This window comes from Hakea prostrata, chromosome 2 (assembly GCF_041222555.1).
Source record: "Hakea prostrata isolate BN-2017 chromosome 2, UWA_Hpros_2, whole genome shotgun sequence".
Taxonomy (NCBI): Eukaryota; Viridiplantae; Streptophyta; class Magnoliopsida; order Proteales; family Proteaceae; genus Hakea; species Hakea prostrata.
In genome coordinates this window covers 4,005,012-4,149,190 of record NC_142601.1, presented here as the reverse complement: position 1 = coordinate 4,149,190, position 144,179 = coordinate 4,005,012, and the positions used below count along the sequence as shown (strand labels likewise).

General features: G+C 38.1%; 6 protein-coding genes and 1 pseudogene across 8 annotated transcripts; all 7 read right to left on the bottom strand.

Annotated features, from left to right (window-relative positions):
• Positions 1 to 59,824: 59,824 nt before the first annotated feature.
• Positions 59,825 to 80,641, bottom strand: RBR1 (retinoblastoma-related 1). 3 transcript variants are annotated; one of them, XM_089143894.1, is made up of 20 exons: positions 80,406 to 80,641; positions 80,146 to 80,307; positions 79,936 to 80,040; positions 79,661 to 79,803; positions 79,471 to 79,567; positions 79,281 to 79,327; positions 71,683 to 71,869; positions 71,386 to 71,452; positions 71,078 to 71,257; positions 70,768 to 70,961; positions 69,802 to 70,681; positions 69,250 to 69,409; positions 69,078 to 69,150; positions 64,597 to 64,773; positions 64,395 to 64,514; positions 64,166 to 64,310; positions 63,927 to 64,039; positions 61,214 to 61,329; positions 60,927 to 61,104; positions 59,825 to 60,811 (listed from the first exon to the last, which is right to left on the bottom strand). In XM_089143894.1, exons 2-19 carry the CDS (start codon positions 80,233 to 80,235, stop codon positions 60,948 to 60,950), a joined length of 3,051 nt encoding a protein of 1,016 aa, XP_089000020.1. In that variant the 5' UTR covers positions 80,236 to 80,307; positions 80,406 to 80,641; the 3' UTR covers positions 59,825 to 60,811; positions 60,927 to 60,947. The 3 variants fall into 3 exon arrangements, with proteins under 3 accessions (XP_089000020.1, XP_089000019.1, XP_089000021.1); XM_089143893.1 differs by having other exon boundaries at positions 59,825 to 61,104; XM_089143895.1 differs by having other exon boundaries at positions 59,825 to 61,104; positions 80,430 to 80,641.
• A 10,593-nt stretch (positions 80,642 to 91,234) lies between these two features.
• Positions 91,235 to 94,005, bottom strand: LOC149023348 (uncharacterized). Its single transcript, XM_089142779.1, has 3 exons — positions 92,963 to 94,005; positions 92,114 to 92,647; positions 91,235 to 92,008 (listed from the first exon to the last, which is right to left on the bottom strand). Exons 1-3 carry the CDS (start codon positions 93,839 to 93,841, stop codon positions 91,907 to 91,909), a joined length of 1,515 nt encoding a protein of 504 aa, XP_088998905.1. The 5' UTR covers positions 93,842 to 94,005; the 3' UTR covers positions 91,235 to 91,906.
• A 9,423-nt stretch (positions 94,006 to 103,428) lies between these two features.
• LOC149023347 (uncharacterized) lies at positions 103,429 to 106,410 on the bottom strand (annotated as a pseudogene).
• A 6,720-nt stretch (positions 106,411 to 113,130) lies between these two features.
• LOC149023346 (glutathione S-transferase L3-like) lies at positions 113,131 to 114,997 on the bottom strand. The gene is made up of 9 exons (XM_089142742.1): positions 114,987 to 114,997; positions 114,747 to 114,818; positions 114,577 to 114,637; positions 114,379 to 114,465; positions 113,878 to 113,976; positions 113,693 to 113,795; positions 113,493 to 113,572; positions 113,300 to 113,407; positions 113,131 to 113,211 (listed from the first exon to the last, which is right to left on the bottom strand). Exons 1-9 carry the CDS (start codon positions 114,995 to 114,997, stop codon positions 113,131 to 113,133), a joined length of 702 nt encoding a protein of 233 aa, XP_088998868.1.
• Positions 114,998 to 116,475: 1,478 nt separating this feature from the next.
• Positions 116,476 to 132,107, bottom strand: LOC149023345 (glutathione S-transferase L3-like). The gene is made up of 10 exons (XM_089143892.1): positions 132,097 to 132,107; positions 131,858 to 131,929; positions 131,688 to 131,748; positions 131,490 to 131,576; positions 130,985 to 131,083; positions 130,800 to 130,902; positions 130,601 to 130,680; positions 130,405 to 130,512; positions 116,817 to 116,898; positions 116,476 to 116,684 (listed from the first exon to the last, which is right to left on the bottom strand). The coding sequence occupies exons 1-10, from the start codon at positions 132,105 to 132,107 to the stop codon at positions 116,677 to 116,679; spliced, it is 711 nt and encodes a 236-aa protein (XP_089000018.1). The 3' UTR covers positions 116,476 to 116,676.
• A 1,637-nt stretch (positions 132,108 to 133,744) lies between these two features.
• LOC149023344 (glutathione S-transferase L3-like) lies at positions 133,745 to 136,943 on the bottom strand. Its single transcript, XM_089143891.1, has 10 exons — positions 136,723 to 136,943; positions 136,502 to 136,573; positions 136,265 to 136,325; positions 136,050 to 136,136; positions 135,546 to 135,644; positions 135,361 to 135,463; positions 135,076 to 135,155; positions 134,518 to 134,625; positions 134,178 to 134,259; positions 133,745 to 134,046 (listed from the first exon to the last, which is right to left on the bottom strand). Exons 1-10 carry the CDS (start codon positions 136,731 to 136,733, stop codon positions 134,039 to 134,041), a joined length of 711 nt encoding a protein of 236 aa, XP_089000017.1. The 5' UTR covers positions 136,734 to 136,943; the 3' UTR covers positions 133,745 to 134,038.
• A 3,321-nt stretch (positions 136,944 to 140,264) lies between these two features.
• On the bottom strand, positions 140,265 to 142,840 carry LOC149023343 (glutathione S-transferase L3-like). The gene is made up of 10 exons (XM_089143890.1): positions 142,739 to 142,840; positions 142,475 to 142,546; positions 142,310 to 142,370; positions 142,113 to 142,199; positions 141,528 to 141,626; positions 141,342 to 141,444; positions 141,172 to 141,251; positions 140,805 to 140,912; positions 140,559 to 140,640; positions 140,265 to 140,446 (listed from the first exon to the last, which is right to left on the bottom strand). Exons 1-10 carry the CDS (start codon positions 142,747 to 142,749, stop codon positions 140,439 to 140,441), a joined length of 711 nt encoding a protein of 236 aa, XP_089000016.1. The 5' UTR covers positions 142,750 to 142,840; the 3' UTR covers positions 140,265 to 140,438.
• Between the last annotated feature and the right edge of the window lie 1,339 nt (positions 142,841 to 144,179).

The following is a 144,179-nucleotide window of genomic DNA, read 5'->3' as shown; positions in this document are numbered from 1 at the left end:
AGAGCGTTGGTTTTACAAAGTCAATAATATTAAATACAAGTAATAGATGAGCAATCTGAGTCATTGCTTTTCATTTCTCTTTTCTAGCCTATAAGAATATTCAATAAGGATGAACGTTTTTTCTATATTTAAAATTTCAGTCACGGGGGGACAATTTTAATAGAATAAATTCCAGTGGTGTAGATAATAATTATCTCAAGACAAGGGGGTTCGTATATGATTTTCTCTAATTAATTAACAAGAAGCTCTTAAGTTTCCCACCAAAATGAGGTTGTTTCTTCATCTTGAGCCCTCGAACTAACGAATTCAACTGGCACTCTGAGATTCCAAATCTTTTTCCCTCTTTAAATGCCGAAGCATCACAGAATATCTCCTCATCACCTTTGTCTCTGCCTCTTCCTTTTTCTCTTCGAATCTCTCTCTGGTCTTTTTGTCCAGAACTTTCCACTCTTTACATGCCGAACCATTATAGAAGAATCATGTTCATGGAAAGCTCATCGGATTCTGATTCCGATGATAGTAGCATTGAAGAGAGCTCCCGTCACTGGCGGAACTGTATCCTGACTCTGTTCATCTGGCGCTTCTTGTCTCTGAGTTGGATTTGCAATATGCTCCTGACTCGGTTCTTCTGGCCCTTATTGTTCTTAAGTTCCTGGGGTAAATTTCAAGAACCCTTCTCTCGTAACTTGCCAGTGCAGCATTACTTTTGAGACTTCTTTCTTCTTGTTTATTTTTCCTCTGAAAAGCAATTACTTGCAGACTTAATTAAAAAAAAAAGACGTTGAAACCCAAGGAATTGATCAGAAGGTTTTACTTCTTTGTGTCTTGGCTCTGCATTTCTTTTGAGTTAGAATAAAAAGATGTCAAAAAGGGTTGGAATGACTATTTAATTTGGTCATGCACCGTGAAAGAAAATTGAAATAAATGAAAAACTGTTAGGTTTGTTATAAAATCTATATTAAGTTTCAAAATTAGTCTTTGCATTTCTTTTATTTAATTATTTATTAGTGTGTGGGACCCATGAGGTAAAGGTGGTAATGAGGCACCATGAGTAAAGGAGGCCCTTCATGACCTTGGTTATGAGGCTCTTCATGACATTGGTCATGGGTCTTAAAGGTCTTGATCATGGTGGTGTGGTGGGCTTACTTGAAGGGTGGAATTTACTTAAATTCTAAGTCTTAACCATCAATTCTCATTTCAACTTCATGACCATTCATGGCCATTACCATGAGTAGGGTTAAGGTTATTGAATGGATTAAATCCAATTCATTGCCTTAAGAATCCTAAGGGGTGTAAGGTGAGTAATGTAGTACTGTATTTGAATGATCAAAATAGTAGCCAAATAGGACCTTTCACAGGGAATCAACTTCAGATTTGATAGACTTAAGATAGATAAAATTCAGACATAATGGAAGGCTGAAAACTGAAGTGGTAGAACAAGGATATTGGTTTAAGAACAAGGACTAACTAGGTTTTCAAAACAGCAGTATTCTATAAAGAAGAATGGATGGACAATATAAGAGAATTAAGAGAACAATAAGGACAACAAAGTAACATGTAACACCCGGGCTTCTCACCACAAGGTGGATCGATTGGATCGAACACCAATCTACCTTGATCAGACACAAGGGTTCTCCAAGAGGAGGAATGCTAGCAAGCAATTTGATTTCATTTCACAAGTTGTTTTTTCACCACTTACATAAGTCTCTTTATATAGCATTCTAAAGAGACATAAACATTAATGGTAACATCCAACCACTAGCTAACACAACCTACTACAAACATTAATGGAAAACATCCAACTACTACCCAACACCACTAGTCAAAACAATAATAGAAATATCCACCTACTATACCCCACCACTAACCAACACCACCCACTAGCTCCTTTTGTTGACTTTTCAAAGCTAGACTTGGGCTTAGTTCAAAATAGTGGGCTGATATTCTCCCACTAAAGTAATCCAAGCCCATAAAACCATGGGCTCATTTTATCCCACTACAATAGTCCTAGCCCATGCAAGCCATGGGCTGTTTTGGATCATATCCTTAGGCTTTGATGGGCTTGACCATTGGGCTTTTCTCTTCCTTGTATATGCTGTCAATTCTGCATCAGTGAGGTTTGGGCCTATATAAACCCAACCCTTCCTTGCATGTGGTGTGCAATAGAGACACTCCTCACACTTGCATAATTTGTGTGACAAAGTTAATTTCTTTCTTTGAGTTGGTCTAAGTGTTGTGTTGTAGCTTTTGGCTCCTTGAAGGGACTAGAAGAACTACCTCATTTTCTAGTTGGAGGTTGATTTATCTTAGAAGTGGTGGTGCAAAGAACCCTTGGTAGTAGGGTGCATCTATTACCTTAAAGACAGCACTCAAGGTGTAACTCAACCTCATTGATCGGTGGTTCGTTTGGTTGCAACATCAAGCTCTCCGGATTGGCTAAGGATCTTCGTCTTTCAATTGTGTTGCAATTTCATTTTTTGTATTTTGTAGAATTTGTAATACAATTACCCCAACAAAAACATGGGCGATTTTTCTGCCCCTTTTAGATTCTCTCATCTTCCTCCAAAATAGAAATTTATGATTGCGGTTTTATGAACATATCTTGATTTACTTTAGTAATGTGGTGAATACATACGTAGTTTCTGCTTGGAATTGGGCGATTCATGGCGATACCAATGGAGAACATACTCAGGACAATCTTTCAGCACGGTTGTCTCAGGAACCAGGAACCCAGCAGCAGTGAATTTGAGGACTAAAATCATGTGAGAGTCTCTTCTGTTTGTATGAGAAGATAGCCTGAATTTTTTGTTTCATTTTAAAGTAACTCTGTGATTGATTCTTACTGCATAGACAAACATATGAAGGGGAATTCAACATTAGTATATATATAAGCAATGCCCACTATGTTGGGATCATCCATTGTTCCAAAACTGCTTACCTGCACACTTCAATGATTTATGGACCGAGGCAAGCATGCCCTCTGGAGATTAGGTTTGGACTCACAGTGATAAGTGACAATTTGATTCATAATTCTGAGATTGATTAGGTTATAACCCACACTAACTAAATTAAAATCCATCCGTATGCAGAGACGTTTCTGAGACTTCTGGGAAGGATGAATTATCTAAGAGAACAACAACAACAACAACAACAATAAGCCTTGTCCCAACTAAATGGGGTCGGCTACATGGATTCTTACCCTCTAATCAGTTCTGTTCGAGGCCATGCTAGATACAAGGCCTAAGCTATACATATCTTTTCTCACCACTTCTCCTAAGGTTATTTTAGGTCTAACCCTAGCTCTTCTAGTTCCTTCAATATGGATTATATCACTTCTCCGTACAGGGGCATTTATAGGTCTCCGTTGAATGTGGCCGTGCCACCTCAAACGACTTTCTCAAAGCTTATCACTTATGGGAGCAACTCCCAGACCAACTCTAATATGATCATTTCTTATCTTATCCATCTTAGTTTTGCCACTCATCCATCTTAGCATCCTCATTTCTGCTACACTGAGTTTATCTATATGATTCATTTTAATAGCCCAACATTCTGCATCGTACATCATAGTTGGTCGAACAACGGTCCTATTAAATTTTCCTTTAAGCTTTAATGGAATACGTCAATCACATAAGACCCCGGACACACCTTTCCACTTCATCCACCCTATTTTAATTTTATGGGAAACCTCATCCTCTAAATCACCTCTTTTACTTATGATTGAACCTAGGTACCTAAAACAATCACTCCGAGGAATCTCTTTATCGTCAAGTATCACCACCTCATCATCAGCCCGATCATGACTAAAGTTACAAACTAGGTATTCTATCTTCGATCTACTAAGTTTAAAGCCTTTTGATTCCAAAGCTACTCTCCATAATTCTAATTTGGTATTAATCCCCACTTGGGTCTCATCAATCAACACAATATCATCCGCAAAAAGCATACACCAGGGGACCTCATCTTTAATGTCTTTGGTTAATTCATCCATTACCAGTGCAAATAGATATGGGCTTAAAGTTGACCCTTGATGTAGCCCAACTGTTATCGGGAATTCATTACTTTGTCCCCCCACTGTTCTAACACTAGTTACCGAACCATCATACATATCCGTAACTATATCTACATATTTACTTGCAACACTTCTTTTCTCTAGTACTTGCCAAATTAACGCTCTAGGAACTCTATCATAAGCTTTTTCTAGGTCAATAAATACCATATGAAGGTCTTTCCTACATTCTCCATACCTTTCCATAAGTCTCCTAATTAGGTAAATAGCCTTCGTTGTAGATCTTCCCGGAATAAACCCAAATTGGTTCTCCGTAACTGTAGTTAAGTATCTCAAACGGGTTTCAATTATTCTCTCCCATAAGTTCATTGTATGGCTCATCAATTTAATGCCCCTATAGTTATTACAACTTTGAATATCTCCTTTATTTTTGTAAATTGGAACCACAACACTTCTCCTCCATTCATCTGGCATTTTCCCTGTGCTCATTATCTTATCAAACAACTTAGTCAACCAAACTAGTCCATGGGTTCCTATGCTCTTCCATACCTCAATTGGGATTTCATCAGGACCTTGTGTCTTGCCGAGTTTCATCTTCCTTAAAGCTTCTTTTACTTCGGACATCGAAATTCTACGTATATAAGTACGGACATTGGTGCCTTGGTGAAAGGTGTAAGCGTTCGAATCATAAGTGCTTGAAGAATGCTCATTTAGTAAACTAGAGAAATAGGTTTCCCATCTTTTCTTAATGTCCTCCTCACAAACTAATACGTTACCATCTCCATTTTGAATACATCTAAAATGGTCAATATCTCTACTCTTCCTATCCCTTATCTTAGATATCTTATAAATAGATTTTTCCCCTTCCTTCGTGCCCAACTTATTGTATAACTCTTCATACTTCTTTTCCCTTGCTTTTCCCGCAATTTTATTAGCTTCATTTCTATCCAACCTATACCTTTGAAGATCCTCAACATCCTTAGTTCTTTGCCATGTCTTAAAACTAGTTTTTTTAATCCTAATGGCAACTTGAACCTCACTATCCCACCACCACGTCTCTCTATAAGAATGGAGCTTTCCTTTTGATTCACCAAGAACATCTTTAGCCACCTTCTTAATACACATAGCCATCTCATTCCACATTGCATTGGTATCCCCTTTAAAATCCCATTTTCCTTGTTTGACTACTTCATTAACGAAGGATTTAGAGTACTCTCCTTTCAAATTCCACCATCTTATTCTGGGATAGTTTACCTTGGACCTTTTATGTGTTCTTGGGACTAAACACATATCCAAGACCACAAGTCTATGTTGTGCAGTTAAGCTTTCCCCCAGTATGACCTTGCAATCCTTGCACAACAATCTATCAATCCTTCTAGTTAGGAAGAAATCTATTTGGCTTCTATACTGTCCACTTTTGAAGGTAATTAAATGTTCATCTCTCTTTTTGAAGTAAGTATTTATAATAGATAAATCAAAAGCAGTAGCAAAATCCAAAATTGAAATCCCCTCCTCATTCCTTTCTCCAAAACCATATCCTCCATGTACACTCTCATATCCTCTTTGATCTTTTCCAATATGTTCATTTAAATCATCTCCCATGATAATCTTTTCTCCTTGACGAATTCCTTGCATTAATCCATCCATATTTTCCCAAAATTCTAGGTTTAGACTTTCATCTAATCCTACTTGAGGTGCATATGCACAAATTATATTTACGAACTCTTTCTCCATTACAAGCTTGATAGCAATAATCCTATCACCCACTCTTTTAACATCCACCACATCATTTTTTAAATCTTTATCCGCTATTATACCCACTCCATTTTTATTTGTTTTATCCTTGGTATACCAAAGTTTAAAGTCATTCAACTCTTTGGCTTTTTTACCCCTCCATCTACTCTCTTGAATGCAAGTTACATTAATCCTTCTTCTCCTCATAACATCTATCAATTCTAAGCTCTTACCAGTTAAAGATCCTATGTTCCAAGATGCCAATCTAATCCTACGCTTATGGACTAGCTTCTTTACCCGCACTTGTCCACGGCGTGCGAACCCTTGCCTACTTATCACCGCATTCGGGCGCCGATGCGACGTGTCGCTTACAGGGGACGCCCTAGCTAACCATTGCCCACTTATCACTACACCCGGGCCATAGTGTAGTGCGTCACTTCTTTTGTCGAGGAACGCCCTAGCATAGCTTTTATCATATAAGGTCAAATCTATGAAAAAAGGTTTGGCTAGATTTTTCCGGTGCCGGCTGCTGACCTGACGCACCAGCCCTCATCCTTTACCCGGGCTTGGGACCGGCAGCAAAACACTGGTGGAGTTTATGCTACCCAGTTGTCCTTCATCATGATTCTTAAATTTCCTCTCTGCACAAAATAAGAAACATTAAAATGTTCTCATTCCAATAAGTTGAAAATGTTTCTGCAGATAGCCTTTTTATGCTGCATATTTTCTATGACAAATAAGCACAATTTAAGATCAAATAAATTATTTTTTATTGGGGGGGGGGGATAGTAGAAGATGTTCCCTTTGTGAACCTTCTTCGTAGGGCGTTTCACTTGAGTTCGAACAAAAAAGATGTCAAAAGGGTTGGAATGACTATTTAATTTGGTCATGCACCGTGAACAAAAATTGAAATAAATGAAAAACATGGGCGATTTTTCTGCCCCAGTTAGATTCTCTCATCTTCCTCCAAAATAGAAATTTATGATTGAAGTTTTATGAATATATCTTGATTTACTTTAGTAATGTGGTGAATACATACGTAGTTTCTGCTTGGAATTGGGCGATTCATGGTGATACCAATGGAGAACATGCTCAGGACAATCTGTCAGCACGATTGTCTCAGGAACCAGGAACCCAGCAGCAGTGAATCTGAGGACTAAAATCATGTGAGAGTCTCTTCTGTTTGTATGAGAAGATAGCCTGAATTTTTTGTTTCATTTTTTAAGTAACTCTGTGATTGATTCTTACTGCATAGACAAACATGTGAAGGGGAATTCAACATTAGTATATATAAGCAATGCCCACTATGCTGGGATAATCCATTGTTCCAAAACTACTTACCTGCACACTTCAATGAATTTATGGACCGAGGCAAGCATGCCCTCTGAAGATTAGGTTTGGACTCACAGTGATAAGTGACAATTTGATTCATAATTCTGGGATTGATTAGGTTATAACCCACACAAACTAAACTAAAATCCATCCGTATGCAGAGACGTTTCTGAGACTTCTGGGAATGATGAATTATCTGAGAGAAATGAGCTTGAGTTCAGTAAAGCTTGGACTGACTACTCTCTCTTCTACCCACCCACCCTCTCTCATCCCCCTCTTTGATAAGAGCTTAGTGGTTCATACTTCCATATGGATTGATTTGTAACTAAAATTTATGCTACCCAGTTGTCCTTCATCATGATTCTTAAATTTCCTCTCTGTGCAAAATAAGAAACATCAAAATGTTCTCATTCCAACAAGTTGGAAATGTTTCTGCAGATTACCTTTTTATGCTGCATATTTTCTGTGAAAAATAAGCACAATTTAAGATAAATCAAATTTGGGGGGGGGGGGGATAGTAGAAGATGCTCCCTTTGTGATCCTTCTTCCTTGTATAAATTCGTTTTTCTGTCAGAAAGAAATTTGAGATAAATGAAAAACATTGGTGATTTTTATTCCCTGTTTAGATTCTATCAGCTCCTCCAAAAATATTTCCATATTAGACTCGGTATTTCTTGGTTTTTTGCAGTAAATGTACGATGACTATGGATGGAAGTATTGTTTCTGTGTATCTGATTCGAGGTGATGTTAATGAACAACAGTCGGGACAATCTTCCAACGTCACTGTCGGCCTCTACATCCAATATTGTGATCATATGAGAGTTTCTTTTGCTTTTATGAGAAGATAGTCTGAATGAACTTACTGGTTCACTTTTGTATGCAATTCTGCAAGTGCTTGTTACTACAATTAGTCTCGTAGCTTTAGATTATAAGAAACAGTACAGAGAAGAAAGAAACAGTATAGATTGCCTGTAAGTGGTGTACACAACAATACTCCAATATTTGATGCTATAGTCTAAATTCTGTAATTTCTCTTTAAGGTTTCTAGCATCTTTGCTGAGGGAGAAAGGCAGACTTTTCCTATCCAGACAAGTTTTTTGGACTTCTTATAAAACAAAAGATGTCAAAATAACTTGAGTTGAGATTCCCTTCATCACAAAAAAATGAAATGGAACTGTTGTGTGTGTCTTGAATTCTTGTGTCTGTTTGAAGTGTGACATTTTTGGTGGCTATTCGATATGGAATTTGTAAGGTCTGTGTTGGTAGTGAGGGTCATGTTCCATAACTACATACTCATTAATCTACAGCCAGGTTCATTTTATGAATTTCTTGTGGAATTCTGTTGATAACTTACCTGGATTAATGAATCTTACTACTCAATCCGGTTTCAGATTTTTTTAGTTGGGATTAGTCTGTTCAGCCTCCAAATTAAGATCTGATATCCCTGGCACTTATGTGAAAGCTTGCACAGGGAACAACATATATTCAAGAAGCACATTAATTATTGGTGTATGAACTAAATGAGATGTTGGAAAAAGTTAAGCCTTCATTTGTATCCCTAAAGTTGATATTGGAAACTTGAAATGAAATTAATATAAACCCCATAAAGTTTACATTATATAATACTGTTTGATGCAAATCAAAATGAAATCAGCGGTAGAAGTCACAGAGTGGATTGAGCTTTATGCCAAAGTTTCATCATCAACTGATTCAAGTTGGTTTTAAAATTCATCTAATTGGATATAGTAATGACCTTATTTTGTACAAACGCTCTAAGCATCATGCTGGAGTGGATCACCAAGCAACAGGATTAGTTTGTTTAGCTATTGTTGAAATGGCTTAAGAGTCATCACAAAGTGGGTTAACTTTTTTGTTATAGTTCCATTACTAATTCACACAGTTGCCTTTGAAAAGTCCGTTTTAATATGGTAGCGACACTTCTTGAGGACTTTAACTTGCACAAATGCTCAGAACCTCCGTTTATTTCCTCAAACAAGACTAATGGTAGCAGGTATCTAATCAACCCTACAAATCTTTGACAACACATATTCTGATCATAAAGTTTTTATTTCTGTGTTCCTCTGTGAGCAGTATGTGAGCCCTCCAGATGAATGATAGGCTAACAAAATCTGGCATGGCATCAGGCCAAGGAAGGGGCAGAGATGACCCCCACCGAGAAGAGACAGGGGAATCTAAAAAACAATGCCTTCTAATGACGATGGGACAGCTGTTGATGAGGAAGTGGGGGATTTCGCAAGTATTAACAAAGCCAACACATTGGTGGGTCTTGTCCTAGCACTGAAGCCATATAGCTGACGGGCAATAATTGAAGCATTACCAATGGCATGGAATACAGTCAAACACGTTGAGATCATACTATGTAAGGCAATCAATACATGTTCCACTTTGCTCACATTCAAGAATCAAGACATGTTTAACGTGATAGAAGAGTCAACATGGGCAATTTCTGGAAATCTATTGATGCTTGAAGCCTAGAGATGAGTAGTGGACCATCACCCAAGTTGATTTCTGGTTCCAGTTTCATGAAATCTGCAATGACCTGCTCAACATGGAGTTTAGATTTCAATTATCCACCAAAATAGCATAAAATGGACAGGGGATGATTATTCAAGGAACTGAATATGGGAACAGAATACAGTACTTTAGGTGCAGGATTACCATCGATCGAAGGACACCTCTCAGGCAGGTTATCTCCAATCGAAGAAGATCAGGGGTTCAAGGGGAAATTGTAGTGAAGATAGAGAAACTTCCACTCTTATGCTACTCATGTGAACTGCTAGAGCACAATGAGACAAGGTGTCCAGGCTCTAGAGTTGTGAAGGTCAATACAAAGGACGAGGAGACAAGAAATTGCATTGCCCTTTTGAGAAAGATGCAGAACCTTGGATGTTGCGATGCAAGATGTCGAACTTTTGAGGCTATCAGTCATTTTTTGGGTGTATTTCTTGTTACACACCCTGTGCCCATGCCCGTATTCTGTATAAGTCTGTAATTAAGTAGATGCCATGTCGGACTGCCTTGTCAAGGGATATCAAACCTATTGCAATCCTTGTTATCTAACAATCTGATAAAAAAAAATGACTGTATTCATACACTCTTCCTTGCTGAATATTCATGTGTTGAATTGGATCTTGATTTCTATCATTGCCTTAATATTTCCTGTATTTGAGGTGGCATAAAATAGGAGCTTGCTGCAAAGAAAAAAAAAGAAGGTACTTAATTGCTTCAACTTTTAGGCATTTTAAATTCTTATTAGATTGTCTTCTCACTTTTGTATGAAATTTTGAAATTTGCATTTCAGATTACTGTTAGACATGATCGGGAAAAGAAGGCCTCCTCCAACATGTTCCAGTAGAGTTCTTGCGGCTCTATAGTGCGTTGGTTATTCTTTGGTTATCAGGATTTCTTAATTGTTTCTTGATAGGAGATAAGCTTTCAACATGACACCTGAGTAGCATTTCTTCAAGCCCCAGTTCTCTTATCCAAGATTATGTTTTGCTTATCTTCTATTTAGTGGGGACAACAACCGTTTATGGATTTCTTTTGGGTCTTCAAGTCCACATCTGTTTTAGATGTCATTCTTTCACATAATTATCAAGTCCTTAGTATATTACCTTTTGAGCTGGACCAACTGAAATCTACTGAAAAGGGGAATAACTATTTGTGTTGAATCCCAATGCTAGATTGCGTTGTTTTGTTGTAATCTACAGACATTTTTAGTTGAGTTCTGTTCAAAATCTCTTGGTTTTCTTGTTTGTTTTATCTTCAAACTTTCTTTACATAATATAATTTTTAGGGTGGGGGGGGTGTATTATTTACAGGATTTTATTTATTTAGCTTGGGTGAATACGAATTCATTACCAAAGCAAAAGAAGGGGGAAGGAATTAATCAAACAAAGAGGCAGAGCCCAGCCATAGAAAAGTAGACAACAAGAGATGACAAAAGACACCAGGCCTAGCAGACAAAGAAGTTACATCTGCTTGGACAGTTGCAATCGACAATGCAGTCTCCCTATACTTGGTAACTCGCCTTAGAGATGCAATTGCTTCTCCTACAACCATCACCATCACCATCACCATCACCATCGTCATATGAGATGAATGAAGGAGAGGAGGTTTCAGCAATGGGAGTGTCTTGGCAGTCGAAAACATCATGCAAAGAAGGGTCCAAGTTATAAGCAACAGGCTGCCCACAGACTAGAGGGGTAGAGGAGTGATGGGAGAAATGACCTGTCAAGCTTTCAATTTGTATGATATCACATTCTCAAGTTTGGGAACCAAAGGGGTATAGAGAGGGGAGGAGGTGAGTTGAGCAAAGGGAGACTCAAGAGAAGGGATGGGGAGAGGGCTGGGCTTGGGATTGGAGAGGGGGTGCACTGAGAGAGTGGGGAGGCTAGAGGTTCTGGAGTTGGAGGGTTGGCTAGGTTGAAAGTGGGCCAAGAGAGGAGGAGGAATTGAGGGTACAAGGGGAGAGATGGGGGTTAGGCCTAAAAGGGGATTGTGGTTAGAGAATAAATGGGCCAAAGTGCGAGTTAACTAGAAATTAATGGGAAGGTGAAGGAGAGGAAAGAGGACAGGTGGCCAAGAAGGCAAGATGGGGGTGAGCCCATAGGAGGGAGACAGAAAGAACAAGAGGTCGGAGAGAGATGTGAGCAAGAGAAAGAAGAAGGGCTTTCATGAAGAGGGAAAGGATCAGACACCAAGGTATGCAATAAAGGCTGGGGAAACGGAAGAGAGCTGGAAGAGGAAAGAAGAGGCTCAAGCTGTCACATCCCACCCAGATGGTATCGGACTTACCCAAATACCCGTGGGGGTGAGGATCTAGGTTCACGACCATTCCAAACCATAATACAATATAGCATAATCCAAAGAGCAAAGGAAGAAGAAGGTACCAATTATCAAAGTTATTACAGTCATCCTTAAAATATAAACTAGCCTCCTCTAGGAAGTCTCATCACTTTGATCCCTCACGGACTGGCTACCTCAGTTGGGATCCCACGGTATAGGGGTACAGTCACAACACACCATGGTTGGGGATTAGGTGACAAGTCAACTAGGTTTCATACAACATGTGGTCCGGATAACTTTCCTCACAGACTGGCTACCTTTGTGGGTCTAGTATTGTTCCAACCCCTCACGGATTGGCTACCTCTATTGGATTAAGATTCTTTAACCCTATGGTAGTACACATATGTTTTGGCGAACACTCTAGGTTTCTCCCTCCAGACTGGCAACCTATGTTGGACGACCACGACCCCAAACCCTTCACATAGGCAACCATGCCATGTATGATAACAATGGGTCTATGTCTCCTCACGGATTTGATACCTCTGTTGGACACCCACAGGACCCAACCACTACTGTCACAGTCACTCAACTTCAATACCCATGCCGAATGGGTAGTAGCATGTAAAAAGGGTGCTCTAGTATGCATCAAGACACCTATATATATTGCACTTAAAGTACTTAATGAATGTGTAGGCACAAAGGGCAATGGGTGAACCCACAACCTAGGGTTATTCACAGAAATTTATTTATTTATTTTGGGATGAAAATGAATGGGAAGGGGAAAGAAATAAGTGAACAAAGAGGCAAAGCCCAACCAAAGTGAAGTAGACAACAAGAGATGACAAAAGACACAAGGCCTAGCAGATAAAGAACCAATTTTTCTATCTATTCTTATTTTTCTTCTTTTTTCTTGGACAGTTGAAATCGACAATGAAGTCTCCATCTACTTGGTAACGCACCTTAAAGATGCAATTGCTTCTCCTACAACCATCACCATCACCATCGTTATCTGAGAGAAAGGAAGGAGAGGAGGTTTCAGCAATGGGAGTGTCCTAGTGTAACAACCCCCGTATTTCTAACCCAGAATCCGTATTTCAGGTCCGAGAACCCGAAGGTCTAGCCAGGTAAATTTGTGGAGTGTCCGGATAGAACTCCATGATCCATACCCTGAACCCATGGATCTGGATTCTCTTGTTGAAGAGATTGCCTTGCTTGGTAGTTGGATCTCTGGAAGGCAAGTGGTGTCTGGAGATGTCCGGAATGAAAGTAAGACCTCCCTCATGTGTTGATTCCCAGGGTTAGGTTGTACTTGGACTTCAACCCGCTAAGCAAAGCACCCTTGTATAGCAATATACTAGGGGGCGGTTGCTAGGGGCAGTTGATTGGACCAAGCGACCGCCCCAAGCGACCGCCTGGTCCTGGTTGTGGGGTTTTGCCCTATTTTGCCCCCAGACTTCTATAAATAGCAACCCCCGCCTCTTTACGAATATCATATTTGGGATTGTTGTTTTTGGTGGTTAGGCAACAATAGAGACGTGCTGGAAGGTGAGCAAAGTGCTGCTGGTGATCTCGAAGCTTCTCCTTTCTTTTCTGGCTGATTTGGTTAAGGTAAGTGATTCTCTGTTCACTCATTCTCTACCCTTGGCTATGATTAAAGTAGATTTGTTTTCCTCTTTGGTTGTTCATGATCCTCTAATTACAATTCTACCTTTTTAATACTCTTGATGAGATCAGGTCTAAAAACGAAACCCTGCTTTTGAGAAAAGGATTGATCTAATCAAGGGGAGGATTTTGGGTAAACAAATTGGTGTTAATTGTTAGGTTTCGTGTTACCCCTTGGTTACGGGTGTGTTAGGTTCGAAATTTGGATTGAGATCATCCTAAAATCGGATTGAAAACGGATGATCAAAAGCCTGAGTTTTGGATTTAAACTCACTGTTTTTGGGGTGGTTGCTTAAGGCGGTCGCTTGAGCCAAGCGTCCGACTAGTTTCCAGAGAGCAAGTAACTTCTGGCTTTTGTCCGATTTGATTCATTTGACTTACATATTATTGTAACCCTGTTTATAGGTGTCCTCTATTTTCAATAAAAGTCTTATAATTGTTTCCGGTTTGCAATCTAGAGGATTTCTACTTATTTACAGGTAATGACATACAACCTCATCTTTATGCAATGACTTGAACATGCTAGTCCAGTGTCTTTCAATACTGTTTTTTCATTTTATATACTACTATAACCATGAATAACATGCTAATCTTATTATATGCTTGCTGTTTGTATTGACTTTATATATGCTTTATCAATTATGAATGTGGTATGATGATGATGATGGTTTGTGGTTCCGATGGAAAGGGTATTCCATTGGATTGTTGCACTTACATTACTAATTCACTCAAATGCCTGTAAGGTCCCATTTCATATGGTAGCGACACTTCTTGAGGACATTAATCTGCACAAATGCTCGGAACGCCTGTTTATTTCCCTCGTAGAAGACTAATGGAAGTAGCCAACTAATTCACTCAAATGCCTGTAAGGTCCCATTTCATATGGTAGCGACACTTCTTGAGGACATTAATCTGCACAAATGCTCCGAACGCTTGTTTATTTCCCTCGTAGAAGACTAATGGAAGTAGCCATCTAATCTTCAAATCTCATTCACATTGACAACACATGGGAAATTAAAAAGTTGTACTTAGTGCACAAGGCTCCACCCTTTTAATAGAATCTAAAAATGGCCAGATGTATACAACCTTTACCCATGTTTCCAGGACTTAACACATGATGAGGCTTTCAGCAGATCATTTGACCAAGAACACATCTTATAAGCTCCCAACATCTCAACTAAAATATGGATTTTACCTATTCTTTTAAGTGAGTCCTCCTCTGTGAGTGGTCTGTGAACCTCCAGGTGAATGATCAATGAACAAAATCTGGTTGTGGCATCAGGCCAAGGAAGGGGCAGAGGGAGACCTCCATCAAAAGGAAATGGGGAATCTCAGGGCACTCAATGATAGTGCTTCCAGATGATGATGGGACAGATTTAACAGGTGCTAAGAAACCCAACACATCCATGGGTCTCATCCTAGCAAGGACGCCATATAGAAGACAGTCAAACTGGTTGAATATTTGAAGCATTAACTACAGCATGGAAACCAGTCAAACTGGTTAGATCATACCTATGCAATGTGATCAACACGAGTTCCACTTTTCTTAACCCTTAAGACGAATTTAATGTGATAGAGGAGTCACCATGGGCAATTTCTGGAAATCTATTGATCCTTGAAGCCTAGAGAGATGACCAGTATTGGATCTTCATGCACCCAAGCTGATTTCGAGTTCCAATTCCATGAAATCCACAATGACTTGCTCAATATGGAGTTTTGATTTCAATTAGCCACTAAAATAGGAGAACTGGAAAGGAGATGATTATTGAAGGAAGTCAATATAGAACAGAGTACAGTACTTCAGATGCAGGATTACCATTGATCAAAGGAGACCTCTCAGGCAGAGTATCACCGCTCAAAGAAGATCAGGGGCTCAAGTGGAAATCAATGTTAAGATGGAGAAACTTCACTATTCTGCCACTCATGTGAACTGCTAGGGTACGATGAGATGAGATTTCCCGACTCTATATTTGTTTGAAGGTCAAATACAAAGGAGGAGGAGACTCCCCGAACATCCTTGGCTAGGGTTTAGGTCAACACTCTTTCACATCACCGTTTGGCTTGAATACTGGCATGTGTTTAGGGATAATCTTAGCCCAATGCAAGTCATCTACTGAGTCACATCTACTTAGGGTTAAATACATCCATTCCTTGCTTCCCGCGATTCTTTTCGATACCTTTCCCACTAGAGTCACCGTCTCCTTCCCAGCTACGTAGACTCTTAACCCTATTGGTCATCCACACATAGTAAACGGGAAGCTCCTCATGTCCTCTCTTGCTTCCCGCAATCGCCAGCTCCCACGAGCCCAAGTCTACCACATGCAACCCTACCAATGAATGGCCCCCACAATGTGATTCATGTCCTCTCACGGGTTGGTTACCTGTCTTGAGCACCCACAAATCCCCACTACTACCACGGGTCACTCGGTCTCAATTCCCCTTCCAATAGGGTCAGATATGACAAGGGTTTCCTAGCCAAACACTTCTAGACATGCCCTAGGTATGTCACCCAGTAATCAGGGAAATCGCCAAGGGGCACCATAAGAATGCGTCCCATACCACCTCCACCAGTGTCCAATGACAGAAACGCCAAAAGGGCATTCCCCAATCACAACCTAGGCATTCACATCACATCATGCTCTCATACATATCACAATCAAGTCCAAATCACATTCACCTCATTCATAATTGAATCCAATATGTAAGTCACAATCTGAATAACCTACTGTAATTGCAGAAGTAATGTGATGTGTAAAGAAAGTAAAACAACAGTAGCTGAATCATACATTCGAATCACATCATAAAAAGGTATGTAAATATGCATATTGTGAGTGGAGTACTCACCATGAATTCAATTCGTAAACTTCGAGAAAGAGATCAATGGGCAAGTCCAAGATCACCAAAATAACCCTAAACAAACATGTATAGAACATAAGAAACAAACCCTAACGATCGAAGATGAAACGGAAGCAAAACAGAGCAAAATTGAGGTCATTGACTCTGTTAGACGATTGGTTGGCAGCTTGGCCCAGTCGACCAAGTGAACAGTACACGACAGCAAACCCTAAATCGGTCATTACTTCTTCGTTTGAAGTCTGATTGCTTTGAAATTCGAAGGGGAGTTCCCCAAAAACATACTAAGACTATATAAGAAGGTCTAAGCATCAAACATGGTAAAAAAAATAGAGTTCTAGTTGAACCATTGGATTAGGGTTTCACTGAAGAGAGTCCGTGTATCTCACAAAGAGACTAGCGAGAATGGGGATTCATTCTAGGGAAAGAAAGAATAGTATTTCAAAATCAAGAATAGGAATTGGGAAGGGTCCAACAATGAGAGAAAACAAGGTTTTCAATTGGATACCCTTCCTTAAATGTTACCCTAAAATTTCCTTCAAAATAACCCAGGGTAGATTCACAGAGAGAAAAGGGAAAAGATATTCACCCAAAAATTATGGGGATAGAAGGAAGGGTTGTAACAATGGTGTGAGACCTTTCCCACAATCATAAAGATAGGTAGAAAATTAAGGAGAGAGAAATCAAGATCTCAAGTAAGATCAAATACAAGGAACATCACCATATGGCTTCAAGAACATAGAGTGAACGAGGGATTCACTCTAAGCCAAAGAGGATCAAAGAAGAAGCCATTACAATAGTGTAATACCTTCCTCATAATTAGAGATCAGAAGAAATAGAAGAGATAATAAATCAAGAAGAAACAATTCGATTACTAACCTTTGTAGAAGAAGATTCGATGAAGAAACTCAACCCGATGCTTGGGGATCTTCCTTGGCTTCAAAGAGGAGGTTCTAGGGTTCTTCCCACATTCTCCAGAGGCTTAGAATTGATAATGAGTGAAAAACATGGAGTTCCCCTTTAAATAGAACAAAAACCCTTTAAAAAATTGAGTTTTACATTTTTGACCTTACTGTCACTATTGGTCGATTGGTTGGTCGACTGGCCCAGTCGACCAATGTTCATAGCAAATCCAAAATAGCAAATTCAAGGTCCAAACCCCAATATATTTGAATGGGCTTCTCACAACTCATCGAACCACTTGCCTAGCATGGAGGGATGCCTTCAAATCATGTCCAACTAGGCTTTAGGTCCAACAACCAGGCTCTCCTTCATCAATGTGCAGTTTCTTCTCCAACTCAGACAAAGTATCCAAGTATGGAACACCATCATCAATTTCCAAGGGTTCTGGGTCAAACACCATGTCTTTATTGAGATGGCCCACAAGGTCTTCTTCCTTCACTTCGGGACTTTGGATCTATACTAAGGGAGAGGTCTAACCGGACTTCCTAGGACCTTCCAAAGATATCAACACTGTACTCAAGGTCCAACTTCAAGGTCAAACAACAATCAAGCTCTTCTTCATCCAAAACAGATAGGGTGTCCAGGTTAGGGTTTGGGCTGGATTTCACACTTAGGGTACTCAATAATAGTGCTTTCAGATGATGATGGGGCAGATTTAACAGGTGTTAAGAAAGCCAACGCATCGATGGGTCTCATCCTAGCAGAGACACCATTTAGAAGACAGTCAAACTGGTTGAATATTTGAAGCATTACCTACAACATGGAAACCAGTCAAACTGGTTGAATCATACCAATGCAAGGTGATCGATAGAAGAGTCACCATGGGGAATTTCTGGAAATATGTTGATCCTCGAAGCCTGAAGAGATGTCGAGTATTGGATCTCCATGCACCCAAGTTGATTTCGGGTTCCAATTCCATGAAATCCACAACGACTTGCTCAATATGGGGTCTTGATTTCAATTAGCCACCAAAATAGGAGTATTGGACAGGAGATGATTATTGAAGGAACTCAATATAGAACAGAGTACAGTACTTCATATGCGGGATTACCATTGATCAAGGAGACCTCTCAAGCAGAGTATCACCGCTCAAAGAAGATTAGGGGCTCAAGTGGAAATTGTTGTTAAGATGGAGAAACTTCACCATTCTGCCACTCATGTGAACTGCTAGGGTATGATGAGACAAGGTGTCCCAACTCTAGAGTTGTTTGAAGGTCAAATACAAATGAGGAGGAGACAGAGATTACACCTTTTATGGGCTCCAGGAGTGAGTACCTACCACTTTTGACAATGACTTTCATTTGTTTAAAAGCTTATTCCCCCCCCCCCCCCCACATTAATCATATATAACCTTGGGTTGTGGGTATCTTGGATTTTGCAAGTCGAGGACTTGATTTGCATTTCAGACAAAGCATATACTTGAGAACAACTATTGAGAATGGAGAACACTATCTTGGGAAAACTTGAGTGAATGGTAATTCTTTCTACACTTTATGTCTTCCTTGTCCACTTTATCAAAGCTGCTCAACCTGATAAAAAGGTAGATCTTCCATTATCCTCGTGACATATTGTCGTCTTAGTAGTGGGTTAACAAGGCATGTCTTATTAAATTATGTAGATGGAGAACTTGAGCATTGGCCATGATTTGGCCACCCAATCTTGTGTTTGAATTCCTTAAAATGGTCAACAATTCTAATAGACTAGATTTGATATGCTAAATCATTTAATCTTGTTCATAGAAGAAATTGCATTGGCTTTTTCTGAGAAAGCAGGAGAACCTTGGATGTTGCGACGCAAGATGTTGAACTTGTGAGGCTATCAGTCTTTCTTTCTTTTTTTCTTTTTTTGACATATTTCTTCTTAGACATCCTATGCCTGTGTATGTATTCTATATAAGCCTATGTAATTTTAAGTAGATGCCATGTTGGACTGTCTTGTCAAGGGATATCAAACCTGTTGTTATCCTTGTTATCTAACAAGCTAATAAAAAAATTACTGTATTTATACACTCTTCTCTGCTGAATATTCTTGTGTGGAATTGGATCTCGATTTCTATCACTGCCTTAATATTTTTGCTATTTCAGGTAGCATAAAAAAGGAGCTTGCAGCTGCTCAAAAAAGAAGAAGGTTCTTAATTGCTTCAACTTTTAGGCATTTCGAATTCTTATTGGATTGTCTCATCACTTTGTATGATATTGTGAAAACTGCATTTCAGCCTGCTGATAGACGTGACGGGGAAAGAAGGCCTACTCCAAAATGTTCCAATGGAGTTCTTGTGGCTCTATGGTGTGTTGGCTATTTTTTGTAATTGGGATTTCTTTTGATAGGATTGAGGCTTTAAACATGACACTTGAGTAGCATTTCCTCAACCGCCAGTTTTCTTGTCTAAGATTATGCTATGCATATCTTCTGTTTAGTGGGGAAACTGTTTTTGGATTTCTTTTGGGTCTGCCAAATCCACTTCTGTTTTAGATGTCATTCATTCACATAATTATCCCTCTTTAGTATGTCTCCTTTTGAGTTCTTAGTAATCATCATTGTGGCATTCTAGGTAGTAACTATTTAACATCAAGAGCTTTCCGTGTTTGACATGTTGATGAACATGCATCAGATTTGTCGGTTGAACAATGCCTTTCAATATAATAATATGGATTATGTCCTGCCAACATTTCCTCCTTTTCTAATTGTGTTCCAGCCTATATTCAGGCTGAAGGAAAACTGTCAGGTCCCCTGATCAAGTACAGAGAAACAATGCAAGATCCAACCAATTTTTGTTGGATAGGTTTTACATTTTAAATTTCAGGACTTGATTATCGACTAAACTGGATTTCTATGTGATAAAATCATATGAAACCATTCAAATGTTTACAAGTTCAACAGTCTCAACAACACTGTTTCTTAACAAAATCCCCTGTACAAGCAAATATTTAGCTGGTGGATCTTCAGCTAGCTGAGTTGGACATCAAGAAGGCTCTTGAAAATGATACTAACATGGTGGAGGAGTTTCTGCTTCATCTACTTCATTGTCTTCTAGGTTTTCATCTGGGACTAGTTAGTAACAACAGCTACGAGTGGAAAAGCCCATGACAAAGCTGAAATTAAATCAGAAGATGAAAAGATGGCAATATTGGTTTTTGGAGTTATTGTGGGGAGAGTTAAGAAAAAACCTAGACGGAAATGTAGAAGAGTTCGATTCAATAGCTAGACCTACTGAAATCTACTTAAATCTAGTTGAATTGTTTGTGTTTAGTCCCAAGGCTAGATTGCCCTGTTTTGTTATACTCAATAGAGATTTTTCTAGTTGATAACAATTCACAATCACTTGGTTTTCTTGTTTGCTTTATCTTCTTATTTTCTTTACTGGATAACACTTTCCACCCCGGAGGGGAATGTATAATTTACAAGGAACTTTGCACAGGGACAAAAATGTATTATTTACAGGATTTATTTATTTATTTATTGAATGAATAAACAGTTCATTACCAAAGCAAAAGAATGAGGGAAGGGGAGGAAATAAGTGAACTCAGGCGGGGGGGGGGGGGGGACCTAGTTTATCTGTCCATTCTTCTTCACCCTCTTCTTGCCTAAAGATTTAAAATCGACGAGATGGTCTCCACCTACTTGGTAACACACCTTAGAGATATGGTTTTTTCTCCTACAACCGTCACTTTCACCTTCACTGTCTGAGGCAAAGGAAGGAGAGGAGATTTCAGCTGTGGGAGTGTCTTGGCATCTACAACATCATGCAAAGAAGGGAGTGGATTATAAGGGATAGGCTGCCCACAAAGTGAAGGGGAAGAGGAGTGATGGGAGGAGAGACCTGCCAAGCTTTTGAGATAGTTGGAAATCTCAATCTCAAGTTGAAGAACTAGAGGGGCAGGCAGGCTCTGTCACATTCACCTGAATACTCAGGGGAGTGATCCACAACCCAACAGATCAAGTCTCAGACAATCACCAACCATTCCAAACAATATGAGCAAAAGTAAATCAATGTCATAAATATAAATAAATAAATATATCAAGTAACAAGGATCTCAGAAGGATCTCAAAATCAAATCAGAGCACGGAAATGATGACAAAACTAAAGTAAACAACTGGAAAGGGAAAAAGTATAATCAAAACTCCTAAGTCATCTAACTTTTCGCAAAAGTAAATCAATGTCATAAATATAAGTAAATAAATATATCAAGTAACAAGGATCTCAAAATCAAATCAAAGCACGGAAATGATGACAAAACTAAAGTAAACAACTGGAAAGGGAAAAAGTATAATCAAAACCCCTAAGTCATCTAACTTTTCACCTTCTTCTCCAATCGTTTGTACACTTGGAACTTAGGATCAATATCTGGCTCGAAGTTCCATCGGCAAATGAGGCGTCTCCTATCATTGTTAATCAGAGCCATAATAGTGCTCCATACCATACTGGTATTGGGATTGCACCACGAGCCATTGTCAATTCTCATTGCTTCCTCAGCTGTACAATAAATGGAAAATATCTTCGAACTGGAATTCGTGATCTCTTCTTCACCTGCATAGTCATCCAAAGCAACAAATTTCCCGAAGGGTGAGCTCAAAAGAACTCAGCAAGTAGTTCACAAATAAATAACCAGTATCACAGTCCAAATCAATACATCATATAGTGCAACATGACATGAGGTGGAATGCAACAATGCAACTATATTCTAATGATGCTAGTTTCTAATGGTAGACACACATTAAGGAAGAACACCAGCCTCCTCAAGGTAGATCTCATCACTCTGATCCCTCATGGGTTGGTTACCGATCCCAAGAACCCGGGTAAGAGGTCAAGGCATACCTCTCGGACTATCACCATAACTGGGGTTTAGGTCATCACTCTCTCACCACACCATTGGTATGAGTACTGGTGCGTGTCAGGGTCATACCTAGCACAATGCAAGTCAACCACTTAGTCACATCATCCTAGGTTTAGATACCTCCCTCATGCATCTCAATCTCTTGGTTCAATATCCTTGCCTACTAGAGTCAACATTTCTTATGGTTCCAAACAACTTGGACTACGCTTTCCCTTAACCCATTTACTTTGAACCCTTCTCTCGTAATTCCACTATTTAATTTGGTTTAGAACCGTGAAAGTAATTTGAGATAAATGAAAAACATGGGTTATTTTTCTTCCCCATTTAGATTCTCCCATATTCCTAATTATATTCCAAACTAGGTTTTCTGCTTGGTAGAAGGCAGCATTTGGAGGCGTAAATCCATGTGAGAATCTCTTCTGCTTGGTATAATCTGATTATAGTTCAAATCTTCTGTTTCATTTTTGTAAGTAGCTCTCTGATTGTTTGCTAAAAGAATTAGCCCAATAAGCACTAGAGGATCCCACGTCCCTGTTTAAATTTTTTTTCCCCCTCTCTGAAAGAAATTTTAATAAAATGAAAATCATTGGTGATTCTTATTTCCTGTTTAGATTCTATCAGCTCCCTCCAAAAAGATTTCCTTCCTATACTTCTTGGGTGAATTTCTGCAGTAAACAAATCTGGTGACTGTGAATGGAATCATGGAAGTATTGTTTCTGTATGTCAGATTCATGATGTTGATGTACTGCAGTCAGTGTAATCTTCCACCCATGCTGTCTCCTTCTACATCCAATGGTTTGGCTCCTCAGGATTTGAACAATGGCTTAGCAATATGGTTATCGTGTGAGAGTTTCTTTTGTTTTTATAAGAACATAGTCTGAATGAACATAGTATAGATTAGCTGAACTGCATACAACCATAAACCAATATTTGAAGCCAATTATTAGTCTGGATTTTATAATTCTTTGAGGGAGAAAGGCAGATTGGTTTCCAACCAGCATGAGTTTTATGGACTTCTTTCAAAATAATTTGTGTTGAGATTCCCCTGATCACAACGAAATGAAACGAAACTGTTATGCGTATCTTGAATTTTTGTACCAGTTTTCAGAAGTTTCCCACTCCTGACAATTTTGGTGGGGACTCAAAATGGAATTTGTGAAGTCTGTAATAGTAGAAGGGGTCAAGTTCCATAATTTATAGTCAGGTTCATTTTACAAATTTCTTACAGAATGTCATTGATCACTCCCATTGATCACTTAACCTGGATCAATAAGTAAATTGCTTAATCTGGATTCAAATTTTTTAGTTGGGTTTAAATGCTTCAGCCTCCAAATTGAGCTTTGGTATCCCTAGCATACTAATGAGAAAGCTTCCATTGGGAACAACTTATAATCCAGAAACAGGTCAACTATTTCTCTATGAACCAAAATGAGATGTTGAACAAAGTTAAGCCTACACTTATAAACCTAACGTTGATTTTGGAAACATGAAATGGAAATAATATAAACCCCATAAAGTTTGTTTTATACGATACTTTTTATAGGATAAAGCTTCATTATCGACAGATTCGAATTGCTTATAAAAAATCATCTAATTTCATATACTAATAACCTTATAAAATTCCTCTAAGCATCATGCTGAAGTGGATTACTATAGTTTGTTTAGCTCTTGTTGCAATGGCTTAAGAGTCAAAAAGTGGGCTTGTTCAACTTACATTACTAATTCACTCAGATGCCTTTAAGGCCCCATTTCATAAGGTAGCAACACTTCTTGAGATCATTAATCTGCACAAATGCTCAGAACCCCTGTTTATTTCCAGGACTTAACACATGATGAGGCTTTCAGCACATCATTTGACCAAGAACACATCTTATAAGCTCCCAACATCTCAACTAAAATATAGAGTTTACCTATCCTCTGAAGTGAGTCCTCCTCTGTGGGTGGTCTGTGAACCTCCAGAGACAAGAAAAATTACAGAGTAATACAAGAAAAATACAGAGAAGAAAGAAACAGTAGCAGGATTAGTTTGTTTTGCTATTGTTGCAATGGCTTAAGAGTCACAAAGTGGGTTACCCATTTTGTTACAATTCCATTACTAGTTCACTCAGTTGCCTTTAAAAGGTCCCATTTCATATGGTATTGAGACTTCTCAGAGGACTTTAATTTGCACAAATGTTCAGAATGTCAGTTTATTTCCTTCATAGAATACTAATGGAAGTGGGCATCAAATCGATCCTACAAATCTCATTCACATTGACAACACATATTCTGATCATATGGTTTTTATTTCTATGAAAGAAAAGGAGACAAATCATCTGCATTGTGATTAAAAAGTTGTATTTAGTGCACAAGGCTCCACGCCTTTAACAGAATCTTGAAAGGGCCAGATGTATACAACCTTTACCCATGTTTCCAGGAGTTAACACATGATGAGGTGTTCAGCAAGTGATCATGCGACCAAGAGCACATCTTATAAGTTCCTAACATCTCAACTAAAATATAGAGTTTACCTAAACTCTTAAGTGAGTCCTCGTCTGTGAGTGGTAAGTGAATCTCCAGGTGTTAACAAAATCCGGGTATGACAGGGCTGAGGAAGAGGCAGAGCGAGACCTCCACCGAGAAGAAATGGGAAATCTCAGGGTAAAAAATATTGCTTTCTGATGATGACGGGATTGATGTTGTTGAGAAAGTAGGGGATTTAGCAGGTGTTAAACAAAGCCAACACATTGGTGGGTCTCATCCTAGCGGCGAAGCCATATAGAATAGATGTTACACGCATTACCAACGGCATGGAATACAGACAAACTGGTTGAGATCATAGCTATGCAAGGTGGTTGATACATGTTCCACTTTTCTCTCCTATTTGGAAATCTGTTGATGCTTGAAACCTGGAGAGATGACTAACAGTGTACCTTCACCCAAGTTGATTGCTGGTTCCAATTCCATGATATCCCCAATGAACTACTCAACATGGAGTTTGGATTTCAACATAGAGAACTGGGACAGGGGATAATTATTCAAGGAACTCAGTATGGGATCATGAGTACAGTACTTCAGATGCAGGATTACTATCCATCAAAGGAGACATCTCAGGCAGAGTATCATCGCTCGAAGAAGATCTGGGCCTTCTTCATGATGAATGCTGCCGGTAAATTTCAAGAACCCTTCTCTCGTTATTCGCCAGTGTAGTATTTACTTTTGAGACTTTTTTGTTCTTGTTTATCTTTCCTCCCTATTTACTTGCGGACTAAATTCAGAAAAGAAACTTGGAATCAGCTTCTTACCCCTAGAAATCGACTATGCAGTCTCAGACAAAGAAAAGTAGACAACAAGAGAAGCAAAAGACACCAGGCCTAGCAGACAAAGAAGTTCCATCTACTTGGACAATTGAAATTGACTATGCAGTCTCCATCTACTTGGTAACGCGCCTTAGAGATGCAATTGCTTTTCCTACAACCATCACCAACACCGTCGTCATCGGAGACAAAGGAAGGAGAGGAGGTTTTAGCAGTGGGAGTGTGTCTTGGCAGTCAAAAACATCACGCAAAGAAGGGTCTGAGTTATAAGCGACAGGCTGCCCGCAGACTAGAGGGGGAGAGGAGTGATGGTAGGAGAAACGACCTGTCAAGCTTTCAAAATTGTATGAAATCACATTCTCAAGTTGGGGAACCAAAGGGGTAGGGAGAGGGGAGGAGGTGAGATGAGTAGAGGGAGACTCAAGAGAAGGGATGGGTAGAGGGCTGGGCTTGGGATTGGAGAGGGGGTGCACTGAGAGAGTGGGGAGGCTAGGGAGTTTTGGAGTTGGAGGGTTGGCTAGGTTGAAAGTGGGCCAAGAGAGGAGGAGGAATTGAGGGTACAAGGGGAGAGATGGGGGTTAGGCCTAAAAGGGGATTGTGGTTAGAGAATAAATGGGCCAAAGTGCGAGTTAACTAGAAATTAATGGGAAGGTGAAGGAGAGGAAAGAGGACAGGTGGCCAAGAAGGCAAGATGGGGGTGAGCCCATAGGAGGGAGACAGAAAGAACAAGAGGTCGGAGAGAGATGTGAGCAAGAGAAAGAAGAAGGGCTTTCATGAAGAGGAAAAGGATCAGACACCAAGGTATGCGATAGAGGTTGGGAAAACGGAAGAGAGCTGGAAGAGGAAAGAAGAGGCTCAAGCTGTCACATCCCATGCAGACGGTATCGGACATACCCGAATACCCGTGGGGGTGAGGATCCAGGTTCACGGCCATTCCATAACCACAATACAATATAGCATAAGCCAAAGAGCAAAGGAAGAAGAAGGTACCAATTATCAAAGTTATTACAGTTAGCCTTAAAAGATAAATCAGCCTCCTCTGGGAAGTCTCATCACTCTGATCCCTCACGGACTGGCTACCTCAGCTGGGATCCCACGGTATAGGGGTACAGTCACAACGCACCATGGTTGGGGATTAAGTGACCACTCTTTCACCACACCATTGGTATAAGTACTAGCGCATGTTAGGGATAAGCCTTGCCCAATGCAAGTCAACTACGTTTCATACTACATGTGGTCCGGATAACTTTCCTCACGGACCGGCTACCTTTGTTGGTCCAGTATTGTTCCCACCCCTCACGGATTGGCTACCTCTATTGTATTAATATTCTTTAACCATATGGTAGTACACATATGTTTTGGCGAACACTCTCATTTCTCCTGATAGAGTGGCAACCCTAGAAAACATAAGGATTAAATTAGACATAAATTGGAGGCAAGACTAAGCATCAAAAGACCAAAAGCATAACAACCAGGAAGGGGCCGGTTGGATATAGCCGGTCACTCACTTGGTTGACCGCCCATAGGCTCCAAACCAAAAAAGCCTCTTCTTGCATTATTTCAAGATCCAAACTTTTGGGGACTTTTGAGGCTTCAATAGGATGGCATTAATGTCTTAAAAACACCTTTCAAACACCCCAATTAGTCTCCAACACAAGAGCCCCAATTTGGTTCTTAGAGAGTCGCCCGCACACATCTCAAAGAGGATGAACCAATTTAAAAATGAAGAGATAGCATGATTCATCGCTTAATGGGGTTGGAAACACAATGGGGAGTAAGAGAAATCATTCCACTCAACCCAACTCACCAATCTTATCCATAAAGCCAAAAATCCGTCAAAATACCAAGAAGAAAGCTTGAAAGAGGGGATTTTAGAGCATTCTTACTTTAACGCACAATTACCCTTTTGATTCTTGTTTCGGCACCTCTAATCGTGCAAGAATCTCTCCAAAATCCTTCCTCTTCTCCTCTCCTGCTAACTCAGCCTCCAAACACACCAAAAATCCAATTTATGAGGTTGGAGAATCATAAAATAGGGTTTTAAACCCGAATTTCCAAAATTACGTTGGTTATGGGCAAGGGGTGGTTAATCAAACCATGCAATCGGTTCCAATTAACTGGCCCTCTATCTTCTTTTATACAAATCCAGATTGCCATGGGATTCAGAGGCTAGGAACCTCTAATCATTTTCTGATCAATGGTATATTTTATTTTTGGAATTGAAGTCCTCCAACATAGGTTTTTGTGCATACCAAAACCTCAATTTGTATGCCTTTTAGGCTGACTTTCTCCCTCTTCTTGAAATCAATTAGGGTGGCTGAGCCTTCTTATAGTTCATCCAAGTTTATAATTTCAATTTTTCAAACTTTCGGGCTCAACTCGAATGGTTGAAAACTACCTTCTACTAGTACTCCGGGTTCGCGGATCTTAAACGTCGGGTTACCGGGTTAGGATTTTTGGGAATTTCACACAAGCAAAGGGGAATCAGATAAAAGGCAAGTGACCACAAACTCAAAACGGGGCAAAGCAATGCTGGCAATGGTAAGGAATTACATCATGGTTATCAATTAGGAGGTAGAAGCCGTATTGGTCGTAGGTACTGAGATAGCATTGATCTATTTGCAAGCAAGAGGAGTCGATGGGTTATCATCATATTACAGAGGGGCAAAGAAGTTTTTACTAATAGGATTCATTCATGGATGCTTGGAAGCTACACAGCACCAAAGAGGGTTTGCCAACCGCAGGTTAAGAGGAGAACCTCTTCAAAGACCAACGAAACAAGGCCAAAGACGCTCGGGTTGTCCATTGTGCGAGGATTGTCACACCCTACTCAGCCGGATCTGGCCATACCCGAATACCCGTGGGGGTGATACACCGCAGGACCTAGGTTCAGTGACAATTTCATACAACATAGGATTTAGCATAATTAAAAGGATAAGAATAAATCAAGTTCTAATAATAAGTTATTAAATCTGGATTATCAAAAGGTTACAATCATCCATTATCTAAAGTTAATCAAAATGGACATCAAAGTTTGAAGGAAGCATCGATTGTCATAGTGGAATTTAAACTAAACTGATTCCCTAATGGAATCCAACCTCATAAGAACAGTCTTTGCACGGGCATGAAGCTCCATGCAAGTCTACATCTTCTTTAGTCACTCCTTCAAGAAAGCCTTCCGGCAACGAATCCTCCACTTGGAAGGAGTCCTCATAACCTGCAAAATATTCTAATAGAAAGAGACATATAAAAATGAATGATTTCAACAGAACTCAGTGAGGTCAACTCAACATCTTATCATACATTCGTCCACAAGATTCCACATCATATCATGCATTCGTACACAAGATCGCACACCACACATATAGCTTGAGTATCGATAATGTAATTAATGATAGTGATATGATGTATGAATGACTATGATATTATGCTCCTAACTCTATCATGAGGTCTCTATGGTAGACACGCATTAAGTTTGTACACCAATTTCCTTTGGGCGGTCTCAATCACTCTCCCTCAACAAGAGACGTCTATTGGGTTCTCCGCGGTTGTTGGGTAAAGTCCTGTCAAGCCATGGTTGGGGTATAGGTCACCACTCTCTCACATCATCGTATGGTATAAGATTGGCACATGTTAAGGATAATCCTAGCCCAGTGCAAAGTCATACGGTCTCGTACTGCATATGGTCCAGATATTTCCCCTCATGCCTAGTGCCCTTTTGGTTCAATACATTTCCACCTATGAATGGAATCCTCAACGGGAGGCATCTGTTGGATCCCATTCCTTAACCCAGTGGTCATCCACATATAATGGACAGGATGCTCTCCATGTCCTCTCACGGATCATTTCACCGGTCTTGAGCGCCCAGGAGCCCTTATCTATTATATGCAACCCTACCTCTCTATGATGATAATGGGTCTGCTTGACGCTCAAGACCCAGCCACTAACATCAAGCCTTAACCGGCTTCAATACCCCTGCCGGAAGGGTAGTAGTACTCATGAGGTTACCTAGCCAAACACTTCTAGACACTTAGCATTCATGTACTTAGGTCTAGATGCATACTCATGTAAGTTCATTAGGGTAATGGGCAAACCCACAACCATAGTTTGAAACATAAAATAAAAAGAGTAATTAATTCAACATCATCCATATATCTTCATATCAATAATTTAGAATTTGAAAATAAAAGAAAACACTCAATCCATTCAATCTCATCCATCTCATACATTCTCATATTGTTTTCAAAGAATATTGAAAATAGAAGCAAAGATACTTGCTTACCTTTCATTCGTGCAATGTCCCACACATAATCACAAGATAATAAATATTAAAGCAAGGCAATATTTCAATAATGAAATTTAATTACACAATTAAACATGCAAGATAAGGTTGAGTATATTCCTCACCTTTTTAGTTAGCATAAGCTCTCCAAAGTTCCACAAAGTCACACTTACGAGTTGGTGATTATAATCAAAATAAACCTAATCATGTAAGAGGATCATTAGACATAAATTAGAAGTCAATTGGGTTTTAATAAAGTTCCCAAAATCACCCGACAAAAGCCTAATCTGCCAACTAGTTTCGAACCCACCTTTCTCAACCTAGTTTCGGCAAAAATCAAATTTCACCATCGATTCGAAGTCGAACCGAAACGAAACTTTGAGAATGTATAATTGGCAACAATATGGTCCTAAGTATACCTTCAATTTCATCCAATTCGTTCTGGATCAAAAAGGCCCATATTTGGCTCTCGCAAGTCGCCCGGGAGCATCTCTGAGAGTCAAAATGCGAAATCGTTTGCAACGGTCCGCACAAACCACTCACAAACTAAAGAGAAACATAAATAAAATTATTTGCAAGCATTTAATAGACCTAACATGCAACAACTACTCAAATCTATCATTTATTGTGAAGAACATCTCATAAAACCAAGCTTAAAGAAGAGGGTTTGAGGATTCTCACATTTTCTAACTATTTCGCTATGATTTGGGTGTCGGCACGCTTCCGAATGGTTAGGAACCTTCCTCTCCCTTGGTTTCTCCTCCTCATTGCGCCTCAGCCTCGTACTAGCAACATAAAATGTGAGTATGAGTGAAAGAGAGCTTCAAAATAGGGTTTTAAAGGGTAAAACCCAATTCTGCCCTGAACTGGGCTGGGAGCGGTTGACCTGCTGTTCAACTGGCCAGACCGACCGGCCCTAGTAGAGGGGCCAAATGAAGTCTAAATTGGGAGATCTTTGGCTTGTTGGAAACGTCTTTCGACGCTCTTCGTTTTGATATCTTATTCGCGTCAATCGGATTCTCCATCACCGATCTATGGCCGTTCCAAGATCACCCTTTTTACACCATCATGATTAATCTTCTCTCTTCAATTAAACTTTAGGAGAGTTGATGAGTCATCACAAGGGTCATCCACCAACATTGGTTCCATTTCCAACCCTTCGGGCTCCACTTGAATGGCCCACATTTGTCGTCAACTTGAGGCCCGATTTTCTCGATTTTGAAGCCACGGGTTAAAAGGATAGAAATCTGGGGGATTTCACAAGGATAATGGTGGAATTATTTATACTTCTTCTTCATCCTTGTCTTCTGGGATTCATTCACAACAGCTACAACGGAAAAGCCCATGACAAAGCTGAAATTAAATCAGAAGATGAGAAGAGGGCAAAGTTGCTTTTTAGAGTCATAGCAAGGAGAGAAAAAAAAACCAAGATGGAAATGCAGAAGACTTCACATTCAACGTCTGGACCTATTGAAATATACTCAAAAGTGGATTAACTATTTCTGTTGAATCCCAATGCTAGAAATCCTTGTTTTGTTGTAGTCTATAGACATTTTTAGTTAATTTCAGTTTATAATCTCTTAGCTTTCTTGTTTGTTTTATCTTCAAATTTTCCTTACGGAATAGAATTTTTCAAAGGCGGGGGGGGGGGGGGATGTATTATTCACAGGAATTTATTTATTTAATTTTGGATCAATAAGAATTCATTACCAAAGAAAAAGAATGGCGAAGGGGAAGGAAATAAGCGAACAAAGAGGCAAAGCCCAACCAAAGTGAAGTAGACAACAAGAGATGACAAAAGACACCAGGCCTAGCAAATAAAGAACCAATTTTTCTATGTATTATTATTTTTCTTCTTTTTTCTTGGACAATCGACAATGAAGTCTCCAACTACTTGGTAATGCACCTTAGAGATTCAGTTGCTTCTCCTACAACCATCACCATCGTTGATACAAAGGAAGGAGAGGAGGTATCAGAAGTGGGAGTGTCCGAGCAGTCAACAACGTCACACAAAGAAGGGGCTAGGTTATAAGCAACAAGCTCCCCGCTGACTAGAGGGGAAGATGAGTGATGGGAAGAGAAATGACATGTTAAGCTTTTGAGATTGTATGAGATCACATTCTTAGGTTGGAGAACCAGAGGGGTAGGGGGAGGGGAGGAGGTGAGTTGAGTAGAGGGTGACTCAAAAGATGGAATGGGAGAGGGCTGGGCTTGGGATTGGAGAGGGGGTGCACTGAGAGAGTGGAGAGGCTAGGGGGTTTTGGAGTTGAAGGGAGGGCAAGGTCGAAAGTGGGCCAAGAGAGAAGGAGGAATTGAGGGTACAAGGGGAGAGATGGGGGCTGGGCCTAGAGGGGGAGAGAGATTAGAGAATAAATGGCCCAAAGTTCAAGTTAACCAGAAATCAGTGGGATGAGGTGATGGAGAGGAAAGAAGAGAGGTGGCCAAGAAGGCAAAATGGGTTGGGCAAGATTGGGGGAGGGCTCACTAGAGAGCCCACAGGAGGGAGACAGAAAGAACAAGAGGTCAGAGAGTGATGTTAGCAAGAGAAAGAAGCAGGGCTTTCATGAAGATGGAAAGGATTAGACACCAGGGTATGCGATAAAGGCTAGGGAAAGGGAAGAGAGCCAAAAGAGGAAAGAAGGGGCTCAAGCAAAGGGGAATCATATAAAAGGCAAGTGACCACAGAGTCAAAATGGGGCAGAGCAATGCTACCTATGGTATGGCATTACATCATGGTTATCAATCAGGAAGCATAAGTTGTAGTGCAATGGGATTGGTCGTAGATATCGAGATAGCATTGATCCTTTTGCAAGCAAGGGGAGTCGATGGGCTATCATTGTAACATTCAGCCCAAACCTAGCCCGGACACCCTATTTATTTTGGGATAAAGAAAGACTGGTTCAATTTTAGACCTTAAAAGTTGGACTTTAATTTCAATATTATTATCTTTGAAAACCTTAGGAAGCCATGCCAGACCTTTCCCTTAGGGTAGACCTGTACTGTCTGGCCTTATCCTAACCTTGACCCGGCCTGGGACCTATTATGTTTGTAGGTCCGAAGACCCGTGGGGGTAAAAGAGACTTGAGGACCCTTTTGATTGATGATTTGGTGTCGGAACCCAAGCCCATGGACATTGACGATGATGCCCCTCATTTGAGAGCATTGTCAGTGTTAGTTTTGAATCTGCGCACCGAAGAGGGGTGAATTAGTTGAAATACCAAATGAAATCCTGTGCTCAATCCGAATATATTTCCCAAAACTAGACTTCTTGATGGACTTGTAGGAGAAAACCCCACTCCATTTGACCCCATATAGCCCTCCAAATCCCTGTCCGAAGTTGCTGAACTATGTCTGGCAAATCCTGCTTGCGCATCAAAGAAGGTGAGCTTATTTGGTGGACCTAATGACCTCACATACTTGATCCAAAGGTATTTCTGGAAACTAGACTTCTTGATTGACTTGTAGGAGAAAACCTCACTCAATTTGACCTTGTATAGCCCTCCGAATCCCTGTTCGAAGTTGCTGAACTATTTCTGGATTTTCTGCTGAAACCTGTTACCTGTTTTGGTCGATCCTTTTGGTCGATGCCATCAACCAAGGACCATCGACCAAAGTTGCCCAGAATCGAGAAAAAGATGCTTTTTGGATATTCCTTCCTCTATTTAAGTGAAACCTCGAACCTAGAACGATATTTTACCCATTTCAACACCTGAGAACGTGGGAAGGCTCCTCTTAGGCTCCTCCTTAGCTTGGGTGATGACCTTCTACAAGAATCCTTGTCTCTCTTCTCCAACTACCATCTTCTAAGGTATGATTCTCTCTCTTGCTCTCTATTCTACTCACTTCCCTTCTTCTTTTACTGATGAGACCATGGCCAAGGTGCTGCAACCTTGCAAACACCTTGCCATGAATGTCTCTTCCCATTTATACTTGCTTTTTCTTCATTCTTGCTATGCTTCACTTGCATTTTGATCCTTACATATACATTACCATGATTCCTTGCTTAACAACTTGATTTCTTATCCTAAACTGAGATGTGGAGTATGATTAGTCTAATCTCTGCCTTGCAAATGATTGTAATCATGTTCCTAACCTATTCCCCAACTAATTCTCTAGCTTCCCTTTCAATTACATCAATTTCTCATGAATGCTAGGATTCTTGTCTTTAGAACATAGGACCTCAATTTGGGGGTTTTCATTTGGACCAATGGATTGTGATAATACTTGCTAGGTAGTGTTCTTACATTGTTATTAATCATCCCTCCAAGTTTCGGATCGATCCGAACCCCGGAAGACCCATTTCAGACCAAAATCCACTATTCTGTCCCGAAGACAATTTTGGTCAATCCTTTTGGTCGATACCATCGACCAAAGTTGTTACTGACAGCAACCTTGCTCCGTTTTGATCCGTTTGACATTCGATCTTCCCGAATTCTTCTCTAACTTATTATTGATGTTTGTTTAGGGTCTTAACAATTCTTTTGGACTAATTCTTGGTATTCTCAATTCATCATCAATTCAACCCAAGGTAAGGATGGTTATCTCCATAAACATATAAGTCATCAAATATTGAATTGTGTTTTATTTAAAGAATGAAATCTCTTGATTTTCTTTCAATCATTATGAGACTGTTACATATGTGTTAGAACAGTAGCATTTAAATCTTTATACTCTTGTTGTGTTACTTTATCAATTTGATTTGCTTACGTTTATAATGATTCGTTTCAATATCATGATTTGATTACTATTATGGATATGCATTGGATGCATGAGAAATGATGAGATTGGATATGTGATTGCTTACGTATGACTTGGGATTGGGGGGGTGTCCTACTGACACTTCTGTCCTTGGGCTTCGGAGGGAATAGTATGGGATGTTCTCCGAAGGTGCCTATCGACTCTTTCCCGGGTTATTGGATGACATACATAGGACTGTCTAGTTGGGTGGCTAGGTTTATCCTTGTCGTGTCAGACCCGAATCGGAAGGGCATTGACACCGAACAACCCGTGGTAGTGTATGGTTGGATGGGCGCTCTAGGCCGGTAACCAATCCGGTAGGGGACATAAACCATGCTACGGATACCTGAAAGGGGCCATTTATTGGTAGAGTTGCATATGGATAGACTTGGGCTCACAGGCGCTCAAGACCGGTAACCAATCCATGAGAGGACGTGAGAGCTTCCCGTTTACTATATGTGGATGACCAATAGGGTTGATGAGTCCGAAATCCGGGATTTCGCTGACTCTAGTGTGAAGGATACCGGAAAGGATCGCCGGGGGCGAGGAATGGACATATCTGAATCTGACTTGACCGACTGAGTAGATGACTTGCATTGGGCTAGGCTTTACTGTGACATGAGCCAGTACTTGACCAAATGGTGATGTGAGAGAGCGGTGACCGATCCCCTTACCACGGCTTTTTTGATGACTTTATCGATCTTCCCCTGGCATTCCCAAGATATGGAAATGAGAGAGTGACTGACGACCCAGAGAAGTACGGTGCTATGATTTAAAGCATGTCTACCTTAGAGACCAGCATTCATAGAGTTAGAACCATACTTGCATCATGTGTTCCATTTCATATTGCATCATGTTATGGCTTGTATCATATGGTTTATATTTTATGGAATGACTACCTTACTGAGTTCTTTCAAACTCACTCCTTTTTGCAACATATTTTGTTAGACTTTTCTGCAGGTACTACCACTTGTTGGATTGTGGCGATCAACCCCTCGGAGGCCGAGTTGAAGACTTGTATCATACTGGTGGCGATGAACCAGTTGATAAAGACGAGTAGACCGAGATCGGGACTTGTTTGTAGCAGTTTAGTTTTATATTTGTGTGTTAGGGATGGGATGTCGCCTCATTCCCTTTTTAACCTTTTTATTTGAATTGTCGAGACTATAGCTTAGTTGTTTCACTTGTTATTTGGTGAATTGGTTGTAACCTTTATTTTTAATCGTTTCATCTTCCGCTAATATTATAGGATGGATTTCCTCCCTCCTTTTCACACTTGATTGTTTATACTAATGAAATCCTTTCCGCACTCTGATGTTATTTGTGAATCCTTCTGAGGTACTTTCTCGACTTTTATTATTAAATTATTTGGATACGAGGAATTGTTCTTGCTTTTGATTATATTATTGTGCTAAGTGACTATGATCGTTCCTAAACTTGATCGGCGGGACTGTAATTCACTCCCCGGGTAATCCAGATAGGGTATCCCCTTGGTGGATTTAGGGCGGGATGTGACAATCATCACCTGATAGAAGGCAAAGTAGTTTTGACTAATTGGATCCGTTCTTGGATGCTTGGAAGCTACACGGCTCCAAGGACGTCGGCGATAAAACTTTCCACCCACAAGAGGGTTTGCCTACTACATGTTGAAAGGAGAACCTCTTCAAAGACCAATGAAAAAGGCTAGAGACCCTCGGGTTGTCCACTGTGCAAGGACGATGGCCAAAACTTTTACACAAAAGGCGAGGCCCTTTTAGTCGTATTTCACCTCATGCTTGAAGTTGTGTCTATGAAATCCCATGGGTTTCTAACCCCTTAAACCATGATGTCAGGATTGCAAACCCGAGCCTCGAGTAGGAGACAACTGTGGGTCATTTGAGTCAAGCCCAAAAGTTCGGAAGTGCACCCAATGATTGTGGATGACCCTAGTGATGACTCAACATCTCTCCAGGATTTTAAGAGAGAGAAGGTCAATCACTTTGGCGTTAAAAGAAAATTTTGGCACGTCATTAAACTGACTATTGGGAGTCCGATTGACGAGGTAAATATATCAAAATGTAGATAACTGAAAGACCTTTCATTCAAGCCAAAAATCACTGGAATGTACTCCATATGGGGGTCCAAACATGGACTAGTTGAGTAGCCAGTTGGGTGACCCAACCCCCCCTGCCCATCCCTAGTTACGAGATAATCAAGATTTCGGGTTTTAAAAACCTATTTTATGTTTCAACTCACCTCTAAACAGATTTTCTAATGCTAGAGTAGGGCTGAGGTTTTGGGAAGAAGAGAAACCAAGGAAAGAGTAGATTCCATCCAACCAAAGGTGCTTTGTGACCCGAATCGTCGCGAGAACATTGAAAGAGGTGAGAGTTGTTAAACCCTCTTCTTTAAACATAGTTTTGTGGGGTGTTCTTCACTTAGAATGTGGGTTTTTGGTAATTGAAGCATGTTAGGTATATTGAATGCTCTTAAATAGTTGTATTGATGCTTCCGTCTAGTATGAGAGAATTGTTTGTGCAAATCGTTGCAAAAGATTTCCCGTTCTGACTCTCTGAGACGCCCGTGGGCAATTAGAGAACCAAATTTGGGGTTTTTTTTTTAATTTAGATCTAATTGGGTCAAATTGAAGGTACCTTTAGGATCCTGTTGTTGCCAATTAGACCTTCCCAAAGTTTCGTTTCAATTCAACTTCGAATCAGCGAAATAGTGACTTTTCGCCAAACTAGGTTGAGAACGGCAGGTGTGAACCTAGTTTTCATATTTGGTTTTTGTCGGATGATTTTGGAATATCTTTTGAAACCCAATTGACTTCTAATTTATACCTATTAATTATCTTACATGTTTGGTTTATTTTGAATTTATTCACTGACTTGTGACAGAGAAATTTGGGACTTTGTAGAACGGAATCAAATTGAAATGTGAGCAATATACTTAATCTTATATTGCATGTTTAATGATGTTAGTTAATTTTCATTATTGATAACTTGCCTTGCTTTAGTATTTATTGTCTTGTGATTATGTTTGTGATTTCGCAAGAATGAAAGGTGAGAAAGTATGTTTGCTTCTATTTTTTAATATTCTTTGAATGATGATATGAGCATGTGTGTGGGATTGGTTTTGAAACTTAGATTCTCTTATGTCTATTTACCACCTAGGGTTGTGGGTTCGCCCATTACCCTATTGAAATTACATGAGTATGCATCTAGTCCTAAGTACATGAATGCTAGGTGTCTAGAAGTGTTTGGCTAGGTAACATCACAAGTACTACTACCCTTCCGGTATGGGTATTGAAACCAGTTAACTCGTGATATCAGTGGATGGGTCCTGTGAGCATCAAGTAGGCCCACTACCATCATAAGATGGTAGAGTTGCATATAATAGATAAGGACTCATGGGCGCTCAAGATCGGTAGCTAACCCGTGAGAGGATATGAGAGCATCATGTCCATTCTATGTGAATGACCAATAGGGTTAAGATTCAATGTAATCCGAGCTGGTTGGTGCCATAGGATACGATGACTCTAGTAGAAAAGGGTATTGAACCGAGTTGGTTGGTGCCATAAGGGAACTATCTGGACCATATGTAGTACGAGACCGTATGATTGTGTATTGGGCCTAGAGTAATCATTGACACGTGTCAGTCTCATGCCAAACAGTGATGTGAGAGAGTGGTGACTTATACCCCAGCCACGGTTTGATGTGACTTGACCCAACAACCACGGAGATCCCAAAAGACATGCCTCAGAGCCATGAGGGAAGAATGACTAAGACCGCACAAGAGGAGACGGTGTACGATTTAATACGTGTCTACCATAGAGACTTCATGATAGAGTTAGGAGCATAATATTATAATCATTCATATATCATTTATATATCATATCATTATCGTTAATTACATTATCGATATTAATTTTATATGTATGGTGTAGAAATCTTGTGAACGAATGCATGATATAATGTTGAGTTGACCTCACTAAGTTCTGTTGAACTCATTCCTTTTATATGTCTGTTTCTATTAGAATATATTGCAAGTTATGAGGAGTCATTCCAAATGGAGGATTTGTCGCCAACAGACTTTCTTGAAGGAGTGACCGAGTTGACCTCACTAAGTTCTGTTGAACTCATTCATTTTATATGTTTGTTTCTATTAGAATATACTGCAAGTTATGAGGAGTCATTCCAAATGGAGGATTTGTCGCCAACAGACTTTCTTGAAGGAGTGACCGAAGAAGTGGACGCCCATGGAGCTTCATACTCATACTAAGATTGTTCTTATGGGGTTGGATTCCATTAGAAGGCCAGTTTAGTTTAGATAATGATGCAAACAAACTATCCTCTTTATTTTCAATACCCTAATGTTTTATGTCTTTTGGATTTGAACCTTGGATGATAGAAATCAATATTTTAGAATTTGGGATTTGATACTTGAACTTGATTTATTCTTGTCATTTTAATTATGATATATCATATGTTGTATGGAATTGTCACTGAACCTAGGTCTTGCAGTGTATCACCCCCATTGGTATTCTGGTATGACGAGATACAGTTGGGCGGGGTGTGATAGTATCCATTTTCTTCACTGATGTGGATCGAAAAAGGAAGAGGGATCTCCACTGTGACATTGATGCATAGATGGGCAAAGGCAACATGATCTTTGAGCATGGTTTAGGTGTCAGAGAAGAGAGGGGTTCCTAGCATGGAGCTAACTATGGGGGGAGGGGTATTCGATGCAAGGGAAGCCCATTTCTTAGGAGTTGAGAAGCAGAGGTGAGAATAGAGGACTGGGTAGCATGGAGAGTTAGGAAGGGTAGCGTCGGGGAGGAGATTTCGGGTGGATAAAGGAAGGGGGAGGGCACCTAAATAATGTATATACGAATGAAATATATATTATTTTTTTGGTAAAGGTTGCAGAAAATTGTATATACGATGCTCAAAGGCTTTAACGATGGAAAATTTTCCTTCTTATGTTAAGTCCTCAATTGAGGTAGTACGTAAGACTAGATAGTAGGCTGATTACCAATGCAATCTCATACTATCAAGGCCAAATGCCGTCACATATTATCCAAGCCAATCTGAGCATTTCCACCGGCAAGAAACCCATAGGAGACAACCAGCGAAGGAGACGCAAAGACCACAAGGCAAACTTTCTGAGTATTTCCAAGAATTGCATTTCGATTTTTTTTTCTTCTAGTCTATAAGAATTATTCAATAATGACAAATATATATTTTTTTTAATTCTAATTTTTAGACATATGGGGACATTTTTTTTTTTGGTTAAACATATGGGGACATTTTAATAGAACAAATTCCAGGGGATGTAGGTATAATTATCTCCAGAAGCGGGTTGTATTTCTAATTTGCTCTTATTCATAAGAAGCCCCCAATTTCCCGCCAAAATGAGGTTGGTTCTTGAGCTCGCAACGTGCTAACTAACATAACCGCTAACTCAACTGGCGCTCTGAGATTCCAAACCTTTTTCCCTCTTTAAATGCCGAAGCACCACAGAACATCTCCTCATCGCCTTCTTCTCTTCAAATCTTCAAATCTCTGCTTCTGCTCTGGTCTTCTTGTCCAGAACTTTCCACTCTTTTCGATTCTTTCTCGTCGAAACAATCATCTTCATGGATAGCTCATCGGATTCTGATGACGACCGGCGCTTGGCAGCACCTGATACCAAGAGGCTGGATGACAAGGGAAAGCGTCAACAAATCTCTGAATCTGAACCAAGACCTGATGATAGCAGAATGGAAGAGGGATGGTTATTGGCATACAAAAGAATGAGTCGCGCCCAGAAGATGGATGATAAGAAAAAGCGTCAAGAAATCTCTGAATCTGAACCAAGATCCAATGATAGCAGCAAGAAGAAGGAGAGCTCTCCAAGATCCAATGATAGGATTTGCGATCCGCTGCTGTTTTGGTTGTTCTGTCTCGTCCAGGTCCAATATTTTTTGGGTAAATTTCAAGAACCCTTCTCTCGTAATTCGCCAGTGTAGCATTACTTTGAGGCTTTTTTGTTCTTGTTTACTTTTCCTCCCCATTTACTTTGAACCGTGAAAGTAATTTGAGATAAATGAAAAACATGGGTTATTTTTCTTCCCCATTTAGATTCTCCCATATTCCTTATGAATATATCTTGGTTTGCTATACTAATCTGGTTTACTTTAGTATTATATTTGTCTCTAGGTTATCTGCTGTAGAAGGCAGCATTTGGAGGCTTAAATCCATGTGAGAATCTCTTCTGCTTGGTATAATCTGATTATAGTTCAAATCTTCTGTTTCATTTTTGTAAGTAGCTCTCTGATTGTTTGCTAAAAGAATTAGTCCAATAAGCACTAGAGGATCCCACGTCCCTGTTTAAATTTTTTTTCCCCCTCTCTGAAAGAAATTTTAATAAAATGAAAATCATTGGTGATTCTTATTCCCTGTTTAGATTCTATCAGCTCCCTCCAAAAAGATTTCCTTACTATACTTCTTGGGTGGTTTTCTGCAGTAAACAATCTGGTGACTGTGGATGGAATCATGGAAGTATTGTTTCTGTATGTCAGATTCATGGTGATGTTGATGTACTGCAGCCAGTGTAATCTTCCAACCATGCTGTCTCCTTCTACATCCAATGGTTTGGCTCCTCAGGATTTGAACAATGGCTTAGCAATATGGTTATCGTGTGAGAGTTTCTTTTGTTTTTATAAGAACATAGTCTGAATGAACTTTCTGGTTCACTTTTGTATTCAATTCTACAAGTGCTCGTTACTCCAGTTAGTTTAGGATTACAAGAAATAGGACAGAGAGGAAAGGAGCAGTATAGATTAGTATGATTTTGTAATTCCTCTATAAAGTTTTGAGGCATCCATTCTTGACGGAGAAAGGCAGATGGGTTTCCAACCAGCATGAGTTTTATGGACTTCTTACAGAATAAAAGATTTCAAAATAATTTGTATTGAGATTCCTTTGATCACAATGAAATGAAATGAAACTGTTATGTGTGTCTTCAATTCTTATAACAGTTTTTAGAAGAAATAGTACAGAGAGGAAAGGAGCAGTATAGATTAGCTGAAGTGCATACAATAAACCAATATTTGAAGCCAATAATAGTATAGTCTGGATTTTGTAATTCCTCTATAAAGTTTTGAGCATCCATTCTGAGGGAGAAAGGCAGATTGGTTTCCAACCAGCATGAGTTTTATGGACTTCTTTCAAAATAATTTGTGTTGAGATTCCCCTGGTCACAATGAAATGAAACGAAACTGTTATGTGTGTCTTGAATTCTTGTACCAGTTTTCAGAAGTTTCAAAAATGGAATTTGTGAAGTCTGTGATGGTATTTGGTAGAAGCTGTCAAGTTCCATAATTTATAGTCAGGTTCATTTTACAAATCTCTTACAGAATGCCATTGATCACTTAACCTGGATCAATAAGTAAATCTCTTAATCTGGATTCAAATTTTTTAGTTGGGTTTAAATGCTTCAGCCTCCAAATTGAGCTTTGGTATCCCTAGCATACTAATGAGAAAGCTTCCATTGGGAACAACTTATATTCCAGAAACAGATCAACTATTTCTTTATGAACCTAAATGAGATGTTGAATAAAGTTAAGCCTACACTTATAAACCTAACGTTGATATTGGAAACGTGAAATGGAAATAATATAAACCCCATAAAGTTTACTTTATACGATACTTTTTATAGGATAAAGCTTCATTATCGACACACTCGAATTGCTTATAAAAAATCATCTAATTTCATATACTAATAACCTTATAAAATTCCTCTAAGCATCATGCTGAAGTGGATTACTATAGTTTGTTTAGCTCTTGTTGCAATGGCTTAAGAGTCAAAAAGTGTGATTGTTCAACTTACATTACTAATTCACTCAGATGCCTTTAAGGCCCCATTTCATTAGGTAGATAAACTTCTTGAGGACATTAATATGCACAAATGCTCAGAACCCCTGTTTATTTCCAGGACTTAACACATGATGAGGCTTTCAGCAGATCATTTGACCAAGAACACATCTTATAAGCTCCCAACATCTCAACTAAAATATAGAGTTTACCTATTCTCTTAAGTGAGTCCTCCTCTGTGGGTGGTCTGTGAACCTCCAGAGACAAGAAAAAGTACAGAGAAGAAAGAAACAATATAGATTGCCTGAAGTGGTGTACACAACAATACACCAATATTTGAAGCTATAGTCTAAATTCTGTAATTCCTCTTTAAGGTTTCTAGCATCTCTGCTGAGGGAGAAAGGCAGACTTTTCCTACCCAGACAAGTTTTATGGACTTCTATAAAACAAAAGATGTCAAAATAATTTGGGTTGAGATTCCCTTCGTCACAAAGAAATGAAATGGAACTGTTATGTGTCTTGAATTCTTGACACCTGTTTGAAGTGTACCCGACTCTCGACATTTTTTGTGGCAATTCGAAATGGAATTTGTAAGGTCTGTGATGATACTGGGTGTCAAGTTCCATTACTACGTACTCATTAATCTACAGGCAGGTTCATTTTTTACAATTTCTTGGAGAATTCTGTTGATAACTTAACCTGGATTAAAAATCAAACTGCTCAATCTGGTCTCAGATTTTTGAGTTGCGAGTAGTTAGTTCACCCTCCAAATTAAGCTCTGATATCCCTGGCACTTATGTGAAAGTTTGCACTGGGAACAACATATAATCAAGAAGCAGATTAATAATTTGTAAGAAATGAGATGTTGGAGAAAGTTAACCATACACTTATGAACCTAAAGTTGATACTGGAAACAATATAAACCCCCATAAAGTTTACTTTATATAATACTGTTTAATATTCATCAGGCAGAAAATAAATTTGACTGCTGTTCTAGCGGTAGAAGTCACAGAATGGATTGATTTTTTTATGCCAAAGTTTCATTATCGACTGACCCAAGTTGGTCATCAAATTTTTCTAATTTCATATAGTAATGACCTTAATTTGTATAAATTCTCTAAGCATCATGCTGAAGTGGATCACTAAGTAGCAGGATTAGCTTGTTTAGCTATTGTTGCAATGGCTTAAGAGTCACAAAGTGGGTTAACCATTTTGTTACACATTCATTACTAATTCACTCAGTTGCCTTTAAAAGGTCCCATTTCATATGGTATTGAGACTTCTCAGAGGACTTCAATTTGCACAAATGTTCAGAATGTCAGTTTATTTCCTTCGTAGAATACTAATGGAAGTGGGCAGTTAATCGATCCTACAAATCTCATTCACATTGACAACACATATTCTGATCATATGGTTCTTATTTCTATGAAAGAAAAGGAGACAAATCATCTGCATTGTGATTAAAAAGTTTTATTTAGTGCACAAGGCTCCACGCCTTTAACAGAATCTAGAAAGGGCCAGATGTATACAGCCTTTACCCATGTTTCCAGGAGTTAACACATGATTAGGTGTTCAGCAAGTGATCATGTGACCAAGAGCACATCTTATAAGTTCCTAACATCTCAACTAAAATATAGAGTTTACCTATTCTCTTAAGTGAGTCCTCGTCTGTGAGTGGTAAGTGAATCTCCAGGTGTTAACAAAATCCGGGTATGACAGGGCTGAGGAAGAGGCAGAGGGAGACCTCCACCTAGAAGAAATGGGAAATCTCAGGGTAAAAAATATTGCTTTCTGATGACGACGGGATTGATGTTGTTGAGGAAGTAGGGGATTTAGCAGGTCTTAAACAAAGCCAACACATTGGTGGGTTTCATCCTAGCAGGGAAGCCATATAGAATAGATGTTACACGCATTACCAACAGCATGGAATACAGACAAACTGGTTGAGATCATACCTATGCAAGGTGGTCGATACATGTTCCACTTTTCTCTCCTATTTGGAAATCTGGTGATGCTCGAAACCTGGAGAGATGACTAGCAGTGTACCTTCACCCAAGTTGATTGCTGGTTCCAATTCCATAATATCCCCAATGACCTGCTCAACATGGGGTTTGGATTTCAACATAGAGAACTGGGACAGGGGATGATTATTCAAGGAACTCAGTATGGGATCATGAGTACAGTACTTTAGATGCAGGGTTACCAACCATCAAAGGAGACGTCTCAGGCAGAGTATCCCCGCTTAAAGAAGATCTGGGCCTTCTTGATGATGAATGCTGTGGGTAAATTTCAAGAACCCTTCTCTCGTTATTCGCCAGTGTAGTATTTACTTTGAGACTTTTTTGTTCTTGTTTATCTTTCCTCCCTATTTACTTGCGGACTAAATTCAGAAAAGAAAGTTGGAATCAGCTTCTTACCCCAAGAAATTGACTGTGCAGTCTCAGACAAAGAAATGTAGACAACAAGAGATGACAAAAGACACCAGGCCTAGCAGACAAAGAAGTTCCATCTACTTGGACAATTGAAATCGACTATGCAATCTCCATCTACTTGGTAACGCGCCTTAGAGATGCAATTGCTTCTCCTACAACCATCACCATCACCATCACCATCGTCATCTGAGACAAAGGAAGGAGAGGAGGTTTTAGCAATGGGAGTGTCTTGGCAGTCAAAAACATCACGCAAAGAAGGGTCCAAGTTATAAGCGACAGGCTAACCGCAGACTGGAGGGGTAGAGGAGTGATGGGAGGAGAAACGACCTGTCAAGCTTTCGAAATTGTATGAAATCACAACCAAAGGGGTAGGGAGAGGGGAGGAGGTGAGGTGAGTAGAGGGAGACTCAAGAGAAGGAATGGGGAGAGGGCTGGGCTTGGGATTGGAGAGGGGGTGCACTGAGAGAGTGGGGAGGCTAGGGAGTTTTGGAGTTGGAGGGTTGGCTAGGTTGAAAGTGGGCCAAGAGAGTAGGAGGAATTTAGGGTACAAGGGGAGAGATGGTGGTTGGGCCTAAAAGGGGAGAGTGGTTACAGAATAATTGGCCAAAGTGCTAGTTAACCAGAAATTAGTGGGATGAGGTGAAGGAGAGGAAAGAGAAGAGGTGGCCAAGAAGGCAAGATGGGGGTGAGCCCGTAGGAGGGAGACAGAAAGAACAAGAGGTCGGAGAGAGATGTGAGCAAGAGAAAGAAGAAGGGCTTTCATGAAGAGGAAAAGGATCAGACACCAAGGTATGCGATAGAGGCAAGGAAAACGAAAGAGAACTGGAAGAGGAAGAAGAGGCTTAAGCTGTCACATCCCATGTAGCCCGTATCGGACTTACCCGAATACCCGTTGGGGTGAGGATCTAGCTTCATGGCCATTCCATAACCACAATACAATATGGCATAATCCAAAGAGCAAAGGAAGAAGAAGGTACCAATTATCAAAGTTATTACAGTCAGCCTTAAAAGATAAATAACTAGCCTCCTCTAGGAAGTCTCATCACTCTGATCCTTCACAGACTAGCTACCTCAGTTGGTATCCCACGGTATAGGGGTACAGTCATAACGCACCATGGTTGGGGATTAAGTGACCACTCTTTCACCACACCATTGGTATGAGTACTAGCGTATGTCAGGGATAAGCCTTGCCCAATGCAAGTCAGCTACATTTCATACTACATGTGGTCCAGATAATTTTCGTCACGGACTGGCTAGCTTTTTGGTCCAGTATCGTTCCCACGCCTCACAGATTGGCTACCTCTATTGGATTAAGATTCTTTAACCATATGGTAGTACACATATGTTTTGGTGGACACTCTCGTTTCTCCTGTCAGACTGGCAACCTCTCCATCTCCATATAATAACAAACAATACAATCAAGTTAATTACATGATATATGAAAATGCATCCCTCACAATATAATAATAAGCAATAAAATCAAATTAACTACACGAAAATGTGTCCCTCACCATTCAATGACAAAACAACCTCCAAATGCCCAAAATATCCACCAATTCCAGAGTGTAAACAGCTACAAAGACCCTAGGAAACATAAGGATTAAATTAGACATAAATTGGAGGCAAGACTAAGCACCAAAAGACCAAAAACATAACACCCAGGAAGGGGCCGGTTGGATATAGCCGGTCACTCACTTGGTTGACTGCCCATAGGCTCCAAACCGAAAAAGCCTCTTCTTGCATTATTTCAAAATCCAAACTTTTGGGGACTTTTGAGGCTTCAATAGGATGGCATTAATGTCTTAAAGACACCTTTCAAACACCCCAATTAGTCTCCAACACAAGAGCCCCAATTTGGTTCTTAGAGAGTCGCCCGCAAGCATCTCAGAGAGGATGAATCAATCTAAAAACGAAGAGATAGCATGATTCATCGCTTAATGGGGTTGGAAACACAATGGGGAGTAAGAGAAATCATTCCATTCAACCCAACTCACCAATCATATCCATAAAGCCAAAAATTCATCAAAATACCAAGAAGAAAGCTTGAAAGAGGGGTTTTTAGAGCAATCTTACTTTAACACACAATTACCCTTTTGATTCTCTCTTCGACACCTCTAATCGTGCCAGAATCTCTTCAAAATCCTTCCTCTTCTCCTCTCCCACAAACTCAGCCTCCAAACACACCAAAAATCCAATTTATGAGGTTGGAGAATCATAAAATAGGATTTTAAACCCGAATTTCCGAAATTACGCCGATTCTGGGCAAGGGGCGGTTAATAAAACCGTGCAACCGGTTCCAATCAACTAACCCTCTATCTTCTTCATACAAATCCCAATTGCCACAGGATTCAGAGGCTAGGAACCTCTAAACATTTTCTGATCAATGGTATATTTTATTTTGGCATTGAAGTCCTCTAGCATAGGTTTTTGTGCATGACAAAACCTCAATTTGTATGCCTTTTAGGCTGACTTTCTCCCTCTTCTTGAAATCAATTAGGGTGGCTGGGCCTTCTTATAGTTATCCAAGTTTATAGATTCGATTTTTCAAACTTTCGGGCTCAAATTGAATGGTTGAAAACGGCTTCTACTAGTACTCCGGGTTCACGGATCTTAAACGTTGGGTTACCGGGTTAGGAATTTTGGGGATTTCACACAAGCAAAAAGGAATCAGATAAAAGGCAAGTGACCACAGACTCAAAATGGGGCAAAGCAATGCTGGCTATGGTAAGGCATTACGTCATGGTTATCAATCAGGAGGCAGAAGTCGTAGTGCAACGAGATTGGTCTTAGGTACTGAGATAGCACTTATCTATTTGCAAGCAAAGGAGTCTGATGGGTTATCATCATCTTACAGAGGGACAAAGCAATTTTTACTAATAGGATCCATTCATGGATGCTTGGAAGCTACACAGCTCCAAGGAGGGTTTGCCAGCCGCAAGCTAAGAGGAGAACCTCTTCAAAATCAACGAAACAAGCCCAGAGACCCTCGGGTTGTCCATTGTGCGAGGATGATGGTGGAATTATTTATGCTTCTTCTTCATCCTTGTCTTTTGGGATTCATTCACAACAGCTACAACGGGAAAAGCCCATGACAAAGCTGAAATTAAACTAGAAGATGAGAAGAGGGCGACGCTGGTTTGTAGAGTCATCGCTGGGAGAGAGCAAAAAAACCAAGATGGAAATGCAAAAGACTTCACATTCAACGGCTGGACCTATTGAAATATACTCAGAAGTGGATTAACTATTTGTGTTGAATCCCAATGCTAGCATTCCTTGTTTTGTTGTAATTATAATCTCTTAGTTTTCTTGTTTGTTTTATCTTCAAATTTTCTTTACGGAATAGAATTTTTCAGATGGGGAGGGGGGAATGTATTATTCAAAGGAATTTATTTATTTATTTTGGGATGAAAAAGAATGGGGAAGGGGAAAGAAATAAGTGAACAAAGAAGCACAGCCCAACCAAAGTGAAGTAGACAACAAGAGATGACAAAAGACACCAGGCCCAGCAGACAAAGAACCAATTTTTCTATCTATTCTTATTTTTCTTCTTTTTTCTTGGACAGTTGAAATCGACAATGAAGTCTCCATCTACTTGGTAACGCACCTTAAAGATGCAGTTGCTTCTCCTACAACCATTACCATCACCATCATTATCTAAGAGAAAGGAAGGAGAGGAGGTTTCAGCAATGGGAGTGTCCTAGCAGTCAACAACATCACGCAAAGAAGGGGTCGGGTTATAAGCGACAAGGTGCCATTGAGTGGAGGGGAAGATGAGTGATGGGAGGAGAAACGACTTGTCAAGCTTTTGAGATTGTATGAGATCACATTCTTAGGTTGGGGAACAGGAGTGGTAGGGGGAGAAGAGGAGGTGAGGTGAGCAGGGGGAGACTCAAGAGAAGGAATGGGGAGAGGGCTGGGCTTGGGATTGGTGAGGGGGTGCACTGAGACAGTGGGGCGGCTAGGGGGTTTTGGAGTTGGAGGGTGGGCTAGGTCGAAAGTGGGCCAAGAGAAGAGGAGGAATTGAGAGTACAGGGGGAGAGATGGGGGCTAGGCCTAGAGGGGGAGAGAGGTTAGAGAATAAATGGCCCAAAGCGCTAGTTAACCATAAATTATTGGGATGAGATGAAGGAGAGAAAGAAGAGAGATGGCCAAGAAGGCAAGATAGGGGTGAGCAAGATTGGGGGAGGGCTCATTAGAGAGCCCACAGGAGGGAGATAGAAAGAACAAGAGGTCAGAAAGAGATGTTAGCAAGAGAAAGAAGCAGGGCTTTCAATGAAGATGGAAAGGATCAGACTCCAGGGTATGAAATAGAGGCTAGGGAAAGGGAAGAGAGCCAGAAGAGGAAAGAAGGGGCTCAAGCTAAGGGGAATCATATAAAAGGCAAGTGACCACAGAGTCAAAATGGGACTGAGCAATGCTGCCTATGGTAGGGCATTACATCATGGTTATCAATCAGGAAGCATAAGTTGTAGAGCAACGGGATTGGTCGTAGATGTTGAGATAGCATTGATCTATTTGCAAGCAGAGGAGTCTGATGAGCTATCATCATCTAATAGAAGAGAAAAGTAGTTTTGACTAATTGGATTCATTCTTGGATGCTTGGAAGGTACACGACTCCAAAGACATCAGCGGTAAAACTTGCCGCCCACAAGAGGGTTTGCCAACCGCAGGTTGAGAAGAGAACCTCTAGTAGAAAAGGGTACTGAACCGAGTTGGTTGGTACCATAAGGGAACTATCTGAACCATATGTAATACGAGACCATATGACTGTGCATTGGGCCTAGAGTAATCATTAACATGCGCTAGTTCTCATGTCAATAGTGATGTGAGAGAGTGGTGACTTATACCCCAGCCACTGTTTGATGTGATTTGACCCAACAACCCCAGAGAACCCAAAAGACGTGCCTCAGAGCCATGAGGGAAGAATGACTAAGACCGCCCAGAGGAGACTAGTGTACGATTTAATACATGTCTACCATAAAGACTTCATGATAGAGTTAGAAGCATAATATTATAATCATTCATATATCATTTATATATCATATCATTATTATCAATTACATTATTGATATTAATGTGATATGTATGGTGTGGAAATCTTGTGAACGAATGCATGATATAATGTTGAGTTGACCTCACTAAGTTCTGTTGAACTCATTCTTTTATATGTCTGTTTCTATTAGAATATACTGCAGGTTATGAGGACTCCTTCCTAATGGAGGATTTGTCACTGACAGACTTTCTTGAAGGAGTACTGATCGAAGAAGACGTGGACGCATGGAGCTTCATGCTCATACTAGGATTGTTCTTATGGGGTTGGATTCCATTAGAGAGTCAGTTTAGTTTAGATAACGTTGCAAACAAACTATCCTCTTTTATTTTCAAAACCCTGATGTTTTATGCCTTTTGGATTTGAACCTTGGATGATTGAAATCAATATTTCAGAATTTGGAATTTGATACTTGAACTTGATTTATTCTTGTCATTTTAATTATGATATATCATATGTTGTATGGAATTGTCACTGAACCTAGGTCTTGCGGTGTATCACCCCCATTGGTATTCTGGTATGACGAGATACAGTTGGGCGGGGTGTGACAGTATCCATTTTCTTCACTGATGTGGATCGAAAAAGGAAGAGGGATCTCCATTGTGACATCGATGCATAGATAGGCAAAGGCAACATGATCTTTGAGCATGGTTTTGGTGTCAGAGAAGAGAGGGGTTCCTAGCATGGAGCTGACTATGGGGGGAGGGGTATTAGACGCAAGGGAAGCCCATTTCTTGGGAGTTGAGAAGCAGAGGTGAGAATAAAGGACTGGGTAGCATGGAGAGTTAAGAAGGGTAGCGTCGGGGAGGAGATTTCGAGTGGATAAAGGAAGGGGGAGGGCACCTAAATAATATATATACGAATGAAATATATATATATATATATATTTTTTTTTTTGGTGAAAGTTGTAGAAAATTGTATATATGATGCTCAAAGGCTTTAATGACGGAAAATTTTCCTTCTTATGTTAAGTCCTCAATTGAGGCAGTACATAAGACTAGATAGTAGGGTGACTACCAATGCAATCTCATACTATCAAGGCCAAATGCCATCACATATTATCCAAGCCAATATGAGCATTTCCACCGGCAAGAAACCCACAGGAGACAACGAGAGAAGGAGATGCAAAGACCACAACGCAAACTTTATGAGTATTTCCAAGAATTGCATTTCGATTTTCTTTTCTAGTCTACAAGAATTATTCAATAATGACAAATAAATATTTTTTTTATTCAAATTTTAGACATATGGGGACATTTTAATAGAATAAATTCCATATGATTATCTCCAGACGCGGGTTGTATTTCTAATTTGCTCTTATTCATAAGAAGCCCCCAATTTCCCGCCAAAATGAGGTTGGTTCTTGAGCTCGCAACGTGCTAACGAACATAACCGCTAACGAACTCAACTGGCGCTCTGAGATTCCAAACCTTTTTCCCTCTTTAAATGCCGAAGCACCACAGAACATCTCCTCATCGCCTTCTTCTCTTCAAAATCTTCAAATCTTCAAATCTCTGCTTCTGCTCTGGTCTTCTTGTCCAGAACTTTCCACTCTTTTCGATTCTTTCTCGTCGAAACAATCATCTTCATGGATAGCTCATCGGATTCTGATGACGACCGGCGCTTGGCAGCACCTGATACTAAGAGGCTGGATGACAAGGGAAAGCGTCAACAAATCTCTGAATCAGAACCAAGACCTGATGATAGCAGAATGGAAGAGGGATGGTTATTGGCATACAAAAGAACGAGTCGCGCCCAGAAGATGGATGATAAGAAAAAGCGTCAAGAAATCTCTGAATCTGAACCAAGATCCAATGATAGCAGCAAGAAGGAGAGCTCTCCAAGATCCAATGATAGCAATTGCGATACGCTGCGGTTTTGGTTCGTCTTTCTCGTCCTGGTCCTCTGTTATTTGGGTAAATTTCAAGAACCTTTCTCTCGTGATTCGCCAGTGTAGCATTACTTTGAGTCTCTTTTGTTCTTATTTACTTTTCCTCCCCATTTACTTGCGGACTAAATTCAAAAAAAAAAGAAAGTTAGATCCAACTTTCTAAACCCAAGGAACCGATTAGAAGATCTTATTTCTTGTTGTCCTGGTTTGCTTTTCTTTTGAATCTGCTATCCTTCACTATTTAATTTGGTTTAGAACCGTGAAAGAAATTTGAGATAAATAAAAAAACATGGGTGATTTTTATTCCCCATTTAGATTCTTTCATCTTCCTTATGATTATATGTTGGTTTACTATACTAATCTGGTTTACTTTAGTATTGCGGTCTACTGTAGTTTCTGCATGGGATTATCTGATGAAGTGGGCAGAACGGCGGCAATGATTCTGAGGCATAAATTTATGTGAGAATCTCTTCTGTTTCATTTTTGTAAGTCGCTCTCTGATTGTTTGTTAAAAAAATTAGTCCAATAAGCTCAAGAGGATCCCGTGTCCCTGTTTAATTTTTTTTCCCTTCTCTGAAAGAAATTTTAGATAAAATGAAAATCATTGGTGATTCTTATTCCCAGTTTAGATTCTATGAGCTCCCTCCAAAAAGATTTCCTTACTCGACTTCTTGGGGTTTCTTGGTTTTCTGCAGTAAACATATTTGGTGACTATGGATGGAAGTATAGTTTCTGTATGTCAGATTCATGGTGATGTTGATGTACAACAGTCAGTCTAATCTTCCAGCCATGCTGTCTCCTTCTACATCCAATGGTTTGGCTCCTCAGGATTTGAACAATGCCTCAGCAATATGGTGATCATGTGAGATTTTTGTTTTTGTTTTTATAAGAACATAGTCTGAAAAAACTATCTGGTTCACTTTTGTATTCAATTCTATGAGTGCTCGTTACTCCAGTTAGTTTTGGATTACAAGAAATAGTACAGGGAGGAAAGAAGCAGTACAGATTAGCTGAAGTGCATACAACCATATTCCAATATTTGTAATTCTTCTATAAAGTTTTGAGCATCCATTCTGAGGGAGAAAGGCAGATTAATTGGTTTCCAACCAGCATGAGTTTTATGGACTTCTTTCAAAATAATTTGTGTTGAGATTCCCCTGATCACAATGAAATGAAACGAAACTGTTATGTGTGTCTTGAATTCTTGTACCTGTTTTCAGAAGTTTCAAAAATGGAATTTGTGAAGTCTGTGATGGTACTTGGTAGAAGGGGTCAAGTTCCATAATTTATAGTCAGGTTCATTTTACAAATCTCTTACAGAATGCCATTGCTCACTTAACCTGGATCAATAAGTAAATCGCTTAATCTGGTTTCAAATTTTTTAGTTGGGTTTAAATGCTTCAGCCTCCAAATTGAGCTTTGGTATCCCTAGCATACTAATGAGAAAGCTTCCATTGGAAACAACTTATATTCCAGAAACAGATCAACTATTTCTCTATAAACCTAAATGAGATGTTGAATAAAGTTAAGCCTACACTTATAAACCTAACGTTGATATTGGAAACGTGAAATGGAAATAATATAAACCCCATAAAGTTTACTTTATACGATACTTTTTATAGGATAAAGCTTCATTATCGACAGACTCGAATTGCTTATAAAAATCATCCAATTTCATGTATCAATAACCTTATAAAATGCCTCTGAGCATCATGCTGAAACGGATTACTATAGTTTGTTTAGCTCTTGTTGCAATGGCTTAAGAGTCAAAAAGTGGGATTGTTGCACTTACATTACTAATTCACTCAGATGCCTTTAAGGCCCCATTTCATAAGGTAGCAACACTGCTTGAGGACATTAATCTGCACAAATGTTCACCTGTTTATTTCTAGGACTTAACACATGATGAGGCTTTCAGCAGATCATTTGACCAAGAACACATCTTATAAGCTCCCAATATCTCAACTAAAATATCTCCTCTTAAGTGAGTCCTCCTCTGTGAGTGGTCTGTGAACCTCCAGAGACAAGAAAAAGTACAGAGAAGAAAGAAACAGTGTAGATTGCCTGAAGTGATGTACACAACAATACACCAATATTTGAAGCTACAGTCTAAATTCTGTAATTCCTCTTTAAGGTTTCTAGCATCTTTGCTGTGGGAGAAAGGCAGACTTTTCCTATCCAGACAAGTTTTATGGACTTCTAGAAAACAGAAGATGTCAAAATAATTTGAGTTGAGAATCTCTTCGTCACAAAGAAATGAAACGGAACTGTTATGTGTCTTGAATTCTTGCACCTGTTTGAAGTGTAACCAACTCTCGACATTTTTGGTGGCAATTCAAAATGGAATTTGTAAGGTCTGTGATGATAGTGGGTGTCAAGTTTCATAACTACGTATTCATTCATCTACAGCCAGATTCATTTTTTACGAATTTCTTGGAGAATTCTGTTGATAAATTAACCTGGATTAAAAATCAAACTGTTCAATCTGGTCTCAGATTTTTGAGTTGCGAGTAGTTAGTTCACCCTCCTAATTAAGCTCTGATATCCCTGCACTTATGTGATATCAAGAAGCAGATTAATTATTTGTAAGAAATGAGATGTTGGAGAAAGTTAAGCATAAACTTATATACCTAAAGTTGATATTGGAAACAATATAAACCCCATGAAGTTTACTTTATATAATACTGTTTAATACTCATCAGGCAGAAAATAAAATTGACTGCTGTTCTAGCGGTAGAAGTCACAGAATGGATTGAGTTTTATGCCAAAGTTTCATTATCAACTGACCCAAGTTGGTTATCAAATTCTTCTAATTTCATATAGTAATGACCTTAATTTGTATAAATTCTCTAAGCATCATGCTGAAGTGGATCACTAAGTAGCAAGATTTGTTTGTTTAGTTATTTGTTGCAATGGCTTAAGAGTCACAAAGTGGGTTAACCTTTTTGTTACATAATTCACTCAGTAGCCTTTAAAAGGTCCCATTTCATATGGTATTGAGACTTCTTGAGGACTTTAATTTCCACAAACGTTCAGAACGTCTGTTTATGTCCTTCGTAAAATACTAATGGAAGTGGGCATCTAATCGATCCTACAAATCTCATTCACATTGACAACACATATTCTGATCATATGGTTTTTATTTCTATGAAAGCAAAGGAGACAAATCATCTGCATTGTGATTAAAAAGTTGTACTTAGTGCACAAGGCTCCACGCCTTTAACAGAATCTAGAAAGGGCCAGATGTATACAACCTTTACCCATGTTTCCAGGAGTTAACACATGATGAGGTGTTCAGCAAGTGATCATTTGACCAAGAGCACATCTTATAAGTTCCTAACATCTCAACTAAAATATAGAGTTTACCTATTCTCTTAAGTGAATCCTCGTCTGTGAGTGATAAGTGAATCTCCAGATGTTAACAAAATCCAGGTATGACATCGGGCTGGAGGAAGAGGCAGAGGGAGACCTCCCCCGAGAAGAAATGGGAAATCTCAGGGTAAAAAATAGTGCTTTCTGATGACGAAGGGATAGATGTTGTTGAAGAAGTAGGGGATTTAGCAGGTGTAAAACAAAGCCAACACATTGGTGGGTCTCATCCTAGCAGGGAAGCCATATAGAATAGATGTTACAAGCATTACCAACTGCATGGAATACAGACAAACTGGTTGAGATCATACCTATGCAAGGTGGTCGATACATGTTCCACTTTTCTCTCCTATTTGGAAATCTTTTGATGCTCAAAACCTGGAGAAATGACTAGCAGTGTACCTTCTCCCAAGTTGATTGCTGGTTCCAATTCCATGATATCCCCAGTGACCTGCTCAACATGGAGTTTGGATTTCAACATAGAGAACTGGGACAGGGGATGATTATTCAAGGAACTCAGTATGGCATCATGAGTACACTACTTCAGATGCAGGATTACCATCCATCAAAGGAGACGTCTCAGGCAGAGTATCATCCGCTCGAAGAAGATCAGGGGCTCAAGTGGAAATTGTTGTGAAGATGGAGAGACTTCCACTCTTCTGCTTCTCATTTCGAAGGTCAAATATAAAGGAGGAAGAGACAGAGATTACACCTTTTTTGGGCTCCAGAAGTAAAAATACATTCCAATTTTGACAATAACTTTCAAAGTATAAAACCTTATTTTCCCCGTTGATCATATGTAACCATGGGTGGATTGTGGGTGCTTGTGATTTTTTGCAGGTCAAGGACTTCATTTGCATTTCAGACAAAGCATATACTCGAGAATAGCTATTGAGAATGGAGAAGGCAAACCCATTGAGTGAGTGTAACATAGGAATATACGGTTAGAGTTCAAAGCATGTGGTTTCGCGCCACAACCAACCAACATAACCGCCTTTGTCAACTAACAAACTCAACTGGCGCTCGCTTTGAGATTCGAAATCTTTTCCCTCTTTAAATGCCAAAGCATCACAGAACATCTCATCGCCTTTGTCTCTGCGCTTCTATTTCTTCAAATCTCTGCTTCTGCTCTGTTCTTCTTGTCCAGAACTTTCCACTCTTTTTGATTCTTTCTACTCGAAACAATCATCTTCATGGAAAGCTCGTCGAATTCTGATGACAACCGGGACTCGGCAGCACCTGATAGAGTCACACGCTCTAATACCCAGAGGGTGGATGATAAGAAAAAGCGTCAACAAATCTCTGAATCTGAACCAAGATCCGATGATAGCAGCAAGAAGGAGAACTCTCCGAGAGCCAATGATGGCAGCATGGAAGAGAGCTGCAGTCACTGGCTCTACTGTATCCTGGGTTGGATTGGCAATAGGCTCATGCGTCTGGTCCTCTGGTGCTTCTTGACGATGACTGTTGCCGGTAAATTTCAAGAACCCTTCTCTCGTTATTCGCCAGTGTAGTATTACTTTGAGGATTTTTTTGTTCTTGTTTATCTTTCCTCCCTATTTACTTGCGGACTAAATTCAGAAAAGAAAGTTGGAATCAGCTTCTTAACCCAAGAAATCGACTGGAAGATTTTACTTCTTGTGTCCTTGTTTTGCATTTCTCTTGAATCTGACCTATTCTTCTTCACTATTTAATGTGGTTTAGTACCGTGAAAGAGATTTGGGTATTTTTCTTCCCCATTAAGTTTCTCTCATCTTCCTCCATATAGAAATTTATGATTAAGTTTTATGAATGTATCTTGGTTTACTTTAGTAATGTAGTGAATACATATGTAGATGCTACTTGGAAGCATTTGATTCATGGCATCCCCATTGGAGAAGAAGATGCTGAGGAAATTCTGCCACCATGGTTGTTTAAGGAACCAAGCGACAGCGGCAGCGGCAGTGAATCTGAGGAGTAAAATCTTGTGAGAGTCTCTTCTGTCTGTATGAGAAGATAGTCTGAATTTTCTGTTTCATTTTTTAAGTAACTCTGTGATTGATTGTTAGAACAATTATTCTACTAGTAGAGTCACATAAGCCCAAGAAGAGGTCCACATGTCCATCCTACTGCATGGACAGACATTTGAAGAGGAATTCAACATCATTCTGGGATCATCCATTGTTTCACATCTACTTTCCTGCACACTCCAATGAATTTGTGTACCGAGTCAAGCAGACCCTCTGGAGATTAGGTTTGGATACATATAGTGATGAGTGACAATTTGATTCATGATTCTGGGATTGATTAGGTTTATACTACCCATTGTCTTTCATCATGATTCATAAATTTCCTCTCGGTACAGAATAAGAAACATCAAAATGTGTTCTCATTCGAATAAGTTGTAAATGTTTCTGCTTATGTTGCATATTTTCTATGACAAGTAAGCAAAATTTAAAATAAAATAAACTGGGGGGGGGGGGGGGGGGGGGGATAGAACAAGATGTTCCCCTGTGATCTGTCTTCCCTGTTTAAATTTGTTTTCCTCTCTGAAAGAAATTTGAGATGAATGAAAATCATTTGTGATTCTTATTCCCTGTTTAGACTTTATCAGTTCTCTCCAAAAATATTTCCTTATTAGTCTCCTTGTTGTTTTCTTGGTTTTCTGCAGTAAATGTATGGTGACTATGGATTGAAGTATTGTTTCTGTATATCGGATTCAAGGTGATGTCAATGAACAAAAGTCAGGACAATCTTTTGCTTTTATGAGAATATAGTCTGAATGAACTTCCTGGTTCACTTTTGTATGCTATTCTGCAAGTGCTTGTTACTACAATTAGTCTTCCAGCTTTGGATACACAAGAAACAGTATAAGATTGTCTGAAGTGTACACAACAATACACCAACATTGGAAGCCACAGTCTAAATTCTATAATTCCTCTTGAAGGTTTCTAGCATCTTTGCTGAGGGAGAAAGGCAGACTTTTCCTATCCAGATTAGTTTTTTGGACTTCTTATAGAACAAAAGTTGTCAAAAATATTTGAGTTGAGATACCCTTGATCACAAAGAAATGAAATGGAACTGTTATGTGTGTCTTGAATTCTTATGCCTGTTTGAAGTTTACCCCAATTTTGACATTTTTGGTGGTGAAATGGAATTTGTGAGGTCTGTGATGGTAGTTGGAGGTGAAGGTCCATTAACTCCCTACTAATTAATCTATAGATGGGAGGGATCATTTTGGGAATTTCTTATGGAATTCCATGGATCACTTAACCTGGATCAATAAAGTAATTGCTCAACCTGGTTTCAAATATTTTAGTTAGTTGGCTTAGCCTCCAAATTAAGCTTTGATGTCCCTGGCACACTTATGTGAAAGCTTGCATTGGGAACAACTTATACTCAAGAAACAGGTGAACTAAAAGGAGAGAAATCGTCTGCATTGCAATTAAAAGGTTGAACTCTGCAAACAAGACTCAGCAGAGTGTAGAAAGGAACAATGTTTGCTGCTTTTTTTCCCCAAATTTTAGGACCTAGAACAAAAGATCAAGCCTTTTGCAGTTAGGATTGTTAGTAATTCAGTTTTTGGGGGCTTTGGCCTGGTTTTCTACAAGGCACAAGTGTTCTATTTCGCGCCCAAAAAAAATTTGCAGGTAAAGTTTTGCGCCAAAAATCACTGAAGAAATGTAGTATGCAATTAGTAACATTTTCATTCAGACAGGTCTATTGTACAAAACCATCTTTACATGTTTTTGTAGCAAGAGATAAGTATACATCTGATAAACTCAATCTTTCCTAGTTTTCTAACAAAGGCAGGAGAACAAACTTGAGTGTGTTTACCAGTAGATGGGGGTGGGATGTTCTTGAGAGACCTTCACCGTGGACCATTTCTATTCTTCTGACAAAAAGGCAAGTTCTAAAAAAATTGATTCTATCTCAGACCACTTTTTCTCACTAGTTTACTCTTCAAGAGAGAGAAATGAGCCATTTTAACAGACAACTATATCTCGTTCTTCTGCTTTTTCTAGAAGAAAACAACTATGCTACCAAACGCATTCTTAGTAGTTGGAACCAATGTCTTATAAACCAAGGGAGAAATTGTGTCTTATATTTAAACTATATGTAAAAAACTACCCCTGAAAATTAAGTCAAGGTGCACATAAGTATATATGTGATCCCTGACATTATCATTCATAGGTTTTGAGGTCTTGCCTTTTCATGCATCTATTTGTATATTTTTTCTTTTCTTTGATGTGTCTGTATTTCCTTTCCTTTGGAGTTCATGAATAAAGTTTTTCAACTTCTTACCCCAAAAAAAAAAAAAAAGTTGGTTATGACTACACGGACATCCCAGAATTTATTCAGATGGAAGCGGTAGAACCACAATTTCTACCACAATTATCAAGCACCGAGAGTTCATCATTAGATTGGCGGATGGCTGTAATAGGCGTCAGATCTCTCCACTCAACCTCAAGCTTGGTTGTTTCTGAGCAAGAGGAATGTGAAGTGAGCACCACCATTCAAAGCAGCTAATCAGCAACCTTCAAAGTCTGAGATTTGCTGTGAAGATAAGAATTCACAGGTCAGGAAGCGCCAAGTGAGGCTTCAGTTGCCACCAAACTAACGTATGGATCGCTTTCAGCGATGGAAGAGTCGTCAGATTTTTTTTTTCCTTTTTCTGTGTGGAATTAGTACCCTTTATATTATATTAAGGGTAGAGACAATCACACATACCAACAACCCTTCAATGATAAAGGGTGCAGGTGCCGGATTTGATATTGTAAAGGAGGCAGGGGCCTCCAGTAGAATTGAACATTTTCCTTGATTAGTAAATTTCTCCTATACCTTGTACATTCAACTGGACTACTGATTATAAAAGCTACCACTGGGAGCTCTTACTTTCCTTTAATGTCCTGCAACCAAAACATTTTCTAAAATTGTAAAATTGCGAAATCAGAGCACCAGACTTCCATTTGACTGACACGCTTTGGTCTTGATTGTTCCAACATTCCCCAAAAGATCCAAGGAGATCACGTCGGTTTTTCCCAAATCTTCACGAATCCTAGTCGAGATGGATTGCATCAGTATCTGAGTCTCAAAACCCCCTCACTAAAACCCACAAATCAACAGCCAAAAACGGGAGGTATTATTACAGATTTACATCAATGTAGAAACAACCTGGGTCCATCCAGCTACACTTTTTGAAACTACAGGTCCTACACGTTTACAACAATCCCCATTGGGGTGGAAAGAGAAAGAGGGGGGAGGGGGGAGTCTCGGATGCTTCCCCAAATTACCTAAACAAAATTTTTTCTTTCTTTGGTGACAAATTTACCTAAAGAAATTAACTTGAAATCAAACATGATGACAACCTTCCAGAGGATTAACTAAAAAGACCAGCTAGAAGAGAAACATGGTCAGGTCCAACAAAACTAGATGAAATTAGTAGGTCAGTACAGCTTCAGCTTTCTCTGTTTCATTGTACAAGTTCATAAAATACATCAGCAATTTAGCATTTTAGTTAATGAGCCAAAAAGGGCGCCGTTTCCATTAGTAACAAAACAGGATTTGGTTAAGGTCCGTCAAATTCACTGACAGCAAGCAATACAAAGATTTTATTAATTTAGTTTAGTCTGGAAGCATACCTCGTGGTTTGTCTGGAAGAAGCTCAAGATAGAACACACGAGGCACTTACCAGGGTGGAAGCAACCTTTCTATAGCAGACTGCCACTCATACACAGCACTTACAACATGTGCAAGACGGTATAGATTAGGGCGGAGGAGGGGAAAGGATGAAAATTTAAAATAAAACAAAAAAAATAAAAAAAAAAAAAAAAAAAAAGATTTGATTTACATACACAGGAAAACCCTGAGTAAGGTTAGCTGTCATGTTGCTCAGGTTTCAAGGCAGCAGCACCTGAAGATGAGGCACAACTGCCATTCTGAAGGTAAAGGCTGCCCATTACAAGAGAGTCACTTACCAAGCCGACTCTGTCACCATCAAAGTTGAGTGCACCTCTGATGACCTTCCGGGTACTGAAAAAGTTAAGGTTCCAGGAATAATAGAAACAAGATCATCAGAAACTATATCTGGTAGGTTTTACTTTAAAGACTAGCATTTTGCAACAAAACTTAAACCACATACCCATTTAAACGATTATTAATCGCAGTCAGGTCCTTGGAAGGGCTTTGATAAGCATGAGTGCTCTCTCCTACGCATGCATAATAGCTTTTAGAGCTTTGCGAATTGAGAGCATCCATCTGCAAACAAAATTAAACAGCAAGCTGAAGCAAAATATAATATTTATAAATAAAATAAGAAGAGATGGGGATGGCGAGGGAAATCTACAAGGAAAAAGAACTCTCACTTGAGAAAATTAGTTTTCTTGCCCTTGGCACAGCCTAGTACACTACAATGCACACACCTTGACCTTTCAATTGGTGGGCTACTAATGGGGGACAACATAGAGTAGAAAGAAGGATAAAGAAGAAAGAGGGAAGAAGGAGAAATCTGAGAAGAATCAAGCTTGAAGAAGGAGAAGAAGGAGGAGAACACTTATAAGAAGAAGAGAAAAGAGGAGAGAGAGAGAGAGAGAGAGAGAGGGGGGGGGGGGGGGGAGCTGCTGCAAACACACAAAGCTCAAGCTTCAATTCATATTTTTCTATTCCCTCTCAATAAGCTGATTACAAGTGTTTAAATAACAAAACAAACATACTTGATACGAAAACAGACTATAATAGGACTCTTGGTAATTTAAAACTAACAAAAGACTGATCCTACAAGGACTATTAGGAATTTAAAACTAACTAAAACTTATCCTAGATATCCTACCCAAATAAAAAACATTAGATGATTATCCCAATAATAAATAATAAAATTCTAAATTATCTCTAGAACTCCCACGAAAACATATCCTATTTTATCTCCTTGCAAGCTGGAATTTGGGCCCACCAAATTTGAATCTATTTCCATGCAAGCTAGACTAGGGGCCCACCAAATATGAAAAATATCATCTAGTTTACTGTTCACGTTACTGTAGCATGAACAGTAACTTCTGGTTGTGCTGCATCAGCTACCTTTTAGATCAGCTTCAGGCTCAAGATGACAGACCCAGGGTTTTAAAGGATCAAAAGGCACAACTTTAGAAGCCCAAGACACACAGGAGACATTTAGTAGGTGCCAAAATAGAAGGGGTTTCACAGAAACAAAAGCTTTATATTCTGTTCTGTATAAAGCAAATCCATGGCAGGATGGAGTTGGACAATACTACATCAAGGCTTGATACTCTGGTTCTGTATGATGCATCAAGATTATGCAGTTACCAACATTTGTAATCTCAAAATCCTTGAGTTCAATGACCAAAGTTACCAAGAAGTTATGTAAAGCTAGATAGATGATCAAATGATGATGAAAGAACTTGTAAATATCAACTTGGTCAACATTACTTCGAAAGCGAATCTACCGTAACAATCTGCCTCTAGTGAACAACAGAATGAAGTTCATTTGCCATTGCAAAAAATAAGGGAGAAGGTTCCTGACGTACCAGAACCTGAAACCTTTCTAGCACGCCTGCTATTTCTCTCTCCAGAAGCAGTCAGCATTGAAACTCAGTGGATAAGGTCAATGCATCATCCACTCATGAGTTGAACCTCAGACCAATATGACTTGTCTATGTCATTAGAATGCTTCGAGAATTGTTTAACAAGGTTAACTGAGACTCACTAATTTAAATGGCAACCTATCCAAGAAACTCCCCACAATCCAGTCATCAGACTGCAAAAATATCAGCTCTGAATGACACGAAATAACAGTTCCAGGAGGTGGTGTTTCCTAGTATCATTTTCCAACAAATTATGATATCCATAGGATTAGGTCTATGGCACAAAAAGTACCATTCCACTATGTTATTTGCTTCAGTTCTGGTATGTTTCAGCAAATTTCCACATGGGAGGACTTCAAAATACCGTAAAAAGACGTGAAGAAAACACGTTTAGACTACATAATACAACAATAAAAGCATTAAAGCAGCAAGGTTTCTTCATACAACACCACTAAATAAAGCTGCCAAGCTCAGTTGAAGTTTGAGTTTCGCAATGGAGACACAGGCTTTTGGGAGCCTCTGCAATTTCTGCCTTAGTGGCATCAAACCATAATCCCTAAACCCCAGACACAGGTGCGTGGGAAATGACTGCCTTGCCCACAAGAAAAGGCGAAAATCATGCCTGTGATGCTCGTGTGCATGTTCCCATCGGCCCCCATACTTAAACAGGGACTGACATAGCGTTCTATTTCTTAAACAATGCATATCATAAGGAATTATATACGAATCTAATTATCCCCCTAGAGACGACCAGATCCGGATTTGGTTCTTGGTCGAGTTATGTTCTTCAAATTCAGCTAGTCAACAAAAGTAATGTTGCATCAAGGATCAATTTTCAGATTGGAACCACAATAAGAACACGATCAAGTGGCATCTGCATAAAATAGAAACTATTACTCACTATAAGCAAAGAAATAGAGGTGCATGTCCTCAAAGTCTAATCAAACCAACAGGACAAAGAAGTACAAGTCGTTTGTGTGCAATTCCCTCTGTATTGCTCCTCTCCTCCCCCCCTTCCCCCCACTTTCCTTCACACTCTTCATTAAATACGAGTGCCCCTACCCTCTGATTTCATATATCATTTGCTACCCCATTATCAGCTTGGTGTGTAGGATGTAAATATAAGCAGGCAGTTTGTGGATTCCTATCCCAAAAACAATTAACAAGAACTTGGCAAATTCTTTGGACAGCATAAACATTCATCTAGTAAAGAGAATTATTAGATAGTCATACAAGCAGCATAAAGCAAAAGCATACCTTTGACGACCTCAGCGGAGACACATAAACATTGTGTGTGGCAGACACTTTCTTCGGGGACATATCAGGAAGACTTGGGAATTGGGCTAACCGAGGTGAACCAGGACTTAGACCTAGTTGACAAACAAAGCAGTTAAGAACCTTCTTTTCTTCGATGTATAACCTTACTGAAACATAGAGAATGACAAGCAAAGGAAGAATGGAAAATGTTAAAGAAGATAGAATTCAAGAGGGTCTACCATCGGTGTTATTGTTAGCTTCAGGTACCCTGTTAGCTTTTGGTGTTGCACTAGCAGGACCAATCTCCACCAGCAAAGGCTTTACTGCCGGAATGAAAACTTCATTATAGAACGTGATAATATCAACATGGTCCTGTTCCATTTTCTGTTTTCAAAGTAGAATTGGGTTAGAGACTTAGAGTAAACAAAAAATCGAATGTTTTAAAAAGTATTGGGTAAAGTAACATACCCCAGAACGGCGAGCTGATGACCATTCAACAAATACACTGCGAAAAACTTGAGTTTTACACTGTGCTTGCTTTCGATAATTGCAAACAATTTCCTTGAAGGTCAGGCTTAATTGAGAGATCTGCAAGCCACAAAACAAGACTAATCATAAAAGATGCAAAGGATTGAAGAATCCAAGTACATATAAGCACCCATGTAGATACCTTTGCAACTCCATAGAGACTGCAGAGGATGATTTGATCAATATGCCTATTAAAGAAAAGAGTTGTTCGTTGATTAAGAATTTGTTGAACAAGCCTGTAAACACTCTCCCTTATTTGTTGAGACAGCTGCAATCTTTCAACCAAGCCATTGATTCTAACCGCTGCTAACTTTACAATCTGAGCACAAGGTCACAATAAGTACAAATCAAATACAAAGATATGGTGTTTAATGACAAAGTTAATCCAACGTCAATGAATGAAGTCTCAGAATATCAGTCAACAATGCTCTACTCAGTTGGCTCCGTTGTCCCAGAGATATCTGATAATAAGATCAGACATCTAAGCTTAATAAGGGCTACTAACATCATAGTCAGTAAATGTGCATCCTGATAATTCACAAAATGGTTGAGATGGCATCTGTATAGTGTGTCTTAACAATTCTTATAGGTGAAAGACCTAAATATATGCATGATGCGCAGGATAAGAATACCCTATTGGCATTGCTATGTGCCCACTCAGATACCAAATTCCCAAGTTGCAAGGAAACGCTAACAATTCTGGAATGACTGAAGCAAGCAAGGAAAGTGGCAGGAACATGATAAACAAATAGGGGACGATCACTTATAGACTAAGGCAAGGACACAAGGGAAGCTAGTGTCAATATATGGGGACATGAAAGGAAGAGGAAAAAAAATAAGGATGGAATGTAATAATGGAGCTAGGGGAGATATGCAATGGTCCTGAAGGAGCTATTACCAGAACTAGGAAAAGAAAACATATTTTCTTTACCTCTGGACAATACCCCAGGAAACAGAGCCAGACTCAAGAAAGACTACAGAAGTCCCTCATATCAAAATGTACTTTTACTGAAAAAAAAAGGAGGTTGCTTCACGCCTAATAATCCCTTTGAGCATGATCATTAGCAGGACCCATTCATATAGAGAACGTACTAACTTCCACACCATATTCAAACAATAAGAATAAAGCAAGGCTAGGTATTTGGTTCATGTCTTCTATGCAAGTTTTCAGCAACCAGACTGTATAGGTAGGTTCTTCCTTGGGCTATCTACTATCATGCCATATACGAGAAAAAGAAATTTGGGTGCGAAGAATATCGTTCAAATTCTTTTCAGCCCAAAAGGTCCATTTGCAGCAAAGGAAGAAATAAAAATCACAACAATATCAAGGGAATAGGAGGGTATAATAAGAGAGGGAGAAAGATCGAAGGAGGAAAGGAGCAAAAGAAAGCACACAACATGCAAGGCAATCAACGGCTCACCACTTTGATTCATTCTCAAATCTTCTCCCAAAACGGTGAGTACAGACAAATTTAAATATAAAAGAATCCTAAAAACAAAAACTACTGCTCAACCAGCAAAATGACTAAATAAAGAAATTCTTTTTTTTTCTTTTTGAAGGGGCACTCGGAGAGGGGGGCTTCAAAACTCAATAAAGAAATTTAAGGAATTAGGAAACTTGAAACCTATGTTTTTAACTCCAACCAAAATTCCCAGTTTAAAATTATAAGGAATCTCAAAATACAATAAAATTTATCCAACAAGAGCAAAAAACCCAAATTGGACCCAGTTCTTGAATGTAGTAAAAGAGTTTCCTACTGTATCAAGGCAGACTATAAACTAAATTCACTTAATGCAGAATCAAGGTTCAAGGTGCAGAATCACAGATTCTTACCAGAACTTAGCTTGTCATCATGGTTTGGGCCAGTCAGCTTCAGTTCTGATTTATGGTTCCTACCTGGTTCACCCAATCATGTGATTATCTTAGAATCCTATCATTTTATTTCTCTTATCACTAGGTTGTTTAAACAGGACAGGATATTGTTCCCAAGTCCAGTGTTGTTATCTAGTTCTAGTAGTATAATGCCTCATCCATAGAAATTTTTTATAAGAGGCATTTCTAGTCTGGCTTTTGCTTTAAGATTCCCTCTTCTGCCCAATAATGCATTGATATACTGCTCTAACCCAGCTCACAACCTTGAGTGTAATTGGCTTAAGCGTGTTCTCTGAGATTCAGAGCATACTCTACTGTTGGAATCAGTAGAGACCTGATGGCACCAGCTCCGCATCAGGTGGGGCTCTTAATTATATCCTTCTATTCTCCACCTTTTTCTCCAACAGTTTCATTTTCCATTCCTGAAACATAAAAGTCTACAAGAACTCCTCATATCCTTGCTAGTTACTGATTCTTTCATAATCCTCAAGAATACTGCCATCGGATTATTGATCTCATTCTTCAGTTTCAGTTCTCATCAAATTTTGAAAACCCAATTGGTTTCTCATTATCCTACTTGACTTTGAATCAATTCTTAATTTTCTGATTTGATACTTTGATTCTGAGACCAACTCCATTTAATTGGAATAAGGCTGAATTCTAGTATATGTTGATTCAGAGATCAGCTATAACATCAGTAGATTCAGTTTTCAGAAACTTAACTTTCTAGTCAATTTCACAAGCCTCCTTAAAGTACACTGTTACAGATCCTTATTTTCTGATCTGATCATCTGAATTGATTTCATAATGTTCTCAATCCTTCTGTCATATAAATTCTGAATCTAAAACTTCTAACCCGATTTTAATATTATATTCTGCCTATTGATTTCTGCTCTCTGTTTGAATTTTAGTTTCCTGATTCGGATAGGAAAGTTGCACCTCTCAGTATCTGACAATCAAACTCAAGCCAAACTTAACAGGGTTATCCATCAGTTGAGACAAGTGTTTGATCAGAATTTGCATTCAGTTGGACCAATACTACCGAGTTATTAACTTAATCTGGTTGTTCTTCCTAAATCCTGAGTATAAGGCTTCATTGGATGGAATTCATTAACATCCTTTGTGAATTACAATAGTGTGAATCATTGTAACATTTTTTTCCCTCCTTTTTTGGGGGCACAGAATTTTTCAAATACGAGATTCTTGTGACCTTGAATAATTTTTTCATTTTTTCCCCTCTCTAGGTAAACATATACCAATGAAAAGGAGTTCTACATGGTTTACATTGTACACTAATGAAAAGTCTAATTGATGCAGATCCACTCACAATTTAGGCTTATTTCCATATAAAATAAGCCTAGGATTAGGTTTTATTGGTTATTGGCATTTATTCCCATGGTTTTTAGCTGTAATTGGCATCTTTGTGGATCAAAAAATGAGGGTACAAGGTCAAACTCTGAAATAACTAGTTAATTTCAAGTCACGGACATTTTTTCCCTTTCGTATGTAATTAGAACTTGTAAGTTGTTTAGCAAAAGTTTCAGTATTATATGGTAAGAAATAAAGAACTCATTTTCAAATAGAACTCGAGTAAAATAATATATGGGACACCTATTGTTAATCCAAAAAGAAATGGGACATCTATTACTTAGCTGAGATTAAGGAACTAAATTCCATTATTCCAACATGGATTGAATTAGTTATTAGCTTTATTTAATTTGAGTTTGTAAAAAAGGCTAATTAAAGCATTTTAAGTAGCCCCATCTCGGAAATTTAGAAGTAGACTCCTGTCTATTCTATTGTGGGAGCCTTGGCTGGTGAGCTATAGCCAGTTGTATTGGTGTGTAATATCGAAGAGCGGTTCTAGGTCAACCACATCCTAGTTGCTAAAGCCTGATCCAGTAAATAATATCAAGTTCTAAGGACATCCTCTCCATCATCTTCCCCCTCTCCTTTTTTCATGTTTACAGAGATCACAGAGAAATCACAGAGAACACCAAAACCCTAGAATTTAATCTTCACAGTTTCTCTGCAGAACCAATTTTTCAACTCTAACAATCTAAACATCAGTGTTAGTTGATTTTTTATGAGCATAAACAACCCCCTCCCCCCAGCCTCCAAAAGAAAAAAAAACCAAGACACCACCCAAAATTCCATTTGTAAACCCCAGAATCATAAATTTTGAATTTCAGCAACTCGTGACCCTAACTTCTAGGTTTGTTATGATTCAAAGGTCTTGGAATTGGCTCTTAATTGAACTTATTCAATCTAAAGCTATGCCAAAAATGCTATGCCTTCCACAACAGCATATCCAAAGATCCTAAACAGTGTTTAACAGTCAAACAGATATGTAAAAGGCAATTCTTCTTTTGCTTTCTCTGTAATAAAACCTCAATGTTTCTCTAGATAAAGATTAAGAGTCAACCAAAATAGTTTCTTTCAAAACAATGGGTTTTCTTATTGAGACACCTCAGGTGTCAAATAATTTGTAACCATAACTTTTTTTCCCTTTCAAAATAATATATAAATTTTCCAGTGAGGACAAATATTGTAATTCCACATGAATACAAGAGAACTGTGCATGGCAATGACTCCTTGTGATAATGATGTTACTTTAATATTATTTTTGAAAAACTTTTTATAACCTGAACTAAAAGAACTTTAAAGAACTAAGACAATTGGAAATTAAAAGGTGCTACGTTTGAAATACACACAGAGGTGTCATTCATATAGACCAATTAAATATTCACCTTACTAAAGAAAACATTGATCCCTGTCTCAGCACATGTCTCCCCTCCTCCTCCCGGATTTGGCCGATTAGGACTGCAAAAAAAATTTCAAATTCAAGATACCTATCAGGGTCAAATGACTTCAGGGGCCAAAAAGAAAGGTTAGTTTTAAAACTGTTATATGAAACCTTACCTGGCAAAAGCAGACTGTAGAGGCGGTGGTAACTTTGACTTCAGACTGTTGAAGGCCAGGAGACGTTCCTTTACAGGTGATGTGAAGGAATTGCGTTCCACCAAAACATTACGATAATCACTACATGCTCTTTTTGGAGACCGGATGTCCCCATTCTGACCTGGAGAGAACAAAGAGAACGATGGATTGAAGGAGATCCAAGAATTTCAATTGTTAGTTAGCAAATCAACAGCATAGCTATTGCATCAGCCCTTTCTTTACGTTGGATGCTACCAATGCAGAAAGCAACAGAGAGCATGGTTATCAATGTGACCACGCATTAGCGAGTGTCTAAAACCAAGGTGGTTAAGGCAACTAAGGAGAGCAAGATGCCAGGATGCTTTGGCATCACCTAAGCAGCTTCATGAACTATGACAGAATTTAAAAAGATCAACAAAAAAGAATTTGGTGATAACCTGTGAGATCTGAGAAAAGATTTACTAATACAAAGATAGATGCACCTAATTAGGAATGACGAGATCTTTAGATGAAAAGCCAAATGGATAGCTCTACCTGATGAAGTTTCATGCTTCTGTAAAGAAGACAATGGGGGCAAGCCTCCACAGGAGATATTATTGAGCATCACAATTGCATCCAATGACGGCATGGGTTCTGCTAATAACCCCATTCGGATTATTTCTGCAGAAAGGGCTGGTCTTGCAACTATCAGAGAATTGTACATTGAGGAACCCTTCTCCCAAACCATGCTCTCTAACAGTCTTTCTTCCAGAGAATTAAGATGTCGCCTCAACTCTCTTGGAAGAGACTCCTCATGCCTGATGAAACTCTCAATCACTTTGCTCAAATCAAAAGCCGTAATGCCAGTCCTTTCCAAGACTGCAGGAAACAGCATCGTAACTGTTTTGTGTGTGGCTAAAACCAGCTCAGCCGAACATGCAAGCATGCACCTATGAAACCTCTCGTTGGTTAACAACGAGGTTAAGTTAGAAGCATGCAATATTTGGGATTCTGCCGTACACATTGCTTCCAAGACCCTATAGTATAACTTCAGAGCTTCCATTCTTCTCTCTTGTGCCCATATACTGTCCATCAGATTAGCACTTGGAAGACTTCCAGTGCCAGGCCTTTCTGCCAGAGAACTACTGGGGAAGATGGCCTCCAATATTATGTGGGCCCGCCGTGTTACATCATTAGTTACATCCTTATCACAGGCTGCAAGAAACCGCTGCAGTTCTGCTGAAGGAGTTGAAGGAAGTTGAGAAATCACAGTTCTGAGCCACTTAGCGGTCGTCATTGCCGTGCTTACTGGTGTAGGTGCCATCTTCAAGACACCAACATTACCAACATTTGCAGATGACACAGCAGGAGAGCGTGGAGGAGAAAGCGGACTAGTTATAGTCTTTGATGGGGATGTCAAAGAATCAAACTTCCGCTGCATAAATTACACAAATTAGCTTGGTTAACAAAATCAACAATATTTTCAAGTAATTTGTAACCAAATGCCAATGCAAAACGCACCTTGAAACCACAGATATTCACTGCACCCCCTGACAAACTCCCTGAACCCAGTAAACTGTCATCCTGGTTAACAAACATCCTCTCATCCAGCTCACCCTTGTTACGTGTTGCATCTTCATAATCTTTCTCTAGAATGACTAAACTTGATGACAGAGAAGACTCCTCCATTAGATCTTCAAAATAAGTTAATCCATCTGAGCAATCAGAAAGGAAAGAGTTTCAGCGGAAGGCAAAGAAGTTCTAATAACCCCTAATGGAATGGTAAATTGTAAAAATTCAAACTTAAAAAACTCTTATTAAAAAAAATGACCTGTATCAATATTTGCTAAATTCTCAGATTTACATTCTGATGCCAAACTGGATTTTTTCTTCAAAATATCCACTATTAAATTATTTGTTTTGTCCATCGTTCTCCTTAATTCATCTTCTGAAGTATCATAAATGTTGCAAAGAGATGCAAGAAGGTCCACATCTTTGTTTCCTTTTCTAACTGAAACAAAAATATTCAATGTAAGCACCTGTATAAAACTACAGAGAATAAGAAAGCCTGGGAAGAGGGCAGGGGTGCATTTCAAATAGAAACTGCCAAAATGTCATTCATATTTTTGAAATAATTACCAAATCGGGGGCAATCATGGATAGAAAAGTTCCTCAAGCGTACAGGTATGTGAATAATCAAGATAGCCTGTCACAAATTTTCCACATATATTACATACTAGCCTTCTTTTACTTCTGCTAAGTAATAATCAGTTAAGTGTCCTCCCCCAAACCACCACCACACCCCCCCCCAAAAAAAAAAGAGAGAGAAGAAGAAGACAAATATATTAGTAAAATTAAGAAGATATGGAACAAAACCGTGGAAATTTTTTACAGATTCCAGTGTTTGATGATGTACAATGCAAGAAAGCGACTGACCAATATAGCAACCAATCCGTTTGTGCAAGTGACAAGGTCCTTGAACCGGCTAAAAGCATGGACACGAAGTGCTAAGAACAGCAACCATCCGAACCGATGATAATCTGATACATAGCTTGAAGATATCTGCTTGCCTTCACTTTGCTCTCTTGTCAGGAAAAACTCTCCATAAGCACGTTTGTAGTACCTATGTGCCATGAAATAAACAGTAAGATATTTTACAAGGCAAAAGCTTCAAGAACAAAACCAAGAAAAAAAGTAACTTTATTCTTGAGCAAAGGCAACAACGTCATGTTGAGAAAGTAAATTCAATGCATCACATTTTTTGCCAAAACAGACAACACCAGCATTTCAAAGATTCATCCATATCACTGAGAGAAGTAACTGCTCTTATCATCCCTACATTAACAATGGAAAAAAAAAGTCATACAATAGAGCCCAGTAAAGTAAAGACAGGCTTGGGATGTGCACAACCTTTTGTAGAGCAAGCAGAACCAACCAACACTTATCATAGCTTAGAAATCACTTTAATTGCACTCCTAAATATCAACATAAAATATAGTTCTTTTCCAATGGTTTCACCACATGCTTTGGAGAGGGGAAAAAACACATCAGAGAGTGGTGTACACTACAAAATGTAGTTATTATAGGGACAAGGGAATAGCAACAAATGACATTGCATGATTTGGTCAGAGAACACTTAAAAGGCATATCATTTAAGAGCAGAGTTTTTTCCGATTAAAATACATTAAACAGATAGGCACAGTGCAAACAGCTTGTTAATTGTACATAAACAGATAGGCGGTGGGAAGGGGTGTAACAGCGTTACAGCTTCATCTCAAAGAGAAACAGAATGTATTTCTAAATGGTAAACACCAAGAAAATAATGAAAAATAAATCTAATAGCTGCACCAGGATGGTCCTATACTCCAAATTTCTTTGGTAACTTTGGTAGAGTAATTCAAACCATGCAAATTCCAATGTCTAGATGCTCTTTTAAGTAAAAACCATAAAACTTCATGAATTTGTAGCCCATACACATGCAAATATATCAAGTACGAAACCATATACATCCTTTGATCCTTGAATCCCAAAATTAGATGCATATACATGACATAGGAATATAGCCACACAAAAGGCAGTAAAATATGTAGGGTGACAGATAAATAGCAGTGCCAAGTTCGGCCTAGACCAAGGAAATCATCACAGCAGTATTAACGCAGATCAAAACAACAGGAAGACCAGCAGGCCTTAGGGTGTTTGTTGGGATGCAACTGGACCAAGAGAATAAGTCAAGTCAGCAAGAGAACTACAGTATCCAGAAACAATTGATTTCTACATCTACAAGGGCACTTCAAGCTAGAAAAACGATGAGACAAAGCTGGAGTCTTAATTGCTCTTTATTTTGTTTCTTTAAAATTTATTTTATCATTAGCTGGAACAGGCCTGACGTTTGTAATCCAGCTTAACTAATTTTTTCTTTATATTTATATCTTATCCCATCTGTAAGAGTGACTTGTGTCAAATTTGGGGCCATGTTTTATTTTTCCTTTAAGCATAAACCTTCCTGTAATTCAATCATTATGTTATCCTATTACTGGCGACTGAAAAAGAACACAAACCAAGCGACGAGACCACAGACTCGAGTTGCTGGACCATCTATAATACCAGAGAATTGACGAATGATGGCAATTTGATCGCAAAGGAGGATGCTTTTATGTAGATAATAAATAGAACCTTAAATGGTCAATAGGATAGACAAGAAGGAATGGACATGATAAGTTCTTTCAAAAAAAAGGGGGGGGGGGCTAATTCAGACACTAGAATGAAATAAGGACAGGAATAAGAATTAAGAACAAAACAGGGTGGCACTAATGTGACTTGATATCGAATTTTGATGGGGCTTGAATTTTGAAAATTTAATGTGGCTCAATGTTGATTTCGATGATATAAGATAACACTTAGGCACCTCGCCTAGGCAACACTTTTATGGGCACTTTAGTTAGGGCAATAAACCAAACTACCCTCATAAGGTTTTGATGATCACAAACAAATATAACGAAGATCTAACTATCTATTCTTGTGATCAAGAATAGCCCAAACACTATACAGGAGGATACACTCAAGTAGAGAGCATACATTGCACTGAAGCAGTCCAAATGACACACAGAGACCAAGATCAAGGGATTCAAGACACAGAGGACCAAGCAATGGACCTATCCACATGCAAGCACAATCCAAATACTCAAGAAAGAATAAAAGACAAGCTTGAAGCAAATGCATCTAGAATAGGAAAGTGGCACATTGTAAAAGCATGCATATTCTAAAATTTATAGTTTTATCAAATTAATCAGATAGGAAAAAGGGTCTATTAGGTCAATCCTAAGGGATACAAAGAGAATTTGAAAATTATTTTTGGAAAGCCCACCAATGGTGTGCTGGCTGACCGTAAACCACATTGGCCTGATCAACCGTTACCATCCCAATGAAATCATGGAATGTGATGCAAAGGGTCCTAATTGACCGCCAAGGCGCCAACCCACAATTGATGCCATAGCCGACTGTGAATCGACCATCAGGCCAGCTGGCTTACAATAGCCATATTCAGCCGGTCAACTGTGGGAGTAAACAGGCCAACCTTGAGTTCAAAACTATGATCGTTCTCCATCCATTGGGAGCCAATTTAAACCCAAACATTTGGTTACAAATGGGCCTCTTAATAACTCTCAGTAGCATGAATTCCAAAGTTTTTATTAACATCGTAATTGTGCTTTAGCTCTAGCCATCTAGTCTCCCTAAAATCCAAAATCCCTTTGGAGGTTCATCCTTTTTTGAGAAGGCTGAGGTGTTGATCCCAAGGTAGATTCATTGGATTTTGGAGACCAATAAAGTGCATATATTCTACATGCACAAAGGCTTGGTACCACATCCTAGAGGTATTTATAATTTTTATTTAAATTCTCATTAATAATTCAGTGCTCTTGCGTGGAATCAAGGATTCTTGTAAAGCTGCTATTGCTGTGATCAAGATTTTATAAAGGTGTTTTGTCCCCACCCAGTGTACTGAAAGGGGTATGCTAGTGGATAAATCCATCTAAGGTGTTTAATGGAGTGGACATAAATTGAGTTCAATCAAAACCACTATAAATCATTGTGTCTTGTCTCTATTTGCTTAGTTGTTTTAATTTTTAAGTATTAATTAATTGAGAGGACAAGGCAAAATCCACTAATCTCGACCTATCGTTGACTTTCAGCTTTGTTGCCTTAGTTCTTCAACACTATTTAACCACCTTTGGTCAACTTGCCACCTTTACAACTATGAATATAGGATACATGCATACAAATAAAAGAAGAAACCCATTTTAGATTGGAAACTCAAAACAATTACGACACTAAATCGTACATGCTATCCACCATCTAAACTACCCATAAACAATATTAATTCCAGAACATGAATAAATAAAACCCAAAAATATCCTACTAGCGCAACAACCAAAATTTGGATCCAATTTTTTATACGAGTGCCCAATCGGTTCAACCACATCTCTGAGTCAGCTGTTGATTCAATATTTGCTTGATGGATTCCAAGCCTGAATCTAGGTGCATTGCTGATCAAAAATCTCATATTTTCTCCAACTTCAGGATAGATCTATCCCTTCATATGCTTGAGATGCTGTTAGCCCGCTATTCAAACCTCTTGATTCCTTCCCTTCTCACCCCCAACAAAATAGGCACTTATCCCGGATTTTTATCATGTACATTTCTGACAAAGAAATGGACCATCCATTTCCTCTTGGATGAAGTTCACATGTCCATCAGTCACATCCAAAGGTTGAAATACGATTTAGAAATCTGAACCTTTGGATGTGACTGATGGATATGTGTCCATCTAGAGAGAAATGGATGGTCCATTTCTGATAAAATTCCCACCTATCCCCCACCCCAAGAAACAAAATATTAACCATGCTATCCCCCAGCCCTCACCCCAAGAAAATATTAATCTTGCTATCTGATTCTTTGATACTGAGCTTCAGAGCAGAAAGTTCTCAGTCAATGGATTAGTTCTGCACTGCTAATAAATTTCATAGTAGATAATGCAGATCAAAAAGTGGATCAGCTATGGTGGGCTTAAGAGATAGAAGAAGAAGAGGGTAAGACGCTGTTTCATGTCTTCGAACAGTACCATTGAACATTGTTGTAAACAATAAGGAAAGAAGAGATACACAGGAGGAAGAAGGCCACATAAGCAGTCACCAACCACACTAATAAAGATAGCGGCATATCCAGTAGACAATGCTACAGCCACTGCCGAGTCTAGGGAAGGTTATAATGTATAGATCCTTACCCCTGCTTTCACAGAAAGGCTGTTTCCAGATTTGAGACCTAGACCACTTGGAGGTTGTTAAGATATGCATGGTTTACCACTTCAGTGGTAACCACCACAGGTTGGATTAGATTTGATTTGATTTTGCCCAGATTTGATTTTACTTCCTTAACGCCCATTTATTAGATTAGGATATTACTTTCTATTTTCTGCACTTTCTATTTTTATGTAGTTTGACTAGCAAGCAATACTAGTGGAGATTTGTTCTCCTTCCTTCTTACTACTTGGGTATTGCATCCTTCTCCACCACTTCTCTCTTCCTTCAGTTCTCTACAACTTCAAATTATTTTAATTTTAATTTTGTTACATGGTATTAGACCAAGAGTAGCTTCAGGTATTTAGTTTGAAGAATGAAACCCTAGTTCTAAGAAGAAGATGAACCAAGGTTTCCAAGAGGACTTTGGGCTACTGCAATTTGAATCTATATTAGCTTACCACCTCTGCTTACCGATTTCATGCTGGATTTGATATTTCTGGTTTCGTGTTCAAGTTGAATCTATTCTGCTGCTGGCTTGCTTCTTGTGTTTTAGTGAAGGACACTCCCCTGGCTTAATAGATTCTTGAATTTTCCAGTAGATTTGATTCTTTACTGCTGCTATTGCTGATATAATTTATGTTATTTACTGGTTCTTTTGAGATTTTGGTTGTTATTTGTCCATTGGGGGAGGGGGTCACATATCCATCCTATAATGGTATTCTATAGCAACAACTACCTACTTGGTTCATAGTAACCTAAACTACCTTTTGCCTACCGAATTGGTCTACAGTAACTCATACTGGCTTTTACCCACCTACTTAGTCCACAGTAACACATATTGTGTTTTACCTATGTACTTCGTCTGCAATAACCCATGCCGCCTTTCACCTACCTATTTGCTCCACGGTAACCCATGCTGCTCTTTACCTACCCGTTCTTTTACCTACTACTCGCCTACTTGCGAATTATGTTTAAACATTGGAGCTGCAATTTTATCTTCTCTTGGGGAGATTTTTGGCTACTAACTACTCCTAAACATTGGAGATTTTGGTACATTTGAAATGAAGACTAAGTTGTTGTTGATTATCCCCTGCGTGAAGTCTTCATGGTGTTTATCGGCATTTGTTATTGCTACTTGTATTCAAGACTGATGAAGCTCTAGATACATGTCTTGTTATTCCAAGCTAGAGCCTTTGATATGTATGCTCCAACTTGAGGGGGAGTGTTAAGATATGCATGATTTACCACTCCAGTGTTAACCACATCATATGGAGCCCACCAAAGATTGGATCAGATTTGATTTTATTTTGTCTAAATTTTATTTTATTTCCTTAGCTCCTTTTTATTAGATTAGGATATTACCTATTTTCTACAATTTATATTTTCTGTGTTGACTAGCAAGGCATAATTAGGTAGATGAGTTCCCTTTCCTTCTTGTTGTTTGGGTATCAAGCAAGTCTATTCTAGAAGATTTGAAGATCTTGCAACCAAATTTAGGGATTTTTGAAGATTTATCTAATCTGAAAAACTTTTCAATAATATAAATTGTTGAGGGAGAGAGCTGCATCTGGCAAAACTCTCCATTCCCTCATCCTGCTCCATATCTTCTTCTTTTCCACCACTTCTTCTTCCTTCATTCTTCATTACTTTCAGTTAATTTAATTTTAATTCTGCTAAAATGGTCACAATGGAGCAAACTTAAGATTGCACTAAGATCCACCTAATTCATTCCATACTAAACTCCAACGTTGGGTAACATGCCTATTACTAGGAAAATAAAGTTCCTAAGAAATACTAACTCGTAAATTAAGAAACTAAAATAACTCAACCAAGGAAAACCAATATCCAATAAAATGAAAGATCAATGATTATCCGAAAATAGAAACATAAGTATCATGCTAGATGGGATCTTACCCAAATATTCTGAAAACTGAAAATAGAAGCAAATTAAAAGGACACCAACATAAAGGAAAATGTTTTAAACATTAAGACACAATATACTATTATATAAGAAAGACACGTTCTACACTAAAAAAACTTATTTAACACACCTCTGACCCACACAAACTTATATATGTTTAATCTCATATATCCCCCGTGACCAAATCTGTGATCTTAGATATAAGAAGCAACTGCATTTTAAAGGGAAGAATTCAGATTGACGGGACAGAAAGGAGATGAGATTGGTCTGCGCCTAGAATGAAGAAAGAGAAGAACGGGATACTGATCTGTATGAACTGCTCAACAACATCAAAACTCTTTAAATGGAAGTTAACTCAATCACCAGGAGAAGACAGGTAGATAAATATAATGATTAAGATATCTTACTCTCATCCTTGTTTGCTGTCAAATCCTCAATAAGCAAGACTTGTATATCTCATAAGTTTCAAAAACAACATTACGGGATTGAGGGTATGAACACGATACCAAGGCAAACCCATGGAAATACCCCTTTATGAAATAAAATAGACACTAAGTAACTTTATCACATTGATCACAATGGAAAATACTAAAGTATAAAATACACCCCAAAAAAAGTGAGAAGTTGAATAATTTATGGAAATTGTTGGAGCATATTTCACAAGTCCTGGAAAAAAGATTGATAAGTGCCACAGTGTATTTTAGCACATGGAAAAAGAGGATTCGTATCCTCTAAAATTAGCAATCATGCAATTCCCTGCAATTAACCATAAGGATTGTAACACATGGCTTCAGAGTATCTAATGGTCAATATAAAACCTATATTAGGAAAAAAAATGATCTTTTCCAACAATTTCTCCCCATTTTCTCTCCAGTTTCCTCACACCATGAGGAAAGATTTCCACCATTTCTCTCCGCAATTTCTTTCCTCCTCTTTCTTCAATGCAGCCATTATATTCTCATACATGTTTTCTGCTGCAAATTTTACAGCTTCTGAAGCTTCACGTCCTCAGGCTATCAAAAATAATAATGTAAAAGACCTTGTTTTAGCATGTAAAAAAATAAAGTTTACAAAGGCTTCACTGTGGATCCTCTTCCCTCCCAGCAGGATTACATGCCATGAAGAGATGAATTTGGAATTGGGAGAGATTTTAGGGGTTTACAAGAGGTATTTCCTAAAATGAGTTTTAAATTGTTATCACTAGATTACAAATTGCCACGTGTTACAATCCTAATGGTTAATTAGAATGGCAGGATTGCTAATTGTAGAGGATGTAAATCCTGGAAACAGAACAGTGTGAAAACAACAGCACTCACTTGCTTAGAAGGCTTAAGTGCACGAAATTCGCCTGCAACTCCTTTGCCTGGTTACAATAAAAATAACAAAATAAAATAAAATAAAGGCAGAATATGACACAAATCCTGAGAAAGAATTGCACATGAACACATGCTTTTTCATTAATAAAATAAAATCAACAAACAAGTCCCTTTAATTTCTATACAATACCTCGAGTCTCTTCTCCCAATCTGCACCATAATGATTACTCAGAATTGGACCAACCTTAAGAAAGAACTGAGGCATCTCTTTGAAAAAATCAACAACGCTGCAAAAGCAAGCAATGAAAGATAACCAGAATAAAACCAGGAAATTTACTGCTAAAGTAATGCCGATAAATTAAATAAGAGAGGGTAAATACTTCAGCTTAGCAACCCTTAACATTTGGCATAGAGTAAACCCATCTTCGTCGCCCTCCTGCTTCTCTTTTCCGGTGGTCCCTTCACCCAGTCTCTTCACAGAGTATAGAATGAAGGCAAACCAAAATCGTTCAATTTCTTCCGGCTAGCAGGAAAACAGAAAAATAGTCAGTTCGAGTAAAGATGGAACCAAATACAAATTCATGACAACAAACACATGATGAGCTTTATCAAGTGAAGAAAAGAGGATTGATTAACCACAAAAGTTAAGTTATACCGTTCCGCTCCCAACGGCTGATATGTTTGCTAACAGGAGGTGTTTGCTTTCTTTGAACAGATTCGCCGCTTGTGTAAGCGTGTTTTCATCCAGTGATAATCCACTCTGCAACCAGATCTCGGAAATTTAGGTCATTGTCAACGTTATAGTCAGTTAAAGTGCACAAAAGACGCATTTCATAGTAAGAGACGTTAAATTTAAAGAATAAACCTTGCAGAGCTCTGCAAAACGAACTTCCATGCCACCGACGTCGTCGGATTGCAAATTAGCCGTAGAACTCATCGGTTTTTGGTCTTCCATTATGTCAACAGATTCGGCAGATAGATCAGACTAGCACTTTCGGCATCTTCTGTTTCAGTCCTCTTGCTAATCCTGTATCATTGTATCCAATGTAACAACAAATGATCACCAAAAAAATACCATGAATTTAACAAACAAAAAAAAAAATTTAAGAAGACGATAGAGCTCACGCTTTGAATGTAAACAACCCTTACAGATCTACGATCTGTTTGAACCCCTACTAACGAGATCCGCAGCGGAAAATCTGTCAGGAAATGAGGAAATAACAGCAAGATCCCTAAAAATTAGACGAATCCACCTCCAGAAGTCGGTTTCTGTGATCGAAATGAGCAAAAAGTTTTTCAGAGAAACACAAACCCTCCTCTCTTCCCTCCCTTTTCTCGTCCTCTGTCTCTTTCTCTCTCTTAAACATTTATTCTATTCTCTCCTCCTTTTAGAAACCCTCCGTGTGCTAGCGCGGGAAAAAACAACATGACATGGCATGTACCTCATGTCATGCTCCATTGCATTGACATGAGAAGGACCACCGCATACATAGATCCAATTCAATACTGACACGTGGCTATACCTTTTCTGTTTTTTTACCGCCAAAATTCTGTCTTGGCTGCCTCTTGCTATGAAATCTACCGTTATCCTATTCATTTGTTGTGGCACACGAGCGAGTGCAGCCGAAACCCTAAAAGTGGAGGCTTCTTGCCGTGAAATCTACCGTTATTTTCTGCCCTTATAACACGAGTGAGTTGCGGAAATTCGAACTCCGTAGCCGTGAAATCCAGCATTCCACCGTTATTCCATGCCTTCATGGCACGAGTGAGTTGCGGAAATTTGAACTCGGTTTCGCGTTCCATTACTCACTTCACCGGTCTCGCATCATTTTCGGTTTTTTCTTTTTCTTTTTTTCTTATTTTCAAAGTGACGCTTTTATTTGACTTGAACAGGGGTTCAGAATCATTACAGTTACTGTCTCTACATAGAAAACTGCCAGGCACAATTGTGTTAAAAGCATCCCAAATAATACATACAATAAAATCGTATAATTTTTTTATCTCCAAAAAATAATTAGTTCACATTATTTTTTTTTTTTTTATCTAAGGTTCATTTGGGCCAGCTTACGCGCACTTGATTACATCCTCAGAGGGAGTTTTATTGTTTGTAAAGATCGAACTCATAACCTCTCAATTAAAAAGTATAGATTTAAAGTTCACAATTATGGACCTTAAATTCATAACAATTTTCTACCTTGTTATATTGAATCAAACAATCAGAATCGTCCATGGTAAATCATTTTTTAATTTATACTATCATATTTAACAATGTTTTAGAAAAAGACACACCTCATCAAATCTCAAAGCAGAGATAAGGAAGAGTATAAGAATGGCTATAAGTAATAAATAATAATCAAACATAACTCCTAGAGAAAACAGAGCAAGGCTATCATTATTAGAAATGTTTCTTCCTTCATTTGAAGAACCAGAGAGCGTGTAAGCAATCCCAAAAAGATTGAGAGTTGAAAGCTGAGTTCCAAAATTTGGGTTTTGATTAGTAAATCAAGTTTGTAAAAAATGATTTACTTAACCATCTAAGGATTGATTGGCATCTTTTAGTGAATAAGTCAAAGGTGTGTAAACAGTCCTACCCCTAATATAAAATTACCAATTCCAATAAAAAAAATATTACACATTACACCTAAGAAAATATAACCGTTGTAACTATAAAATATCTCAAACTTTTTTCTTGGGAAAATCAATTTCATTTTGCATTTGATTGCATATGCAATTGTTTCTCATGTTTCTTCCAAGCCCAGCCCATAATGTGGCCAATTTCTAATAAAGCGGCCAGCCCAAATTATAACCTTCATTGAAATATAAAGAGTACAACTAGATCGGGCTGGGCCAGGATTTTGAAAACCGAGGCCCAACCTAGGGTCCAAGCCCAACCATACCTCAGGTTTTCCATTGGTTTCCAACAAGACCGAATCTTCAGAGGCTCCGTTTGGTTGTAAACTAAACTAAAAGAGGGGAAGTGAATTTTTTTTTGTGAAATAGAATTTTATTAACTAAAGGAAAAACCCCTATTACAACCTAGAGCTAACTGATCACAGGGAAAGTAAAATTTGCTATCATTGTCATGCCAAATTGTGAAGAGCTTGGTCAGAGCAGGCGACAACACATTTGGTCAATTGGCTTATTAATCGAGGACTTGGGGGCTCCACCTCGGGCTCACAAGGGTGTCAATTCGATACAATACAGTATCTAGTTGAATTTCAAACCCTCAAACAAAAAATGTATCGTACTAAATTTATACGGTACGATTTGAAAACAGTATTTTTAAAAACATTTTGGTATAATTTAAGTATAAATTTCAAACACTCATACAAAAAACGTACCATACTGGATTTATACGGTACGATTTGAAAACAATAGCGATTTAGTACAATTTCAGTATAAAATCAATACGATAAAAATGGTACGGTTTGGTATATAGTATGGTATAATTTTGGTATTAAAAACTCATTATTCTTATAATCCTTACTTGCAACCCAAGAGTGTTTATGATATTGGTTGTGTGATATAGTCTTTTACTTCATATTTTAACTGTTCAGATTTACAATATATGAAGAAGAAGAATATTATATTTATATTCTTCATACAATAAACTTTTAATATGAGCTTTCTTAATTTGAAGTCTTTTTTTTCTCACTCTCTTAACAATTGAGCCCAACCGAGAGGTAATGTCAATATAGAATGAACCTTAAATTGCGCTTATTCCAAAAGTAATGTCAAGAGAGTGTACTTCGAAGATGGTTCAAATTTTCCGTGTAAGTAACTCTCTTATTGTTTGCTACAAAAATTCGTCCATCAATGGAGCCAGGTTGAGAAGTTAATAAGCCCAAGATCCCCATGTGCCTGTTTAAATTCTTATTTCCTGTTCAGATTATATCACGTCCTTCCAAAAATATTTCCTTGTTAAATTGAGAATGAAAAAATAACAAAATTGAAATGCTATGTTCAAAGGTGAAGAATAATAGTTTTTTTATTATGTAGAAGAAGAAGAGAAGAAGATCTCACAACTATTCATCAATAATGGCGTTATAAAAACTCTCACCTAAAACCTTAATTGAAAATTCGAAATCTTTCAATAACGTGATAGGTGAACGTAAGATACATATACATAAATTCCAATTGAGTAAATGGGTCAACCCATCGGGTCGTACAGTACCCCAAGCCCTCCCCTTCCACCACAAATCTCCATAAAAATGGGTCATTTGGTTGCTCAACAAATTATATCAATGCAGATTCATCTCCTAAATCAGGTACAAGAATTCAGGTCAAAATATAACGCATATGGTGACTGGATCAAGTATTATTTCTATAGATCTGATTGGTAGGTTTCATCATCTTTAAATAGAAAAAAGTAAGAGTTCCACTAAAATTTAAATTCCAATATGACTTCCTCTCTCCGCTAGTTTCCTTATAGAATTGAGAGACAACAACACTCGCGCCTCTCCTCCTCACCTCTCCCTCTAGTCTTTTGTTCATAATTTCCACTATCATCTGTGTCAAAAGCAGCGGGAAAGCACCGATCGATGATGATTGGGACTTGCAGGGACCCTAGCACGGAAGATAGATGATAATGAAAAGCGCAACAAATCTCCGAACGAACCAAAATCCAAGAAGCAACAAGAAAAAGAGATGGGACCCCCGGACCCGAGGGAGGAAGCCCTCAGCCGCCCGCTTGTTCTAGCCTCAGCTCCGCCGTCTTGAATAATTTGGATAGATTTCAAGAACCCCAGCACGCTAGTGAGCAACTGAGGCATTTTGTTCTTGTTTATCTTTCAGACTAAATTCAGAATTCAGAAGAAAGAAACTTAGATTCAACTTCTTAACCCAAAGAACCAAATAGAAGATTTTACGACGTCTTGTATCCTTGGTTTTGCATTTCTCTTGAATCTGCTATCCTTCTTCACTATTTTTCTTTTTTCAAATGAAAAACATGGGTATTGTGCCTCGTCATGCCATTCAGATTCTCTCATCTTTCTCCAAATAGAAATTTATGATCAAGTTTTATAAATATAGATTTTCTCATCTTTCTCAATAGTGATTCTGAGGAGCAAGGTTTAAAGTATCGGTATCGCGAGTATTGTATTGGTCTGGTGATTTTAAGATCGTCCTGTATCGAGTATTGTATCGCTCTAGCTAATGTATTTTAGTGTAATTCAGTGAAGAGACGTATCGAGATGTATCATATCGGTTGGGTCAAATATGGATACGTATCGACTAGTATCGTACATATCGGTTAGTATCATATGGTATAGTGGGATACTTTAAACCTTGCTGAGGAGTAAAATCATGAGAGAGTATACTGCGAAGATGGCTCAAATTTTATGTGCAAGTAACTCTCTAATTGTTTGGTACAAAAATTAGTCTATCAATGGAGTCAAAGTTGAGAAGCTAATAAGCCCAAGATCCCCATGTGCCTGTTTATATGCTTATTCCCTGTTCAGATTGTATCACTTCCTTCCAAAACTATTGGCTTATCAAAATGATTGGGTATTTAAATCGAGAATAAAAACATACAGAGATTTAATGTGGTTCACACACCGATGGACGTGGTATGTTACTAAAGGATAAGTCTCCGCATTCAAATTCAAATCCACCGTAACTAACTTTAAACTTGATTGATCTTATCTCCAACCGATCAAGAAAAGTTTGAGTTATAGCTAAAGTATCAACAAGTTGTAGAGTTTGATTGTAAACAAATTGTAATTCAAATTCAAATAATATTAATATACATCTCCCACTCACTAATCAGAGTGTGGAAGAATTCTCTTTCAAACAAAACCAAGGGTGAAGATAAATGATTTTTCATGTAGAAAAATAACAAAAGAAGATCTCACAACTAATCACTTAAGATGGTGTTACAAGAACTCTCACCCAAAACCCTAATCGAAAATTACAAATCTCTCACTAATGTAGTAGGCAAACATAAAATACATCTATATATTTCAATTGGGTAAACAGGTCAACCCATCGGGTCACAATGTACCCCAAGTCCTCCCCTTCCACCACAAAGCTCCACAAAATTCGATCATTTGGGTCGCTCACTAAAATATATCGATGCGGATCCATCTTCCAACCAGGTACAAGATGCGGGTCCATCTTCCAACCAGGTACAAGAATCGGTTCGAAACATAACACACATGGTGACTGGATCGAAGTATTATTTCAATATATCAGATTAATGGTGATGCCAATGAACAACAGTTAAAGAGAATCTTCCAACGACGCTGTCTTCTTCTAAATCCAATGTTTTTGCTTCTCAGGAATTGAACGGTGGCTCAACAATATAGTGATTATGTAAGAGTTCCGTTTGTTTTTATGAGAAGATAGTTTGAATAATTTTTGAATAATTTTTCTGGTTTACTTTTGTGTGCAACTCTATGAGTTCTTGTTACTCCAATTAGTCTTCTAATTTTAGATTAGATGAAGTGTATACGACCAATACACCAATATTTGAAGTCATAGTCTGAAATTTTTTAATTCCTCTATAAAGTTTCTAGCATCCTTGCGGAGGGAGAAAGGCAGATTGGCTTTCAACCAGCAGAGCATAGAACCACTAATCGTAGAGTAATGACCAGCAAGCATCATGCTAAACGGAAATACGTAACAAACACCAACTTGAGTAAATTTTGTTGCTTTAAAATAATTGATTGGAATCGAACCTTTTATTTTAGAAACGGATTAAACAAAGGAGAGACAAGCCGGGATGAGGAAGCCACAACCAACGGGGAAAAGCCAACTAACGGCCAAGGCCAAGACCTGGCTTAAGATTAAGAAATGAGCCACAGAGTTGGCTTCCCTTGGAATAAAAGGAAAAACATTGGACACGAGGCACAGAAAGCCAAATCAAAGAGACAACACGGGTGCACGGGAGAGGGGAGTAGAACCCACCCAAGGAAGACCACGAACCAACGAATAGCCGAATTACCAAGACCAACGAAGAACACCGCGCCCCATGAATTGCACAAAAAAAGCAGAGGACAAACGATACAACGACGCTCTAAAACACCGCGACGAACACGAACAAACCGACCCCACCACCGAGCGCACCTAAGAAACAGGGCAGGGAAAACACCAAAGAGCCAAGCAACGATGACAAGGGCAAAGCGGGAGAGATAAACCGACGAGGCGAACACCCTAAGAAGTGTTGATTCAACATAGAACAATACTTGGGAAATCTCATCAATTTCTAATAGAGGACCCAACCAAAATTAGAGCCTTCATAAAAAAAAAAATAAAGAGCACAACTAAATCGGGCTGGGTCAGGATTTTGATAACCGAGGCCCATCTTAGGGTCCAAGCCAAACCATACCTCTGGTTTTTCCATTATTTTTTTTTTTCCGGTAATCTTTTAGGGCTTGTTTGGTTACATGAATTTATAAATTTGAAATGAAATGGAATTTCAAATCTATGGATCCGTGGTTCGATAAATTAACTGTTTGATTAGCCTCAAATCTATTAAAGTTTATAGAGTTCCGTTGGGTTATTCCTACGTGAATCTACAAATTTCTTCAATTTTATACTTATAATCTACGAAATCTATGGATTTCACCCAATATACAAGAATGACTTAATTCACGTTTTTAGGCAAAAATAAAGACCAAGATGTTCATTAGACAAGTCAAAGGATTAGTGCTCGGGAACGTGTGCTCAAACATCCCAAACACCAGTTCACATAGATTGATACTTCACCCAGGCTGATCACTTTTAGGCTCGAGCCCACAAAGGTGCTCATGTACATTTGCCTTGGGCAACATACCTGTCAAATCCCAACTTAGGGGATGTATATGTAATTTGCTTCTATCAATAAAACTTTTAGGTTTCGCGCCAAAATGAGATTGACCTTTGAGCTTGCAAGGCAAGCCCAGGAATCCGGATCATTTCGATCCGTTGGGGCTCCGACAGTTTTACAACCACAAAACATAATGAGCCCCACTTGTTTTAACAATATTTGTTTCAAAATTTTTTTTGTTGTTTTTACCTGTGGGCCCCACTGTGTTTTGTGTTTTTAAAGCCGTATGCGAGAGGGCAAGGGGGGGGGGGGGGGGGGGGGCCGCCCCGCCGCGGGGGGGGGGCGGCCCCCCCCCCGCCCCCCCCCCCCCCCCCCAAAAACCCCACAGAGTGCTCTCGGACGGGGAGATGATCCGGAGGAAGAGGGGCATAGAGCTTTAGTATTGTGCAATTAATGCAATCTCGACCACTCATTCGATCGTGGCCTATACGCAGTGCTCAAGTCGTTGTACCCCATTGAGGGAGTGTAACAAGGGAACAGACGATTAGACTTCAAAGCACGTGCTTTCGCGCCACAACGAACATAACCGCTAACGAACTCAGCTGGCGCTCTGCACTGAGATTCCAAATCTTTTCCCTCTTTGAATGGCGAAGCATCGCAGAACATCTCATCGCCTTCGTCTCTGCCTCTTCCTTCTCTTCAATTCTCTCTTCTGCTCTGATCTTCTTGTTCAGAATTTTCCACTATTTTCTATTCTTTCTTGTCGAAAAATCATTTTCATGGAAAGCCAAACGGATTCTGATAATGAAAAGCGTCAACAAATATCTGAATCTGAACCAAAATCCAATGATAGCAGCAAGAAAAAGAGCAGGCGTCACGGGACCTGCTGTGACCTGATTTGGATTTGCGATATGCTCCTGGCTCAGTTCTTGCTTTCTGGCCTCTGGCTCATCTCGTTCTTGAGAAGTTTGGGTAGATTTCAAGAACCCTTCTCTCGCAATTCGCTAGTGTAGCATTACTTGAGGCATTTTTGTTCTTGTTTATCTTTCAGACTAAATTATGAAAAAAAGAAACTTGGATTCAACTTCTTAACCCAAGGAACCGAATAGAAGATTTTACTTCTTGTATCCTGGTTTTGCATTTCTCTTGAATCTTCTATCCTTCTTCACTATTTTTTCTTCTTTTTTTCAAATGAAAAACATAGGTATTTTGCCTCCCCATTCAGATTCTCTCATCTTCCTCCAAGTAGAAATTTATGAGTTCATTTACTTCAGTAATGTGGTGAATCATGTAGGTTCTGCTTTGAAGAATCTACTAAGGTGGGTGTTTCAGAAAAAGAAAGGCAGCAGTGATCCTGAGTAAGTAAAATCATGTGAGAGTTTCTTCTGTTTGTATGAGAAGATTGTTCGTCACAGATTGAGAAGCTAATAAGCCCAAGAGGTCCCCATGTCCCTGTTTAAACTTTGTTTTCCTCTCTGAAAAGAAATCTTTGATAAATGAAAATCATTGGTGATTCTTATTCCCTGTTTAGGTTCTAATATTTCCTTCTTAGGCTTATTGGGTATTCCTTGGTTTTCTGCAGTAAAGATATGGTGGCTATGCATGGAAGTAGTGTTTCTGTATCTCAGATTCATGGTGATGTTGATGGACAACAGTCAGGATAATCTTCCAACCATGTTGTCTCCTTCTAAATATAACCAATGGTTTGGCTCCTCAAGAATTGAACAGTGGTTCAGCAATATGGTGATCATTTGAGAATTCCTTTTGTTTTTTTATGAGAAAATAGTCTGAACGAATTTCTGGTTCACTTATATGCAATTCTATGAGTGCTTGTTAGTCCAATTAATCTCCTAGTTTTTGGATTACCAGAAACAGTACAGAGAGGAAAGAAATAGCATAGATTAGCTGAAGCTTATACAACCATACACCAACATTTGAAGCCAGAGTCTGAATTTTGTAATTCCTATATAATGTTTCTAGCATCCTTGCTGAGGGAGAAAGGCAGATTGGTCTGCAACCAGCATGAATTTATTGTTTTGTTTTGAACTGTTATCTGTGCCTTGAATTCCTGTACTGCTTAGAAGTCTATAAAACTCTTGACATTGTATGATTAATCGCTCTAATCATAACAGTCCACTCACTCACCTTCCTCTAGCATACATAGCATACATCTTCTATTTATTAGGGTATCTTTCAATTCTAGACCGGGGCTTGGAGAGCGAAAGCTGGGAAGAGACGAATTGAAATTTTGAAATCAAATATCACTTTTAAAAAATGCAAAACGTTCTGAAACATCTTTGGTTACTTATAGTTAATAGAGCTCCGCCACAAAAAGCTTGAAGCTTACAATTGAGGCGTTGGAAGGATCGCCCACCTGCCCAACATTGGATGAATGGAGTCTTCCTCATTCCTTCTCCGTTTCTCTTTTAGATAAATGGAGTGAATTGGGAGGGTTTTTGTAAATTTGAAAAGAATTAGAAAAAGTTTCATAAGATAATTTTTTTTTTCCCCCCCTCACTTCCATGGGTAAAAAAATGATAATTTAAAAGTCAGAGTTTACAGAAAACTAACTTCAGGTTTTTTTAAAATATTTCAAATTTTGACCTTTAAAGTGGACAACCTAATCTATCAAAAAATAATAATAATAATAATAATAATAAGACAACCTAAGAGTTTGACCGAATCATGATCTTGAACCAACTCCGTAAATCCGGTTTGAATGAAATCCTTACAATCTAACGGAAAAATCATGCCTCTGTATCGTCTTCCTCTCGGTTCCCATCGACAATGGCTCTTCGAGCTCAATAACCATTGAAGGTTTTAATAGCTACTAGTTGTCCAAGCAGGCACTCCAATCTATCTCTGCCTCAATTTTCTCTTCCCATTCTTAACTTATACCTTCAATCCAACAGTTTTCAGTGGGTATTTTTTTTGGGATTTTTAGGATAATTTGAATCATTATAAGAAACCTGCAATCTAAAGATAGGAAAAGAGGGCAAAAATAAAGAGAAGAACACAAAACCTTAACATGGCCAACAAGACAAATCTCCATAGAAAACCTCCGGAAATGCTGGTCTGAATGAGCGTTAGAAATCCAGATCATAAGAACAAAAAGTCAATAAACTCAAAAATTAGTTCTCATCTCAATCTCTCTCCTCCGGATCCCAATCACTTGAAGACGAACTTGTAAACTTTTGCAATTCCTTACCATTAAGAATCGATTCCAAGAAGACAAAAACCCCAGAAGAAATTATCCCTATTCTGAGAAGTTTGACTGTTCCCTTCCGGCGGAATTTGCAAAAGCCTTTTTCTTAACAAACCCTGGTTACAAAAACCCTTTCTTCTTTCCCCCTGACGATCCTGCGAGGAATAGTGAAAATGACGAAGAACCCTGATAGCAAAAGCTTTAATAATTTGGCTTGAAGCTGTCATGGATTTCTTTGGTTCGTCTTGGTTTTGTTCAAATTAGATGAATAGATGGGTACTTCAGTAACCCACATTTAATGTTGCCATATGGCACAATCCCAATGATCCTCTTTTTCTTTCCCACAAGATTCGAATTCGAATTGTTAATGAACTTAACTGCAACTCTGAAGTTCCCAGTTTTCTGTCTTAAATCCGCCCATTTCTCTATTTCTTCCTCTTGTCTACACTGCTCTTCTGCTTCTTCTTTGCTCTTTTGTCCAAATCTTTCCATCCTTTTGATTCATTCTTGTTGAACAATCATGCCCAGAGAAAGCTCAACGCGTGCTCCTTCTGACCAATCCTGCATCAATGTCTCAACGCGTATACAGAGACACTCTGCTTCTTTCCAGAAGACTGATGATAAAGAGAAGTGTCATCCAAAGTCTAGCCCAAGATCCATTGATACCAAGAAGGAGAGAGCACTTGAATTGGTTTGTCGTTTCGGGAAAGGGATCCACGTGATTCCCTTGGTTGTGTTCATTTGCTGGTTCATCCTCTGGTGGTTCTCTCATCCACGTAAATCTCAAGAAGATTCTCAGCAACCCACTTTCCCTAGTTCATTTGTGTGGTGGTACTTTGTGGTTTTCTTTCTTTTTCGTCCTCATTTAAATGCAGATTCTTGTTAAGAAGAAAGAGGTTAATAACGGTTTCGCCTCTGTAAAGGTTTTGAATGTTTTCAGTTTTGAACAACAGTTGAGGGTCTATTCACTCTCTCTCTCTCTCTCTCTCCTGTTAACTGGTTCACATGTTCATTTCGATTCTTTCTGATTAAGAGGAAATGTTTCTGCATCTCGTTCCTCTTTTTGCATCTTTTTCTTGATTCAAAAAGTTAACAAAGAAGAGTCAAAATGTATTCAGGAACCAAAAAAAAAATTTCCCAGACACCCCCCCTTAAAACCCCCCAAAAAAACCTTACTGAATTTCATGGATGTTTCTTTGTTGAATGCAGTAAATGTGGTGAAAACTGATGAAGGCATTGTTGTTGTACATGGATTCATGCGGCTACCATTGGAGAACAACACTGAGGACAATCTACCAACCATGTTGTCTCCCACTCCATCTGATCGCTTGGCTCCTCAGGAACTGAACAGCAGTAGTGAGCCCCCACAACCTCAAAAGTAAAACATGTAAAAGGTTCTTTTGTTTGTATGAGAAGATAGTCTTCATCTTTTGTTTCAGTTTTGTACAAATTAGTTTCCTAGGTTTAGATCTCAAGAAAAGATTACATAAAGAAAGAAAATGCAGAAACTGTATCAAGTGTACTCAACTCAACACCAAAATTTATTGTCACAATTTGAAGTAGGTGATTCTCTGTGTGAAGTTTGTTGCATCCTTGCTGAGAATGTCCATTCAATCTGAGTTGCCCTTCCCTTGATCACGAAGAAATGAAACAAAACTAGAACAACACCCACTGTTATAAATCCAAAATCTCTCCATCTTGACAGTTTCCCACAGATATATGCAGGGTTGATCCATTACTTGATGGCAAAACTCTACAGCAATCCCTCCTTGCAGACTGCAAAAAAAAAGAATTTAGTTGTTGTAGTAGAAATTATGTATATGATCCCTGACATTGTTGTTCATAATTAAACATAAACTTATAATCAGCTCAAAATCTTGCCTTCTGCCACCGGTGAGGGTCTGGTCTCTTCATGACAATGATGGTATCAATTACTCCGGGTGAATTCTTTTTCTGATGGCAGTAAGGTTCTTGAGCTCTACGGGAATAGACACCCAACGTCTGCTTCTTAACACGGTCAAATCGAGTGGTGTTCATGTAGAAAATATGAGGCATTTCACATCGATACTTAGACACAGGCCTAGTGTTGAATGGGTTGCCATCAGCTTTCTTGTACCAGTTAGTGAATGTCCTTGTGGGCATCTCCAGTTCTCTGGGAGAAATAATTCCCCTTAAGATTTGAACCACATAGCCCCATGAGACAGTTACTGACCAGTTTCTGTGCTTGTCATAGCAGATGGATTGTTGCACGACACTGGCAGAGTCAGCTCTGATTGAATTGAAAAGGTGTTCGATCGATCTTTCTCTGTTCATGCCTGGAAATATTGGATCCACAACATCTAGGTGGTGCAAAGATACTAGTGGAGTTACAGGATGTGCAGCTAATAAGCCCAAGAGGTCTCCATGTAGATCATACTGCATAGACAAACATATCAAGTGGAATTTCAGATCAGTATGTACAAGTAATGCCACCATTTCATTTAAATCAAACACTATATAGGCATGAAGTGAAACCTAGAATGAGCAGTTTTGATGACCCACACAGCAAATTGAACTAAAATCCATTCCTGATACAGGATTGTTTCTGAAAGTTAGGAAACTATTAGTTGTCTCATGAGAGAGTCCAATTAACTGTAGAACTTGTTTATAAATACTAGTTTTGAAGCAACGATCTGGGTATTCCAAAGCTAGATACTCAGTTGTAATGCTTTAAGCAACCTGTTTGTTTACCTGATGGAATCCAGCTTCTTTAGTGAGGGGCACACCCATTTCGGCCATACAGGCTTGTATGCGGTCGTCACTGCCATAGAGATTAGGATACCGGTGGATACACTGGTCCTGCATTTTCTCTAGAGCCTTTGCGAGGGGATAGCTGATGGCGAACCCACCTCCTCCATAGGCCATGGCATAGGAAAAAACTATGTTCTGAATGTGGCTCTCTGAGTTGCTCCCCACATAATAGAACTGGCTGTGGTCATACTTGGATAGAACCCTCACCAGATTATCCACCACAAACACTGTATCATCGTCGCCCATTATAAACCACCTCACATCCTTCAGATCAAGCCTCACCAGTTCTGAAACCACCCTTGATATCCTTAATGCCGATCGGCTTCCTTTCCTGTTGGTGTAAGGGAACTGGGAGGTGTTTCCAGAGATCCGAATCTCAGGTAGTCCTTCATTGGCTCTTCTCGTCACTGGCTTGTCCAGCCACGCCACACCTCTTGTCTCTCCGGGCCTCCACCATTGTTTGATGTATTGCTTTCTCCATTCCCATGTTCTTGATGAAGCTGCAATGCCGAAGACAATGTGTTTGAGCTCTGTATCAAATTGACAGGGCTTTGTTTCTGTTGAAGGTGTTGTAGAGGAATTATAACTAGAATTAGAACTAGAATTAGAAATGTGAGTGAAATGAGAAGAGGAGAGATGGGCAGTTTGGCAATTCAAGTCTCTGTTCTCCTTGGTTATTAGGAGATCAGAAGAATAGAGGATGCAGAGTACGAAAAAGATGACAAGCAAACAGGTGATGAGGTTTCTTAATCTAATCCCAAAACCTGATGATGACCATAACGAGCTTGGTTGTTGTTGGGTTGCAAACCTGATACCCATGTGTCAGATCGATTCTCTTCTTAACAAGAAATGCTGCCCATCAGACAGAAAACCGTGGAGATTCAGAAAGAAAGACGGATCAGAGGATTGATGAATCCTTACTTGTGGGGGAGTTTCTGGATCTGAAGTAACCCATCCATTAGTTTGTGGTAGTGTTCACGAGATGCTTTGGTTGGATTTATTGCATTTTAATGGTTTTTTCCCCTTAAAAATCTTCTGGGTTGCTGACTTGCTCCACAACAACCATACTAAACTGTTGCATGAGGTTGACACAAAACCAAAACCAAAACCCATAAGCCCATTTCCTTGGTTGGGTTTGTTGGCATTTTTTTTGGGTAAACAACAATCTTATTAAAAGTGGGCGGGAGGTGGGGGTGAACATAATGCCATCAACCACTCAGCGAAAATCGGCCATTTTTTCGGATCTGAAACCGAAAGGGCTTTCCTGACTAAGAGATCTGCTATTACATTAGAACTCCGAGGAATAAAAGCATGAATACAATGGCGGAAGTTATCCATTAAATAATAGATATCTTGGATCAAGGGTTCCATTGTTATCGGGGTGGGATAGTTCACATTTCATCCTTTCATAAATAAAAAGAAAGAAGCAAAAAAAGTCTTTAAATTGTTTATAGTTTCTCACGTTAATTGAATAGCTCTTTTTCAAGTCAATATATTAGGATCTCACCTTAGGCTCTTTTTGGTATCAATTCTCATTCTCTATTATGCCTATTTAAAATAAATAAGTACAATAATTCATTTTTGGTCAAGAATGAAAAATGGTTTGGTGAATTTTATCGAAAATAAATTATGAAATGGAAAATAAGTTTGGTGTCAAGATAAAAAATTGTTAAAAATGATAGTAAACAAGTGAGAAAAGAAGGATAAAGTATGGTTGTTATAAAAGAATGTGTATTGACTATTTTACCCTCATCTTACTTATAGAACTTTAAGTAAACTTACACAAATGAAGATAATGAAATTCTTATCATAATCCATAATGGACAAAAAGTTCATTATGGATTTTGGAGGTTTTTCTATTATTTTAAATAAAAATAAAATTCAGAATAGATGCCAAACAATTTTAAATAATGAAAATTTCTCATAATTGACAATGATAATTGATACCAAAAAGAGCCTTAATTATATAATTTCAAGGGTGGGACCTGGACATGATTGTGGAGTAGAGAAGGTACCTGAAGAGTAGTATATAATATCATAATCGAGAGAAGCTCATTCCCATTCTTGTGGTAATCTCTACATGCATGCAGGGGCCAATCTAAACACGCCTAAAAACGTTAGAGGAGGAATAGTATAATTATTCTACTATGTTGAAATGGTACACTCTTCAATGGTATTGGAGAACTTTTCTCAAAAATAACATATATGGCAAATGAAACCCAAAAAGTGGAATCTAAATCAGTTCAGTTATATTGGATATTGTATATTGAACTCTCTCTCTCCTTCTCATACAAAAAAATCGAATTTGATTGGTCCAGACTAACCAATCGACACTACTAGATGTACCCTTGCAAGAAGCCAAAATTATTTTAAGAAATTTCGAAACTACCAATAATTGGGTTATGAATGTCAAAGAAAGCAAACCACCAAACCACCATCACTTTCAAGTAAAATAAATAACTAACCCTTGCATGAGTTCAAGTAATGGTCACACTCAAAAACACATCGGCATGAACCCTTGAGAAAAAGGCTGAAGCCCCCCTCCTTTTCAAATTAGGGTTGTCAATCAACCAGTTAATCAAATTTTGGTCAGTGTTGAATCACTCTAGCTATTAAATGGGTGAATCTGAAATCAAACCTAATGCGAAGTCTTGGTTTTGGGTTGTCTAGTTATTCTTTTAACCTAGCGTTCAAATAATCCGATTTAGTAATGTGGATTGAGATTTATTATCCTTGAGGGCGTAAGAGGATTAGACCCATACGAGATTTATTATCCTCGATGGCGTAAGAGGGTTAGTTCCATACAAGATTTGTTATCCTCAATGGCGTAACCATACGGATGTTGTATACACATCTTAAGGTATATATGAATTTTAAAACTCAAAAGAGTGCCCCACCCAATGTATGGGCAAGATATTTAAAAAAAAAAAAAAAAAAACTGAATTTTGATAATATCATTAAAAATTTTCTAATTAATACGAGCAGGAATAGGTGAACCACTACTTGTCTTTGCTTCTTCATTAAGAGGTGCATTAACTATGATAAGATGTTTACCAACCAAATTGATTGAAAAAATTGGGTAGAACAACTCTAAAAATTGAATTGGATTGAATCAATTAAGCAAGCAAGTAAGTTTATTACATGCAGGTGGACAAAGAGGATTCATGCAGCAAGGCCTCTCGGACTAAGGACAAAGCATTGGACATATCCATCTATAATTCATCTTTGCCAAGCACTGTACTCAACAAACCAAATGGATAAACATATGAAAAAGTGATTTTTCTCTGTATTTGCAATCATGTGTTACTTTATATGATAGCAAAGAAATTTTACCTTTTTTAGAAAAACCCAACCAAATCCACTAAACGTTTTACAAGGAATATCAAAGTGGGTTCAGGATTTCAACTTCTCAATATTAAACAATGAACCCATAACCCCACTTCCAAGTCCACTACCCCATGCAAACTGTAGCATGATTAAGCCTATGATATATGTATGCATAATACTGACAAATCAAGTTTTACTTTGTGCAGGGATACATAATGAACGGCTCGGGAGCGCAGGATAGAGCATGGGGATACATAGTAATGGTCATTTTTAGTATTACAGTAATGGGAAAATGGACAATGCAGATGAAATAGAGGCGATTTTGGTGGCAATCCGAAAGGGAGTGGAAAAGGCTACATTAATGAATATTGAGATCAACAAAATATGGTGCAATATTCCTGAGCTGTTAAACTTTTTGCCAGTACCCACTAAATCTTGGCCTCTTAGTAGTATTAATAGTCTAGTTGCAGTGAGTGCTATAACAAAAATTGAATTTACCACAATATTGAAGAAGAATTTACCACATAAGAAGAAGAAGAAGAAAAGACTTTAATGCACATTAGGTGAAGGATAACTACAGTTATTTAAAGTCATTCATTATCTACTGAATATTTGCAAACTTCATGCAATAATGAATGTATGACTAATTATGCCTTAAGACCACCCTTAAAAACCTGAATTTGGATCAACTTAATTAATTTTCTTTTGAGGGAAAAAGAAATTTATCTACTACAAAAGTAAAATATATCGATCTAGTCTTATAATTCTTTAGCATCTTTTGAATTGCACACTTCAAGTGTTGCAAGTGAAGAGGATTTTCTTCTTTTTATTTTTTTGATACTTTAGGGTTTGCAAACTAATATGTTTAGACTATCTGGAATTTTATTCTATTACATTTATCCTCGGATGTCTCAAAACACATCTCTCCTGATAGAATAATAAGGTTAAGTGATAACATCTATTATATTTTCAACATTCCCACACTACTCTCTTTTATCCTAAAACCTATTTCGATTTTGGGTACAAAAGAATGTTTATAATGTAATAATTTTGAGATAGATGTAAACATAATAGTTTGCAAACTTAAGGAATGCTTATATAGCTTACTTTATTATTATTATTTTTGGGGGGGGGGTTTAATTTAACATTCTCATTAACTCAATGCCATAAATTTTCAAATAATATTTATTGGGGGTAATATATAACCACTAGCCCATCCGTTGTACCTTGTCTTACATGGACAATTAGACAAGAGCCTTCCAACTAGGTATGTTTTATGTGTACTGCTGACTAGGACATGTCCTACATGTTTACCCTAAGTAGGGTGAGTATAAATACACCCCATCAATGCAAGGTAATGATACACAACCTAACTCTCAATCCCTAAGTGTCCAAGCACTCTTATTTCTTAAAATCCTAATGCAAGTGGTGTTGCTTTGCAATCTGATTTTGGTATCGAAGGTGGCTTCGTCAATCCGATCGACCCGCTCTGGCTTTCTTTGTTTTCTGAGAACAATCAAGTTTAATTTGTGTCCACTGCAACCAAGGTTTGACATGTTGCCTGGTATTGCCATGTCGGTGCCTGGCGACACAGGCGACATATCGGGCGACTTTTTACAGGGGTTTGATGAAAAATCGACCCTCTATTTCGAAGGGTATTTGGGGTCATTTTGACCTAAAATTTGACATGAAGCCTAATTTGAGGCCAATAGATACATTTGAAGTGTTATTTTGACCCAAAACATCACTTAAACTAATGTTCTTAATCGACCCATGTCCGACTGTATGCAGGCGAAAGCCCCGAAACTAGAAATCTGAAAACTCATATAAACCAAATCATCTAAAGTCTACAATTCATTGTACAAGTACATAGAGTCATCCAATCATATAAAATCTCCAACTCTCAATTCTAGGTACTGCCTAGGTGGATTGAACTCCATTTGACTGTGTTGTGCCTGTCTCCAATGATCTCCCAACAAACTCACATACTGATCCCATCTTATACGATACTGATAGTTCTCCAGATAATCATCAATTGCAGATCTATAGCGGTCATCTTCGGCCTCCAAGAGAACTCACATTTGAGGGAAGTGAGAATAGAGCCAAGGAAGGTACTGCATGCCTGATGATGCTGATCGTGCCAATGGATATCCTCGTCATGGCCAAAGCAGTGTTATGATTGTAGATGAAGTTGGTTACTTGTCTTGCCTTTTCAACTATGTTGTGGACAATGCTGATTTTTCCAATGTCCTTCAGCATTAGGTCAATAGAATGAGTTGCACAAGGCGTCCAAAAAAGATGATAATCAGGTGAACCTATCAACACTTCATCGGCCTTCTTGATGTTGGAACCATTGTCAATGACAATTTGCACCACATTTGTCCTACCAACCTCATCTATCACATCCTGTAGGAGACCCATGATATATATATGGTCTTTTATATGACCAGTAGCATCCACTGATTTCAAGAAAATGGTTCTCCTGTCACAATATACCATAAAGTTGATGATGGACTTTTTTGTCTGGCCTGTCCATCCATCAAACATGATAGTGCATCCATAAGTATCCCAGAAGGGTTTTATACTGTCAATATACTGCTGCAGCTCTTCCTTCTCCTCTTGAAGGAGGGTGGTCATCAACTCTGTAGGGTTGGGACCCTCATATCCAGGGCATGCCTCTGCAATAGTGTAAATCATATGCTTGTAGTATGGATCCTGTGCTGTTTGCTGGGGTGTGACTATAAATTATCCACTTTGATATTGCTTTTTTTTACCTTCTTGGCCATACCTTTCCATGCACTAGAAATCTTGGGCTGCGTGGCCCCCTTCCTCCTGAATATATCAGGATCCTGCTCCATGATTGGGTCCCCATGGAGTGGATAATCAGATGGTAGCATTGAACCTGATGTACGAGGGGCTCACAGACTCTGTGATTTGCCAAACATGCCAAATACACCACCGCCCCTGCAGTCCTAAAGGGACCAGCTCCTGAAGCTCTAGCTCTAGCCATATCATGCTCCTGATGGTGCAATTGTCTACTTTCTACCATGGCCCGCCGCATGTCCCTCTCCTCCTGATCTCTCGCCACATTAACATGATCAACATCCCTATCATCATCTGAATCATCTACGTATGATGACGGTCCCCGCACTACATCATCTAGTGTTTTGTTGACTCTCCTCTGATCATCTTTCTTCTTCCTCTTCGCTTTTTGTAAATCCGTAAGTGCCTTCACTACATCTGGATGGGCCTCTGTGCATGTCGTCACATCCTTTGAACTCCCAGTGATGTGACCCTTGAACTTGTTGATGCCACCTAAGTAGATTTTCTTACCACAAAAATTACATCGTGTTTTATTTTGATCTCCATCAATAGCCACACAGTATTGCCATGCTGGGTTAGTCCTCCCTCCTACTGCTAGTCTCTCAGGCTGTCCTTGTGGCTGTGTCTGTCCCTGTCCACCCTGGGAAGACCCAACTCCTCTCTAACTCCCACTAGTAGACATGATGACTGTTGCATTCAAAATGATGGCATAACCTGTAACATCCCTCGTATTTCTAACCCAGGATCCGTATTGCAGGTCTGAGAACCCAAAGGTCTAGCCGGGTAAATTTGTGGAGTGTCCGAATAGAAGTCCATGATCCATACCCTGAACCCATGGATTTGGATTCTCTTGTTGAAGATCCTGCCTTGCTTGGTAGTTGGACCTCTAGAAGGCAAGTGGTGTCTGGAGATGTCCGGAATGAAGGTAAGACCTCCCTCATGTGTTGATTAGGGTTAGGTTGTACTTGGACTTCAACCCCCTGGCAAAGCACCCTTGTATAACAATATACTAGGAGGCGGTTGATTGGACCAAGTGACTGCCTGGTCCTGGTTGCGGGGTTTTGCCCTATTTTGCCCCCAGACTTCTATAAATAGCAACCCTTGCCTCTTTTACGAATATTATATTCGGGATTGCTGTTTTCGGTAGGCGCAGTAGAGACGAGTGCTGGAAGGTGAGCAAAGTGTTGCTGGTGATTTGGAAGCTTCTCCTTTCTTTTCTGGCTGATCTGGTTGAGGTAAGTGACTCCCTGTTCACTCATTCTCTACCCTCGGCTATGATTAAAGAAAATTTGTTTTCTTCTTTGGTTGTTCATGATCCTCTCATTACAATACCTACCTTTTTAATGCTCTTGATGAGATTAGGTCTGAAAACGAAACCCTGCTTTCGTGAAAAGGATTGATCTAATCAAGGGGAGGATTTTGGGTAACCAAATTGGTGTTAATTGTTAGGTTTCGTGTTACCCCTTGGTTACGGGTGTGTTAGGTTCGAAATTCGGATTGAGATCATCCCAAAATCGGATTGAAAACGGATGATCAAAAGCCTGAGTTTCGGATTTGAACTCACTGTTTTTTGGGTGGTCGCTCAAGGAGGTCGCTTGGCTCAAGCGACTAGCTGGTTTCCAGAGAGCAACTAACTTCTGGCTTTTGTCCGATTTGATTCATTTGACTTACATATTATTGTAACCCTGTATATAGGTGTCCCCTGTTTCCAATAAAAGTCTTATAATTGTTTATGGTTTGCAATCTAAAGGATTTCTACTTATTTACAAGTAAGGACATACAACCTCGTCTTTATGAAATGACTTGAACATGATAGTCCAGTGTCTTTCAATACTGTTCTTTCATTTTATATATTGCTGTAACCATGAATAGCATGCTGATCTTATTATATGCTTGCTGTTTGTATTGACTTTACATATGCTTTATCAATTATGAATGTGGTATGATGATGATGATGATTTGTGGTTCTGATGGAAAGGGTATTCCATTGAGATATCTTGGCTTGAGATATCAAAGGGCTGTGGTATGGGACACATGCTCGCTGATGTCTACAGCATTGTCATAACTACTGGATGACATACCTAGGTAGAGTCTAGTGTTGCATGGCTAGGTACCCCACATACTACTACCCTTTCGGTAGGAGAATTGAAGCTGGATGACCCGTGACGACGGTGATTAATTGTGACTCTGTTTCATCTTACAATGGTAACCAGTCCGTGCGGAGACTCAGTGGTCCATTGTTGGTCATACAATGGTAGGGTTGCATATGTTAGGGTTGGGCTCATGGACTTCCAAGGAGCGGACCGAGTGTCGTGAGGAGTCATGAGAGCTTTCTGCCCCCAACAATATGTGGATGACCACAAGGCTATGGAATGGAGTCCAATAGCAGTAGCCAGTCCTGAGGGTTCTCATTCCTAGGTTGCGAAGGATACTGAACCGAGTTGGTTGGTGCCATAGGGGATGTATCTGGACTTCATGTAGTATGTTACCATTATGACTTGCATTGGATTAGAAACTCAAACATGCGCTAGTACTCATGCCAATGGTCGTGGTGAGAGAGTGTTGACTTAACCCCAGCCATGGTTTGAGTGCCAGGTCCTGGACTTACCCCTTTCCCAGGATCCTTATAGATAGTTAGTCCTTGCCGGATCAGAGTGACTAGTCCTACCAAGAGGAGGATAGGTGTATATCTTAAAGCATGTCAACTGTTAGAGACTGGCATAGTTAGATCTTAGTAACATTCATACTTTGCATTTCCTGTATATCATATATTCATTTTTGATGGTTTGAAATATGGATGAGAATTATTGTTGTTCTTACTGAGTTCGTCAGAATTCATTTATTTATTTTTCTATGTTATATTAGCTTGTACAAATGGAGGATATACGCCGGAAGATAGATTGGTTTCCTATAAAGGAGCCTTTTCGTATGAAGAGGATGTGGCACCGGCAATGGAAAATGGAGATAGCCTATGCGGGAGCTCTTGTGAGTGCATGGAGTGCGCTTATAGCACCTATTGATAGACGTAGGAGACAAGTTACCAGACAATTAGCCCATCGTCTAGAAAAGAATTGGAGAACCCCTCACCTTGATAAGATTGAGTCCAAGTTCTTAGCTTTAAAGAAAGAAACCGGAAGAAACTTATTTAAACATTTTAAATTGCTTCCGCTGAACTCATTATTCTTTTGATAGTTTATTCTTTCCTTGATTATTTTATTGGAGTATTTGGACTCCTGTAATCTTTTATATTTAATTATTAAACTTATTCCTGCTCATGATTATCTTTACTTGCATTTATTATTATTGATGGGTAAGATCGTGGATCCTGTAAGAGATCACTCCCATGGGTTGTCGGGCGGGTAACCGAGACCCGCGGGTGGGGTGTGAGATAACCGCATAAGTCACTTAACAACACCAAAATAATTTTCTCTACACAAATAAACAATCATGTAATCATATACTGATGTACCTAAGCATAACTATATAAGTATATAATTATTAAGTATTAAATACTAAGAATTAAGTAGCAGTTCTTCATCTTATTTTTAAATACAAAATGAATTTTTACAATTTTTTCGGCAAAAAAAATAGATTGCCCACATCAAAACCGGCAATGAAGCCACATGGGCAACAGAGCCAACAGTTGAGAAATACTTACATAATTATTCCATATTTTCAAAACATTTTCCCCATTTTTTCCATTTTTCATAATTATTGATATTTTTATTAATATTTTAATATTTTTGAAAAATAAAACAATTATTTATTGGGTGAAATTTTTTTTGACTCCGTGAGTCCATAGATCGGGCTCACAGAATTCTACATATGTTTTTTTTATCATCATATAACATTTATATCACTTAAAAAGTAATCATTTCTAGTGTTTAAAATATAATTTTTTACTCACCAAAAAAAAAAAAAAAACTTTGCGAAAAAAAATCCTGACTCCGTGAGATCGTAGATCGGCTCATGGTATTCAACATACATTAATTTCATAATCATCCAACATCATTATAGCATGCATTTTGCCAAAATTAGTTGGAGAAGAAGGATTACCTGTTTGATGAAAAAACTTTCAGATCTGTTCGAAACCCCTCCTGATCGACAAAAACAACGTGATATCCAGCAATAACGAAGCAAGATGTACTTGTAGATGTCGAAGAGATGCATATGAACTTGTGTATCATTATTCATATGTACCTTTCAATATACTGTGGTAAGATAAGCATTAAAGATGACCTGAACTTCTACATCAATTAATCCTTTGATAAGCTTTCTATCTCCTCAAACAATGTAGTGACCAAAATCAAAAGTGCAATCCTCCACGATTTCTTGAAAAACAAAGTGATCCAAACACCCCAAAATCCTGCAATGAACCCCGAATCCATGCCAATATAAAACCATAGCATATCCATCCCTTCTTCATTTTCTCCATCAACTGTGGCATATGTTGGAGGTGGTGAAGTATTGTTGAGAGAATAATTATTAGTCAAGGGAAACCCATAAAGTCCAGAGTTCCCTATATATATATCATGCATCACCAATGGGCTGGAGTTGGGTGCTTGATGGAATTCTCCCAAATAGATGGTTATGTGACAAGTTCAAGTGACTCAAGAAGATATGCTTTGAGGAATCTCACCAGAAAATTGGTTTATGGAGAGGTCTAGGGTTTTTAGATTTCGCAAACTCCCTATCTTCTCTGGGATCTTCCCTGTCAAATGGTTCATTGATAAGTTCAATGTACCCAAACTCACCAATCTTGTTATCCCATCTGGAATTTTTCCTGACAGCTGATTTCTTGATAGATCAATGCTATTCACCATTTCAAGAGTCTTGCTGAACTCATATTCTCTTCCTTTTGTAACAACTCTCCAAATGAGTTGTTATCCATTCACTTTCTGCAAAAAATTTAGTTGAAAAAGGGGGAAGTGGTTCAAGTTCATCATTTTTCACTAAAGCACTTAAATGGCTCAAACATTGAGGGATGAATCCTGTGTGGACATTGTTTGAGAGGTCCAACAAGTGAAGCTTGGCAAGGTAACATAATTGTGAAGGATTTTTCCTGTAAAAAGGTTGGAACGAAGATTGATAATGCACAAAGATGATAGACTTTCTCCTACCCATCTTGGAATATTGCCGGAGAATCCATTTGTGCCAAAGTCTAGACTAAATAAACCTGTGCATTTTTGCAATGACGAAGGAAGCTTTCCATGAAAACTGTTGTTGCCGAGTATTAGAAATTTCAATGAAGACAGAGAGGCTATTGATTCAGAAATCCTGCCTAATAGGTGGTTGTTTGCAAAATATAAAATCTCCAAATCCTTCGTGTCCTTCAAACAATTAGGGAGTTCTCCTCGTAGACTATTATTATTTGAAAAATAAGAGATCGCAAACTCGTTAATGCACAGATGGAATGAGGAATGGTCACATTTAAATAATTTCCAGAAAAATCTATGGATGTTACTCTATAACCCAAAACTTCACCAATGTTTTGAGGAATTTGCCCTGTCAACAAATTATTCCTAAGAGATAAAGAAGAAATATTAGGCCAAAGGGGGAAAGAACACTCTATCTGGTTGAAACTCAAATCAACCATATCTGCACTGCAAATTTCAAAAGAATCAGATACCTTTCCACTGATTTGATTATGCGACAGATCTAGAAGCAATATATGCTGCAGGGAACAGATTTTCCCAAAATTCTTTAATATTCTTTCTGAAATTCCTGCATTTGTGAGAGATATATACGTTAGTTCCTTTTGTGTTGCAAGCCATGAAGGAAAATTGAGTTCCATCAGACTAAAACTTGGAATCCACACCCTACTGACTTCAAAAACCATATGCTTATTTGGAGCTGCTTCTTTTGATTTGATCGCTAACGTATTAAGCTCTTAAGATTCTTGAACTGACGTTCTGAAATAACGCTGCTCAAAGAACTCTTAGATAATATAGTCAACTCACCCAACTCTGATAGCTCCCCAATCAATTCGGGAATAGGTCCGTACATTTGATTTCCTGAAAAAGATATAATGATTACAGAGATGACATGTTTCCAATAGATGTCGGAATCGGACCATTGATTCGGCTGCCCTTGAAATCTAAATCTATCAAAGGACAACAAGTTTCCAATAGATGTAGGAATTTGACCAGTGATTTGATTTCCTGAGAGGTATAAATGGAGTTCGGATCAGCTCCCCCGACGGGGAGCACAAAGTGCTCCCCCGACGGTTTTTGACCACACAAAGCAGTGGGGCCCACGGTGAAAACACTTTTTGGAAAAACACAAAAAAAAAATTACATTTTACCCGTAGGCCCCACGTTTTGTGTGGTCAGGAACCCGTCGGGGAGCACTCTGTGCTACCCCGACGGGGTGAGGATCCAGATTCGTATAAATGTATCAAGGATGATAATTTTCCAATAGATGCTGGAATCCGACCACTGATTCGACTACCTCGAATTCAAAATCTTTCAAGAATGACAAGTTTTTGATAGTTGCAGGAATTGGACCAGTGATTTGATCTCCCAAGAGGTATAAATGTCTCAAGGATGACAAGTTTCCAATAGATGCTGGAACCAGACCAGTGATGCGGTTGCCTTTGATTCCTAAAAGTCTCAAGGACGACGACAAGTTTTCGATAGATGCAAGAATTGGACCAGTGTTGTAATTTTCGTAGTTTTATTTAAGAATTCAAACAATTTATTTTTCTAAAGACACCTAAATGGACCAGAGAAGAGGTTTGTGCTTTGAGAGATAACCTTTGGTGGTATCTCTTACTATTCTATATAAAGGTGGGAGATGTTTTGTTTATCATCGCGCAAAATCTGTTTTTGAGAAGCGTTAGTTTCTTTTAAATTGTGTCAATTGGTGAATGTAGCTTTACGGATCCCTTAGTCCATCAATTACGGGGTGCACCGTCTATGATGGAGGGGTTGACTGATCTTGGGGGTGAAAACGCGTTCAGACCCGTGTGCACTATTCGGGGCGTTTAAATACCTTAAAGAAAGTGTTTTTACCGACACGTTTCAACTCCATCAATTTTCGTTTATCAAGATGGATGTACATAGCAAAACTTTCGAGGAGTTCGTTCATGCCATTGAATCAAGATAAGTTTTTTTAATTCTTTTTATTTGTCTTATACGGTTGCCCTGGTAATATATTTCCAACAACATCACCAATCCTTGTGGGACCCACATGTTTTTGTGATAGAAAAATCGTTGGGGAGCACAGAGGGCTCCCATGACGGGGTGCGGATCCGTACTCCACTTCTACTGCTCTTGCCCCCACTCTCACTTCAAAGGAAAAATTAAGCACCTCTCCTTAGTCAAATTTATTGTCTTATATCCTGTAGTTCAGGATAATTTAATATGTATAAATAGTGACAGGAAATGACTATTTCATTTCACCATTCGCATAACCATCATTTTTGCAAAAGTGAATCACAGTTCTGGTGCTAGAAAAGAATGCAAAGTGAATGAATAGGTTGAAGATGTGTATGTGAACATTTAATTTCAATATGTATAGTGAAATTTAATGTTTTATTTTAACACGATTAATACCGACATCATAAAATACTTATGAGTGCTGAGGTAGGTTTTAATTTTCCATAAGTTAATAGTATTAAAACATAATTTCCAAATAGTAAAATGTAACACAAAATGCTATTAAGGGGGTGTATGGACCACCGAGGGATCTATGGTTTTCCTTTTTTGGCCAACGGGTCTATCGTTTTCCATTATCCTGGACGACTTAGCCATGCATGTTTATATGAAGACTTCTAGTGTCAAAATGAAAATGTAATTTAAATAAATCCGTGACTTGTTTCCTTTAGGACCAAAATGAGTGGAGAAAGTGAAAGTGGGGAATGTGGACCGCAAGACATGCACATAGATTCTAAAAGATTTTGTTAACCCTAGACCTTGTCTAGGCTTTATAGCCAACTGAAAACATATAGGATCAGAGATCTTGAGCGTGTTTCACGCATCATTTAAAGACACATCGTTATTTTTTAGAAGTATTATTTTCTTATTTTTATCCTCAAATTGATATGTATATATTTTTCTAAATTTTGACCAAAATTTATTCATTAAAATGTGCATGAAGTCTTTATGAGATAATTGGATAATAATACATATGATGATGTCCATTAGGGATGATATTTTTCATTTCATTTGGGAGGTAGCAAATTATTATATGCCTTTTTGTATTTCTCAATACAGGTACCAAATTTTCTACCAAAAAAAAAAATACAGGTACCAAATTTTAAATCTTTTTCTAAATTATGAAATTAATGTATGATTATAAAGATATCTGCAATCTAAATATTTATTTTATTTGAGCCATCAACGTCAAATCTTTCTTCGCTTTTGCTTCCTATAAGAACTCTGGCAAACTTGAATCCAACTTCCTTGTGTGTAGTTATTAAGCAATTATTTAGTAGCAACACCGAAAGCCCACTCCGGATAAAAAAAAAAATAAAAAAACAGAAGAAACTTTGTTTGAAGCCTGAATTTTAGTATTGCAAAAATTTTAATTTTTCACTTTATATATTTATTATAATAAATAGATAACATACGTGTAACCTTGCATGGGTTACATGAAGAATATTCCTTTTCTTTTCTCTATTTCCTCCTTGTACCCAGGCTCCACTTGTGTAAAGAGTGCATCGTATAAGCTTTCTTTCGTGTTCTTCGCTGGTCTCATGATCAGGGGCGGACCCAGGATGAAATATTGGGGGGGCTGAAGAACGAAAGCCAGAAAACTTTCCCGTTAGAGAAGCACTTATGCTTTTTTGTCACACATATTAAGTGGGCCCTTATAAGATTCATTTGATGTCCCACCTCTAAATTATTTTATTTTATTAAAGAATAGACCCACATATATTTTGTGGGGCACACACATATTTGAAAAAATAAAGGTAAATTATTGATAATGATATTTTTTTCCGACAAAATATAGGTAAAATTAAAGCAACAATATAGAAAAAATATATACACATGACTTCAACCCTAAAAAGTTAGATGCAAACCGATATTTTCTTTGGTAAGAGATGTAAACCAAATTTTTTCTTAGGTAAGAGATGCAAATCAATGGCAATTAGTTACCTACTAACTATAGATATTCTATTCACAATTCAAAATCAAATAATAAAAATTGCAGAAGAAATAAATAAACATAGAATATAAAATCAAATAAAAAGAATAAAAAAGAAGGAGAAAAAAAGAAACCATAAATAAATTGAGAAAGAGAAAGAGTTCCTAATTGTGGAGTAGGCTTGTAGAAAGTGAAGAGAATAAATAGAAAGAAAGAAAATGAAGAGAATAAATAAGAAGAAAAGAGGAGAGAGGAGAGAAGATATAGAAGAGCATAAATAGGGATTGAAGAGTTACTTCCTAATTATGAATGACATTTTTGAATACCTAATAAGATGTTTTTTCAAAATTTTCCTTTAACCAAGTTTATGAAACCAGAAAAGAATAAATAGGAAGAAAAGATAAGAGAGAATAGTGGAGAGAATAAATAGGGATTAAGGAATTAGCTTTTAATTAGGAATGACATATGTGCCGATTATTTTACCTTAAAAAATTGTTCTAAATATTGAGGGGCCAAATAGCGACATTTCACATATAAGAAGAGAAAAAAATGAAAAAAACAAGGGAATTAAAGGAATTTATATAAAATTTTAAAAAATCCGGGAGGCCATGGCCCCTGGGCCCCTTCATAGGTCCGCCCCTGCTCATGACAATGACGTATTAATTTAATTTGGGTATTATCAGGTGTTGGTAGTTGAATAGTAAAAATAGGGTCTTTGACAAAAAAGAAAGAGTGGTCTTTTATATTATATTGGGAAGTAGGAATTTAGAATTTTTCAATTTAAAACTTTTTTTTAACAGCTCCCATTGCTGAAGATGTTCCATGTGATCATCAGCTCCAACATGATCAGGTCCGAAAAGATAATAAATAATTAATTAAAGTTCAAAATTTTCGTCAGTTCTTCCTTGAAGTTCTGTTGGTAACTGCTGATCATCCAAGAAGCTCAACTCAGTATGACCGTATAAATAAACGAGCAATTCCATGTTGCTCCATCGTCCCTAGCTTACTTGTATTGCAGGCTTGCAGGAGCTTCAGATCCTCACAGCCACAGGTGCGTAGAAACTTTCAGGAATGTCTCTCTGCCCACATATCCTAACTCTTTTATCTTTTATCTTAGCGTTGCAACAAATTCTTTTTCCCATAAACCAACGAAATTGGTAGTTCAATCAACTGAAACACTATCCATTTCCTTTTTCAGTTTTGTTTTCTTCGTCTGTTCTGGGTATGTTCCTTGTTCTGGATTCTGGGTTTTGATTCTCTCCCGGTAGGCATTAATGGAAGAAAAAGATAACCAAGCTTGTTCTGTTCAATATCATTGGATCTGCCTGGGTTCAGACCTAACAGGCTTGATCTTCTCTTAACTTCCTATCTGATCCATCGTTAGGGCCACTGCAGTTTGCTTACGGAGTATTGATTTCAGGCTCACCATGTGATTGATTTCAGCGCGGAGACAGCAACTCCAGCAAGGAAAGAAAAAAAAAAAAAAAAAAAAAAAACTGAGGGTTTCATTTCGTAAATTTACAAACTTTTAAAACCTTGAATGTAAAATTAAAATATCATATTTAAAATTAAATCCCTACCCCTTAATTCTACACCGTTAGATTGTCATTAATACATGTGTAAATATCTTGATCGTTGGCAGCAGACAGCTCCCGGGCAGTGAATGTTCTCTGATGTGAAGCGATTTTTTTTTTTTGGTACAAAAGGGGCTTATTAAGCCGAGGGATGGGGATATTAATATGCCTCAGCAAGAGTTGAACCACGACAGCTCTGCGTGACAAAACGATTTTTTTTAGTTGAATATAATTAGCTTTCATGCTTAAAATTTGTATATTGCTTCATTAATCCATTGGCCCAAACCCATTCATTCTCTTTATTGGTACCTAACTTAAACACTCGAATTTTTATCTTCTAGGATCATCGAATACCTTTGACAAACAACATGTTATCGATCGACATTCAGCTCGGTATGTATCTTCCTATAACTCTATTTAACATATTTTTAGTTTGCACATTCCCCCCCAAAAAAAAAAAAATCCTTATTTTCATGTGAATATCACTAATGTGGGTGGAAGATGGGCTCTATTTTTTTTTTTTTTTATTTAAAATAAATGAAAGAAAACATATGATTGAATAAAAATATTCACATAAAGCCTTTCTCTCCTCTAAGAGAAATTTTGTTAATACAGAATTCATTACTATGTTTGCGAATGATTGTTACTATGTTTTAAAAAACTTTTCAGGTAGCAACACCATTACTCTGAGACATTTGTTTAGATGGGGTCCGATATTGAGGAGGTTTTATGATTTTCTACCATCATTCTATATGATATATGGAGGATTTCTAAATCGTCAGTGCCAAGGAGCAAAAGTAATTTATTTCATATGTCTCTCTTTATTTTTGTAACGTTATGTATCTTTTATTTAATAAAGAAATTAACTTTCAAGCTATATTTTCCCCCATTCACGTAGATGATTGGAAACACAATTCAAGGAAGTAATGAACCTTCACAAGCACAAGAATTGACTAACAATCCCCAGGTAAATAAATGTTCACTTTATTTTGTATTTTTTTAATTAGACTATTTTAATATTTTCAACAATTTTTATTCTAATGATTTTTTTTTTTAATGTGAAACTAACAGACAGGACGAGATGAGCACCATTTGGATATACTTGGAACTAGAATTAGAGAAAATAACACTATTGAAGCAACGGTTAATAATTTAAAAAAATTTCTTAAGTTCATTGCCGGTGTCCTGCTTTCAATAGTCATTGCAGCAATCTATGGATTTTTGCAAGTCTGGAAGTCCGACAAAAATATTGGAACAACATTGAAGCCCACCTATGTTGTTTGTATTTTATTAATCGGAGCAACAACTATCAGTTCAATTGTATGTGCAACATTTGGTTTCAGTACTTGGGAGTTGGCAACTGAAAGGAAGACTGTGATACTTACATTAGCCATTGTAATTTCATTGGCTCTTATCATGTTAGATTTTGGTTTTGCAATGGCTTTGGTTCTTCAAAGAAATTAGACTAAGTAGTTGCCTACCTCAATATCAAATAAATTGTAGCGTCCCGGTGATTGTATAAGTGAATTGTTCTTTCTTCTTTTATATTTTACCCTTATTTATTATTGATGCATTTTGAATGTAATTTCTTTCTACTTGTTAAATCATAGTGAATGATGCCAAGTAAAGCGTAATTATATTACCCAAATGAAATTATCTGGAGTTTGATAGTAATATAGTCTTCTTAATGAATATGTCCTAATCCAAAGCCAGAGTTCTTTATTTTCCGTTTTCCATGGTTGATTATTTTGGAATCTGAAGGTAGATGGGATGAACGTTGTTGTGACCTATGTAGCAGATCAGAAGAGGAAAAGGGAAGCATTTGAGAAGAAGAGTTCTGGGGAGTTATTTTGTGAATTTTAAAAATAATTAAGTGATGCTTGGAAAATAAAAAATTTATATTTTTCTTGACCCCATGGCCAAAATGGTCATTTTAATTTCAAATTTAATAGAATGGTAACTGTAGGTAGCTTGAAATTTTGAAAAATGTCAAAAAATGATAAAACCCATTTAAGTAGTCAGTCAAGAATTTAGGTCCCGCCATGAAAAAAATAGTAAGATTTAAAGTTTCTTTGGATTTGAAGTAAGTTTTTTTACCAAAAAATAAAAATCTTCTCAATTGAAGCATATTACCAGATATACATGGTGGCATGCAGGTGAAAATTGATGCCTATTTCCTTCTCAGAGCTCTGTTTTTCCATTTCAGCTTCTCATTGGTTTAGGGTTTTTCTTCTGTTACTTGGTGTGGTTTCCAATGGCCTTTCTTCCTCTGCTTATATGTAGTTGGGGCTTTCATCTCAGTTATAAGGGCATTTGGATAGGTGTTGTTTCACCTATAACTATTTATAGTCTCTTTATAGGATTGAAAGGAACAGAGAAATGTCTAGGTTGTAATGCTGTTCATCTTCTTCCTTATGATGAAAACCATATCTGCTCTCGGTCGTGGAAGTAGCCTTCGAATGAACCATGTAAAAATCTTGTATTGTCTGCATGTTTTTGCTATGTTTTTCTAACATTCTCAAACTGCAAGATAGCTCACCATGTTGGTCAGCAGTCAGCTAAATACTTAACACGAATGTACCTTGCTAGGCTTTTGAGACAGGCCAGGAGAAGTTAATTATGTCTTCACTTGATAACCTAACTGGAGGCATTGTCCATGGAATGATGCCACCAGCAAGGTTTGTTATCATCTGTTGTTTAATTTCTTGCATTTAGGATCCAATCTAACAGTATCAGGCTTAAACCCAAAGTCTCAGCCCAAGCAGCCTTTGCCCAACTCTTGGGGACTCTGCACAGACCAGAGAAAGTTCAGACTTGCTAACCAAAACTTCACCCTCTTGTATTACATCTTGGCCTCTAGATTATGGTAAAAATAGTCCTTGTGAATTGTAACACTAGTAGATTTACAAAACTTCATCTTCTTGTATTACATCTTGGCCTCTATACAATAATATGCTCAGAAAGAATTTAGTTTACTTTTTTCTAGACTAATTCCAATCCATTTTTGTAAAGAAGTCACATAGCTGAGAAGATCCAAGGTATCTATCTAGTAGTGGTCTCAAGCACACATTCTCTTTTTCACTTGATTTCTATACTAGGTTAAATGCCCCACATAGCTGAGAAGACCCTAGGAGACCTTAAGCCAAATATACTCCTGCAATAAGAAATCAATATGGAATAGAAGATCCTTTGAAACAGACTTGTGAGCCTCTTTCCAACTGTCAGCAAAACCTCAAATGAAAACAATGTAGTGATATAGAAGCTGCTGCTGCTGCTTACTGAAGAACTTTCTTTTCAGGGCACCAAGAAAAAAAGTAGCTCCTGTTCGTTATGATCAAGTTTAGTTTGTTGGTAAGCCTCAATCCTGTTCACTTTCTACAAGACGTGGTCAGACTTTAGAATTGACATAACAAAGATTAAGGGCTCTTCATGAATAAAATGAAGATGGATTTTACTAACACACCTCAATCCATATCTCTAGCTTTGGTCTGTCGGTGGTGATATCGTATCTCCTTACTGCCAACAATAGTAGTTGAAGTCTTTCGACAAAAGGTGCATAGGCTACATCCACCTGAAACACATTTACTTCATCCACACATGAGGTGAAAAAAAAAATACACTAACAAGCCTATGAGAAGTTTGCAAAGCAAAGTTACCTCACTAAATTGTTGACCGAGGAAGAAATCTCCATCATCATATTTTAAGAGAGCTGTTTCCAAGTAATCAAAACCAGCACCTGATGAATGTTGATGCAAGTTAGCCATGACAACATGCCAAATTCTGATAAGAAAGACCATACAAAAGAAAAGTTATAAATAAATGAAATCCCAAAGAGGTGCAAGGTTTTGAATCCCACCAACATCAGTTGTAGGGTCCCCTACAAATTGAGGAGTGTAAGTTTCGATGAAGGTGTCTGAGTAGGACAGCAACTCTTTTGAGAACTCTTTCTTTTCAGGATCCTACAGTTTCTAAGATTATCACAGAGTCAAATATTTGAAGCTAAACTAGAGAAGTCTTCTACAGATATTCTTCATACATTACCTCAGGGAGAAGGGAAGGCCCTTCAAAATGGCTATCAATGTATTTAACCAAATCAAGACTCTCTCCTCTGACTTTGTTGTTGTGCTCCAAGGAAGGAATCTATACAAAGAAGAGAATCTAACAAGTTAACATGAAAGGGAATATCTACTGAAATCTGTTTCTGTTCTGGATAGAGATTCTCACTAATCTAGAGATGAAAATTAAATAAAGCAGCATGGCATGTTAATTATGTTCAGTTCTTGCAATGTGGACTAAAAAAAAAACAAAGAAGAAGCAGCCCAATGGTTTCAGACTGCTACTCCTTGAAAATTCTGAGTCACTCATCCTTCCCTACCAGGCCTTAATTTGTTTGTTGTTTTGTTCATCATGCAACAGCATTGAACTAACTTTTCAAATTGAGATTTCAGGAACAAAAACTAATTCCCTCAGACCTTTTCTCTCTCACAAGCTTTGCTAAATAATCAAGAAAAGTGTGATCTTGACAAGGATGGAGAGTATCACCGTGTTTGGAGGATAAACTTTCTCCTTGTACCAGGCAGGCCTGTTTACCAGATCAATAGGAACCAACTTTATCTTCTTTTGCAAACCCTGCAACCCAAAAGGTGAAACAAGAAAAATATAACGATTTTAGTAAGAGATCCATTGCAGAACCCAAGCACACAGTTACACAATATAAACAAGAAAGAACAAAAGATAAACCTTATAGTTCCTTGCAATCCGAGCACGCTGGCAATATGGGCATGTATAAGATACGTACAGCCTTTAGAATGCCACAGGAAAGAAATTGATATTCAGGTAATTTTTGAAACAATGACGCTTGGGCATTAACAGAACAAGAAGAAAGAACTGCAAAAGAAATTGAATAAAACCTGGTTGTTCCATCAAAAAGATTGGGTGGCTGGGAAGTAGAGCTCAGATTAGCGGGTAGAACTTCCTTCCCACTCCAGACCCATAAAGAAGAAATTCATTGTTAGCTCCAAAAATCAAAGCAAATGCAGAATAAATGCAAGAAATTCAGGTAGACCCAGAAGCAGAATGAAGCAATAGCAGTGAGAAGACAAATGAAAAAGAACAGAATTGAAATTACTTTTAACAGTTGGAGATCTTACACTGCTGCCATCGCTGTCGTTTAGAGCTTGGATTTTTTCTTCTGTTTTGGATAATAACAGTTAGTGTAGAGCAAAACCTGCGAGAATTCAGGCTTTACGAGAACTGAACCTGAGAGTAATTTGGAAGACACTTCATTATCATCCATCTTTATATATGTTTCTATAGGCTCACGCGTTCTCTTCCAAACTAAGTTCTAGAATTTAGAACTTGACCAGGGTTTCTGATTACGTGATTCGATGGTGCCATACATTAGAAGAAGATCAGGGGTTTATGTGGGTTTGCCAATCCCATCTTGGAATGAGTCTGGTTTATAAGAGCTACATAAATTGGTTTATTTGATTTGGGAATGAATTTGTTCCGCATTATCAGCCTATTTGATTGAATATTCCTACTAAGTTACAACCACCCCCTGAAGCGATTTCATATATTGAGTGAAGTCTTTTCATTCATCATGGTTTTGTAATTTTTGTTGCTTTTAATATACTTCTCCAACTAATTCACCGTTAATTTTCACGCAGTTGATTCTTTAATTTATAGTGTTTTTAGTATTAGAAACAAAGTGAAAGAACACTAAGATTTAATGTGGTTCATAACTAATGCAATGTACTACACTTACAGGCAAAGGATAAGAACTTTCCACTAGGTAGAGAAAAAAAAAGAATAGTGATCTCTCGACCAAACCCCTAACTCCCTAAGGTGAAAATCTCAAATCTTACAATAAGTCAATAACCTCACTGGTGAATGTATAAGGTATATACATACATATTTTAATCAGGTAAATGAATCAGTCAATCAGGTCAGGTCATACCGCAACGCAAGGGTTATTGCCCCACACCACCAGCATAAAACAACTTCAATGATGGGGCCCAGATCCTCTGCTTCCATCACATATCTCTCAAATCAAGTCATTCAAGTCCCCTGCCATATATCAATGTAGGACCATCTTCGAAGTCGAATACAAAAATTCGGGTTACAACATAACATCTAATGTTTCATCTTTGCTTCTTCTAACTCGAAGTCATTAACTTGTCAACTTTTTTGTAATAACAGTTTAATGGTGAAGAGGTTTTACAGTGCCAAAGAAGCTGACTCATTGACTCATTGTTCCTCCTCTATGAAAACCCTGCCCGTCTTCTCCTCCTCTGTTTCTATCAAGTCAATCAATGACTTATTGTTTTTCTCTCATATGGATATGAGTGATTGAATGCTTTTACTTATTCAATAACATCAATACATCCCAGCATATGAATTGCTAAGTTTGCATGCAAAATAGACGGTTCAATTAGATGATCAGATCCTGTGGCTGAAGAGGCTTTCTCCTCAAAAAGACTAGATTGATTTCAAGTTGGAAGTTCTAACTCTGTTATACCTGCAATAGTCCTGTTATAGTGTGTCTAACAAACCAATTCGTCTTGGTTTTCATTTGGTTTTCTACTTGATCCATGTTAGTTTATAAAAGGAAAAAAAAATCTCAAATCACAGGAAACAATAAAGTGATTACACAACTATGATTACAAAAGCAGTGGATTTGCCAGTCCCAAACAATCTGTTTTATTCCCTTCAAGATACAAGAGGCATCTATAGTAGTAATCTCAAGCACACATTCTCTTTATTTATTCCATTCCCCTATACTATGATACATGACCCACATAGCTGAGAAGATCCCAGGAGAACCTAAACCAGATATGCTTAATGACCTGCAACAAGACATATAGAAGATAAATATAAGATTCTGAAACATCCATTGAGACAATCATAAGAATCTACATTTTCAACTTTTGACAAAAACTCAAATCAATTCAGAGGTTTAGCAAATAGGAGCTGCTTACCAAACAACTTCCTTTTCAGGACACTAAGTAACTCCTCTAGATTATATTTGGTTTGTTTGTAAGCCTCGATCTCGTTCACCTCCTGCAAGACATGGTTTGAAGTATGAGCTGCTACCATATCTCTTCTTCCAGACATGAGGAGAGAAGGGTTCTTCATGAATAAAATGAAGACAGTTCTTATTAAGAGAAAATTACTTAGGTCTACAGAGCAAGGAGCAAGTAGGTTTGGCTTAGTTTAACACATTGTCCTGTAAACTTTAACGTTTTGTGATTCCTTTTCTAAGCTAGTACATATATGAAACTGGCTCTTTCTATGAAAGACATTTGACATACCTCGATCCATGCTGCTAGCTTTGGTCTGCCGGCGGTGATATCATTATTCCTTACCTCCAACAATAAGGGTTGGACCCTTTCAACAAATGGTATATAGGCTACACACCTGATTCAATCATTTCATTCACAAGTCAGTGATAAAAACACTATAACTGAAGAAAGATAAAGAATCTAGAACGCTCATGGCATCCATCAGATTCCTAGAAACTTTGACAGAAGAAAATGGTTGGAAACACTAAAAAAGTGTTACTGTGTAACTTCGAAGAAACCCGGGTCCTCAGGCTCAAAATCCCAAATGGAAAAATATAAGTCTTTCTTTGACACAAACATCAATTTTCTTAGCAATTACAACTAACCCTAGATAGGTATACAAATCCTAGTATTTTCAGGACCTTAGTCCTCAATTTACAGATATTCTTCTCAATTAGGAGTACAAATCTTAATTATGTTCATGGATACGAACTATGTGTATCCAATCCAAAGAAAAACAACATCACAATGAATAAGGAGTGAATAAGAAATTGAAAACAAATAAAGAAAGATAACCAAATGGGTAATGAAAAGTTTTGCAGAAGAATGTAAAGTTACCTCACTGAACTGTTTGCCAAGGAAGAAAGGCTCATCATCAAATTTGGAGAGAGCTGTTTCCAGGTAATCAAAAACAGCACCTGATACATGTTGATGCAAGTCAGCCATGATGTAATTTGGGAAAGCACTACACACGCCCAACCATATTTTAATGAAAAAGGCCTCTGTGGGGAATGTTCCTAAGGGGAAATATTGGGGATATACATTCCCATATTAACTGAAGATCATAGCAATGCATCCTTCCATATTAAGATCATTTTATTGTATGTAAGAATCATATACTGTATTTCCTTATAGACTTAGATAGTTTCATATAAGAGAAAATGTTGCTTCTACTATAAATATGTAATGCACTCAACTCAATGTAGAGCTTTGATTGATCTCGTTCTAGTTTTCTTCCTTGTCTCTTATATATTTTCTCTATTTTATAACAAAATTAAAGTTGACCACATTAGTTGGACCGAATCATGATCTTGAACCAACTTCATAAATCCGGTCCAAATGAAACCCTAACAATCTAACGGAAAAATCATGCCTTTGTATCGTCTTCCTCTCAGTTCCCATCGACAATGGCTCTTCAAGCTCAATAACCATTCAAGGTTTTAATAGCTAGTTGTCCAAGCAGGCACTCCAATCTATCTCTGCCTCAATGAATCTTCTCTTCCCATTCTTTATCTTTTACCTTCAATCCATCATCTTTTAAGTGGGTATATTTTAGGATAATTTGAATCATTATTAGAAACCCGCACTCTAAAGATAGGAAAAGGGGGCAAAAATAGAGCACACAAAACCCTAACATGGCAAACAAGACAAATCTCCATAGGAAATCTTCGGAAAAAGTTGGTCCAAATGAACCTCATAATCCATATCATAAGAACAAAAAGTAAATAAACTCAAAAACTAATTCTCATCTCTATCTCCCTCTCCATCAAATTCCAGTCGCTTGAAGACTAACTTGTAAATTTTTGCTATTCCTTACTATTGGTGCAAATTTTGTTGGGGTCTATGGACCGTGAATCTCACACCAAACTTTATTAGATCTGGCTTGATCTGAACTAGAACTCACACTCTCCTGCATGGTAGAAGAATGACTGTTAGAAATGGAGCCAATCAGCTGGATTGACGCTCCGTCTCCGATGGTCAAGTCAGTAAGTGACGAAAAATTAGGGTTGCAGAGGTCCTTGGAGCTTCTGGAGTGTTTGAATGCCTAAAGGCGGGAAAAATGCAAGTTTGAGCGAGTGGATTCGACTGTCTTACCTTCTGTGAACGCCACAACCCTATTTATAGATTCCTTTTGTTGACTTGAGCCTCTCTTAACTGTCGATTGAACGTTTAAATATGATGGCCAAGATTACATCCTTGTGTGGCTTTCAGGTTGATCCCTTGTTTGATTTGAAGCATTAGTGATCCCAGATGGACCGACATGAACCGGGTCCAAGGTGATTTATTCACAACACGAGCCCCCAAGCCTGCTGACCAGGTTGAAATCAAAATTGAAACTCTGTTCAGGAGGTTTAAACTTTTCCTTTGGTCATTTTAACTGCCTTTGTTTGATCATCTTTAAGCTCATTTCTTCACTTGATCTAAGCTGTGACAATTCTTCAATATTTGAGCTCATCTCCAGTCAAGAGGAATCATTTGAGCTCTGAGTTCATCCTTTTGTTGAAAGAGTTCATTAGAGAGTCAGAGTTCAATCTATTGAATCATAGAGCTCACCAGGATCCTGAGCTCATCTTTCAACCTATGGAGTTCATCAAAAACTTCTAAGCTCATCCTTTGATCAGCTGAGTTCATCAGAAATCTTGAGTTCAATCTATTGAATCATAGAGCTCATCAGGATCCTGATCTCATCACTTGATCTAGGGAGTTCATCGGGTATCGTCAAGTTCTTCTCTGAGTTGGAGAGTTTATCAATGAATACTGGATTCAATTAGAGCCATTCTTCATTTATTTATGCTTTTGAAGTTAACTGTTCAGCTTTGAATGTTGATTCTCAATTTAGCCCTCCACATGGTGAAATTCGGATTTGTCAACATTTGAGTTTCTGAAACCACCAGAATTAATTTTTGAAACCGTAATTTTGGCTTGAAACCCATCGAAAATGAACTTTCATTGTCTTGGGAAAATGCTTATCTTCTGTAATCATTTAAAAAATAGAGCTCAGCCCCCAACCATCTCAAATATCTGATGAATATCTCAGCTTGTCAGCCTTTTCCATTCCTTCATAAATGCGAGCTTTTAGTTTTCTACAGATGTTATTTATCCTCCTGCACACGTTTCCTTCATAAATGCGAGCTTTTAGTTTTCGTTCTCCAAAGTCTCAAATTTCACTCTCAAGAGTCGGTGATTATACTCAAAATAGTCATAATCACATAAGAAAAATAAATTGAAAATCAATTGGGTTTCAAAAGAGGTCCAAAAATCATACCACACGAACCCAATCTGTTAGATGGTTTCAAACCCTTCATTCCAAACTTAGTTTTGGCGAAATTCATTATTTTGCCCCCCTTTTCGAAGTCGAATCAAAACGAAACTTTTGGACTTCTATTAACTATAATAGGGTCCTAGAGGTATAAACAATTTGTCCCAATTTGGTCTAAATCGAAGAGCCCCAAATTTGGCTCTCGTGAGTACCCGTGGGCGTCTCAAAGAGTCAAAACTTGAAATTGTTTGCAACGATTTGCACAAACCACTCACAAACTAGAGGGAAGCATAAATAAAACTATTTGCAATCATTCATTGCATCTTACAAGCCCCAAATACCGAAATCTAACATTTATTGTGAAGGAAACACTACAAACTTAGGTTTAGAGAAGAGAGGTCGAAGAGCATTCACCTTTCCCAATGATTTTGCTATGATCCGAGTCTCAACGAACCTTCGTGTGGATGAAATCCAAGATTCTTCTTGGTTTCTCCTCCTCTCCAAGCTTCAGCCTCGCACTAGCATTATAAAATCCACATAAAGGTGAATAGAGGCTTAAATAGGGTTTTTGAACCCAAATTCTCGAAATTGCCCAGAAACTGGGGATGGGCGACCGATCCAGACCAGTCAACCGGTCCGATTGATCGGCCCTTGGTTGAGGGGTCAACCAAGATCCGATTCGGGTGATTCTTGGCTTGAGTGAGAGGTCTTTCGAATATCTAGGTTTGTGAATATTTAGCTCGTCTTTCGGATTCTCCATCGTCGGTTTTCGGACGTGCCAAAATTGTCTTTTAATACCATCGTGATTGATCTTCTTTCTCCTCTCAAACTCTATGAAAGAGAGGTTGGGTCATCACTAAGGTCATCCACTAATATTGGGTCCACTTTCGAACCTTCGGGCTCGACTCGAATGGCCCACAGTTGTCGCCTAGTAGAGGTCTAAGTTCACGATCCTGAAATCATGGGTTAAAGGGTTAGAAATTTGGAGAATTTCATACAAAGAGCTTTGTTTTTGTTGATGGTCTTGTAGAGGAATTAGAAGTAGAATTAGAAATGTGAGTGAGATGAGAAGAAGAGGAGACGAGAGATGAGCGGAGATAGAGTGGAGTGGATTGGCAATTCAAGACTCTGTTCTCCTTGGTTAGTAGGAGATCAGAAGAATCGAGGATGCAGAGTACGAAAACAACGACTAGCAAACAGGTGACGAGGTTGCTTAATCTAATCCCAACACCTGATAAGGACCATAACGAACTTGGTTCTTGTTGGGTTGGGTGCATTTGTTTACATCTCCTATCTTGCGAACTTGATACCTATGTGTCAGATCGATTCTCTTCTTAACAAGAAATGCTGCCCATTGATGAATCCTTCTTAATAATTAATTATGTAGATATATTAATTAAAGTTTTTGTCATTAAGCACTAATTAATATGTAATTTAAAAAAAATAAATATTGGGAATAGTTTTAAAACTTTTTTTCTAACAGCTCCCATTGGGTAAGTCATTCCATGTTAAATAATAAATAATTAATAAAAAAGTGTTAACTGGAAATGTTGGAGTTCAACACTTTTGCTGCAAAGAAATGTTGGAGTTCAAAAATAAATAAAAAATAAAAAATAATATATATATATATATATATATATATAGGAGTTCTGATAAAAGATGTATTTCATATATTGTAAGATATTCAGGTCATACAGCTTTATGGAAACTTTAATAAACGCACTAACTACTAAACTGAGTTGTTTGCCAAGTCAAGGTGGGTAACTGAGTTATCTGCTAAGTTATGGGCTTCCGAGTCACATGTTTTCTTACATACCCCCTCAAGCGTAACGGGTCAATCACCGTGAGCTTGTCACGAAGAAAAGTAAATCTGGCAGGAGGAAGTCCCTTAGTGAGGAGATCTGCCAACTGATCAATAGTGGAAATGTATCGGACGACAAGCTGGCGAGAAGAAACTAGATCACGAACAAAATGAAAATCGATCTCCACATGCTTAGTTCGCGCATGAAAGATAGGATTGGAGGTCATGTAAGTGGCTCCAATATTATCACACCAAACTTGAGGAGCAGATGGAAAAAACACTCCAATCTCACCAAGTAAGGAGCGGATCCAAATCAACTCGGTAGACACGGATGCTATGGCACGATATTCGGCTGCAGTAGAAGACCTAGAAACTGTGCATTGTTTCCGGGAGCACCAGGAAATAAGATGAGAGCCAAGAAAAACAAAAAATCTCGTGGTAGACCGCCAATCATTAGGACACCCAGCCAATCGACACCAGAATACGCAGATAAAGACATAGAGGATTTTCGAGAAAAAAAAGATCCTCATAGTAGAAGTACCACTAAGATAACGAAGAATCCGCTTTACAGCATTCCAATGAGTATCCGTGGGAGCATGCATAAACTGAGCCACGCGATTGACTGCAAAACCAATATCAGGACGTGTATTAGCAAGATATTGTAATAACCCAAACGTATGACAATACTCAGTCCCATCAGATAATAAGGTCCCATCACTTAAAGAAAGGCTAACGCTTGATGCAATAGGAGTAGAGACTGACTTGGCCGAATCCAAGCTGGTATGTGCAAGCAAATCAGTAATGTATTTTCTTTGAGACATAAACAAACCTTCAGAAGAACGAGTCACTTCTATCCCAAGAAAATAATGTAAGTCCGCCAAATCTTTGATGGCAAATTTTGTAGCAAGACGCTTTATCAAAGAAGAAATAGCAGACAAGTCATTCCCTGTGATAATGATGTCATCTACGTAAACAAGAAAATAGATAGTAACAGAATCAGTCTTGTAGTAAAACAATGAAGTATCAGTCTTGCTTCCATGAAACCCGTGAGAAAGAACAAACGAAGTCAATCGATGATACCAACCTCTAGGCGCCTGTTTAAGACCATATAAGGACTTCTTAAGTTGACAAACATGTGATGGATAAGTAGAATCAACAAATCCAGGGGTTGTGCCATAAAGACAATTTCATCAAGATTTCCATGCAAGAAAGTGTTAGAAACATCTAACTGTCTTATAGGCCAATCATGTTGAATAGCCATTGAGAATATAATGCGAATGCTTGTATGCTTCACAAAGGACTAAAAGTATCCCCAAATTCATACCCCGGCGCTGGTGATATCCCTTGGCAACAAGACGAGCTTTATAACGCTCAATGGACCCATCAGGCTTTCTCTTAACAAGAAACACTCATTTACAACCGATGATGTTTTGTGAGGGTGTTGAGGGAACAAGAATCCATGTTCCATTTTGAACAAGTGCATTAAGTTCTTCGTGCATGGCATTTCGCCAATGAGGAGATAAAGCAGCCTTTGAGTAGCAAGTGGGTACTTCCAAGTCTTGAACAGTGGTAGCAAGACTAATTTTAACCTGATGCCAAAACTGTTAAGAAATAACAACTAATTGCAGCGGAATGAAAGCAAGAACCAAAAGAAAACAAGACACGAACGATTTACTTGATTTGGTCACAAGAAGAAGAGGAAGCACACGGCTAGGGCATAAATAGAACCACACTCGCACAGGAGAGAACGAGAACCAGAGAGAGAGAGAGAGAGAATGAATCGATTGCCCTAAATCCCCAAAATGACATAGCATATATATATATATATATATATATATATATATATATATATATTTATATACAAATCACTGAAAAGACTAAACTACCCTTCTACATTTACATAAGACACCCCTGTCCTATTCTAAAGACAGAAGACATAAAAACCCCAGTTACATTCTTCAACGAGTTTATCCCCACGTGTGTTTATATTGCCACGTAGGAACTAGGAACTCCATTATTGAATTCAATTTAAAAGTTTTTTTGTAAAGCTTCCATTGGGTGAAGTCATCATTCCATATTATAAATCAGGTCAAAAAGGTTGAAGAATCTTTTTACCATAAAGCGATAAGAAAGTGTTAGAGAACCCGTGGCACTTGGTAATAACATGCCTGGATGGATGCGCAGTTGGATTGCTGCTATTGTCCTGGCAGCAGAGGAATCAAAACCCCAGCACTCATTTTCTGCTATTATGGTCTACTTCTACTTCTCAATTCAGATACGTTAGTGAAGGAGAAGCTTCTGATGTGTGTCAGTCATAATCACTGAAAAGTTCTAAGCTTCTTGATTATGCCTTTTAAACAATGTTGTCATAATCATCATCCAACTGTCCAAGCTCAACCCCGTACATACATATGATCATTCAAGAAGCTCAATTTATAAATAAGTGGGATCGAGGCTCCCTCGGTCCCTCCCTCGTTGCTTTGCTCTAGGCCTCTAGCATCGTCTCTTACTTACTTGTATTGCTTTTGGCTTGCGGCAGCTTCAGACCCTGTTCCACAACCCAGGCTTGCGTAGGTAAGTAACCAAACTTCCAGGAAGGAATGTCTCTCTCTCTCTCTGCCCATCTTTATCTTAGCTCTTACGTTGCCTCCTGCAGTAGAATTTTTTTCACCCCCATAAATCTCATGCTTTTCTCTTCTTCCCCCCCATAAACTTATTAATTTTCATTGTTACTGTCACTGTTCAAAAGATTTTGATTGCCTTGACAGACAACATGTTATCTCTCAACTATGGAGGATTTCTAAATCATCTGCATCAAGGAGCAAAAGTAATTTATCTCATATGTCTCTTATTATTTTTGTAATGTTTTGTATCTTTTATTTTCATAAAGAAAATAAATCTTTTTCCCCATTCCTGCAGATGATTGGAAACACAATTCAGGGAAGTAATGAACCTTCACAAGAATTGACTGAGAATTCTGAGGTAAATAAAATGTTGACTTTATTTTTCATGCTTTGGCTTGAGTTTCACTTCTTCTTTCTTTCTTCTTATTTTGTGTTTTCATGTGCCAAACATCATTTATGAAATAAGGTTAGTTTTAAAATAATGTAATGATTTTTTTAATTAGACTCTTTTAATACATTCAACAATTTTTATTCTAATGATTTTTTTGAATGCGAAACCAGCAAACTGAACGAGACGAGCACCGTTTGGATATCTCTGGAACTATGATTAGAGAAAACAACACTTATGAAGCAACGGTTAATAATTTAAAAAAATTTCTCAAGTTCATTGCCGGTTTTCTACTTTCAATAGCCATTGCAGCAATCTATGAATTTTTGCAAGTTTTCAAGTCCAACAAAAACATTGGAACAACATTGAAGCCCACCTATGTTGCTTGTATTATATTCATTGGGGCCACAACTGTCAGTGCAATTACGTGTGCAGCATTTGGTTTCAGTACTTGGGAGTTGGCAACTGCAAGGAAGATTGTGATACTTAGATTAGCCATTGTAATTTCATTAACTCTTATCATGTTAGATTTTGGTTTCGCAATGACTTTGGTTCTTGAAACAAATTAGACTAAGTCATTGCCTAGGTCAATATCAAATGAATTGTAGCATACGTAATTGTACAAGTCAATTGTTCTTTTTGAATAAAGTAAGCTACTTTAACATTTTACCCTTATTTAGTATTGACGCATTTTGAATGTAATTTCTTCCTACTTAAATCATAGTGAATGATGCCATGTAAATCATAATTATATAACCAAAATGAAATGATCTAGAATTTGATAGTAACATAGTCTTCCTTTATGTTCAACCAGGTGCGCAAGCCTTTGACCCAACTATGCTCATAGGATCTATCTCATGCCCTTTCGCCTAATAACCCCTCTGGGACTCTAAGCTTGTACACTTACATTCTTTCTTGTTGACCTTAAAGTTGGGTTGGTCCATTTACAAGCAAGTAACGAGGTCATATCAAGTTGGGCGTAGGCCTTATCCTTGGTAGAGATCGAAATCTTGGGCTTTCAGCCGATGGCGAACCAATTTTACCACTTCTGACATTTTTAAAAAAATTTTGAAATTGAAATGACTATTCTGGTCATGAGGTGAAAGAAAATATAATTTTTTTTTATTTCACCAAACATTATTTAGTTTTCTAAATTTACAAAAGAACTCCTTGGTTTTGAGATTGAAAACGAAATAAGAAGCGGAAAGAACAAGTCTTCGATCTCCATCCCTGTATATTTCTGCAACGGTGAGCGAAATTTGAGATCCAGATGTCAGCTTCAACTCTAGCTCTTCATCCACTGCAACCTTCTCAACTTTCATTTCATTTCTTTAGCGCCAACAAATGAATTGAGAGAGAAGTATGATGTAACAGAGGGTATGTATACACGAAGATCACGGCACCTAGTGACGATTATCGAAGCCAACCAACATATGATACCCAACCAATTGCAGAAAAAGTGTTGGCTTTCCTTAGTGCCCACAGCGCGTGGTCAAGTTCAATGACTGAGACGGCGCACAGAGAGAGAAAGATTGAAAACGAAAAAAAGAAAATTTGAAAAACTTAAGTCAGTTTCAGATCTAAATCTGAAAACCTAATAAGGGGTTTTTCGAAAGGATCCTTCACCGTGAGGAACAATGGGTTTCCGCCACTACAATTCAGGATGCAAACGCCATAGTTTAAAATAAAGTAGGAAGAGGATTAAAAAAGAAACCATAGCTGATGCTTGATGAGGACGGGGACGGTTACCGTGATGGTGATTCGAGCCAATTCTTCTCACAGCTCGGAAAATGAAAAATGTTAGTAAAATCTTACTCTTTACGTATATTCTTTTTGTTGGGTTAGTTTTGGTTGTATTTGTAATTCAAATATGATTTGAGTCAATTATTAGTATGGGTAAAATGATAATTATATTGGGATTAGGGTTTTAAGTGTCCTTATAAATAATCTCTGTAGGATAATCTATAGGCATCAATCTCTATAGGAGATTGGGGGCAAGCAAAGCGTAATACTTTGTGGGTGTGAGAGTGGTATGTTGTTTCTTGAAAATAGTGGAACTCATTTTCTCTCTGGTGGATGTAGGCAGGGTTTTGCAGAATCACGTTAAATTCTCCTTGTGTGCTTTGCTTGTGTTCTTCTCTTGTTTGTGCATCCATTATCCCCAATAAGTGTGCTTGTGTTCTTCTCTTGTTTGTGCATCCATTGTCCCCAATAGTGGTATCGAAGCGAAGGCTCGATGTTCCAAAGCGAAAGAAGATCCAGGAAAGGATAGGTACCGGAGAAAAGCCGAGAACCAAAGACTCGCAGTTGATCGAAGGGTACGATTCTAGAAAGAAATTGTGAAGTTTTTTTTTTTTAATCTTTTTTTTCTTGTAGTTTGATTGGATTAGATCACTTGAAGAAGAAAGAAAAAAAAGTTGTGAGTGGAGAACGTCCGTGAATCTTGTTCTTGTAGTTTGATTGGATTAAACACCAAGAACAAAAAAAAGATTGGGAAGGGAGAACCTGGTAAATGGAGATTGGATAAGAAAAATTGAGACGAAAAAAGTTGTGAAGAGGTGTTCGGGAGGATATGGGAAAGTAGATTAATTCAAAGCACAAAAAAAAGATTTGATAGGAAGAACCGTAAATGGAGAAAAAAAGAAAAAAAAAGATTTCAGTGGAAAAAATATGGAAAAAAAGAAAAAGGGTTCTTTTTGTTTTTGTTTTTTTTTTTGTATTATCGGATCGGATTGTAGAGATTGTTTCCACATGTTTTTGTGTGAAGGATTTTTGTGCAGAGTTAAGTGTTCCTAAAGTTTTTGGGCGTTCTAGACTCCGTGGTATTGATTTTGTGAGTTCGTATGGAGATCAACGGTGATGTTCTTTCAGTTAATTGATGGGTACGAAAGCCATAGATCAGGTAAATTGTACAAGAACTTGCAAGTAGTGTTAAAACAAGTGGAGCTCCAAGTAGATTGTACAGGCTTGTAGGTAGTGTTAAAACAAGTCGAGCTCCAGGTAAATTGTACAAGCTTGCAAGTAGTGTTAAAACAGGTGGAGCTCAAGTAAATTGTATAGGCTTGCTACAGGCTTGCAGGTAGTGGTAAAATAGGTGGAGCTCCAGTTGACACTTTGACAAGGGGTATAGGTAGACAGAATTTACTGTTCAGGTGCAAAACAAGGGCAAATTTGGAAAGAAAGAGAGTGACTTTCGCTTTGGATTTGGTGAGTGGCTCTGATCTCTCAGAGCCGGCGGTGACAGGAGAGATGGAGCCACGGCACATAGTATAGCGGTGATGAGCTGTACGGGATGCCCCAAGGTGGGGGATGTGCGCCATGCTGGTTTAGTGATGGCGGTAACAAAAGCATCCTTGAAGGGGATGTGGGCCATGCGGTAAAGTGTGGTGGATACACAAAGACGGGTGATTGTAGAGAAGACATCTTCAACAGTTTTCTTCAAGGTGGTTTGCAGAATTCAAGCTAAGGTGGAGATTGTTGGGTTTGGGTGTCTTGTATTATGTGGGTCCATGTAATTATAGTTTTGGTTGTATTTGTAATTGAAATAGGGTTTGGGTCAATTACTAATACTAGGGTAAAATTGTAATTACATTGGGATTAGGGTTTTAAGTTTCCCTATAAATAGTCTCTATGGGATAACCTATAGGCATCAATCTCTGGAGGAGATTGTGAATCAATCCCAGGGGAACCCACGAGGAAAGGATGGGGACAAGAAAAGCGGGGGTGGGGCTGTATAGGGGTCCAGTAATATAGTTTGGTGTATTGAAGAAAAGGGTTTGGGTCATACTAAACAGGGAAATATAAACATGGGATAGGTTTTAGTTTCCCTATAAATAGTCTCTGTGGGATAACTTATAGGCATCAATCTCTGTAGGAGATTGTGAATCAATTCCTGTAGGGGACTGGGGAACCCATCCTGAGGATAAGGATTGGGGACAAGAAAAGCGTAATACTTTGTGGGTGTGAGCAGGGTTTTGCCGAACCATGTTAAATTCCCCTTGTGTGCTTTGGTTGTGTTCTTCTCTATTCGTGGTTGTGCATCCATTATCCCCAACAAGAGCTCAAATCTTCAATACGTGGTTGAAATGAAGGCATCAACTGTATTTAATCAATAGAGAAATAACATCAAATTTGGGAGGCATGTTAGCATTGCTGTGTTCCAACATGCAGATATACATGGTGGTATGCAGGTGAATATTGATGCCCATTTCCTCTTCAGAGCTCTGTTTTTCCATTTCAACTTTCTCATTGGTTTAGGGTTTTTCTTCTATTACTTGGTGTGGGTTTCAATAACTATTTATAGTCTCCTAATAGGATTTAAAGGAACAGAGAAATGTCTAGGTTGTAATGCTGTTCATCTTCTTCATTATGGTGAAAACCATATCTGCTCTCGGTCGTGGAAGTAGCCTTCGAATGAACCATGTAAAATCTTGTATTTTCTGCATGTTTTTGCTATGTTTCTCTAACATTCTCAAACTGCTAGATAGCTCACTATGTTGGTTAGCAGTCAGCTAAATACTTACATGGATGTACTCTGCCAGGCTTCTGAGACAGGCCAGGAGAAGTTATGTCTTCATTTGATAACCTAACTGGAGGCATTGTCCATGGAATGATGCCACCAGCAAGGTTTGTTATCATCTGTTGTTTAATTTCTTGCATTTAGGATTTAGGGTGAGAAGAGAAGTCAAATCTAACAGTACCAGGCTTAAACCCAAAGTCTCAGCCCAAGCAGCCTTTGCCCAACTCTTGGGCACTCTGCACAGATCAGAGTAAGTTCAGACTTGCTGACCAAAACTTCACTCTCTTGTATTATTACATCTTGGCCTCTAGCTTATGGTAAAAATAGTCCTTGTGAATTGTAACACTAGTAGATTTACAAAACTTCATCTTCTTGTATTACATCTTGGCCTCTATACAATAATATGCTCAGAAAGAATTTAGTTTACTTTTTTCTAGACTAATTCCAATCCATTTTTGTAAAGAAGTCACATAGCTGAGAAGATCCAAGGTATCTATCTAGTAGTGGTCTCAAGCACACATTCTCTTTTTCACTTGATTTCTATACTAGGTTAAATGCCCCACATAGCTGAGAAGACCCTAGGAGACCTCAAGCCAAATATACTCCTGCAATAAGAAATCAATATGGAATACAAGATCCTTTGAAACAGACTTGTGAGCCTTTCCAACTGTCTGCAAAACCTCAAATGCAAACAGATGTAGTGAAATAGAAGCTGCTGCTGCTGCTTACTGAAGAACTTTCTTTTCAGGGCACCAAGAAAAAAAGTAGCTCCTGTTCGTTATGATCAAGTTTAGTTTGTTGGTAAGCCTCAATCCTGTTCACTTTCTACAAGACGTGGTCAGACTTTAGAATTGACATAACAAAGATTAAGGGCTCTTCATGAATAAAATGAAGATGGATTTTACTAACACACCTCAATCCATATCTCTAGCTTTGGTCTGTCGGTGGTGATATCGTATCTCCTTACTGCCAACAATAGTAGTTGAAGTCTTTCGACAAAAGGTGCATAGGCTACATCCACCTGAAACACATTTACTTCATCCACACATGAGGTGAAGGAAAAAAAAATACACTAACAAGCCTATGAAAAGTTTGCAAAGCAAAGTTACCTCACTAAATTGTTGACCGAGGAAGAACGGTCCATCATCATATTTCAAGAGAGCTGTTTCCAAGTAATCAAAACCAGCACCTGATGAATGTTGATGCAGGTTAGCCATGACAACATGCCAAAAATGATAATAAAGACCATACAAAAGAAAAGTTATTAATAAATGAAATCCCAAAGAGGTGCAAGGTTTTGAATCCCACCAACATCAGTTGTAGGGTCCCCTACAAATTGAGGAGTGTAAGTTTCGATGAAGGTGTCTGAGTAGGACAGCAACTCTTTTGAGAACTCTTTCTTTTCAGGATCCTACAGTTTCTAAGATTATCACAGAGTCAAATATTTGAAGCTAAACTAAAGAAGTCTTCTACAGATATTCTTCATACATTACCTCAGGGAGAAGGGAAGGCCCTTCAAAATGGCTATCAATGTATTTAACCAAATCAAGACTCTCTCCTCTGACTTTGTTGTTGTGCTCCAAGGAAGGAATCTATACAAAGAAGAGAATCTAACAAGTTAACATGAAAGGGAATATCTACTGAAATCTATTTCTGTTCTGGATAGAGATTCTCACTAAATCTAGAGATGAAAATTAAATAGAGCAGCATGGCATGTTAACTATGTTCAGTTCTTGCAATGTGGACTCAAAAAAAAAAGAAGAAGCAGCCCAATGGTTTCAGACTGCTACTCCTCCTTCTTGTAAATTCTGAGTCACTCATCCTTCCCTACCAGGCCTTAATTTGTTTGTTGTTTTGTTCATCATGCAACAGCATTGAACTAACTTTTCAAATTGAGATTTCAGGAACAAAAACTAATTCCCTCAGGCCTTTTCTCTCTCACAAGCTTTGCTAAATAATCAAGAAAAGTGTGATCTTGACAAGGATGGAGAGTATCACCGTGTTTGGAGGATAAACTTTCTCCTTGTACCAGGCAGGCCTGTTTACCAGATCAATAGGAACCAACTTTATCTTCTTTTGCAAACCCTGCAACCCAAAAGGTGAAACAAGAAAAATATAACGATTTTAGTAAGAGATCCATTGCAGAACCCAAGCACACAGTTACACAATATAAACAAGAAAGAACAAAAGATAAACCTTATAGTTCCTTGCAATCCGAGCACGCTGGCAATATGGGCATGTATAAGATACGTACAGCCTTTAGAATGCCACAGGAAAGAAATTGATATTCAGGTAATTTTTGAAACAATGACGCTTGGGCATTAACAGAACAAGAAGAAAGAACTGCAAAACAAATTGAATAAAACCTGGTTGTTCCATCAAAAAGATTGGGTGGCTGGGAATTAGAGCTCAGATTAGCGGGTAGAACTTCCTTCCCACTCCAGACCCATAAAGAAGAAATTCATTGTTAGCTCCAAAGATCAAAGCAAATGCAGAATAAATGCAAGAAATTCAGGTAGACCCAGAAGCAGAATGAAGCAATAGCAGTGAGAAGACAAATGAAAAAGAACAGCATTGAAATTATAATAACAGTTGGAGATCTTACACTGCTGCCATTGCTGTTGTTTAGAGCTTGGATTTTTTTCTTCTGTTTTGGATAATAACAGTTAGTGTAGAGCAAAACCTGCGAGAATCCAGGCTTTACCAGAACTGAACCTGAGAGTAATTTGGAAGACACTTCATTATCTTCCATCTTTATATATACTTCTATAGGCTCACGCGTTCTCTTCCAAACTAAGTTCTAGAATTTAGAACTTGACCAGGTTTTCTGATTACGTGATTCGATGGTGCCATACATTAGAAGATCAGGGTTTTATGTGGGTTTGCCAATCCCATCTTGGAATGAGTCTGGTTCTCTATAAAAGCTACAGAAATTGGTTTATTTGATTTGGGAATGAATTTGTTCCGCATTATCAGCCTATTTGATTGAATATTCCTACTAAGTTACAACCACCCCCTGAAGCGATTTCATATATTGAGTGAAGTCTTTTCATTCATCATGGTTTTGTAATTTTTGTTGCTTTTAATATACTTCTCCAACTAATTCACCGCTAATTTTCACGCAGTTGATTCTTTAATTTATAGTGTTTTTAGTATTAGAAACAAAGTGAAAGAACACTAAGATTTAATGTGGTTCATAACTAATGCAATGTACTACATTTACCGGCAAAGGATAAGAACTTTCCACTAGGTAGGAAAAAAAAAGTGTTTTAGTATTAGAAACAAAGTGATCTAAAGAACACTATGGAGTCTAATTTATAATTAAGTGTTTGGTTGTGGAATGAACTAATGTGAATTCATCCTAAAAACTATTTAATCGACATGATTTTTGTGAATGTGCAAACGGATACAGAACCCATAAATCTACGATTCACGTTTTAGTGAAAAGGTGATCTATAGATTCTGTGGTCAACCAAACGGGTATAATTCTCAGATTCATGATCGCGATTTCAAATCTCTGGATCATGTAACCAAACAGCCCTAATGTGAAAATCTCAAATCTTACAATAAGTCAATAACCTCACTGGTGAATGTATAAGGTATATACATACATATATATTTTAATCAGGTAAATGAATCAGTCAATCAAGTCAGGTCATACCACAACGCAAGGATTATTGCCCCACACCACCAGCATAAAACAACTTCAATGATGGGGCCCAGATCCTCTGCTTCCATCACATATCTCTCAAATCAAGTCATTCAAGTCCCCTACCATATATCAATGTAGGACCATCTTCGAAGTTGAATACAAGAATTCGAGTTACAACATAACATCTAAGGTTTCATCTTTGCTTCTTAGAACTCAAAGTCATTAACTTGGCAACTTTTTTGTGCCAAAGAAGTGTCTCATTGACTCATTGTTCCTCCTCTTATGAAAACCCTGCCCGTCTTCTCCTCTGTTTCTATCATGTCAATCAATGTACCCAATTGTTTTTCTCTCATATGGATATGAGTGATTGAATGCTTTTACTTATTCAATAACATCAATACATCCCAGCATATGAATTGCTAAGCTCAAGTATCAAAGGCATTTGCATTCAAATATAGACGGTTCAATACATCCTTTCTCGATTCAATTAGATGATCAGATCCTGTGGCTGAATAGATTTTCTCCACAAAAAGTAAGATTGATTTGAAGTTGGATGTTCAAACTCTGTTATACCTGCAATACTCCTGTTATAGTGTGTCTAACAAACCAATTCGTCTTGGTTTTCATTTGGTTTTCTACTTGATTCATGTTAGTTTATAAAAGGAAAAAAAAAATTCTCAAATCACAGGAAACAATAAAGTGATTACACAACTATGATTACAAAAGCAGTGGATTTGCCAGTCCAAAACAATCTGTTTTATTCCCTTCAAGATACAAGAGGCATCTATAGTAGTAATCTCAAGCACACATTCTCTTTATTTATTCCATTCCCATATACTATGATACATGACCCACATAGCTGAGAAGATCCCAGGAGAACCTAAACCAGATATGCTTAATGACCTGCAACAAGACATATAGAAGATGAAGATAAGATTCTGAAACATCCATTGAGACAATCATGAGATCTACATTTTCAACTACTGACAAAAATTCAAATCAATTCAGAGGTTTAGCAAATAGGAGCTGCTTACCAAACAACTTCCTTTTCAGGACACTAAGTAACTCCTCTAAATTATATTTGGTTTGTTTGTAAGCCTCGATCTTGTTCACCTCCTGCAAGACATGGTTTGAAGTATGAGCTGCTACCGAATCTCTCCTTCCAGACATGAGGAGGAAAGGGTTCTTCATGAATAAAATGAAGACAGTTTTCATTAAGAGAAAATTACTTAGGTCTACTGTCTACAGAGCAAGGAGCAAGTAGGTTTGGCTTAGTTTAACACACTGTCCTGTAAACTTTCATGTTTTGTGAATCCTTTTCTTATCTATTACATATATGAAACTGCCTCTTTCTATGAAAAACACTTGACATACCTCGATCCATGCTGCTAGCTTCGGTCTGCCAGCAGTGATATCATAATTCCTTACCTCCAACAATAAGGGTTGAAATCTTTCGACAAATGGTATATAGGCTACATCCACCTGATTCATTCATTTCATTCACAAGTCAGTGATAAAAACACTATATAACTGAAGAAAGATGAAGAATCTAGAATGCTCATGGCATCCATCAGATTGCTAGAAACTTAGACAGAAGAAAATGGCTCAAAATCCCAAATGGTCAAATATAAGTCTTTCTTTGACACAAACATCAATTTTCTTAGCAATTATAACTAACCCTAGATAGGTATACAAATCCTAGCATTTTCAGGACCTTAGTCCTCAATTTACAGATACTCTTCTCAATTAGGAGTACAAATCATTAATTATGTTCATGAATGGAACTATGTGTATCTAATCCAAAGAAAAACAACATCACAATGAATAAGGAGGGAATAAGAAATTGAAAACAAATAAAGAAAGATAACCAAATGGCCAATGAAAAGTTTTGCAGAACCAAATGAAAAGTAATGCAGAAGAATGTAAAGTTACCTCACTGAACTGTTGACCAAGGAAGAAAGGCCCATCATCAAATTTGGAGAGAGCTGCTTCCAGGTAATCAAAAACAGCACCTGATACATGTTGATGCAAGTCAGCCATGATGTAATTTGGGAAAGCACTACACACGTCCAACCATATTTTAATGAGAAATGCCTCTGTGGGGAATGTTTCAGGGGTAAGTATTGGGGGCAGAATTCTCACTATGGCACTACATTCCCCCACAGAGAACTTTGTCCTTTATTAAAGTTCCCACAGGTGCAATGTCTTGAATCTTACCAACATCAGCTTTGGGGTCTCCTTTAAATGAAGAAAAGACAGTTCCAACAAACTTGTCCGAGTAAGACAATAACTCTTCTGCGAACTTCTTCTTGACAGGATCCTGCAGTTTCTCAGATTATCACAATGTCAAGCTCTTATAGTTACACTAGAAAAGTTATTCAAATATAATATTCATAATTTACCTCAGGGACAAGTGAAGGTCCTTCAAAATGGCTATCAATGTATTTAACCACATCAAGACTCTCTCCTATGACTTCATTATTGTGCTCCAGGGAAGGAACCTACAGGAGAAAACAATCTAATAAGTTGCCTTGAAAGGGAAGAGCTACTCTGAAATGGGTCTATTTCTGCTCTTGCTAATGATCTCTCACTAAATTTAGACATGAAAATTAACTAAAGCAGCAAGTCATGTTAACTATATTCAGTTTGGGACAGTAGAGTTTCCCTGTGAGAAAAAAAACATCAATGGTTTCAGAAAACTACTCTTCCTTCTTGTACATTCTGAGACACTTCTCCTTCCCTAGCAGCCCTTTATTTAATGTTTTGTTCATGATGCAATCATAAAACAGCATTAACTACAAGTTTAGATCTCAGGAATAAAAACTAATTCCTCCTGGCTGTCTCTCTCACAAGCTTTGCTAGATGATTAAGAAAAGCATGATCTTGACAAGGATGAAGAACCTAACCTTGTTTGTGGGATAAACTTTCTCCTTGTACCAGGTAGGCCTATTGTCCAGATCAATAGGAACCAACTTTATCTTTTCCTGCAAACCCTGCACCCAAAAGATTTAACCAATAATGAGAGAGAGAAAAAGAGGGTAAAAGGTTTTAGAAAGAGATCTGTTGGAGAACCGAAGTACACAGAAATACAACAAAAACGTGAAAAGAACAGAAGATCAACCTTATAGTTCCTCGCAATCCAAGCACGCTGGGCAAATGGACATATATAAGATGTATATAACCTTCACAGCCACACAGAAGAAACAAAGAAAAGAGGGAAGAAAAAAAAAAATTTGATAGTTAAGTAAATCTGGAAACAAGTGAAGCGTGGTAACAACAGAGGGACAACATTAACAGAGAACATCAAAATTTAAATGAAACAAGTACATTGAACTGCAAGATATATATTGAATCAAACCTTGTAGTTCCATCAAAAAGATTGGGTGGCTCGGAAGTAGAGATAAGAGAGGGGGGTAGAACTTCCTGCACACTTCAAACCCAAAAAAAGAATGAAAGAAGAAATTCACCGTTAACCCACACACCAAAGCAAATCCAGAAGAAGAAGCTGAAAAAGAAAATACAATAAATTCAGATCGACCCAGAAGCAAATGAACAAGAATACGGGTTTGGAGATCTTACACTGCTGCCATCGCCTAAGTTTGGTCTCTCTTCTTCGGTTTTAGAAAATAATTGCTTGTGAAGAGTGAAGCAGACACTTTATATGCTTTTACAGGCAAATCTTTGACGACAACAGTGACGCCATTGATTGTCTTAAAAAAGAAACTCCTTTTGTTTTCTGGCAAGTTCTGGAGTCAAGAACTTGGCCCGTATGTGCATCTCTATTAGTGGATAACTTCAAAAACAAATGGTTTCTTATCTTTTATTCCAAGAAAGGATATCCAGATCAAGGGTTTCTTACCAAAAAAATAAATAAAAAATCAAGGGTTTGTGTGAAATGAATCAGGTCTTCATTAAGAGCTATGTACATGGGTTTATCGATTTGATTTGGGAATGATGTATATATATGGTTTCTCTAATTCATTGCTGCTTCTAACGAACTATCCTTTATGGTGATTTCATATATTTTTAATCAGATTTGAATCCATATGAATCAAAACATGAGAATGTCTACAACCCTTGGACACAATTTAAGGGGAAAAAATCATCTATTATGCACTGCATTGCAGTTTTTATATCAAATAAAAGATTGAGATTAAAAGCTTGATTTTAAATTTAAAAAGTCTAAAATAATCTTTTAGCTCATTTATTTTCTCAGCGTTTTATTTAATATATATGTGCACAACAGCGAATGATGCACATCAGATAATATTTACTCCAATCTAAGCCACTGTCTCTACTTTACAGGATGATTTATTGATGAAGATGTTACATGTAGGATTCAAGAAAAGGGTTTTAAGTGAAATCAAACCTTATCAGCTAGATGACTAATTGTAATGAGTTGATTTACGAAACTTCATCCCTCTTGTATTACATCTTGACCTCCATGCTACATTGCTTAGAAAAATTGTAGCTTTCTTTTCCTAAACTAATTCCAACCATTTTTCTGACAGCTAAGAAGTTCCAAGATATCTATAGTAGTAATCGACTCCATCCGTTTCACAAAAGTGTTGAAACATGCTTTTCGGAAATGAACAATTGAGATCTCAACCGTACTGTGCAAGTGTTGCGCATTAATTATGCAGCACCTAAGAAACATCCTAATCTCTTGCACCCATTCTCGTTATTCACTCCATTTCCATATGCTGAGAAGATCCAAGAACTTTATAATCGAGATGCTTCTCCAATAGTCATGTGATCTTGCCTTTTCAACTGTGTTAACAAAAACTAAACTAATATCAAAGTTTTTAGCAAACTAAGGAGCTAAGAGACAAGCAAAGGGTCCATCAAAACGTTCATTAATTTATATTCAATTGAGGACGTAACATTGTTAGACATTTGTCCTTCCCTAGCAGGTCTTTGTTTATTTAATTAGTTAAACAACTCTAAACTAACTTTTGAGGTTGAGATCTCAAAAATTAACAAAAACTAATCTCTTGAAACTATGAGGCCGGATCATCTGTGCTCCCCGACACGGCTATTGATCACAAATTATGGGGGACCCACAGGATCAGGGTGATGGGTTATTTAAAAAAAAAATTATTATTTTTTACTTGTAGTCCCACATAGCTTGTAGTTGTAAAGCCGTTGGGGGAGTACAGAGTGCTTCATGTCAGGGAAGATGATCCACACTTTGAAACTATCACCTTTGAATTTTTGTTCGCGCTTGCGCGGATATCCATTCACACAGGCGTGAGAATCTGACACGCCTGCATATAAAAGATGACGGTTGAGATTTGTTCGATTGGTTTTTTCATATTTAAAAAGCCTTGGTTATTACAAAGTATTCACCCTTGATATTTTATAAATTTACAAAACTTAAACCACATTTCTCTCAAATCAAACAAAGCCCTACTACGTCTAGGTTTGTCATTCCTTGCAATGGTGGCAAAAAGGTTAAAAACGTAATCGAAAGAAATGAACATGTAGACGAAGAAGAAGAAAGAACTTACTGAGAATTTTCTACTCTTTTCGTAGATCTAAGCCAGACAGATGGGAAGGAAATAAGAGCTTAAACAAGCAACATTGTAACAAAGTTACATAAATCAATGTGGATTGATTTTGTAAATTTACGAAACCTCAAGGATGAATCATTGTAATATTTGAAATTTTTTATATATGAAAGTTGGTCAGATAAATCTCCACCGTTCATTATCTTTCGATACACATATCCGACTCTCACTCCTGCGCGGAGATCCGTCCGAGCAAGCACAAACAAAAATCCAAACTCTTTTTTTTTTCAGCAAACCAACTCAATTTTTTTCCTTCAAACCCTACACCCGAAAAAGATGTAACCAACAACAAAAAAATGGCAAGAGAATTTTTAGTAAGAGATCCGTTGCAGAACCTAAGAACACAACTTTTTTCCTTTTTGGGTAATAAATCCAGCCACACAGGTATATCTCTCAGCCCTCCACCTCTACTTATAATTTACTTATTATGCTGAGTTTGTTTGCGAAGGTTGGGTGGGAAAAAAAATGCATGGGCCCCATGTGTAGTGTGGGTGAGGGAGAAAGAAAAGAAATGACAGGGTTTTGTGGAAAAGTGATAATAGTGGGTCCCACTTTTTACTTTTCCAAACTTTTACACAAAATCCTATCAAATTTGTGGGGTTTTAAAAAATCTTGGGGTGGGAAAGTTGGAGCTGCCACCTCACCAAACAAACTTGTCTCTCACTTTTCCACTCCAAGCAACCAAATAATCTATATTTTTGAGATTTAAGGGAAAAATAAGAAATCTACATTTTTTTCAAGAATTTTCCCACCCCACCTTTATTCCAGCAAACAAACGCAACCTTAAGTTTGGTGAAATCTAGAGGTATGAATTAGTGGATTGTACGTCAATGTCCTCACCAAAGAGGACATGAAGAGCGCCAAATTGTTGTAATAGCAGCAGAAAATAACCCAACTCAAAGCTTGAAGTCATAAAACCAACTCTTATAATGTTGGATGTTAATGTTTTTATACTCTATCAATGGATTAATCAAGCTTAAGAACTATCAAAATGATGATAGAAATCAACATGAAGCCCAACAGAACTTAGAGGATACTTCGAAGGGTGGTATATCAACAAAAGCAAGCTCTACACTACAATAAGGTGAAGTGAATTGAATGCTAGACTTCTAAGGTTGCTTATGTAAAATAGAATAGAGAAATTTTATTTTTTTTAGATAAAAATTTGTTAAAAAAATTTATGGAGAAATAAATAAAGGAATTTCTACATCTTGGGTATTGTTGTATTATTTATTAGACCAATCTATAATATAACTTATTATTGATTTCAATTACTATTACAAAATTATTATGATGAAAGTTTCAATTATACACATATTAATCATATCCATTCAGTTAACAAGATTAAGGGTATTTTAAGGAAGAAAATGTAACAATGTTTCTCTAGTTCATGTTTTTATAATGGTAGTATGATTGTAGTATTCTGTCTTTGATCCTATCTCGCTGGTGATTCTTTATTTTTATCTGTTTAAGATTTCTTTAAAAATCGAAAATAAATGATGCTTATCTTCTTAGCTCCCCTCTTTCATGATTAGATTGTTTAATCCTTCAAAAAGATTCACCAAATTCAAAATAGTGGGATTTAAACACTCCAAAAAAACGAAAATTCTCTTTATTCACTTCATTCATATACTAATACAAACATTCTGTTTATTTTATTCCCATACATTAGGTACATATCCATAAAGCTGAGAAGATCCCACCAAGACTTGAAACCAGGTATGATCAATGACCTGCAACAAAATATTACAAACCATCAATCAAGACAGTTGTGTCCTGAAACTTTTTACTGTTAACAAGAATTCCATCAATTTAGAGGTTTGTAAGCAAAGAGAAGCTGCCTACCCAAAATCCTTCTTTTCATGATTCCAAGTAACTCCTGTGGATCACATTTAGTTTGTTTGTAGGCTTCAATCTTATTCACTGCCTACAAATCACAAAACACAGTTTTGAGATATACAAATTGCTACTCTTATCTCTGGAAGACAAACAAGAACAGAAAAGATTTTTCAGAAAAAATATATAAACAGATAAAACAAAAACTAGAAGGCACCAATTCATAAGCTGGAGTGTTCTTCATTAAAGAAATACCTCAATCCATGCTGCTAGCTTTGGCCTGCCGGCAGCAATATCGTAATGCTTTACATCCAATAATACAGTTTCAAATCTTTCTATAAATGGTGCATAAGCTATATCCACCTGAAATTCAAGTACTTGACTCAGAACTAACAATACTAACAAAAGATGAAAATAAGAAAAATTCCATCTTAAACAGGCTTCAGAAATTCCTGTTCTCAGTGATATTCTTCTTGGTTTGGATTTCAAATCTTCAGTATCTTGATGAGATGGAAACACATCAATTATGTTTAATCTAAAAACTATTAATATCATAACAAGTTAGGATCAAGGGGAAAAGAACACACATCTGGCCTAGCTATGAGAAACTTGCAGAAGTTACCTCACTGAATTGTTGGCCTAGGAAGAAAGGCCCATCATCAAATTTGGAGAGAGCTGTTTCCAGGTAATCAAAAGCAGCACCTGATAGATGTCGAAGAAGCCAGCCATATTATAATTTGAGATAACACTATGAACAAATTGCCAAATGAGGTGCAAGGTGTTGAATCTCACCAACATCAGTGTTGGAGTCTCCTTTAACAGAAGAATAGACAGAGCCAGAAAAGGTGTCTGAGTAGGATAGCAACTCTTCTGAAAGCTTCTTCTTTTCTGGATCCTATAGTTAATCAGATTATCACAAAGTGAAATTTTTTGAAGATAAATGAGATACAAAATTCAAAGATATTCTTCATAACTTACCTCAGGTACAACTGAAGGACCTTCAAAATGGCTATCAATGTATTTAATCAAGTCAAGACTCTCTCCTTTAACTTCATTATTGTGCTCCAAGGAAGGAACCTATAGAACAGGAGAATCTAATAAGTAGAAATGAAAGTGAAAATCATCTAATCTGAAATGGATCTACTTCTGCTTTTGCTGGAGACTCTCACTAAATTTATACATGAAAACTAATTAAAGTGGCAGGGGATGTTAACTATACTTAAATTTGAGGCAGTAAAGTTTCCATATGTGGACAAATCAGCACTCAAACATGAAGAAGATGGAAAATAATTAATGGTTTCAGACAATTACTCTTCTGGAATGAACTCTCACAGGTCAATGGTAGAAAATAAAGTAATTCCTTTTTGTGTATACAGAGTCATTTTTCCTTCCCTAGCAGGCCTTAATTTTTTTGTTGTTTTATTCAAAATGCAACAGCATTAAACTAACTTTTCAAGTTGAGATTTTAGGGACAGAAACTAATTCCATCAAACCTTCTCTTCGCACAAGCTTTCATACATGATTAGGACAAGCATGATCTTGACAAGGATTAGAAATAGAAACCTTGTTTGGGGGATAAACTTTCTCCTTGTACCAGACAGGCCTGTTTCCTAGATCAATAGGAACCAACTTTATCTTTTCCTGCAAACCCTAAAACCCAGAAGATCAAACAGAAAAACCAAAGATTTTAGTAAGAAATCAATTGCAAAACCTAAGAACAGTAGAAGAGAATATAAACACGAAAAGAATAGAACATCAACCTTATAGTTCCTTGTAATCCAAGCACGTTGGGCATAAGGGCATATGGTAGCTATGTACAACCTTCATAAGGGCACAAGAAAAAGGAATTTATGGTTGGATATCAAACACAGGGTGGCTCAAAAAGACACAGATAGAAGGCATAGCAAGAGAATCTGAAATCTAACCTGGTTGTTCCATCAAAAAGATTGGGTGGCTCGGAAGTAGAGTCCAGAGTAGGAGGAAGAACTTCCTGCACACTTCAGTCTCGAAGAGAAAGAAGGAATGAACAGATTTACCATTAGCCCACAAAAACAGAGGAAACCCAGAAGAGGCTAGAAAGGAAAATGCACAAAATTCAGATAAACCCACAAGCAGAAAGAAAGGGATGAACCACTGTTAGTGACGAACAAAGCAAAATTTATATTTGAAGAAGAATTTGGAGAACTTACACTGCTGCCATCGTTGTTATTCAGAGCTTATAGTTTTTCTGCAAAGAGTAAAGTGGAAATTGGAGTACACTTCCACAATTTTCCTTATTCATTTCCCATTTATAGGCCAACGGGTGACGAAAGCAGTGACGGGAATGAACAGATCTTGGCCCATACAGTGGGACGTAAATTCAAAATTCATCTTTGACTAAGTTTAATTTAGTTTTTTTTTTTTTTTTTAATAGATATTTCGTTCAAAAAAAATATGGAAAGAAATGTTAGATCATCAATAAGCCTAACTTTTGTTGATACTTCTCTATCACCCAATAAATACGAGATATAAGAAAGATTTATGATAGAGAAATGATCCGAACTTAATATCTTGGCAGCCTATATAATGAGACTTAAAATTCAAGATTTATGCTTTTCGGGTGATTTTTGTTTTTCTTCTTTTTCGTCAAAACAAATTTCATTATCACTATAAATAGAAAAGTTTACCATGAAAGTAGATGTGCCTATGCTTTTTTTAGTTGATTTGTTCAGCCAATGAAGTTGTTTTATAGTTACATATAAAAAGAGGTTTTTCTCTATCTTATAGAAATTCAAATTCTTAATCTCATATTATAAGATATTGATCTTTAACAACTAACCTAATTCCTTGAACATTTTTCTTTTTTAAATATTCTCAATTCATATCAAGAACATGCTTGCATGTTGCATCTACGATTCTTTTTAGTAAATGCAAAATCTCTTACTGATAAATACCAAATTGTTCGAACATAAACCAATTGTATTGAATATCTACCAAATAACAACCACTCGATAGTGAGGGAAACACCTTTGTTTAAGGGTCTCACTGGAGTACCTCATTGAAAGCTACATTTGAAAAAAAGCTCATTCCCTTTCTCCTGGAAGGAAAATCGTAATTAGAAAATGGGGATAAGATTGAGTAGATTTGGCTTGATCTTATGGGTAGACTTTTCAAACAATGACGCAGGGGTGACAAGGGTTCTGTTTCGGCTAGTTTTTTGGACTGAAAAGATCAAATTCTTGACAGAAAATTCTTCCTTCATGTTGGTCTAGTTTAGCATTCGGTTTGGATTCGATTAGAGTTCGGGTCGGCTCGGTTTTGAGTCCAGTACTAATACGTTAAGCCCGTTTTAAATTAAAAATTATATTTGGACTTTGAATCTTGCCTCTTAAGCTTACAACCCAAATAAGACATCCCCTTTAATCTCTTTTAATCATATTATAACGGGTTAGGTTTTTTGGTTTGATTTAGTTTGTAGTTCAATCCGCTTGATTCGGACTAATGAGCCACCAACATGTCATAACCATCCAACTTGAAAATAATGGATTTTTCATCCACAAGCAGTACCCCCATCCAATTAGCCTCAAGTTGGTCTAGTTTAGGTTTTCATAGGGATGTTTTGCCTAGTCTCAGCAATTCAGTCTTAGAATT

What these genes read in the sequence shown, in the direction of transcription:
- LOC149023346 (XM_089142742.1), bottom strand. An exon ending in GGATTGCAAGGAACTATAAG is followed by an intron (nt 114,466 to 114,576) that starts GTTTATCTTTTG and finishes TTTGGGTTGCAG; the next exon opens with GGTTTGCAAAAGAAGATAAA. An exon ending in TCGGTCAACAATTTAGTGAG is followed by an intron (nt 113,408 to 113,492) that starts GTAACTTTGCTT and finishes AATGTGTTTCAG; the next exon opens with GTGGATGTAGCCTATGCACC.
- LOC149023345 (XM_089143892.1), bottom strand. An exon ending in AAGTTTATCCTCCAAACACG is followed by an intron (nt 131,084 to 131,489) that starts GTGATACTCTCC and finishes TTCTTTGTATAG; the next exon opens with ATTCCTTCCTTGGAGCACAA. An exon ending in GGCCTTCCCTTCTCCCTGAG is followed by an intron (nt 130,903 to 130,984) that starts GTAATGTATGAA and finishes TAGAAACTGTAG; the next exon opens with GATCCTGAAAAGAAAGAGTT.
- LOC149023348 (XM_089142779.1), bottom strand. Translation starts at nt 93,841, where the DNA reads ATGGGTATCAGGTTTGCAACCCAACAACAACCAAGCTCGTTATGGTCA. An exon ending in AAGAAGCTGGATTCCATCAG is followed by an intron (nt 92,648 to 92,962) that starts GTAAACAAACAG and finishes TTGTCTATGCAG; the next exon opens with TATGATCTACATGGAGACCT. An exon ending in ACCCTCACCGGTGGCAGAAG is followed by an intron (nt 92,009 to 92,113) that starts GCAAGATTTTGA and finishes TTTTTTTTGCAG; the next exon opens with TCTGCAAGGAGGGATTGCTG.
- RBR1 (XM_089143893.1), bottom strand. Translation starts at nt 80,235, where the DNA reads ATGGAAGACCAAAAACCGATGAGTTCTACGGCTAATTTGCAATCCGAC. An exon ending in TGAATATCTGTGGTTTCAAG is followed by an intron (nt 70,682 to 70,767) that starts GTGCGTTTTGCA and finishes TAATTTATGCAG; the next exon opens with CGGAAGTTTGATTCTTTGAC. An exon ending in GAAGCATGAAACTTCATCAG is followed by an intron (nt 69,410 to 69,801) that starts GTAGAGCTATCC and finishes TGTTCTCTCCAG; the next exon opens with GTCAGAATGGGGACATCCGG.
- LOC149023344 (XM_089143891.1), bottom strand. An exon ending in GGATTGCGAGGAACTATAAG is followed by an intron (nt 136,137 to 136,264) that starts GTTGATCTTCTG and finishes TTTTGGGTGCAG; the next exon opens with GGTTTGCAGGAAAAGATAAA. An exon ending in AGCTAGCAGCATGGATCGAG is followed by an intron (nt 134,260 to 134,517) that starts GTATGTCAAGTG and finishes CATGTCTTGCAG; the next exon opens with GAGGTGAACAAGATCGAGGC.
- LOC149023343 (XM_089143890.1), bottom strand. An exon ending in GGATTACAAGGAACTATAAG is followed by an intron (nt 142,200 to 142,309) that starts GTTGATGTTCTA and finishes TCTGGGTTTTAG; the next exon opens with GGTTTGCAGGAAAAGATAAA. An exon ending in GTCCTTCAGTTGTACCTGAG is followed by an intron (nt 141,445 to 141,527) that starts GTAAGTTATGAA and finishes GATTAACTATAG; the next exon opens with GATCCAGAAAAGAAGAAGCT.